Source organism: Miscanthus floridulus, chromosome 14, assembly GCF_019320115.1.
Source record: "Miscanthus floridulus cultivar M001 chromosome 14, ASM1932011v1, whole genome shotgun sequence".
NCBI lineage: Eukaryota > Viridiplantae > Streptophyta > Magnoliopsida > Poales > Poaceae > Miscanthus > Miscanthus floridulus.
The window spans coordinates 92,855,090-92,972,337 of NC_089593.1; the positions used below are offsets into that span (position 1 = coordinate 92,855,090).

Below are 117,248 nucleotides of genomic sequence, written 5' to 3' on the forward strand. Positions count from 1 at the left end.
AGCCATGGTATAATATTTTTCTCTCACAACAAATCAGCATCAATCAGGCTTATCAGCCCAAAAACCAATCAACGAACGAGCTGTTAGTACTAATACTAACTTTTTTCTGCCACGTGCCAGCTGGGGTACATCAAGAAAGGGTTACAACTTACAACACTCACAAATTAAAAGATACTTGCTTAAAGCTGTCATTTTGGCCTTCAAGTGCTGCAGCTCACATTCTTCAAACTCCATCACCGTTCTGCTCCTCAACTTGAGCTGTTAGGCCACATGCTGTTGGCTGCAGGATGACCTGGGTGCGCGTCAATGGCGTTACTCTCTGCAGCTCTTCTGTTGATTTACCATCCAAACACAAACTGGTCAAGTGGTTATGCTCAGGAATGCCAACCATTCGCACGGCAATAGTTCCATGCATTAGTAAGTGCACATGCATGCATCTTTGATTTTCATGTGATAGGCGTATAATTTTAGAGTTTGTGATGATCTTGTTATTTGGGGGAAAAACGCCTTAATGCTGACCAATTCGCTGGCCTCAAGCATTGGCGTCTGTACCTCCGCTCCTGTAACTTAAGGGCGTGTTTAGATCCAAAATTTTTTGGGTTTTGGCTACTGTAGCACTTTCGTTTGTATTTAGTAATTAGTGTCTAATTATGGACTAATTATGATCAAAAGTTTCGTCTCGCGATTTCTCACCCAACTGTGTAATTAGTTTTTTTTTCGTCTACATTTAGTATTCCATGCATGTGCCGCAAGATTTGATGTGACGAGTACTGCGCAAAAATTTTTTGGAACTAAACGGGGCCTAACTGCTACCTCCACGGTTTAACTGGAGGCTGCTATCATAATAATCATAGGTGGGGAAGCTCCCCCGCGTTTGTTTAAAAAAAAAACTTTCTTGAACAAATTGTATGCGGTCTCAACTTTGTCAACCTCCAACAGCTTGTTGTTCAGTTTGCTGTAAGTAACTCTGCCAAGACAGAATCCATTCTGAAGTGATTCCTCCACCACAGACACAGCAGCATCAACCTTACCCATGTTGCAAAGCCCATTTACAATAAACTCGTAAATCTCTTTATCGGGGTTGATATCTGCACTCCTGCATGTCTTCCCAAATGTCCAAAACAGTTCCACTCTTCCTATATTTAGCGAGCCTTTCGAGCAGAAGCTTATAAGCTTTCAAGGATATTACACAACCAGCCCTCCTGCTCTTTTTGTAGATCATCAAAGCAGCGTGGGGTGGTCCAAATGAACACAATGGCTCGATAAATGATGTTATTACCCCCAGTATTTGGCAGAACACCTCGAGCCACCATGTCATCAAACATGTGGAGCGCATCAGCTACCCTGCGACCTTCCAGAAAGGCTTTAATCATCTTGGAGTACGTGTCGATGTTTGGGGGACAATTCTTTTCCAGCATATCCTTGTAATACTTGATGCGCCTGTCGAAATCACCAGCAGAAATAAAATTGAAAATAAGTGCATTGTAGCCTTGTAGGCCGTTGTAGTTGGACCATGTCTCCCATGTACCATATTCTCAAACACCCTGAGTGCATCCTCAATCCGCCCCGCTCTACCCAGTCCCTCAATTAGATGGCAGTGTGTAACCTCATCTGGAACCAGCCCATCCTCCTGCATATATATTTCCAAACCTCCTGCAATTTATCAACACTCCCAAACCTTGTCCATGTTAGTCGCTGAATTCTTACTCTTGGTAGTAGCAGAATTCTTACTCTCATTGAGAGAGGATGACACTAGGAGTTGGAGCAATTTTCTGGTTTATTTCTCACACAAATGTCATGCCAACTTGAGAGGTTGGGGATACATATTTATAGGCTGCTAGCCAGCCAAGCATATACCAAGATGCTAGTCCTAGATGCTAAGATACTGTCCTAGATGCTGTCCTAGATGTTAAGATAATGTCCTAGCTAGTCAAGGATGCTGTCCTTAATGGGCAGCAAGACCACCATGCTGCTACAAAGACCATATGTTGCAGCCCCACAAAGACCAGCCAACACAGAGACTTATCCATCATTCTCCCCTTAAGTCTTGTGCGTCGTCTTGTGGGAAAGTTGAACCATCCCGGTCCTGGAGCAGAGCTCAAGAAACTTATCCTCCCAGGAGGCTTGGTAAGCAGGTCCACAAGCTGATCCTTGGTGTTGATGTAGCTCGCCTTGATGCTCCCTTCCTCCAAACAGCCTCGGATGAAGTGGTACCTTACCCGGATGTGCTTACTCCGTTCATGGAAAACAGGGTTCTTTGCCAGGGCCAGAGCGAACTTGCTGTCCATCCTGAGCTCCACCGCTCTAATGTCTCTGCCGAGGAGATCACCAAGCAGTCGAGCGAGCCAGAGCGCCTGAGTCGAAGCGGTGGAGGCCGCTATGTATTCGGCCTCGCAGCTGGACAGGGCCATCACTTGCTGCTTGACCGACTGCCAGCTAACGAGGCACTTGCCGAGGAGGAAGAGGATCCCACTCGTGCTCTTGCTGGTGTCGATGTCGCCGGCGTGATCGCTATCGCTGTACCCGACGAAGTGCGCCGCCCCAGGGCACCTAGGGTAGTAGAGGTCGTGGTCGAGAGTCCCCGCAACATAGCGGATGATCCTCTTCACAGCCTGCTGGTGCTCCGTCGTCGGTCTCTGCATGAACCGACTAACGTAGCCGACGGAGAATGCCAAGTCCGACCGTGTGTGGGCGAGGTAGCGAAGGCTCCCCACAAGACGCCGGTACTGCATAGCGTCCACCTCCTCCATCGTGATGTCGCGGCTCAGCTTTAGCCACTCCTCCATTGGAGTGAAAGCTAGGTTACAATCGGTGAGCCCAGCTAGCTCAACGACACGCTTGGCATAGGCGGTCTATCGAAGCGTGATCCTGGAGTCATCCTGGTGCACCTCGATTCCTAGGTAGAAGGAGAGAGGCCCTAGGTCACTCATCTGAAAAGTGGCCTTCATCTCTTCCTTGAATGCCGCCACCTCCGCATCCTTGGTGTCGGTGCTCACCAAGTCGTCGACGTAGACACCCACCAGCAGAGCATTTCCTCCACTGCCCCATTGATAGATGGCCGCCTCGTGCGGGCTTTGCTCGAAACCCATCCTCTTTAGCGTGGAATCCAACTTGGCATTCCATGCCCTCGGTGCCTGCCACAAGCCATAGAGGGCCTTACGCAGGCGGAGCACCTTGCCCTCCTTGTCGAGGATCGCTAATCCCGACGGCTGGTGCACGTAGACCTCCTCCTGCAAGTCGTCGTTAAGGAACGCCGACTTGACGTCCATGTGATGAACACACCAGCCCTCCTGGGCAGCTAGCGCAAGGAGGAGTCGCACGGACTCCATCCATGCCACAGGAGCAAAGGCGTCGTCGAAGTCGACCCCCTCCTGCTGCACGAAACCTCGTGCCACCAAGCGAGCCTTGTGCTTGACGATGGCGTCGGCTTCATCCCTCTTCAGCTTGTACACCCACTTAAGGGTGATCACGCGGTGACCATGAGGAAGGTCAGCAAGCTCCCAGGTGCAGTTCTTCTCAATCGCATCCATCTCCAATTGCATCGCGGCGCGCCATGCAGCGTGTCTCTCTGCCTCTACAAACGACCGAGGCTTGCCGTCGTCACATACAAGGTGCAACTACGCCTCCAGGTCATGAGGCACCAGTCCCGGCACTGGCTGGTCGCCGAGAAGGTTCTCCATCATACGGTACCGCAATGGCTCACCGTCGTGGTACACGTCGATGCACTCCTCGTCATGAGAGAGCGGAGTAGCGAGCTCAACCGGGCTGTGCTTGACACAAGCTGGTGTTGGAGTAGACGTGCCCGGAGAGGTGCCTGTCGGTGCTGGAGTGCGTGGCGATGCCGGCTATGGTGGAGCCGGCAAAGAACTCATCACAACCGAGGTCCTGGCTGGAGAGCGTGGTGCTGTCGGAGTAGCAGGCGCCGGGGTCGGTGGAAGCTCGGGGACTGGGGTAGACGCGCTCATCAAAGAAGAGCTGCCTACTCCCCCAGCTCCCTCGAAGTGGACGTACTCGACAGTGAAGTCATCGTACGTCGGAGCCGAGCCGTCGTCCACCGCCTTGTCCCACGCCCATCCTCGCCCTTCGTCGAACACAACGTCGCGCGCCGTGCGAACACGCTGTGTCTTTTGGGTTGAAGATGCGGTAGGCCTTCGAGCCCTCCGCGTAGCCGATGAACACTCCCAGAGTGCTCCTGTCGTCGAGCTTGCTGATGTGGCCAAGCTCCTTGGCGAACGCGAGGCAGCCGAAAACCCACAAGTGGAAGACCGTCGGCTTGCGCCCATGCCAAGCCTCATACGGCGTCCTGCTGTCGAGCGCCTTGGTAGGCGAGCGGTTGAGGATGTAGATGGCCGATACCACCGCCTCTCCCCAAAAGACAGCCGGCATCCCCCTCTGCTTGAGAAGGGCCCGAGCCATCCCCACAACCATCTAGTTGCGTCGCTCGACGACACCGTTCTGCTACGGGTTGTACAGCGCGGAGTAGTGGTGCTGAATGCCCTCATCAGCGTAGTACGACGCGAATTCAGCCGACATGAATTCACCGCCATTGTCGGTGCGCAGACACATAGCTTGCGGCCGCACTCCGCCTCCGCAGCAGCCTGCGAGCGCCTGATGGCGTCCGCAATCTCTCCCTTGCTTCCGAGGACCATCACCCACATGTAGCGGGAGAGGTCATCGACGAGCAGCAGGAAGTAGCGTTGTCCTCCCGGTGTGGCCGGTGTCACCGGGCCACACAAGTCTCCGTGCACAAGCTCGAGCCTCTCCTTAGCTCGAAAGCTCACCCGCTGGGGAAAGGGGAGTCGTCTCTGCTTCATCAACATGCAGACGTCGCAGAGCTGCTCCACATGGTTGAGGCACGGCAGGCCTCGCACCATCTCCGTTGCACTGAGCCGCTTCAGGGCCTCAAAGTGAAGGTGCCCGAAGCGCTCATGCCACCACCACGCCTCGTCATCTCGACGAGCAGCGAGATAGAGGGGTTGTGCCACCTGCACGTTAAGGACGTAGACTCGATTTGCGCTTCTAGATACCTTGGCAAGAAGGCGGCGATGGCGATCCCAAATCCTCATGACTCCATCCTCAACCACCATGCGTGAACCATTCTCATCCAACTGTCCCAAGCTGATGATGGAGTTCCTCAACGTGGGGATGTAGTAGACTCTGGTGAGCAGCCTGTGCTCACCAGACACGGCGGTGAAGATGACGGAGCCAACGTCCTTGATCTCCACGTCGGAGGCATCCCCAAACTTGATGGAGCCTCGGACGCTAGAGTCAAGCTCGATGAAGAACTCCCATCGACCGGTCATGTGATGGGTGGCACCGGTGTCGAGGCACCACCCATCAGTCTTGTCGTTGTAGGAGCCATCGCCGAGGAGGGCGTGTGCTTTTGGCTCATCAAGGTGGAGGAGAGCCGCTACGACTGGTGCCGCTGGAGGTAGCTCGATGCTTGCATGTGCCATGAACAGAGCCGGCTCCTCCTCCGCCTATGCGACATGGGCCTAGCCACGTCGTGGCTGTCGACAGTCCTTGGCCCAATGGCCAAGCTGGCTGTAGTTGCGGCAGGTGTCGTCTCGTGCCGGCTTGTGCTTGCCGGCGGCGCCGCCCTGGGCGCCTCTGTGGGCATCACCCTCGACACGTCCTCGTGCCCCGGCCTGGGCGTCTCTGCGTGCCTTGCGTGGCTTGCCACGCTTGCGGCCGCCTGTCGCGGAAGAAGGCTCCCCCTTCTTCCGGTCACCTTGGCAGGCAGCCCACTGCTCCCGAGTGTCGATGTTTCACCACTGATAGCCTGCCACGGGGGTACCCGGGGCAGTATGTTCGGGCTTCGGCGTATGCTGAACTCGATGGTTAACGCAAGAGACAGTCGATTTATCCTGGTTCAGGCCCTCGATCATAGATCGAGTAATAACCTTACGTCCAGTCAGCGTTAGCCTTTGCGTTGGATTGATCGTGATATGTTGTGTTGTACCATTGTCGTCCTCTCGTCTAGGAGCCCTGCCCTCCTTTATATAGTCAGGAGGTTAGAGTCCTAGTCGGTTTATAATGAGAGTTACTAGTAGGATTACTGAATAGTACTACTACTAGGATTACAAGGGAAGAATTCTAGTTAGACTAGATCTTCTTTTTCCTTTGTGGGGTATCCTGTGGGTCTCGTATCGACAAGCCCCCGAGCACTTCATGGTTGAGCTCTGAAAGTCTCGTTTTGCTTTTTCAGGTCATGATGAGTAGTAACAAACGTCATCCGAGTGCTTTCTGGAGTGAAACCTTGTAGCGCTTCTTAGGACCTTCGAGTGGTGAGTGCTTTTTTGAAGAAAAAGTATGTCCGTCTGGTTGTAGCCCCCGAGCCTCTTGCTATTTGGAACAAGTAGCTGGAGGATCTTGTCTTGAAGTTGCTCTGTTTGAACTCGAATATGGCTCGTTCCAGGTTATTTTTGTCGTAATGTCTTGAAGTGGTCCGCGTTGAAGAAGTCTTTTGGTGACGTGCGCTTTTTTGAAGAAAAAGGGCACTCACTGAGTGTAGCCCTCGAGCCTCTTGCTATTTGGAACAAAAAGTTGGAGGGTCTTGAATCTTTATGTTGTTTGAAAATTTATGTTCTAAAGTAGTTCCTGAGAGTTGGGTTATGTCATCATTTGAGTAGTTTTGCGGCATTTTTTCAAAGCTGCCCTTTAGTCTTGGATTAAACCATCATCCGAGTGGTTTCGCAGTATGCAGCCTCCGAGCTTATTTCCTTGCTATTTTGTTCCGGAAGAACTCGGATGCAAGGTCTTGGCGTATTCTTTGATAGTCTGCTGTTGTCAGAGGTAGTTGTATGGTGGTGGTTGAGTGTAAATGCCTTTTGTTCACGGGTTGTACTGTGCTGGTATATTCTTCCGAATATGCCTGTCTTCGAGTACTGTTCCCTCTCGCCTGAGTCATCCATTATTGAGTCCCCCTTTTTTTTACTGTGCCCTTTGTTAGGCTTATTTCGTTGGTACTCCTAGTCCATGTGCGCCGCTCCTTTGATCTATAAATACTGTCCTGGAGTGCTTGTTTTCATCCATCGGATATTCTGTTTGAACCTTCATGGTCATGAATATGGTAGTTTGTGAAGTAGAGCAGCCCTCGGGCATATTTTGTAGTTCCTTTGCGTCTTGTCATAGTTGGAGGAAGTCTTGTGATAGGGATTAGAGGTAGGCTAATCCCGCGACAGCATTGTGCCAGGATGTTCATGGCGGTAGTTGGAGGAAGTCTTGTGATGTGGGCTTTGTTCCTTCATCTGGCAGTTCTGGGTTGATCCTCGTCGCCTGTCTTGAGACTGTTCGGTGCAGATCAACACCATATCCAGCATCACATTGGTCTTGGGTAGACAGATGCCCGCTGGCCTTCTCTGCTCCATGTTGCCCTGACGTGCTGCCGATTTCCGCCTTGGATGCACTGCGTCCGTCCTTTGAAGAAAATAGTGTAGCTGATGGCGGGTTGTCCTTCCGAGTAGCAATTTGGGACATGTAGTCGTTCTAGAGCCTAGCCGTGTCCGCGTTCCTCTTTGCTACTTTGCTTTTCGTGGTACTGAGTTCGTTGGGTCTTGTAAGATTTGTAATCTTCTATTTGTGAAGCCACTTGTAATGGAACGAATCTTGTCTTCTGAGTTGTCTTTTACTTTTCTGCTGTGATCCCTGTTCGTTCATAGGATTACCGAGTTCTTTCTTAAATAACCGGGTTCCTTCGTTCCTTGTGAGGTAGCCCTTTCTTTCTTCTTGGTTCGACGAGTTGTTCTTGTAGCGATCTGATGGCCCTGCCGTGGTGTCGGACGGATAAGTCTGAAATCTGTCCGTTGGTTTGTACTGTTGTGTGGATTTGTGCCCTCCATCGTTTTAGCTGTGTCGGTAAATGGACCGTTGTGTTCTCACACTGTGTTTTAACGGGCCTTGTGGGCCGTTTTTATTACCGAAAAATCTATTTAAAGACCTTTTATCTTCCTTTCCCTTGCTGCCTAGCTCTTGCCTTTAAACCCTAGCTTTCAGAAATTCGCCGCCGTCATCGTCGTTGTTACCCGAGCACCATCATCCTAGCTTCATCTTCCTTAGTGCCTTCCTTGCTTCCGCCAGTTCATGGGAAAGAAGAAAACCGCAAGCAAGTCTCAGGCGACCTTCGTGGACGAGGAGTCATCCCTTTCTTTGATCGAAAACCAGGAGTTCGTGGCCATGAGGGCTGCTCAGAAGGTTTGGCCGGCTCCAACAACAAGCGAAGACCAGCTGCGCGAGCTCGTGAACTGGCAAGCATCGAGTTCCAGCTCTGGGTCCTGGTGAGATTGTCCTCTTCGTTTCCTTTGTCCGCGCCGAACTTTGCCTTCCTGCTTCCGCCTTCCTTCATCAGTTTCTTGGTTATTTCGGGGTTAATCTGAACCATCTTACCCCTAATGCCATTCTCCATCTTTCTGTTTTCGTTCATCTTTGTGAAGCTTTCCTTGGAATCCCTCCTTCTCTATCTCTTTTTCGCTTTTTCTTTTGTCTGAAACCTCAACCCCGCCGTGAAGAAACCAGCGTTCTTGGCGGTTGCGGGATTCAGTTTCGTCAGGGTCTCAAGATTAAGTTTTTTGACTATGACCTGGTCGATTCTGTAAAAGATTGGCGTGCCGAGTGGTTTTACGCTGCCAATTTGATCCCTTCCCTTGTCGTCCACTCTGGATCTGGTCCTGTGGTAAATGACCGATGGGACAAGAAACTTGAGTCACCTGCTGAGATTCAAGTGATCCAGCCACTCCTTGATAGGATTAGTATGCTGAAACAGCAGGGTTTGACCGGCTTTGGTATTGTTTCGAGCTTTCTTCGTCGCCGGGTTCAACCTTTGAAAGAGCGGGAGCACCTTGGCTTCGAGTATTCTGGGGCCGAGGATCCTTCACGCATGGTCCCAGCTCTTGAGCTGACCGGTGAGGAGGTACTCGAGCGTCTCCAGAAGATGCTGAAAGGAGTGAGCGTCATTCCTCCTACTGTCTCCGAGTTCTCAGCCAACAACCCGCCCCCAGCTGTGAGTTATCTATCTTTTTTTTGAGTACTTTATGTACTCTTGCTGCATCCATTCTTGCTTAGCTTTTCTTTGTCTCAGTGTTTTATCCTTTTTCGCAGGAGCTTGGGCGGAACTTTGTTGACCCGATCCCTCTTGATGTTCTCCCCGCCGTGGCAGAGACTGGGGATAAACTTGCTGGAAGTTCTGCAATTAGTAAGTCCAAAACCTCTACCGTCCTTCCTGGGGTTTCTTCCGGATTTGTTGATGTATATGAAGAATATGTTCCTCGTCTAGTCCCTCACGGTCCTCGCAGTGTCCCGAAGAGGGGGCGAACGGATGGGTCTTCATCTGGCCTGCCTGTCTCCAAGAAGCCTCGCAAACCAAGTACTCCCTCAGGTACTCCAGTTGTTGCTAGCATGCTCTTAGGTGAGCACATTTAATACTCTTTGTTCCTTTATTTTCCTGTTTCTCTCTTGAACCGAGTACTTTTTATCCTCTTTTCAGCAGGTGCTCTGATTTCCTTGGCTGAGGAAGAAGAGGATGATCAAGTACCCCTCATCATGCGGCGGTGAGTTGTTTTTCATATTCCTGTTGCATTGAATTTCTCCTCTTTGTCTTGACTTTTAGTCTTGAACTTTTTGAAGTAATCGGAGGTCGGGTGTGAGTTCTTTCGAGGCTCCCGTGCTGACTTCTTCTGAAGCTCTGGTGTCGAGTTCTTTGGTAGCCTCGGTACCAAGCTCTACCGTTCCTCTAGTGCGGAGTTCTTCCACGGCTCCAGCCCCGGCTTCTTCCGCGGCTCCGTTGTCGTCTATCCCGCTCCCGTCGCCGGGTGGCGGGGACGTTTTCGCCGTTGTGGTTCCCCCTGCGAGGCCTTCTTTTGGCTTCACGAAGAAGAAAGTGGTTGGGTAAGTAGATTCTAGCTTTATCTTTTTGGCTTCTATCTCCCTTCTTCTGGTTCTTATCGGTGCTTCCTTTTATCACTTTTCAGTGTTTCGTCTTCTCTCATTTCTTCATCGACTTCTTCTCTGCCTCCCGCCGTGCCAACGAGTTCTGAGCCTCAGGACTCACAACATTCTGTTGATGAAGTTGCTGCAGGGGCTTCGGAGCTATCTGGCGAAGTTGCGGACTTGGCTGCTCCAGAGGTGACTGTGGCCGTCGTGCCGGGTCCTTCTGAGGGTTTGGCTCCGGCTTCCCTGGAGGTTGCTTTGGTCGCTCCTTCTTCACCCCAGCCGGCCTCTCCTTCCCCTTCTCTTGCTTCCGGCGGTCCCTCTTTTTCTGGTGACGTGGTGCAACAGTTCGATGCCACCCATCGGTTATCGGAGCTGACCACAGCTTGGGGGAGCTTGTCGACCCTCGCGACTTCTTTTGGTGAAAAGCTCCAGGTAGGTTTTACTGCCACTCCTTTTGTGCGTGCTTGTTTTTCTTCTGTCCTTACGTCTTGTTTCTCTTTGCCTCTTTTTGCTCAGTCTTTCTCTCGTGATCATTCTGGCTTCTTTTTCTCATTTGAGAATGAGAGAAAGTTGTCTTCTGAGGTGGACGCTCTGAAAGCCGATCTCGACCTTCTCCGGGCTGAGTTGGAGACAGAGCGTCAAATGCACCAAAAGGAGGAGAAGACCCTTCGTGCCCGGGTTGTGGAGATGGAGAAGCAGAGAGATGCCGCGGTGGAGTCTGCGAAGAATGAATGCAAAGGTGCTGCGGGTTCTGCCTGTTTCTTCTTGTATTTTGACTTCTTTTTTCGCTGACTTATTCTTGGGTGTCTTGTCTAGTTCTCCGAGTTGAGAAGCAGAAGCTCTCGGAGAGTATCGATGAAATGAAGGCTCTTGTCCGCTCTAGTCATAATAAGGCTGAGGAGGTAATTACTCATGCTGAGGAAGAACTCGCCCTTGCTAAGCTGATTAGGCGCAGAGCTGACAGAGATCTTGTGCAGGCCCAAAAAACTATTGAAGGCTTGTCCGGGAAGCTGGCGACAGCTACTGAAAATTGGAACGTTTTGTGGAAATCTTTTCGTTCAGTAGCCGATGTTCTCCAGACTCCAGCGGATGACGGGCAATCTTGGGCGCAGTTCATTCCCCGGATTCCGACTCGTTTCCAAGAGTTCGCGAAGAAGTGTGCTCAAGTATGTACCAAGAATGTGCTGGCCCAAGTCTGGGTCCTTGCTCCAGAGGCGCCTCTGTCCAAGATAGCAGAGGAAGCTGAAAGCCAAGAATACCTTGACGCCGTTGAGAGGATGGAGCCTGAGGTCGAAGGTTTAGCCAATAGGGTTGTAGACAGTCTAAATATTGACATTTCCCTTTCTGATGACAATGCCTGATCCGATTGACCATCCCCTTGTAATATTACACTCCTCTTTAAATGAAGATTCTTTATTTTCATTGATGTATTCTTTGCCTGGGTGTGGTCGAAGTTACTTGACTTGCTGAGTACTTTGTCCCATTTTCGTCTCTGCTCCGCAAAACAACTCTGTGCGTTATCCTGACGAGACCCCTCGATTTGTCGAGTACTTTTCTTTTCTTCCTCTTTTGTGATCCGTCGAGTGCTTTGTCCATGCTATGACTTGTTAGATGTAAATCTTTGTGTTGATAACCTTTCACCCACGCTATGTAAAAATGACTCGGCATAGAATGTTGCCTTGACGAACTTCGGCATCCAAATGCTTTTTTGAGTGGCGCTTGTGCTTTTCTGAGGAAAAAGTATTCCTATCTGGATGTAGCCCCCGAGCCTCTTGCTTTTCGGAACGAAGAGCTAGAGGGTCTTTTGAAGTTCAATTTTGGTCGACTAGTTTTAGGTGTTAGCTTTTGGCTACCCTCATCGGTGTGCTCAAGCGTCTTTTCAGCTATTTTGCTGTCGGCCGGGATGCTCAGGCATGTTTTCAGCCATTTTGCTTTTTGTTTCGGGTGTTAGCTTTTAGCTACCCTCATCGGCGGGCTCAAGCGTCTTTTCAGCTTATTTTGCTCTCGGTCAGGATGCTCAGGCATGTTTTCAGCCATTTTGCTTTTTGTTTCGGGTGTTAGCTTTTAGCTACCCTCATCGGCGGGCTCAAGCGTCTTTTCAGCTATTTTGCTCTCGGCCGGGATGCTCAGGCATGTTTTTAGCCATTTTGCTTTTTGTTTTGGGTGTTAGCTTTTAGCTACCCTCATCGGCGGGCTCAAGCGTCTTTTCAGCTATTTTGCTCTCGGCTGGGATGCTCAGGCATGTTTTCAGCCATTTTGCTTTTTATTTCGGGTGTTAGCTTTTAGCTACCCTCATCGGCGGGCTCAAGCGTCTTTTCAGCTATTTTGCTCTCGGCCGGGATGCTCAGGCATGTTTTCAGCCATTTTGCTTTTTGTTTCGTGAAAACAACTCGTTGGAAGTCATGACAAGACATGCTATGGATGAATATCATCTTTATTGATCATGAATATAAACTAATACATATGTTGTTGAAGAATATTGTCCTTCGTCGATTGTGAACGTTGGTCCCTTGTGGCTTGCATATCTGTTTTTTCTTGAGTTGTTTTTACGCGTAGAATCTTCTTAGCTGGCTGATGTGCCATGTATTGCTGACTTCTTTTCCATCTTTGGTTATTAACTTGTATATGCCTGGTCCGGTGACTTTTGTGACAATGAACGGACCTTCCCATGGACTGAGTAGCTTATGTCGTCCGTCAGTCTTTTGTATCCTTCTTAGCACTAAGTCTCCGACTTGTAGTGATCGAGGATGGGTACTCTTGTTGTAGTGCCGTCTTAAACCTTGTAGGTATCTGGCTGATTGGAGGGTAGCGTTTACTCTGACTTCTTCTGAGCTGTCGAGTTCTAATCTTCTTGTGTGTTCTGCTTCTCCTTCATCGTATTGTTCTATCTTTGGTGATGTCCAGATCAAGTCGGCGGGCAGTACGGCCTCTGACCCATAAACTAGGAAGAAGGGTGAGTAGCCTGTTGCTCTGCTTATTTGAGTTCGTAGCCCCCATACTACTTTCGGTAATTCTTCAATCCATTTGGACCCATAGTCCACTAGTTCTTCATATAACCTTGGTTTTAATCCGGCTAGTATGAGTCCATTAGCCCTTTCTACTTGTCCGTTGGCTTCTAGATGTGCAACAGACGCATAGTCTATACTGAAACCATAGTCTTGTGCCCAGCTCTTGAATTCTGTAGCTGTGAAGGGGGAGCCTAGATCTGTGATGATTCGATTGGGCATGCCGAAGCGGTGCATAATGTCTTGGATGAACTCGACTGCTTTGGTTGCGCTGTATTTCGCGAGTGGTTTGTATTCAATCCACTTGGTGAACTTGTCGATTGCTACAAAGATGTACTCGAAGCTGCCTTTTGCTTTCTTTAGGGGTCCTACTTGATCCAGCCCCCAGCAGGAAAAAGGCCAAGCGGGTGGGATGCAGACAAGATTGTGAGCTGGTACATGGGCTTGTCTTGCAAACATTTGGCAACCTTTGCATTTTCTGACGAGCTCTTCTGCGTCTTTCAAAGCGGTTGGCCAGTAGAATCCGGTGCGAAATGCTTTGCCAACCAGTGTCCTTGAGGCGGCATGATTTCCATAGCAACCTGAGTGTATTTCGTCTAGGATCTCTTTACCTTCTTCAAATGAGACACATTTTAGGAGTACTCCTGATGATGCTGCTCTTCTGTAAAGTCTATCTCCTACTAGAACGTAGTTCTTGCTTCTGCGAACAACTTGGGTGGCTTCTGCCTTATCTGCTGGTAATTTGTTTTCTTTGATATAGTCGATGAAAACTTGGCTCCATGAAGTGTTGATTACCAAGATCTGAACGCTTTTAGCCTGAATTTCATGTGTTGTTTCACTGGGTTGTTTGATAGAGGGAACTGATAGCTCTTCTATGAATACGCCGGGTGAAACCTTCGCTCTGTCTAATCCGAGCTTGGCAAGGACATCTGCTGCAATGTTGGAATCGCGTAGGACGTGTAAAATTTCTAATCCTTGGAAATGTTTTTCAAGTTTCCGTATTTCAGCACAGTAAGCACCCATGTTTTCTTTGGTGCAATCCCAATCTTTGTTGACTTGGTTGATGACTACTGCTGAATCGCCATATATGAGTAATCTTTTATTCCGAGGGTAATTGCCACTCGTAGCCCGTGGATGAGGGCTTCATATTCTGCTTCGTTATTTGTAGCTTGCCATAATATCTGAAGGACGTACTTGAGTTGTTTTCCTTCTAGGGAAATGAGGAGGACGCCTGCACCGGCTCCACCTAGTTTGAGTGACCCATCAAAGTACATCTTCCAGTGGTCAAGGATTATATCTGATAAAAGCTGTTGAATCTCTGTCCACTCAGCCACAAAATCGGCAAGGGCTTGAGATTTGATTGCCTTCCACAGGGTGAAATTGATGTTAAGAGCTCCGAGTTTGACTGCCCACTTTGATATGCGTCCTGTTGCATCTCTGTTGTGTAAGATGTCTCCGAGCGGGAAGTCTGTCACTACTGTGATTTGGTGGCTTTCAAAATAGTGGCGAAGCTTGCGTGAAGTGATCAATAGGGCGTAGAGTAGTTTTTGTACATGCGGGTACCGTATCTTTGATTCAGATAATACTTCGCTGATGTAATATATAGGTCGTTGTACTTTATACACGCGTTCTTCTTCTTCTCTTTCTACGACAACTGCTGTGCTAACCACAGCAGTAGTCGCCGCAATGTACAACATCATGTCTTCGTCTTTCCTTGGGGGTGTGAGAATTGGTGAGGATGTGAGGTATGCCTTAAGTTTCTTGAAGGCTTCGTCGGCCTCCTTTGTCCATTCAAACTTGTCTGTCTTATTTAGTAGTTTAAAGAAAGGTAACCCCTTTTCGCCGAGTCTTGATATGAAACGGTTGAGGGCCGCCATGCATCCTGTTAGTTTCTGTACATCTTTGATACTTCTAGGTGGACCCATTTCTGTTATGGCTCGAATTTGCTTGGTGCTGGCTTCAATCCCGCGCTGACTGACCAAAAATCTGAGTAGTTGTCCTGAAGGAACTCCGAATACACATTTATTTGGGTTCAACTTCCATCTCCATCTCTTCAAGTTTTCGAATGTTTGCTCTAAATCTTCAATCATAGTGTCTGGGTTCTTTGTTTTCACCACTACGTCATCCACGTATGCCTCCACATTTTCACCGATTTGATCCCCAAGGCAAGTTTGGATAGCTCTTTGGTATGTGGCACCGGCGTTCTTTAGTCCAAACGACATGGTCTTGTAACAGTAAGCACCGAACGGAGTAATAAAAGATGTATTGCTCTGGTCTTGTTCTTTTAATGCGATCTTGTGATAGCCTGAATAGCAATCGAGAAAGGATAATAGTGTAGACCCTGCTGTTGAGTCGACTATCTGGTCAATGCGTGGTAGCCTGAACGGATCTTTTGGGCAATGTTTGTTGAGATCTGTGTAGTCGATGCACATACGCCACTCGTTTGTGTTCTTCTTCTGCACAAGGACCGGGTTTGCTAGCCAGTCTGGATGAAGGATTTCTCTGATGAATCCGGCTGCCATCAGTTTTGTGATTTCCTTTTTAATCGCTGCTTTTTTGTCGGGTGAGAATCGTCGTAGCCATTGCTTTATAGGCTTGAAGCTTTCATTAACATCAATTCTGTGCTCAGCCAACTCTCTTGGGACACCTGGCATGTCGGCTGGCTTCCAAGCGAAGATATCTTTGTTGTCCCGAAGAAAGTTGGTGAGCGCGCGTTCCTATTTTGCCGAGAGGTGAGCACTGATAGTGGCCGTTTTGGAGGTATCGCCAGTACCCAGGTCGATCTGCTTGACGTCGGCTTCTTTTGGTGGCGTGATGATGCTGGGCTTTTTAGCCAGTATTTCTAATTCTTCTTGGTTTATCTCTACAGCAATTGTGGCTATTTCTTTTCTACTTTGGTCATCTTGTGCTCTGGCTGCAATCTGGATTGCTTGAACATCGTAGTCAAAGGCGCATTTCAGGTCACTTCGAAGGGAAAGTACTCCATTAGGCCCTGGCATCTTGAGCAGCAAATACGGGTAATGCGGTATCGCCATGAATTTCGCTAGTGCTGGTTGTCCAAGAATCGCGTTGTATGATGACTCAAAGTCCGCCACCTCAAATTTGATGAATTCCGTACGGTAGTTTGAGGGTGTTCCAAAAGTGACTAGTAGAGTAATTTGTCCGAGCGGCATGGCTGCTTTCCCGGGTACTATTCTGTAAAAAGGTGTGCTTGTTGGTGTGATCATCCCGGCGAGTTGTAGTCCCATCTTCCTTAGTGTTTCCGAAAAGATGATGTTGAGTCCGGCTCCCCCATCGACTAATACTTTGGTGACAGTCATACCAGCAATAGTTGGATCTAGAACCAGTGGATAATGGCCTGCGTTTCCCACGCTAGTCCATTGGTCTTCTCTAGTAAATTGGATAGGATACTGTGACCAATTGAGATATCTTGGTGTAGCTGGTTCTGCTGTCATGATAGTCCGTAGTGCTAGTTTTTCTTGATGTTTGCTTCTGCAATCTGGAGCCCCTGAGAAGATCACTGCTACCGTTCCCCTGGGTTTTTGGAATCCTTTGTCCTCGTGGTTGTCTTTGTCTTTTTTCTAATTGTCCTCTTTGGTGTTCTCCTTACTATCTTTTCTTGCGTATCGATCATTGAAAGTGTAACAATTTCCGATGGTGTGCCTCCCATTAGGGTGCAATGGGCAACGTATGTTTTCAATGTCATCATATCTTCTGGGTTTGGAAAACTTCTTTGATTTGTCGGCCATCGCTACGGTATTGTCTGGTCTACGTTTCCTTTCTTGATGTCTGCTATTTCGATGATTTTGCTTGTCCTGGTTGCTTCTATCCGAAAACCTCTCTCGTGTTTTTTCTTCTGCAGTAATCATCTTTTCCATTGTTCACCTGAATTCTTCATTGTTTCTCGGATTTTCTTTGCAGAAATCTTGAAATTGCCACCTAGCCATGATTCCGTGAGAGAAAGCTTCAATTACTTCTCGTTCGGTGATGTCATGCACTTGAGCCCGTAGTTCGCCGAATCGTCGATAATAATTTCTGAGACTTTCGCCTCCCTTTTGCTTGAGTCCTTTCAGTTCTGCATGAGTGATTGGGTGTGTAATGATTCCTGCAAAATTTTCGCAAAAAGCTCTTTGCAAGTCCTCCCAATTTCTGATAGATCCTGGATTTAACTTGTCGAACCATTGGAGGGGCATAGTTTCTAGTGCCATGGGAAAGAATAAGGTTTTGATATCGTCGTCTCCTCCGGCTAGTTCAATTGATTGTGAATATATTCTGAGCCATTGCCTTGGTTCGGTTTTGCCATCATACTTGGAGTGGTTAGACGGTTTAAATTTGTGAGGTAATCGTACTGATGCCAACCTGTTCGCGAAACAGGGGAATCTGTCGTGCGCTCCAGCTTCTTTGAATTTGGATTTGGCTCCTTCTTCTAGCCAAGTGTTGTTTTGATGGGAATAAGTCTGCGAGGCTGTCTGGGTAGGCACCCTACTCCTGGTCTTCCTTGGTTGTTCAAATTGGTGGCCTTGATTATGTCCCTTCCTACTTTCTCCGTTATGGCTTCTACTTGGCCCAAGTCTTTCGAAAGCGGACTTCCTTTGATTTTGATCTTCTTGCCTGTGGGTTGTTGATCTGGCGGGTAGTCTCGATCGGGCTCTCTCTTCATGCGTTCTTGGGATCGTCGACCGGAGCAAGTCCTGGAGCTGTTCGTACTTCTCTCCGTGATGTGAGGTTGCCCTGAGTTCTTCTAATGCTTCTCGAATCTTATCATAAGGTGTATTCACCGTGCGTCTTTCTTCGGCTTCTTGTTGTGATTTTCTTTTATCGTATTCAGCCAAATCTAACTCGTATCTGATCCAGGCTTCTCTGCACTGCCTAGCGCGGTGTTGGCGCCCTTGCTTCAACTTGTTTTTCCTTTCTCTAGCCTATCTCTGACTCTCGGTTTCTCCATCGTAGCCCTGGGCAAAGGGTGATATGTTGGATTCTGATTCATCTGATGACCTAACATCGGGTGCTTCTGGGGGGTTTAATGGTGACCGAGGACGTCGAATCATGAGCACTTCCCGTGCGTGAGCCGTTCTGTTATTGGTGTTAGTTTTCATACTATCAGAGTTGCTGATGACTTCAGTAGACGCCTCGATGTCGCAGATCGAGTCTCCTTCTTGGTAAGGTAGAATAGTTGTTGTTGTTGTGCCGACTAGTTGGGTTCCGCTATCTTCAGGAATGGAACCTGGCCAGTGGATGATACAGTCTAGCGATGTTATTGTTAGCACGAGACCCTCTTGGGCTCCTGTCAGTGGTATCCCAAGCATTGGATTGAAAGACCTTTCGATTTGTTCTTGATAGGATTTTGCCGTGTTGTCGAGCCCAAATGGAAAAGAACTCGACTTTTTGAAAGAACTCTAAGGGTAATCCGAGTTGTTTTGGGTTGTGCTCTGGAATCCTGCCAAAAAAGAACTCGGTTTCTTGAAAGCACTCGAATAAGACTTCATCTTGGACACGGAGCTTGAATTCGAGTCAGATGCGCGTAGCCGTGAAATCTTATTCGAATCGGATATTATGAGCTACGCGAATCTTCTGGTGAGCTGATCCATCGTAGTTGTCGAAATAGGAAATTCTTCATGCTGATCCGGATCTTTGAGGAGATGGCTTTGGAGCCTGCCGTAGTTGTCCGCCTCGCAGATCCATGAGTCGAAGATGAAAGTTGATCCCGTCGAGAAGATCATGTTATCGAGGTCCATCGAGCTTTCGGATGCAAAGTCGCCGAAAGTCCCCTACCTGGCGCGCTAGCTGTCGATGTTTCACCACCGATAGCCTGCCACGGGGGTACCCGGGGCAGTATGTTTGGGCTTCGGCGTATGCTGAACTCGATGGTTAACGCAAGAGACAGTCGATTTATCCTGGTTCAGGCCCTCGATCATAGATCGAGTAATAACCTTACGTCCAGTCGGCGTTAGCCTTTGCGTTGGATTGATCGTGATATGTTGTGTTGTACCATTGTCGTCCTCTCGTCCAGGAGCCCTGCCCTCCTTTATATAGTCAGGAGGTCAGAGTCCTAGTCGTTTTATAATGAGAGTTACTAGTAGGATTACTGAATAGTACTACTACTAGGATTACAAGGGAAGAATCCTAGTTAGACTAGATCTTCTTTTTCCTTTGTGGGGTATCATGTGGGTCCTGTATCAACACCGAGTGAGAAGGAGCTTCCCGCCAGTGGTGATGGGCCCCGAGAGAGATTGTGGCTCATCGCTGTCGACGACCTTGAGGTGACCTATCGCCTCCTCGATCGTCATCGTGGAGAGATCTAGCAGGGACTCGATCGAGCGAGCCATCTGCTTGTACTTCTCGGGGACGCAGCGGAAGAGCTTTTCAACAGCTCTCTCCTCGCCGTAGGCGTCATTGCCGAACTACACCATCTTCTACAACAGAGTGTTGAGACGGAGAGCAAAGTCATCAATGTCCTCACCTGGCTTGAAGGCCAGGTTCTCCCACTCCTTGCGAAGTGCCTGCAGTGTGGACTTGCGGGCGCGGTCGCTGCCGATGCGTGCCACAGCGATGGCATCCCAAGCCTCCTTGGCAGTTCGCTTGTTGGTAAGCGAGAACTGCATCTCGGATAGGACTACAGCGATGAGGGCATCCAGCGCCCATTGATCCTGGTCGTAGTCAACGTTGCCGTACCGAACTGCCTCCCACATGTGCCGCACCTGGAGCTTTACCCTCATCACCGCAGCCCACTCGACGTAGTTGGTCTTAGTGAGGGTAGGCCACCCACCGTCAGGGCCGATGTCCCTGACAACAGCCTAGAGCCCGTGGTAACCACGGTACCGATCCGGGAAGAGAGGGCCACACTGCCTGTGAAGGCCGCGCTCTCCATCGACCTGTCCGCCGTCGTTGCTGTGCGCGCCTCCTCTAGGAGCGCCGCCAGCGCATCCACGCCTGTCTGGGCTACCGCCGTGCTCGTGGGCGTGCACGGCTGCCCACTGCGCCGCCCGTGCTCGCGTTGCCTCCCTCCCCAGCAGCTCGAGGTCCGCGTCGGCGCTGTTGTTAGCAGAAACGGAGTTGCTGATGCTGCCGCGCAGAGCCTCGACCTCTACCGTCATTGCACGCGCTGCATCCACCGTCGCTGCTGCTTTCGCCTCTGCTCTGGCTGCTGCCAGCTCCGCCGCTGCTAGCCTCAACGCCCTTACCGCCGCCGCAGCGGTCTCTGCCGCCGCTCGCTCGCGTTCCTCTGCCACAGCAAGTTCGGCCTCTTACCGACGCCGCGTGCTCGAGGCGACCGAGCGCTGAATAAGTTCTACGATATCCATTTCTTTCATACGCCAATAAATCCATGAATAAGTTCCGTTGCATCTCTATATAATCATGTACACACAGGTTCGAGTATATATGCAAATAGGTTTATGCCCGTGTGTTGCTACGGGACAGCTAAACTTTTGTACTAAAAACACACGGATCGCACGATAAGATAACAATACTGTAAAAGTATATGACCGACGTTAAAGTGACATTTAATCCAAAAAGCTAAGTTCATGAAATTTACATAGTCACAGAGAGCGTGGCGTCGCAGGCTCACAAACTTTACTGTGTAGATCTTTCCGTGATGCGGCTAAGATCATTTTTTATACCGACAGGAAGAGATTTCCGATATCCATTTCTTTCATGCGCCAACAAATCCACGAATAAGTTCCACCACATCTCCATACCATCCTGTACACGGCGCTGGCAAGCGAATTAGCCACAACTTATGTAATTAGTTTTATAATTAGCGCATGTTTAGTCCTCCTAATTGATATCTAAAAATTCAATGTGACAGGGACTAAAGTTTAGTCCTAAGATCCAAACACCCCCTAACTCTCAACTCCTGCTGGCTGCTCACTTGCACCACCATGCCTATGTGCCTGCAAGTATATACTCTAATGCTAGAACATCTAAGATGGTCTTTATTGTCCATCCTTTGAAAATATCATAACTTTAAGGTTGCCATTTGTGTATGCTGTAGGATTAGGATGCTTTGCACTGATCCATGAGGGTGTCCATGAGAGTCGAAATTTTTGATGCCATTATGATCTGTAAGCTTACCAATCAGACAGAGACTAACTTGATTGTTAAAATATTTTCAACACTGCTTTCATATACTCCCTCTGTCCCAAAATAGAGTTCATTCTCGCTTCCTGAGAAGTCAACTTTTTTAACTTCGACCAATTATATATAAAAGAATATTAATATTTATAATACATAATTAGTATCATTACATGGACCATTGAATATATTTTCATAATAAACTTATTTGGAGATATAAATGTTGCACGTATTTTTTATAAACCTAGTCAAAGTTAAGAAAGTTTAACCTGCACGCATCCCATAAGGACTTATATTTTAGGGCAGAGAAAGTATATGCTAATGGGAGTAGTCAACTGGAAGTCGTGATGAACACAACAATACTATCATATTATATGCTAATGGGAGCACGAAGAAACGCATGGGAATGGACCTATATACTAATGGTGGGAATATACTAATGTTCTCAAGGAGCGGCCACTTTTTAATTTCAGGTCTACATGCTGGAAACACTAAAATTAAGGGCCAACTTCATTGAGTCGTCTTGCTTGATCTTTACCAATTATCTTGCTTGAGCTTTATGAACAAATTATACCATTGGCAAAGACTAACACATAAAGAGGTAGAAGTTGCAAGAATAAAGCTACGTGGCCTACTATGCACCCGGCCTAAATTTAATATCCTCAAAATTATGGACAATACCATATGATCTGGTTTACGTGGAGATGAAAGATATCTGACCGAGCGAGAGAGTGGCACCGCATGATTGTTTCCTTCCATACATGTGGCCTCAGATGATCGATTTGTTTCTTTCAAAGCAGACGGGGATCGCAGGGATGACAGTTTCTTTTTCTATCGCGTGGTGCATGATTATTGTTTCCTTCCATGCATGTGGCCTCAGGTGATCGATTTGTTTCCTTCAAAGCAGGCGGGGATCGTAGGCGTAGGTAGACGGACAAACCAAAACAAATGTCGCACCAAAAAAATGTCTATACTTTATTTTTTTTAGTTGTAGGAGATTACAACAACCGCTAGTATTATTGGCTTGTCTCCATGTTTAATGAATGAAGATGGTATGCTTTGTTTTGCATCTCATACTTATTGGATTTATAAAATATTTGCAATATTTCGCTGCCACTATAATACTTTCTGGAAATGTTTTTGCACCGCACCTTCAAATCAAAATGTATAAACACAGGCATCTCGTCAACCAAACGCTGCCCTGTCCCTTTCATCCACTCAGGCATAGCTCCAGGACTGCAACCAAACAAGGACATGAAAAACACACTTGCCTGGTCAGACAATCTTGCTATCGGTTACAGGCAAGTCACAGGCAGCTGAAATGCCCAGGCAACTCAACCAGTTAATGCGGAGCACGACCGCGTGCTCTAATGTTTATAGGCCTGTTCACTGGTTGATTTCTGGGCTGGTTTGAACTGACTGATGCTGATTTATTATGAAAGAAAAAAACTGTTGGCTGGCTAATTTGAGCTGGCTGAAACCAACAAACGAACAGGAGATAGATTCCCAGAAAGAATTGAGATATTCTTGAGACCCCAGCGATAAATGAAGCACCACGACCTGTGTACATGAATATTATATATAACAGGTTGAAGACAGTACTATTTCCGAAAGGAAAAAAAAAGAAAAATTGGTTGAGCTATATGTATATATGTCCGCACGAAGATGATCCAAGATAATGCGCTGACACAACTACAAAAGCATGGCACACAAATGCAGAAAATGCAACCCGTGCCCTGTTCGTTGGGCTTATAAGCCGTACTTTTTTAACCAACGAACAATATTTTTCTCTTACAACAAATTAACCAACAGTACTTTCAGCCATAACTTATCAGCTAAGTGAACGGGGCCCAGTCGCTAGCCCTGGTGTCTTCGTCATCAATCATCAAACAAATATGGACTATATACCCTGAGACGGACACAAGCATGTCCAAGCTTTACACAAATATGGACTATATAAGCAGTGGCAAATTCTATTTCCTGTCTCTGATGACTGTACGTGCTCTGTCAAAAGCCAGTAATTCTGCAGCCAGGCCAACCAGCGTTGCCATCTCACTCAATCTCCAGCCAGGCTCAGCCAGAGAATTAAAGTTCAAACCAGCAGCTCAACAAACAAAAGTCAATCGGTACGCCCGTCCACGCTGGACACACCCCTGTTGATGACCCGACGTTAGAAGCTGTCGTTCCTATCCGCTCCCCTGCAGTAACCGCATATTAAAAAAAACACGCATCCGCTCCGTGACCAGCTCCTACCAGCTCCGCCGCGACTCCCGCACGCCTCCCTCTGTACCGCGCCTCCCGCCGGCCTTCCTCTCCACCGCCACCGCGCCTGCACCACCGCGGTGTGTTGCCGCGCGAGGCTGCACCACCAGACTGTTGTTGTCGCCTCCACCGTCGGCACCGTGTGCGCCCTATCGCCGGGGGCCGCACAGCCCCTGCCCGCTGCCATCCTCACGATATTTTTTCCCTACGGGTAAATTGAACCGTGTCCTCCTCTGTTCCTAAACACGCGCGGATCGTAGCCCAGCCCTGCACGGCTCGGTCTCTTCCCTGGGCCAGTCTCTTTGGGCCTTATTACCAGGCCGAATCATTACCACGGACGGCATCCAATAAAGCAAATTGACTATGGGCCATTTCATCCGCATTGTATTTGTGGGGCAGTCCAACGACCGGAAGCGTCATCCCCGGTCCTTCTTCCAATGATGAAAATAAATGTTCTTCCACATGTCGTTTATGTGGGCTCGTTTCCTTTATAATGGTGACCCAATAGGCATGTTTCTCTTATTTTTTTATTTTTCTGCCCTTCAAATCAACTTTTCTTTTCTTTAATTATTCATTTTTTTGTTTCTAATGCAATGAAAAAAAATCAACCTAAAACTATAATATTTTCTTGTGATGATAGAACATTTTTTTAAAACCTATAATACTTTTTCCTTCTGAAGAAAGAAACTGGAACATTTTCTCATAAATAAGACAAATTGTCCAATAAACCTGGAACATTTTCTTTCTCCTTGTTGTGGAACATTATTTGGAAGCTAGTTGATAGAGGGTCTATATGGTTTAGCTGTGAGCTATGAAAAAGTCGTTGATAGAGGGTCTATATGGAGGGAGTATTAGAGTTGAACCAGATTCTTCAAAGGTATATGTTCATCAAATTAAATCTTCAATGTGAATGGTGCAAGCGTTTATATACCTAACAAAAGGAGATGGACAGATGGTAAAATAAAGTATCCAAAATTTGGTTCGGCTCCATTAAGCAGGAAGCAGGGCAATTGTCTCCCAATTATTGTGTGCAGCCAGTGAGAGGTGCAGTTGTGGCTTCTCAGTGAGGGGTGCGCCGTGCAACAGGGGTGCTGCTGCAGTCGCAGCCGCAGCAGAAGGGGTTGCAGGGTAGCGACGACTGCAACAGCCGGCTCTTTGGCATCGAGGACGTACACATCATGCAAGTGCCCAGTCAATCATTTGGAATTTTAGGAAAGTGGTGAGAGCAGTTCAGCAGAAAAACGCTCAAGCAACATATATATAGAGGTAACAAAATACAGTTTTGCTTTTTTTTAAGAAGAGATGGCAAAAGCTTTGCCACGATTTATATTAGACGAAGAAAATAAAAATACAAGTGTCGGCCTAGTTTTTTTTAGTGGAAACACCACTGCAGGCCCCCAATTTTACTAGGTAACACCACATGCAATTTCTGGAGATGACAGAAAGAAGCTTGGACAAAACAGAGTATATCCAAGCATGCATCCATAAGAAAATGATCTCTAATACTAAGATATTTGAGGTTGCAACTAAATAGCGTAACTCTAAACAGTGAAAAATAAATTCAAATATCTGCCATATTAGTGGATTGGTTGGGTTGGAACCAAATTTGGCAGATCTCTACTAAGAGAAAATCTACCTGTAAATCAAGAAATTCAAGAACTTAAATAATATGCCCTCTAGGCTCTAGGCTTTAGCATGGTGTTAAATCTCTGCCATATTAGTGGATTGGTTGGATTGGAACCGAATTTGGCAGATCTCTCCTAAGAGAAAATCTACCTGTAAACCACCATATATATTGCTGATCTTGTCATCAATCGGGAAAAACTTCTATTATATTCAACCAATGTAGCCTGACAACTTTTAAGATCAAACATCAGGCCACATTATGAGAAACACTGAAAGAAAAAGTATACCAGCCATTGCTCAGGGTCAGAATCCCAGCGATCCAGCAAAGGCGGAAGAAATCATTTCATATATTGACACATGAAATCAACTAGAAAAGTAGCTTATTCAGATATTGACATTCATCAACAGACTAAAATTGTTGTATTTCTCAAAAAAAAGTAGCTAGCTTCCAGTTCAGCTCCTAAAATAATAAAGCGAGTTAACAGTACACCTAACAGAGAAACCAATATGAAAGGCACCGAAAGGACCACAACATGTGAATCAAAAAAAATCTCGAATACGCAAAAGGTTTGCGTATCATTGTATCAAGTAGAAGAGTTTAGACAAATATACAGCGCGCTTATATCGAGCGCCGAAGGAGGTCAACCTAACACAGCCACAGCTGGACCATCCTAGCAAGAGACCTCTAGATTCGATATTACATTAAAATAAACAACCATTACCCGACACAACGGTGCGACCTAGGAGGTGACCTTACGTCTTTGTGGCTGCCTGGACTGAACAGCCGGGAATAGCTCGTCCAGCGCTTCGGCTTCGGACACAGTCAGGTCGCCGCCGAAGAGCCTGTCATAGGCCTCCAGCTCCGACGTGGATGTCACTGATGGACCCTTGGTGAAGCCCATACGCTGCATAATCAGCACCTCACCTCGCTTGGAAGCAGATACTCAGTGAATCAAAATAAATCATGAGTCAAACAGGGACCCAACTTATCAATTGATCACAGCTTCCTAGACAAACCAAATTACCAGCAACAAAAAGGGTCAGATATGGACCAAGCCACACTTGCAGTTTCATTGGACAGAAGTTTTCATGAGGCAGTTGACATCCTGTTCTACCAAAACATGAAAAAATCAAGCATGATGCAACAGCAGAACAATGCGCTTCAAATGATTTGGTGACACGTACAAAAGAAAGCAGCATAACACATTATGAGAAACACTGAAAGAAAAAATATGCCAGCCATTGCTCAGGGTCAGAATCCCAGACATCCAGCAAAGGCAAAAAAAATCGTTTCATTCAGAAACCAAAGAGATCAGGTTCTCTTCCAAAAACCAGATGTGTGTCGCATACAAAAGGACGTTTTAAGTTCCACCCATGTTAAGCTACTCTATTTGAAATTGCAAATAAATTTAATAGATTTCCTTGCTATTTAAAAAAAATGTCACAAGGAAAGACGTAAGAGAAACAAAGATAATTATAATTACACAGTATACACGATGCTAGTGTAGGTTTTTTTATAGAAATTAATGCAGATTTATTGGTAGAGAACTGAAAAGAACATAATATCTATTTCTAGAAAAACGTAATCAGGACTTCTGATTAGTGCAGGTTTATTGGTATATGTTTTTTCCGTGGAATTTTGTATACACAGTACCAGCTAAGGCAGCAAGTGATTAGACGGGTGATTAGACCAGGCAAGTACTACCGCTCTGCTTTTCAGAGTAGAAGACTGAGCGCTTCCATTATCAGGTTGGCCACCGGTGGGTTAGCAGCGGTAGTACTTCAGTCTCCTACCTGGATTATGCAGTGTGAAGTTATGCTGCTGCAGACAAATTGTTCTTCTGGCATTCTATACCACTAGTAGCAGTAGTAGCCAAAAAGTCTCGGATGGGCAGGAGTGGCTGTAATAGCGAAACATAAAATCAGTCAAACAGTTCCATGGGGCTCACGTGTGCACGCGTAATTCCAACGTATTGGATAGGAGCAGTAGTTGGGAAAAAAAAACTACAGCTTCCTCATACGTTAGAATGAGCATTAAAATGTATGCCATTTTCAGTGATTCTGCTTGTTGGCATCTCTTTTGTACAGCAAGCTGCAAACAGCAGCAAAAAGTTTCGAGGCCTCTGGCTTCATATTCAGATCCAAACACATCCAAGTGATTTTGTAACCAAGCTAGCTAGAGATCAGAGATATCCATTACTTCTCTCCATGAATAACTACTTATTACAGCCCTTCCACCAGTAGATAAATAACAAATTCAATTTTTTTTTGGAAACAATGGCAGGATCTCTGTCTTTCAATTAAGACGAATGAAGTTTATATACAAGCAAAGGTAGCCAAGCGTGGCGCCAAACACCACGACAGGTTACCCACCCACGCAACGCGGCAGAGTACACACTACCATGAGTCATCGTTGTCGAGCATAGTTGCAAAGCAACCAGCAGCTCCGACTTCCCATGGCAAAACACCGACGACCCATCCTAAGATGTCAGACCAACGGGCCCGAAGCAGGAGGCTGCAACAGGTCATCGTTGCCGAGCTCAAATGGCTCCACGAAGAGCAGCTCCGACTTCCTGCCATGATCCCATGCCCCGCCCACGGCGATTGCCGAGCCTCTAAAGCTGAAAACCTAGCCGTCGGAGAAGGAGGGTTCGACACGTGTTATCGTTGCCGAGCTACCTCCCCTGATGCAGCAGCTCCGACTTCACGATGCAGAACTCGCCGTCTCGCATCAACCGGGCGCCGAGAGGCGGAGGACATCTGCCGAAGGAGACATCACGGCGGAGACGAATTTCCACAGCGACGCCTTCAGGAAGGGTACGACACCGAATGCGTCGCCGTCGCTTGTCCAGGAATGGACCGGGTTTTCACCCGTGGAGGACGTGGCTGGGGGCACAAGAACACGACGCCCCCAACAAGAAAAACGGCGCCCACAGGCATCGCCGTCGCCAAGTCTTTCGCGGTTACGCCCGAGGTGCCCCTAGCACATACGCCTAGCCAAGATGCTGGACCGTAGCCTGCCGCCACTGTCGTCGTCATTGCCATCCCACAGAAGCTTCTCCAGAGGGGCATCGACGCGCCGGCTGCTCACAGCAGCCGCATAGCTGCGTCGGCAGCCACCCCCTCCGATCGAGCAACATGCAGAAACTGGACTTACCCTGCCACGCGTGTCACCCTGCCGCATGCCGAAGCCGTCGCCAGCTATCGTCGCCGGCTCAAGCACCCGCCATCGACGCTGCCGACCTCCGCCAGCCACCGTCAGGCACATGCCCCACCACGGGCGCCGCCCCCTGCCCCGTGGGCACCGGATGTGGCCGTGGCGCCAGACCCAGTGACCCCAGCAGTCGCCGCCGCCTCCACACCAAGGTCGAGGAGGAAGGGGGGAAGCGGAGGAGGAAAAAGGAGCCCCCGCCACTGCCTGGCGCCTGCACGGGCACTGGCCAGCGCCGCCGCAGCCACAGTAGGTTGCCCCACTGAGCCCCACGTGGCTTGCACGAGGGCACACCCCGCCGCCCCGCTACAGCGCCCGCCGCCAACACTACCGAGCGCGAGGAAGAGGAGGAGGCCCGCCCCAGGCCGATGCAGCCGCCACTGTGCGTGCCCCTGGGCGCAGCGGCCCGTACCACGGGCGCCGAACCCCACGAATCCGGCGACAACGCGGCGCCTGGACAGGAGCCTAAAAGCATCTAGGCCCCTAGTTGGGTTTCGGTGATTAATGACAATACAAGATTACTATGACTAACGTGTGTTTTGCAGAGGCAATTAAGTTAGGTCATGGTAATGGAGATCAATTGGGCAATCAAGGTGGTCATGCCCCTACGATGGAAATCGTTTCGATTTTCAAAGGATGGACGACAAGGTTAAGGATTACTAGTTCTAAGTGTCGATTGGACTTGGAGAGACACTTAGAGTAGTTTAGGATTTTGTTTTTCCTTTGGCCGTACTATTAAGGGGGGTATGGACGGGTAGCTTCACCTAGGTGAGTCTAGTGAGTTAGGTGTGGTGCACACTTGTTAAAACTAGCACTAGGTAGCTCCTACATATGCCTAAGATCCTTTGGAGCAAACTTCATTCACATATGATCGAGAGTTGGAAGTGAATGGAGGGTCAAATGCTGACCGGACGCTGGCTCCGGTGCGACCGGACGCTGGCCGCAGGATCCGGTCAATTCATTTGACCAAGGAGATTGCGTCTGGCGTGACCGGACGCTGGAGTGGTCAAGTGACCGGACGCTGAGGTCCAGCGTCCAGTCGACTCTAGTAAGGTTCCAGAAGAGAAAATCTGTGACCGGACGCGTCCGGTCAGTACTGACCGGACCCTGGGGGTTCAGCGTCCGGTCGAGTACAGTAAGGTTCCAGTGAGGGTTTAATGCGACCGGACGCATCCGGTCAGTGATGATTGGACGCTTCCAGCATCCGGTCAACACTTAATCACTGGTGTGCGGGTTGAACTGACCGGAGCGTCCGGTCAACATGACCGGAGCGTCCGGTCACCCCACAGAGGCACATAACGGTTCGTTTTTCAGCCCTTGTTATAAATAGAAGCTCCACTCGTGTGTGGAGGTACTTTTGCTCATTCCAACAGCTGAGAAACACGTTTGTGAGTGCCAAGAAGAGCAAGGTCCTAGTGAGGTGATTGTGATTTGAGAATCCAAGAGAGTAGCCTCATTAGTGAATCAAGAGTAGCAAAGTGTGCATCCACCGTTCTCATTAGGCTTCGCGTGGTCAAGTGAGAGTTCATGCTTGTTACTCTTGGTGATCACCATCACCTAGACGGCTTGGTGGTGATTGGGAGCTTGGTGATCACCCGGCGGAGCTTGTGGGTGACCCAACTCAAGTTGTGAGCGGTTGTGGGTGATTCACCGCGACGGAGTGTCGAAGAATCAACCCGTAGAGAGCACTTGATTCTTGTGCGGATCAAGGGGGAGCTACACCCTTACGTGGGTGCCCCAACGAGGACTAGTGGGGAGTGGAGACTCTCCGATACCTCGGCAAAACATCACCGCGTTCCTCTCTCTCTTTATTTACTTTGAGCATTTACTTTGAGCAATTCAACATTTGTTTTTACATTCATAGAATTGCCATGCTAGAGTAAGTTTGGAACATAGGTTGTAAGTCCTTTGTGCGTTAGATTAATAGAAACACTTTTCTAGGCACAAGGGGTTAATTGGGCTAACCGTAGGATTTAATTATTGCAAGAAAATTTAGAATTAGCCCAATTCACCCCCCCCCCCCTCTTGGGCATCTTGATCCTTTCAATTAGTATCAGAGCCTCGTGCTCACGTTTTTAAGCTTAATCGCTTTGAGCAAGATGTCTCACGGGGATGGACCTCCTCCTATCTTTGAGAGAGATGACTTTCCATATTAGAAAATTCGCATGGAGGCGTACTTAGAAGCTCTAGACGTTGGTATACTTAGAGCCACCTCACAAGGCTTCCTAAAACCTCAGGATGCTACTAACTTACAAGGCGATGAGGTTAATTATGAAAAGTGGAATGCAAAGGCTCGGAACATCATCTTTAGAGGCCTTTGCGAAGATGTGTTCAACCGCGTAAGGAACCACAAAGACGCCCATGCACTATGGTCGGACGTTTGTGCGCTCCATGAGGGAACCAAGAGTGAGTGTGAGGAACGCTATCATCTTGTAATTAAAAAGCTAAATTCATTTGAGATGCTTCCCAAAGAATGTGCTAATGAGATGTATTCATGTTTGAATGTTCTTGTAGAGGAAGTCAATGGGCTTGGACTTACTCAAATGTCACCATCCGACGTTGTGAGAAAGATCTTGAGTATCCTCCCCATTGACAAATATGGGCATATTGTGACCGTGCTATATCAAGGTGATCTTTCTGCCGCTACACCGACACAAATCTTGGGAAAGATCAATGCTTATGAGATGTACATGCACATCACGCCACAAGATGGCTCATCCTCTACCAAGAAGAAAGAGAAGGACTTAGCATTCAAAGCTAGCCAAGATAAGGGCAAAGCAAGACTTGAGTATGAGAGCTCAAGTAATGAAGAAGATGATGATGAAAATCTTGCTCTCATGGTGAGAAAAGCCGCCAAAATGCTAAAGAAGCTAAACAAGAGTGGCATCAAGTTCAACGGTAAGAAGAAGAAGTTCTTCACAAGCTCTAGAAGAAAGCCAATCTCCAAAATGGATTGCTTCAATTGTGGTGAACTTGGTCATCTAGCACATCAATGCACCAAGCCCAAGAAAGACAAGTTCAAGAATAAGAACAAGGGCAAGAAAGATGATTCAAGTAACAAAGATAAAGATGAGAAGAAGAAAAACAAGCCATACAAGAAGAGAGATGGCAAAAAGAGGGACTTCCACAAGAAGAAGAAGAGTGGAAAGGCCTACATCGTCGGTGATTGGCTCACGGACATTGATTCATCTAGTGGATCATTCGATGATGATAGTGAAGATGAGAAGGTGGCCGCCATTGCTATTGATCTTTCATCTTCACCGCCACCATCGCCATCATCCTCTATACACCTATGCCTTATGGCCAAGGGTGAACGCAAGGTAACTAATAATGATGATAGTAGTGATGATGAGCAAGCTAGTGATGATGATAGCGATAGCGATGATGATGATTCATCTTCATATGATGATCTTGTCAAAATACTAAGAAAATACACTAAGATCATTAGAAAGAGTAGAGCTAAAAATAAAAAGCTTGATGCTAAAAATGATTCACTCTTAGCAAAATGCGATACATTGGAAAAGGCTAATGTTGAGCTTAAAGAAACAAATGATGCTATATCATCCAAACTCAAGGAGCTCAAATCTTCTAAGAAAGAGCTTAAAGATAAACATGATAAACTTGAGTGAGTACACAATGAGATCATCACTAGCCACAACAAGCTAAAAGATGAATATACAACTCTAAAGATAAATTATGATACTCTTGTTATTGCTCAAGAATTTTTACCAAATGAGCCACATGATGCTACTAACCATGTTGTTAAGATTGATATAGCTACATCATGTGATGATTTAATTGATGAGAGCATTGAGCAAGGATCTAGTGGCAAAGGCAAGAAAGTGGTTGAGTGCAATGACTATGATGAATATGTCAAGCTCAAGAATGCAAATGAAAAGCTCATGAAAGATCTTGAAGAGATGAAAAGCCACAACACCATTGTGCTAGAAACTCTTGATCATGATGAAGAGTTGATCCTTGAGAATGAGAATCTCAAAGAAGAGAACAAGAAGCTCAAGGAAGAGAAGAACAATGATGTTCTCAAGGAAGAGAACAAGAAGCTCAAGATGGAGAAAGGGCATCTTAAGATGGGATTGAGCAAGTTTGCAAGAGGCAAGCATCTCCAAAGTGAGCTACTCATGAACACCGTCATGAAGATGGATAGAAGTGGCATTGGATATGTGGCGAGTATAGAGAAGAAGAAGGCTCAAGTTCAACAACAACAATCAAAGCCAAAGCTAAAGCCAAAGAGATGTTTTGAGTGTGGACAAGAAGGTCACTTTTCTCATGAGTACCAAACTCCACCACCACAACCCTTGCCCAAGCATGCTAGACCCTTTGTCTTCAATGCTCACTACATGCTTGGAAAGGATTCTAGTGGAAAGATGAAAATCATGTTCTTAGGACCCCCTAACAAGAATAGGCCTAAGAAGATTTGGGTGGCTAAGTCACTTGTTGAGAAGGTGAAGGGCCCTCAACAAGTTTGGGTTCCTAAAGCTTGAATCTCTTGTGTATAGGTAAACTACAAGACCGGTGGAAGTCATTGGGTTATTGATAGTGGTTGCACTCAACATATGACCGGTGATCCTCGTATGTTCACCTCACTAGATGAAGAGGTAGATGGATAAGAGAGAATAACATTTGGAGATAACTCAAAGGGCAAGGTTAAAGGATTGGGCAAAGTGGCAATATAAAATGATCATCCATCTCCAATGTGCTATATGTTGCTTCATTGAGCTTCAACTTGCTATCCGTTGGACAATTGTGTGATCTTGGCTTCCAATGCTTGTCACCGAGAAGGAGGTTGTTGTATCCAAGGTAGATGATAATCAAGTGATATTCAATGGATTTAGATACAACAACTTATATCTAGTGGACTTCACCTCCGAAGATGCAAATTTGAAGACTTGCCTATTCACCAAAATAACACTTGGGTGGCTATGGCATAGAAGACTTGCTCATGTTGGGATAAGCTCACTCAAGAAGCTTATGAAGAATGATTTAGTGAGAGGGTTGAAGGATGTGAAGTTTGAAAAGGACAAGTTTTGTAGTGCATGTCAAGCCGGCAAGCAAGTTGCAAATACTCATCCAACCAAAGCTTTCATGTCAACCACAAGAGTGCTAGAACTCCTTCATATGGATTTATTTGGACCAACAACATACAAGAGTTTGGAAGGAAATCTTTATTGTCTTGTGATTGTTGATGACTATTCAAGGTATACATGGGTATTCTTTCTTTATAACAAATCCGAAGTTGCATCTTGCTTCAAAAAGTTTGCCAAGAGAGCTCAAAATAAATTTGAAGTGAAGCTCAAAAAGATTAGAAGTGACAATGGGAAAGAATTTGACAACACAAACATAGAAGCCTATTGTGATAAAGTTAGAATCAAACATGAGGTCTCCGCAACATACACTCCCCAACAAAATGGTGTAGTTGAGAGGAAGAACCGGACATTGATCACTCTTGCAAGAACAATGCTTGATGAGTACAACACCCCCGAAGCTCTATGGGCGGAAGCAATCAACACCGCATGCTATGCATCCAACCGCCTATTCCTTCAAAAGTTCCTTGGCAAGACACTTTATGAGTTGCTCAATAGGAAGAAGCCGGACGTCTCCTTCTTTAGGGTGTTTGGTTGCAAATGCTACATCTACAAAAAGAGGCAACACCTAGGGAAGTTCCAAAGATGTTGTGATATTGGTTTTCTTGTTGGTTACTCATCAAAGTCCAAAGCATATAGAGTATTTAATTATGCCACTGGCTTAGTGGAAGAAACATATGATGTGGAATTTGATGAATCTAACGGCTCCCAAGGAGCACATGAGAATCTTGATGATGTAGGTGATGAACCATTGAGGGAGGCTATGAAGAATATTCCGGTGGGAGACATCAAGCCAAAAGATGATGAATATGATGTACAAGTCATTGATCAACCTTCTTCATCAAGTGTGCCACAAGATGATGAAAAAGATGGGAGAGTAGAAAATGAAGATACTCATATCTCCCATGAGCAAATGGTGGTACAAGCACAAGATGTTGATGCTCCACAACCACCTCCTCAAGTGGTCAATAGAAGAAATACACCTCTCCTACAAGATCATCCACAAGATCTCATCATAGGGAGTCCATCAAAGGGTGTAATGACTCGATCTTAAAAACTTGCTTCATTTATTGCTCATCACTCTTTTGTCTCTTGCTATGAGCCTACCAAGATAGAAGAAGCTCTTAAAGATCCAGATTGGATAAATGCCATGCATGAAGAGTTGAACAACTTCACTCGCAATGAAGTTTGGACTCTTGAAGAGCGACCAAAAGGTACAAGAGTCATTGGAACAAAGTGGGTGTTCCACAACAAGCAAGATGATCAAGGTGTTGTTGTGAGGAATAAGGCAAGACTAGTTGCAAAGGGGTTCTCCCAAGTTAAAGGTTTGGATTTTGGAGAGACCTTTGCACCGGTTGCAAGATTAGAAGCCATCTGTATCCTACTTGCATATGCATCACATCATGAAATGAAACTATATCAAATGGATGTGAAAAGTGCATTTTTAAATGGCTTTATTAATGAACTAGTCTATGTTGATCAACCTCCTGGGTTTGAAGACCCTAGATATCCTAATCATATTTATAGGTTGTCCAAGGCACTATATGGGCTTAAGCAAGCCCCAAGAGCTTGGTATGAGCGCCTTCGGGACTTTCTCATTGAGAAGGGCTTCACCATTGGGAAGGTCGACACCACACTATTCACTAAGAAGCTTGATGGGCATATCTTCATTTGTCAAGTATATGTTGATGATATCATTTTTGGATCATCAAATGAAGACTCATGTAAAGAATTTGGTGAATTGATGTCAAAGGAGTTTGAGATGTCAATGATTGATGAGCTTACATTCTTTCTTGGTTTTCAAGTCAAGCAAATGAAAGAAGGCATCTTCATCTCTCAAGAGAAATACACAAAAGATCTTCTCAAGAGATTCAAGATGAATGAATGTAAGTCAATCAAGACACCAATGCCTATCAATGGACATCTCGACCTAGATGAGGGAGGTAACCTGGTTGATCAAACTCTCTACCGTTCCATGATTGGTAGCTTGTTATATTTAACCGCATCTAGGCTCGACATCATGTTTAGTGTGTGTATGTGTGCTAGATTTCAAGCTAATCCTAAGGAAACACATTTAATTGCCGTAAAAAGAATCCTTAGGTATATTAAACACACACCAAGCATTGACCTATGGTATCCCAAAGGAGCTATATTTGAATTAGTTGGCTATTCTGATTCGGATTATGCCGGTTGCAAAGTTGATAGAAAAAGCACATCCGGAGGGTGCCATTTGCTTGGTAGATCACTTGTGTCTTGGTCCTCCAAGAAACAAAATAGTGTGGCTTTGTCCACCGCCGAAGCGGAATACATTGCCGCGGGTGCTTGTTGTGCACAAATATTATACATGAAACAAACTTTGCTAGACTATGGTGTAGTTCTAGAAAAGGTACCTCTTTTGTGCGATAATGAAAGTGCAATAAAACTTGCAAATAATCCGGTTCAACACTCTCGCACCAAGCACATAGATATCCGCCATCACTTTCTAAGAGATCATGTTGCTAAAAATGATATATCACTAGAAGGTGTAAGAACCAAAGATCAATTAGCGGATATCTTCACTAAACCGCTAGATGAGGCTACATTTTGTAGATTGCGGAATGAGCTCAATGTACTTGATTTTTGTAACTTCACTAAAAGATGAGCTTGTGTTGTCCCTTGCATATATTGTAATATACAACATATTTAACGCTTTATAATGCATATAGGGTTTGTCTAACATGGTTAAGATAACCGCCGAAAAGCGTGTGAAGAAGCTTAACCTTGGATCAAACTTGACAAGCAACTAGATTTACTTACAAGTATTGCATATGCATGGATGTTGTTTTGTCATTTTGTTTCATTTGCCCTCTTATTGCCTATTTTCTTAAAAAGAATTATAGCCTAAGGCAAAATATTTTGAAAAATATGAGGGTTTGAGAGAGGTCACTCACATCAGTCCCAATTGGTGTTTATTTGGATCTTATTTGAGTTGGGACTTGATTGGGAACAGGCAGCACGAAGGAACATTGAAGATTTGCTGGAAAAGAGTGACCGGACTCTACAGTCCAGCGTCCGATCAGTTCACAGGAGGTGAACTCGCTGCGAAGGAGTGATCGAACTCTATCTTTCAGCGTCCGGTCAGAAGACATCTCAGCATCCGGTCGTGTGAAGAAGACGAAGGCTAAGTTGACCGGACTCTGGCTGCGTCCGATCGGTGTCCACCGGACACATCCGGTCACGATTCTAGAGGGATTGGACCTCTCTGGAATCGATCGGATGCTGGGTGGTAGCGTCTAGTCGCTACCACCGGAGCGTCCGGTCAGTAGGAATTGTGCGGACTTCGATCTCTGTTTTTATTTCCTAATCTGTTTTGCTGGGACCCCTTTATAATCAATCTGGCCATACCTAGCACCGCATCCGCCCATGCCCTAGCCAGCCTCCCCACGCCGACACCGACGCAGCTCCTCGCACCGCCGCAGCCGTGCCCTCACGCCGTCGCAGCTCCTCTGCGCCAGCACCGTCGCGCCAGCCTCACCGTGCCGCCGCGCCCTGCCTCTCGCGCAGCTCAAGCTCACCGCCGTAGCATTTTCCCTGCACTCCTAGGATCCTCCCGCGCACCTCCACAGCCGCCGTGCCACCACAACACCGCAGAGCCGAGCCCCGGTGCCCTAGCGCCGTCGTCAGTCCACGTCACTGATTCATAGCCGCAGTGCTATTCTCACCCATTGCTCCACGCCGGGCTGTCAATTCACCGCTCAACCCTAACCCTAGCCGGTTCCGAAGGTTTCCCGTGGATCGCTTTTCTTTTCTCCTCGGATCGTCGGTTCGTTAGGTAGCAAGCCAGTCGCTTCAATTTCGTACCTACATTACTTGCTCTCTTAGGGTTTCGCATCTATTAGAAATATCGTATTTATTCGTATATCTATCTATTCCATCGTGCAATGAGTCGGTGCCTTTGAGGTGATAGGTGCTGTTGTCAATTAACTCAGAGCCAAGCTTGCGAGTACGGATCGAGGCCAAGCCTCGAAAGTGTCAGTAGATAGTTGATCTTGTCAGCGACAGTGGTTCTAGTCAGATCAGATGGCTCGCACCAAGAATGTTGGTGGTGGTCCAAGAGATGATGATCGGAGGCCTCCGCCTCGCCTGCCTACAGGTCCTAAAGGTAAGGCAACGAAGAAGGTTGCATCAAAGAAGCGCAAGTACCCTGATACAGAGACAGCTAGAGCAGCTACAGTTGCTGAGGCCACAGAGCGTGCCGAGAGAGGAGGAGCTCGTAGTGGAGTGGTTATTGTAGATCATCTGTCACCAGAGGCGTAGGGCAGACTTGAGCATATTGAGCGTCTTCATGGTAGTCCACCTAGGACTGTCATGATGGCAGGATGACGTCTTCCCATTGTGGATCCTCAGCCTTAGGGGGAGTCACAGCAGGAGCCACAGCAGCAGCCCCCACCAGCAGAGCTGATAGAGCAGACTCAAGAGGATGAGCAGGCCGAGGAGGCCGAGGAGACCGAGCAGGCACCCCAGCCACAGCTACGCCGCTCTAGTCGTACCCATGTTCTAGTCTCACCGAGGCCGCCGACACAACGGAGGGGTTCTCGTCCACCGCCTCGATCACAGGGTTTGCCTCCAGTGACCCATCTTGACCTGAGGGCCGCCACGGCCAAGCAGGTGCAGCAGCTGAGGTTCGTGGACTTCGAGGTGTGGTTTCCGCCTAGGAGGGATGAGAGAGCATCTGAGGAATTCTACACACCACTCCAGGAAGATTTCTACAATGCATATCTAAACAGTGGAGCAGTTTTCAGATCTCAGCGGGTATGCAGCATTGAGGCTATAGTCGCAGCAGCAGGAGAGCACATTCGCACCTACCTTGCATATCTGTCAGGGTCGATAGATTTGATAAGATGGATAGGATTATATGTTTCATCTTGGGTTCATCAGTTCTATGCTTCTCTCTATATTGACCCGCACCATAGATATATTCACTTTGCATTCAGAGGCAGAGACTACCGACTGACGAGTCAGAGGGTCAGGGAGATACTGAGGCTACAGGAGCAGCCCGTCAGGTTACATGAGGTCTGTTATGGACAGACAGAGCCTCCTAGGTGTCCTCATGGTGGTTTGGTGTCCCCTATAGATCTTGTGCGACACTGCTTCAAGGAGCCATTTGGTGAGGGCTCATGCAGGAACCCTAGTGATCTTACTCTGATTGCTCGAGTTCTAGAGGCTATTATGAGGAGGACACTGCTTCCCAGGATGGGATATAGGGAGGGCCTGACACGTATCCAGCTATGGCTTCTCAACGCCCTGATGCAGCAGACAGTGTTTGATGTTTGGGATCTTCTTCTATCTGAGATGGAGGACACGATAGCTGAGGGCTTCAAGGGTCGTAGGCAGCTACCCTATGCTCACTGGATCACTTTCATTATCCTCAAGGTAGTGACAGTTAGGTCACCAAAGATGGTTGCAGAGTATAGAGGTGCCACCACCGAGTTTCCTGCTTATAACCTGGCACAGAGGATCAGACATAGCACGCCACAGGCACCCAGTCAGCCTCACCGTCGTCCAGATATACCAGAGTCTACAGCTCATCAGGATGAGATTATTAGAAACATAGCAGCTACTGAGGAGCAGTAGCTTGAGGCCTAGGAGGAGAGGAGCAAGTCTAGTGACAGTTCGGATGACGACTACCTACCTATTCCTCAGATGCCTACACGCAGACATGATGTAGAGACTGACAGTTCTAGCTCCGCTCCACCTGCACCGCAGACGGACCCCGCTTTGATTGCTATCCTTGAGCGGATGCAGCAGGATCAGGCTAGACAGGCTTAGGAGACCGCTGCTAACTTTGCACAGTTTCAGGCTCGTCAGGACAAGTTCCAGCGACAGCAGCAGGTCCTCCAGCAGCAGCAGCAACAGATGCATCAGCAGCAGTTACTCATGCATCAGCAACTTTTGGGATTCATGCAGCATGTAGTGATAGCCATTGGGGCCCCACAGCCATAGCTTTCGCCCTAGATTGGTCAGCCTACTACCACTATGACGACTCCAGTAGTACAGCCCAGTGGGCTTCAGAGTCAGGGACAGCCTCGAGCTCCGTTTGCTTCACCGACAGTACATGTGTCCCAGTGGTTATCCTCGCCAGTGATAGCCCCACATTTCACACCATTTCAGACGGGCTTCACACCGGATCAGTCACCCTCACTATTTGTGCCTGACACGTTAGTCTCTAGGAGTCTTGGAGCATCTTTTAGCGAGTTGACAGGGATGCCCACACTGCCACATATGCATGCTGCCAGTCCTTCTACAGCAGCTCCCGTCGTCGTGACTACTCAGAGGCTCCCTTCTTCTGTCGCATCTTCAGATCCTATGATAGACATACCAGCAGCATCATAGGCTGTACCTGCCCTAGCTCAGACCCAGACCACTTCAGCGACGCTTCTAGCCATAGAGGGTCAGTTAGTACAGAGCTCAGGGTCAGATGATGATGGCGCCCAGTTCCAGCTTGCCCCTCGTACCTCAGCGCCCGGCTCGTCCGCTACAGTCCCACCGACCGACCCTTAGGTTTTGGTGTTTGACGCCAAAGGGGGAGAGGGTTCGAGTTTGTAGACTCAGGAGGAGCAACTTTTAGGGGGAGCCTACTTAGCTATTAGTCTATTATATACATTTAGAGTTTTATTTGTGTGATACACTATTACTATTATGCATTTGTGTGTTTACTTTCATGCATACTATTATATCTATGTGATAGTGATATCTACGTGATTGTGTTATATGACATGTGTACTCTCTACTTTGAATTCCTTTATATGTCATATCACTTGTGTTATGCTCATTTGCCTTTGCTTCCGCGTCTTACTCCGATGCAAATGAGCTTTATTACTTTACTCATGCTTATTTCATATCTTTTGAGTACATCATGTTGGCTTGGGTCATATAAGCTTGCCTAACTCTTTTGTTCCTATTGACAAAAGCTTATATGAACCAAGCATGCCAAAAACCTCACTCTTTCACATATACGAGGTGGTATTGTCATCAATCACTAAAAAGGGGGAGATTGAAAGCATCTAGGCTCCTAGTTGGGTTTCGGTGATTAATGACAATACAAGATTACTATGACTAACGTGTGTTTTGTAGAGGCAATTAAGTTATGTCATGGTAATAGAGATCAATTGGGCAATCAAGGTGGTCATACCCCTACGATGGAAATCGTTTCGGTTTTCAAAGGATGGACGACAAGGTTAAGGATGACTAGTTCTAAGTGTCGATTGGAGTTGGAGAGACACTTAGAGTAGTTTAGGACTTTGTTTTTCCTTTGGCCGTACTATTAAGGGGGGGTATGGATGGGTAGCTTGACCTAGGTGAGTCTAGTGAGTTAGGTGTGGTACACACTTGTTAAAACTAGCACTAGGTAGCTCCTACATATGCCTAAGATCCTTTGGAGCAAACTTCATTCACATATGATCGAGAGTTGGAAGTGAATGGAGGGTCAAATGCTGACCGGACGCTGGCTCCGGTGTGACCGGACGCTGGCCGCAGGGTTCGGTCAGTTCATTTGACCAAGGAGATTGCGTCTGGCGTGACCGGACGCTAGAGTGGTCAAGTGACCGGACGCTGAGGTCCAGCGTCCGGTCGACTCCAGTAAGGTTCCGGAATAGGAAATCTGCGACCGGACGCGTCCGGTCAGTACTGACCGGACCCTGGGGGTTCAGCGTCCGGTCGAGTACAGTAAGGTTCCAGTGACGGTTTAATGCGACCGGACGCGTCTAGTCAGTGATGATCGGACGCTTCCAGCGTCCGGTCAACACTTAATCACTGGTGTGCAGGTTGAACTGACCGGAGCGTCCGGTCATCCCGCAGAGACACATAACGGTTCGTTTTTCAGCCCTTGTTATAAATAGAAGCTCCACTCGTGTGTGGAGGTACTTTTGCTCATTCCAACAGCTGAGAAACACGTTTGTGAGTGCCAAGAAGAGCAAGGTCCTAGTGAGGTGATTGTGATTTGAGAATCCAAGAGAGTAGCCTCATTAGTGAATCAAGAGTAGCAAAGTGTGCATCCACCGTTCTCATTAGGCTTCGCGTGGTCAAGTGAGAGTTCGTGCTTGTTACTCTTGGTGATCGCCATCACCTAGACGGCTTGGTGGTGATTGGGAGCTTGGTGATCACCCCGCGGAGCTTGTGGGTGACCCAACTCAAGTTGTGAGCTGTTGTGGATGATTCACCGTGACGGAGTGTCGAAGAATCAACCCGTAGAGAGCACTTGATTCTTATGCGGATCAAGGGGGAGCTACACCCTTGCGCGGGTGCTCCAACGAGGACTAGTGGGGAGTGGCGACTCTCCGATACCTCGGCAAAACATCGCCGCGTTACTCTCTCTCTATTTACTTTGAGCATTTACTTTGAGCATTTACTTTGAGCAATTCAACACTTGTTTTTACATTCATAGAATTGCCATGCTAGAGTAAGTTTGGAACATATGTTGCAAGTCCTTTGTGCGTTAGATTAATAGAAACACTTTTCTAGGCACAAGGGGTTAATTGGGCTAACCGTAGGATTTAATTATTGCAAGAAAATTTAGAATTAGCCCAATTCACCCCCCTCCCTCTTGGGCATCTTAATCCTTTCAGAGCCGCCGCCACCGTCTCCCAGCGCCCGCCCAGGCGCTGCCCGCCGGAGATCCGCGCGGATCCGGCCCTTGGACCGCCGGATCCGATCGCCAAAGCGAGGAGACCGCCGCCGAAGACGCCAGCGCCACCACCAGCCTCAGTCACCTCGCCGAGCCCTAGGAAGCCACACGCGAGCTTGTCCTCGACCGCCGCAACTCCCACCGCGAAGAAGAGCCTCGCCGCTGCCCTCCCGGCAAGCCGCACGGCCATGCCGTCGGCCCGCTCCGGCGACGGCGCGGCTGGAGAGAGGGAGGGAAGGAAGAGAGGCGCTAGGGTTTGGGTCGCCTCCCGTGTCGCCTGCGTGGAGGCGACGGGGGGCCGGGCCTTCGGTCATCTCCCCAACTACTTCTAACAAATTCAAATTACAACCCTTTCACCAGCAGGCAAACAAAAAATCCAATACTAGACCAATTCTATATAGGCACGGCAAGGCCTACATTTCTAGTAGTATAATCTAAAGGATCAGCAGTTACAAATTCTTGCAAATGGAGTGGGCTAGTATCTGCCTAAACAAACACTCAGTGCATCGACCAAAATTGTTTTTGGATATGCGGTAGCAGGCCAAGAAAGCCCCGGCACGGCCAAATGCTGTGCTGCCCACTCTCAGTGTGCACACGCAACTTATTCTCAAACAACTCATATTATTCTTTTGTGCAAGAAGGGAGTATACTTGTACAAGGAGTATATACAAGGAAAAGAAAGTAATAATAATATAGTGAAGCAAGCATTCGGCACAAAAAAAAGAGCATCTGCAGCTAATAATTGGATTGGAAGCAGCGTATATATTTGTTTCAATCTACATCAGTACGAACTAAGAAATAGTATAACCGTGAAGATCCATTCAATTCATCTTCTCTGATTTAACTCTGCTTGAGACGCATCACTATTGAACTCCTCTTTACAGCTCTTCACAACGACATGAATGACTAACTGCTGGGTTACATGGATCAGTATCAATGGATACTTGACCATGATCTGTCATGCCATCTGCGCCATTGAACCAAAAATCAAGTCATTGTTGACAAAGAAAACGATTAGGTCTTGTTTGAACTTTGAAGCTAGCTCCTCTCCAACATCAAGCAAATAAAGCATATAATGTGCATCAAAGCAAGGAATGACCATGTGTACAGAGTGTCCATACAGAAGATTATATTGAGCATCATCGCCTCCAAGAAAATGTGTATGCATTGTATTACTGCCATTTGACGCAGAGATAGTGACAGTGAGATAAATTAATTCTACTGATAGTACTCACAGAACAAAACTATATCGATAGAATGAGGAAGGAAATCAACGAGCTGAGACAAAAGGGCAGAAACACGTGTGTACTGCTAGTATCTGTCATAGTACTAATACTAAAAGTGTTCTGCCACATGCCATAGTGCCAGCAGAGATGGGGGGGGGGGGGGGGGGGGGGGGGGGGGGGGGGAGCAAAACAACACTCATACATAAAGTCATAGTTATAGATACGTACCAGCTGTCATTTTGACCTTCAAGTGCTGCAGCTCACATCCGCCATCGCCATTCTGCTCCTCAACTTGAATTGCTATAGGCCACTTGATGTTGCCGGACAACCTGGGTGCATGTAAACAGAGTTCCTCAATGCATCACTCTGCTGCTCTTTTGTTGGTTTACCATCCACACACAAACTGGTTATGCTCAGAAATGACAACCATTAGAAACGACAATAATTTCATGAACTAGTAAGTGCACGTGCATCTCTGACTTTCTTCAACAAATTATATGCGGTCTCAACTTTGTCCATATCCAAAAGCTTGTGGTTCAGTTTCCTGTAAACAATTTTCCCAAGACAGAAGCCATTCCACAGTTATTCCTCCACCAGACACAGCAGCATCAACCTTACCCACATTGCAAAGCCCATTTACAACAAACTCGTAAATCTCTTTTATCAGGTTGATATAATGATATCTGCACTCCTGCATCTCTTCCCAAATATCCAAAACAAAATCACTCTTCCCAAATTTAGTCAGCTTTTCTAGCAAAAGCTTATAAGCTTTCAAGGATATTACACAACCAGCATTCCTACTCTTTTTGATATCATCAAAGCAGCATGGGGTGGTCCAAATGTACACAATAGATTGATAAATGATGTTATCACCCCGGTATTTGGCAGAACTCCTCGAGCCAACATGTCATCAAACATGTGGAGTGCATCAGCTAACCTGCGACCTTTCAGAAAGGCTTTAATTATCTTGGGGTACATGTCAACGTTTGGGGGACAATTCTTTTCCATCATATCCTTGTAATCCTTGATGCACATATGCAAATCCCCAACAGAAATAAAATTGAAAATAAGTGCATTGTACGTCACCGTAGTTGGACCATATCTCATATGTACCATATTCTCAAACTCCCTGAGTGCGTCTCAGTCTGCCCGGCTCTACCCGATACCGCAATTAGATGGCAATGTGAAACCACATCTGAAACCAGCCCATCCTCCTGCATCTTTGTCCAAACCTCCTGCAATTTATCAACACTCTAAACCTAGCCCAGCCACCCATGACATCATTGTGCACATGGTTATCAAGACCAAGCAACTCCTTACGAGAAGCCTGCAAAAGCAAGCTAGCAAGACCTACATGTGACCTCCAGGAAAGATACCTGATGAGGACGGTAAATGCCTCCTTTCTGTGGCAGGCTTTCCCAATTCTAAATCCAAATTGGTCGGTACTGAGCACCTCAACAGCCCTACTGACATGCCTAGTGGCAACTAGGCGATCCACGAGGACCTCCAGCATCTTCAGGTCCGGGAAAATGTAATTTCTGCGCATGATCTGAAGGGCGCCATCGAGAAATCAAAGAATTTTTTTCCTCCCCAATGCCCTGATGACAATGTTGCAGGTGTGGACGGATGGGCGAGGTTTGGAGGTAGGTATCACCCAGTCGAAGGTGACAGTGGCAGCACCTCTGAGGTCACTGGCATCGACGACATTGGCAAGCACCTCCGGTGAGAATGCCATGGCGACGCCAAGGCCTGTGGAGGATCGCGCCCGGTAGAGCGCGGTGCGACCAGGGGGCTTGCAGAGGAAGACCCCACGGAGGCAATCTGCGGCAGATAGGAGCATGGGGGTAAGGCAGGAGGAGAGTTGGTAGGATGAAGAATAGTAGGGAGTGGAGGTGGATTGGTAAGGGGAGTGGAGGGGACGGGGCGGAGTGAGGAGATGACCATGTCATCAGCGGAGGCGGAGGTGGACTAGCTGTGACAACTTTGGAGGAAGAGGAGGCACCGGGCTGCCATCTGTTTGCCTCCTCAGCAACCCCTTCACGCTCAACGACAACTCGATCGGTGCACTTTGTCTTTCGCAGCGACAATCCTGGTCAGAGATAGGAAGGAAACCACCACGTCCAGTAGTGCCCGTGGTTGCGAATGGCAGATGGCTTGGGAAAGACGATGCAGAGATGCAATGGCGAGAGGGGCGGAGCTTGTGAACCGTGTGCCAAACACCACCACCGGCAGCGTACCCACACCCATCTCCTTGAGGGCATCCCACCTGACATGCAGCAACAGATGTTTAGAATTAGTCGAAACATAAAGGTTTAGAGCTTGCGGAAAAGGTTCAAAGGTTCAGAGCTTGTGAACTGTGTGTCAAACAAGCACACAACTTCACCAAGATTTTTCCAATTCATTGAATAAAAATGTCAAGAGCACAAACTTGCTGTTTGGTTCAACTTTTTCATGCTAACCAGGGATGAGGAGGAATCATTTTGATCTAATCAACTGCAACTGATGATTCTCAGTTCTCATATGAACAAGTAATTTCAGTTAGATGCAATATTAAAAATCTTGCTCCGCAAGAGAACTTCCATAAGCTAAAAACTGAACTCCACTTTTACAAAAAGCAGCACCCGATGGTAAATGATTGGTGAATTTTGCTTTGGGAAATTGATAAAAGGCAAGTTCTTCACAGAAAAGGTGGTTTTGTTAAATTGACGCTGAAGGTCGAAAGAGCAAGAAGCATTCAGCAATTCAGCACTGATTTTAATCACAAACATCTCACAGCTGCAAACTGTTGAAAGCGTCACTGACTTGAACATGATTAGATCGACTCTCCGTAAATCATAAAAATGCATTGCCCTGCTCCCCAATGATCTCACTCTGAACAGAAATCAGAGCTGCTACGTGACACATGTTTCTCATTTGTTCCAGAAACAAATATATGTTCTTTTCTTATTAATACAAAAAGGACTTGAATTTCATAAAAAATTTTAGCTAGCTAGATAGATCCTTTCATCCTAACAACCTGTGAGGAATGGCCTTCCTTTTCTGGAATCATAGAAAATGCAGTGTAAGCTCAGTGAGAAAAGCTGATTGTGTGAACGTGTCTATGGCTTAGTGGTCACAGGTGCCTTAGTAGCACCACATGTCCTAGGTCCGACTCTCCGTGGGAGTGAATTTAACTATATATTAAAAAACACCTCTCATCGGTTGTGTTCCTCTGAGTTATACATGTAACCATCTGAGCCATTTTTAGCGAGATGCACATAGCCACAGGCATGTATCACGGGGGCTCGGTGGCACGTCCAGGGCAGCCAGCCTTCGAGGTGTTTCTCGGCCTGCGTGCGAGAAATAATGCCGCGCGGGCAGTCTTTCGCCGTGGGTCATTTTTTTTCGAAAAGCTGACAATGAAATTTTCTTTAAAGAGACCAAGCTAGCTTCTTAAAAACGGAACAGTTTTGCAGGACCGGCATGCTTTACAAGCATGGGTTCAAGATACTACTGCATTCTTTACACCTGCAAGTCTGCAACTTCAATGAGCACAATGCAGTGCACCAGCGACTGAATGGATGGATCTGCTCCAGCTAATGTTTCAGCTACTTATTGTACTAGCGCAAGATAAAAGGCATTATTATTTCGCTATACAGGAATAATTTTAATAGACAAATATTGATTTTTTTTTCAGAAAGAGATGCTGTGCTGAAACAATTGAGATCACAAGCACCACATCTAATCGAACATTGCTATCTGCGTGTCTCATCCAAATGAATCGCTCAATCGGGAAGGAGAGTAAAAGAAACAGAGGATATGGACCTGTACGGCTGTACCTCGTGGCCGCTAGCCGCATGCTTTATGGCAGGGACGGACCCAAGATGTAGAGGTTAAATATTCAAAATGCAAACAAGTAAAACAAATTTATAGCCTAATATTTGGCGTGTATATAATATTAATATCACATAGTAGTAGTTGTACAGTATATAGCAGATATAACACATAACTGAGAAGAACTCAAGTATTAGTAAAAGAAACAGAGGTGTCTACTATCTACGTTGGAAATTTATGAAAACTTCAATGTGTATCTAGAAATGTACATCAGTACATGTTCAATTGTTTATACAATGGACAATGATAGATCGGTCCAGCTAATTGCAACTGAGCCAAGCATTTGGCCGTCAGGTTCCAGACTAGAGGCATTTGAATCTCTATGGATAAAAGCAGAAAAACGGGAGTATGGAGACGGGGAAAAAACAAACTGACTTCGTCGTGGTTTGGCAGCGCGCCAGCCGCTACCGACCGCCCCCGCCCAGCCCCAGGTGCCGTGGAACGCAAGTCCACGCCAACGCTGTTGCGCACGGTAGCCTGCCGGAGTCAAGCCGCCGGCCAACGGCCGCCGCGTCTAGGGTTAGGAACTTGACGGAGTCGGACGAACGGATAGCCGTCACCCAACCCAAGTGATGTTACCGGGAAAATTTTGGGCTTTGAACTGTGGTAACAATTAGGCCCAATAAGACCCAAAGAGGCAGGCCCGGGGGGACGGAGAGTGTTGGGCTTTTGGAGGAATAGACTGAACCATGCAGGGCTCGGCCTGTTTTATTATTATATCTCCTACTCTCTCACGACTAAAAAGAACTAGTATCAGGCCCGTGCAACAGTATCAGGGAGCCACTATATATCTTTCGGATGATTTTTTTTCAGTCCATTAATCAGATTTATATCCAATCATTACATGGCGCCTAGTTTTCTGAAAGCAGAGCAAAATCTGGTAGATAAAGGAAGGCAATTACACCTAAATTTTACCGAAAAATAAAACAATAAAGAGTGAATGAAATTACAACAATGGACAACCAGATCTAATCAAATATGCGACCTCCTCACGTGTAGCAACAATTCCACCATCAGCTCTACATGTGCAGCAGAGAGAAAATCTTGCAAAAAATAAGTAAATACTCATTTGACTAAAAGAGATACAAATGAAATGAAAGATAGAATTACATTAATGGAAAATACATTGTTATGGTCACGCTGATGTTCAAGTTCACACGATGAGCTCCATCTAAATTTGATATTAAAAAAATCATACAGCTACAATTTGCAAAAGCTACCATACTGACAAAACCGAGATGGCAATTACTAAAACTATTTACTTATGTACACAAAGAATTAGAGATCAAAAGTACTGAAAAACTAACATGCCGAGATAGCTCCTTCCATTTTTTCTAAACCTACTCACCTGAATACTTGTTCTAGCTGCTAATCAAGAAAACCGGTTTGATGCACTGCTGACAGACAGAGAATAGTGAAACTGAGTATAGGCAATCTAATAGTAATAAAGCAGAATTTGTACTGACACAAAAATATTGAAACACTGACATTAAAAAAACATAATAGAGTATTCACTATTGCATGAAAGTGACCTTCACAATTTTAAGCATCCTGATGCACCATTCCAACTGCATCACAGTACTCTGACTATTTTACTTCTATTTAGTTACTGAACAGATTTTTTGAAAGCTGAACCAAACTGTAAGTACAAAACACAAAAAAAACTGGTAGGCAGAGGTTCAAACCTCTTAGCTGCAGTTAGTCACGGCAAAGGGAAAAGAAACCAGTTGCAACCAAATCAAAGGATTTGACTAATATTGCTGTTCTTCTTACCTAAAAGACGGGAAGCAGCTAACATGGCCATGAAACCGGTACACCCAACACAAAAAATAAGAATGAACTCAAAACTTATTAACTGAAACTAATAGCAGCATTTACCTTGCCTGAACTAATAGGAACATTAACTGTAGCATGAAAGGGATATCAAATGTTTCTCTATAGAGTCAATCTTACAAAAAAAAGAATCAGTGTACAACTCTAAGTAGGAATCAACTCTAAGCTGTCGCTATCCTCGTCACCTGTTTTTTTGTTCTTTTGTCTCCCCTCATGACCTGTTTTTTTATTGTTTTGGTCCCCACTCATGTGTGTGTACAAATATCTGTCTTAGTAGTTAAGATGAGAAGCAGGATGAGAAGCAACTTCGCTGGGAAGCCGCTTCAACAAATCTTTTTGAACCTAGCCTAAAAATATTAGACTTTGCCTTAGGCACAAAGACAAAATTGTGAAGACTCATTTGGATGGGGTACATAAAAATGTTAGGATGGATGTTTCTTTTGTAAAAAAGGAAAAATTATTTTTCTTATAGCGCAAAGAACCTTCCTTATTCAGAACGTCCTTTGTTGATATAATAAGATTAAGGCTATGAAAGCCAACAATGACAGGTATTATATACATACGAAAATGTTTGGGCTATGTCTACATGAATTGTGCTACTTGAGCAGAGACCAAAATTGGAAGCCTCATCATTTTAATATAGCATTCCACTATAGTTAGTTTTAAAAAATAGAGCATCATCAGCAGGCTAAATCATTTTGTGAAACCTGGTTGGTGGTTGACTGAAAGAATTCAAAGGAGAATACGTAGCATATTTTTTTAGTGTGATAGGTTGCATGGAAGTCTCTAAATAACCAATTTCAGATTTGAGCGACGATCTAAAATAAAGGGAACTAACTAAAAAAATAGATGTGAAGCATGTATTTTACCTTCGCAGGCTTACACCTTGAGGCCGAGTGATCCAAGCGATCCAGGCAATGATGATTCACTTCTTTAGCATTTGAATAGAATTAGAGTTTTCGTAGTCTTTGACATGGAAAATGAAAGCACGTTCTCAAGTGATATATTGTGCACTCACAGATTGCATAAATCTGTTAGTTTGTGATAGAGCGCAGTTCTAAGCATTGGGGTAATAATCATATTAGACTCCAACAGGTGATAATATTTTTTATCATAACCTGCGGATGCAATGCAACTTATACACAACAATCTTATGCGATGACCATAAAGGAAATTACCTATCAGTTGGCAAAATTGTCTGAACAGAGATCCTTTCCAAGCATTACATATAACTTCTTCTGAGTTTCTGTACATAATAGAAACAAATATGCAGAGGATAATAATCACTATCGAATACAGTAACTTTTAGTTGGTCAAAGTCTTCGTATAGATTAATTGCTGAACTTACATTCTCACTAATACCAACATTTAAGAATAAGAAAAATAACAGAGAACTTGCAAATGTCTCTTAACAATCAGATGCCACTAATAATGAAAATTAACTATTGACAAAAATACACCATGAATAATTGCTATTCATATGAACTGATCGAGTTTTATTCTCTGCATCAAATTCTGACTCCCCTAGAAAAGAGGACTGGAGATAATGAGACTGTACCAGGAGAAGCTAGAATAGCTCGTTGCAAAAATATGCTGCGTGCCCATCAGATATGTTAAAAATGTAACTACTTTTAGCAAACAATAGACATGGTTATGGTAAATAACATAATGAGAGTCACGGGAAATAAATAGAGGGAAAATATAAAAGTGCAAAAAAATATCAGCTATTTGTTCTTTTCAAGGCATTATAACATTGAGTATTCTGAACTGGTGCTTTGGATGTATGGAAGTGAGGTTTGACATTCTAGATCATGTTGGATGTATGCGGTAATTTTTGGCCAGAGCTAATTTGGAAGAACACTAAAATTGTATGTTTGGAACTATTTATTGGCCCTGGGTCCATTTTTATGTGCTACATTGTTGTATTTGTAAGCTTTCTTTCTACAAATACTGAAACAAATAGGCAAAAAGTTCATCAAAACCCATATATCTCTTCTCTAGGGATACTCTTCACCAACCTCAAGTAATCAAAACGAAATTTGAGTAAACAACTTGCAGAAAACACTGCACTTCTTTAAATTTTGAACCTTTTCAAACACCAAACACCAAAAACAATCAGAAGGGGAAGGTACCAATGTTAATTGGCAGATCCTTCTTTTAACCTGTGTTTTGTCCAATGCAGGACCAAGATTTGTCCCCCGACAGGGTCAAAGCCTATTGCTCTTATGAATTCATCAATTACTCTCTGAGCAGTTTTGCATCCACTTTTAATCAAGCTGGTTCTAACCTGAAAGGAATGATGGTAGGTCCATTACAATTAATAGATAGCTGACCAAGTTGACATGTGCACAACCAAAGGAAATTGAGAAGTCTATAAACATGAGCACAAGAAAAAATAAAGAACAATAATAACTGCAATAGGAAAGCATAACCTGTCTATGTAGTTTTTTTGTTATGCAATGAGCATACAGAATGTTACCTGTTGACTATTTCTATTGTCCAAGAATAACGACAACACGCTATGGGCATGTCGCTGCTGCATCTCACTGAGAAGCAGCATGAGAGTTGTTGGTGATAACGTCCTTGTATCTCATAAAAAAAATAAGTTCAGTTACTGCTGGAATAATCTGTGAGTACAACAACACTTAATGTTACCATCTGTTTATCCAAACCTTCAATATATTAGTGATAATGAAATGAGGCAAGCAAGTTGATCGCATTCCATGAAATATAATTGGAGAGTCCAATAGAAATTATAGCAGACCTGAAGCAGAGCTTCTCATTTTTCTATATCCTCTCCCACCTCTGCCTATGCTCATGCTCATGCTGCCTCCCATGTCCATGTACACCCACGCTGTAGGTCGCAGGGCCCTTATGCTTGCCTGGCAAGGTTTGTTATTGGCATTAATAATCATGATTTGCTCCATAAAAATTGTGAGATAAATTGATGCCACCTAAATGGAATCAGTTAATATTTATGATTCAATCCATCAAAATTGTGAGGTAAATCGATGCCACATAAATGGAATCACCGGCACTAAATCACATAATTTTTTTTTTGTGGAAAGGAAAGTTTTGGGCTGAGACAATGGACTGAAGGGAGATAAAATGACTGAAGAAAATCATGAATGAACATGGGCATGTCGAGTACTACTGGATGAACTGGAGCTATGGCAGTCACACAATTCTCTGCAGGTACAGAATCCAACAAATACTGAATAGCTAATTGCGTAGGCAACCACTGTCTTATTAGTAAAAATCCCACCTAACCATGTTTACCGACTGCAAGTTACTGGAATAAATCATGAGCAAAAATTGAATCCAAAGCTAACATGATTTCATACTCAAAGAGCACTCAACAACCGACGAGATGGCAGATCCTCCATGGCCGACCTTGACAAAGGTAGGGTTGGAGTTCGGGTTTGGGTGCTGATTTCACACATGAGGCAGAGAAGAGATGCGATGGGCATACCTGGTGGGTGCTCGCCGCCAGCTGAGGGCCCCGGAGAGGGAGGGGGCTGCCGGGCCCCACCCGCGTCGTCGTGTCGCCCGCAGGTGGCGCCGTGGCCTCGCCGCCACCGCGCCGCCATCGTCTCGGGAGGACAGGCTCGGGAGGGAGGACGAGGAGGCAGAGGTGGAGGAGACGTAGGAGGGCCTCCGCCGCCGTGCGCCGCTCAGCCGACGCCGCCGCCCTTGCTCGCATCGAGAGGATGAGGGAGACAGATTGACGGGAGAGAGAGGAAAAGAATTGGAGAGGAGAAGCTGAAGCTACTGTATATATATTTGACTGTCCGGCTTCGGACAAGAATCGGGATAAGGTGAGGAGAAGCGGGAGAAGCTAGCAGGAGGCTGAGAAGCTGCTGTACGTGAGAATCCGCTTCGATCGATCTGGGCCATCGAACGCGTGATCGGACGGCCGAGGTTATTTTGGGCGACGTGGACGTTGGTTCTGCCGGAGGAGCATTGCGGGCCTGTTTAGGTAAATAAGACAATTTTTTAGCGCGGCATTTTTTTTTTCGCCCTTCCCTCCCTTGCGATCCCGGGCTAAGCCGCGCAATCACCGGCAATCTCCCGCATCCCGCAACAAGGAAAGCCCCGATCGCGCCTCCGTCCCCGTCGCGCCTGGATCATCGGGGTCGTGGATGGAAACCCATCCGCGCGACATCCGCGCCTCGTGACGGTGACCACGACTCCGCTCTTTCCCTCGCGACCCATCCGCGTTCGAAGTGTTGACGAGAGGCGAACAGGGCGATTCCCAACTCCCCTGCCAGCCACGGGCCGCCACGCCAACGACGCGCCTCGAGCCCAGCCTGGCTGCCGCCGGACTCCCCCGGCCCCTGCTGTCCACGCTCGCGGCCTCCAACCAGGCCGGCGGCGGCATGGGAGACACCCTCCCTCCACCTCTGGTCGCCGTCGATCCCTCTCCCCCGCAGTCTTCGCCCTGCCCTCGCCCTCACCCTCGAGGCGGTGCGTCCTCGCCGTCGACTCCCCACATCAAGTCCTCATCCGCCCCTTCCCTAGCGGTGAGCACCCACAAGGTATGCCATCTCTTCTCTTCCCTTCCCTTCCCTTCCCTTCCCTTCCTGTTGTACGAAACTGAGTCTCTTCTCTTCCCATACCGCTGTACGAATCTGAGCACCCATTAAGCTATCTATGGTTTTAGACCCAAACCACTAGACCCAGACCCTAACGTAAGCTATTTTGATTTAGATTGACACAATTAATTTCTCATTACAAGTATATATTGTTCAGGAATGTGAATGCTAATTGCCCCGCGAAAAAATGTCATTAGACGAACTCATCAACCTTGAGGCACCTTGCGAGTCTGATGCGAATGTGGTGGAGCCTCTGGCTTCTGAACTTCAAGCAGAAGGGGAAGCTGGTGTTTTGGGTAGTAATTGGATCAGAATCCATCTGCTAGGTACATGATCTTGAAGAGGGATAAGTGTTAGATATGGACCTCACAAACGATGATGTAGTGAATGGAAAAGAGTAGCTGTACAGACTGAGACAGTAATTGGTTTCAAGGTCAAGCTGGACAAGGGCCATGCTGCTGAAAATGCACCAGTTTATGAGTGAAACGACATCTCTGTTCAAGAGAGGTGTATCCTCTTGAATGGAATATTATGTATTTATGCTAATATACATTTGCAACTGTAGGTGTGTATGTTTTCTGAAGAATCATTTATTTCTTTGGACACCAAACCATTACCGGAATTTGGTAATTATCCATGACTCAATTTTCATGTGCTTTTTGGGGTTTGCAGGTAAGTTCATGCTAATTGCATTTCTACAGGGTAAAGAAAAGGCTTAGCAGATCCGAGCTGGGAGCTAGGCAGTGTGTGTTGAGGTTGTGCCCGAGGCACATGTTGAAGCTGCTTCTCGCCTCCTCGTAGAGGAGCGCACCACCGCAACAGCAAGCAACCCCTACGTAATCCCTTGTGACAAGGCAACAAGGGTTCAAGTTATCCCATATGTTATAGCCAGTATGTACTAACCACAAATGGTCTTCGCTTCCTTAAATATGCTGTTAATTTTCATTGACTTCACTATTTTTTTCTTTGCTTCGGTGGAGGCTGAACCATTATCTTCACCAAGATGAATGACTCCACATTAGAGCTTTCTGGTCTTATTCCTGAACACCGTTCCTTACATGGAGATGTTGTGCGATGTCAATGTGAGGTGAGTTGTCGAAACCTGAAAATTCTAACACTACAGTTGTCAATATCGTTCTGTTTTAGCAATCTATAGAAAGCCAAAAATATATTCGTTGGTTGGTGATCATATGAAGGTAAATGCAGAATTTGATTGCTTGTCCCCCCAAAACTGTGTAGTTTTGCTGTGACTTACTTTCTAATTTCTAGATGCAGAACAGAGCATACGTTTGTTGTTGGTGAAAAAGATTGTAGTGATTTGATTGCTTCTGCTGCTTGGGAAATGAATAGATAGTAGAGGAATAGATAAGCAAGCTTTATTAAAGATTTGTCTTTATTCTATAAATCTTCATCGTCCTGAATATTTAGTATCTAATCATTCTTTTAATAAGCAATTCAGTTAAGTTTACAATGATGATAGGTATCCCTCCATGCTCTGGATCTCTCCCTTGCGCGCAGCTATTTTCCTCTCAGCAGTCCATATGGCAGTCTGGCAATCAGATCTGAAGGGGCTTGTAGCCATTGCCATAAAAACTCCCGGTCTTCCAGACTTGCATTGATGCTGCCCTCGCTGTAGCGATCTCCACCCTGTAGTATCTCTTTTATATTCAAGGAACCCTAGAGATAGGGGAAGGTGACGCCCGAAACTATCATCTCCCTCTGATCAACGCAGTCCCCTCCAGTCTATGATGTCGTGAAGAGGTATTATCTCCTTCCCTGTCCCAGCAGATTTTTTTTCATCAGTCTTATCTTATAGGGTATGGAGGTCGTGGTGGAGTGGTATTTTTATCCAGTAAAGTAAATCTTATCTATTGTGTTCTTAGTGATGTGTTGGTACTTTTATTTTTCAAGAATATATGGTTGGAACATATAATGATATATACAGTAGCATGTGTTCCTCTGAACAACATAGTTTATTGTTGTCCATTTTAATTGCGAGTACTAATGTTGACATTTTGGCATTTTCCATGTTTGATGATTATTTTTATCAAAAATATAAAAATAATAATATATGAAGCAATCCGCAAGGCACATGTTTATAAAATTGTTAATTATGGAGAAGCCTATGACACGTGGGCCATGCATCTTCAGCTGTTTTTTCTTGCTTGAAATATATTGGGTGAATAATTTGTTGGAATATATTGGGTGAATAATTTTATTTTTATTGTCTAGGATTGTTCTCTAACACATTGTTTGCATTTGCAACTGTAGTTCCTTTTTTTCCCTGTGCGAAAACCGGCTCAAAGAAAAGAGAAAACGGCAAAAGAAATTTAACTTAAATTTTGATGAAGTGATTCATGTGTGCTCTTGCCATAATGCTCTCTTCAGTTATACCCTTATTAAATGTACCAAGCTCCAAGAGCATAGTTTACCCATATGACATGTACTAATTTTTACATATATACTCGAACCGTGTGCAGGATGTTATGGAGATTTGACGGAACTTATTCGTGGATTTATTGCCACACGAAAGAAATGGATATTGAGGATTTCTTCATGCAGATATAAAACATTATCTTACACGTATCACGGAAAGGTGTATACAGTAGAGTTTGTGAGACTGCGATGATGCGCTCTCCGTGACTGTGTTAATTTCATGAACTTTATTTTTTTAATTAAATGTCACTTTGTTAATTTTACAAACTTTATTTTTTAATTAAATATTGGTATTTAATTTTTACAGTATTATCATCTTATCATATAATCCATATATTTTTAGTACAAAATGTTCGCTATTCCCTAAAAACGCACGGGACGCTACTAGTATTATATTATATATAAAAACAAAGCCGCAACGGAGGAAAGGATTCAGAGAGGCAGAGACGAGAGATGTCGGGCGATCCCCCAAATCTCTATTCCCCACCAAACCCTAGCCTCCGCCGGTGTTCCGCGTATGGCGTATTGAAGCCTGGCGACGAGGATTTGGGGCCCTACGGCTTATGCTCTCCGCCGGCACCCGGGTCCCGTTGTTCCACCGCCGGCGCTCTCTCGGTTTCTCGGCACCACCCGCGGTCAGGTTAATTCTATTAGCACCTCTGCTCTATTGCATGCAACATGTATGTCTTGTACTCCAGTTGATGATTTGATAATATGCCCGCCTTCCGCCATACTGAAATTGAAGTTCCCCCCAAATCCTGCCAAAGATATTTTTTTCCCCTCTCTACTCCACTGAACTCATGTTTAGATCCTCCTCCAAACTATTGACTTTTGTATGTTGAGCTGCCGATTCCAACTTTAATTTTCTGGTTGAGCCTGCCTGGAGATCGAGTTAGTGAGGGGGGCAATGCTGGCTGGGAGATTCGTACCATGATTTGGTTGCTTGCCGACCCTTTGTGTGCTGATTAGTCTGTTCCATTCGATGTTTTAAATATTTTTTCCTGTAATTTGCTTCTGAATTCAGACAGACCTTAAGCGCTGGGGGAGAGATGATTTGCACCTGAGTGAATTGTTTAGTATCTTGTTTTTTTATACAATAATAACTGCACCGTCCGTCCGTCCACCCCCACCCACCCACCAAAAAAAAAGTTTGATGTTTTAGGATTTCTATTAGGACAGATTAGTGCTCGATGGAAATTACCCTTGTTTATTGAAAGTGATCCATCCTAATTAAGGAATAAGATGCGAATTAGAAGGAATGCATGGAGGCATCTTTCGTGCTTTGCTTCATTGCCTGAATCAAATTGTAATACTGAGAGATCTGAGATATATTTCATTTATTTTTCGCCCGCTCCTCTTTATCTAATTTTGTTGCGTGACTTCATTATTATTTTTTCGATTTTTTTCCTGCTAGTAGCTTGGGGATTGGGGGGGGGGGGGGGGGGGGGGGGGGGGAGGTATTGAAGGGGGAGACGTTATGCTCTTAGGTGTTCGAGGGGCCAAGGATTCCAGTCTCGGATCACTATGGTGGCACTGACGATCAGCAGGGGTGCACTTCATCCCTGCTACCAAATGAAATTTTAAGAAGGGGACACTAGATTGGGACCATATTCGCTTAAGATTGGGCCTTCATGGCTCCATTCATTCCTTTTAATTAGAAGTTTATTCCTTAGTTAGTGCGCATCACCTTCAATAAATAAGAGTATGTATGTAATTTTTATTAAGCATTGATCTCCCCTAAAACAATAAGCGCATACTCCGTACACAACTGCTGATAATGCTTGATGCGAAACGTGGTTAGTAAAACATGATTCATGTAACTTTGTGAGTTAGTAAAAGGTTTGGGAATGTTCGGTTTACTCTGTCTAACTGATAGCGTTTGTCATTCTTGGTTTGTTATTAAATCTCTTTTTTCACTCGTCAAGTCCAATCGTTCAATTTCGACCTTCCAAAAAGATTTCTGTGCATGTTTCTGGCTCTCTTGATTGGAGCCCCAGCCTTTGATTGTCCTCCTTAGCTTCCTAGAGACCAGATGCCAATGGTCAAGTGGTCGTTGCTTGAACCGCTCTGGCCATCTTCCTTTTACCCACTCTACAAAACCTCCTTGCTCTAGGTAGCCAGCATTTTAAACCTGAAATAGTAATGCTGATGTACCAAGGCTCCTCCAGTATCCACAATTAGGGGGTTATGGTCTGGTCCCAGCCTCGGGTTGGTATGCACATGAGCCAAATTAAACTTGTCATCCCAGGAATTATTAACCAGCACCCTATCTAGGACATACATGATTGGGGGAATCTGATTATCAGTCCATGTGTATCTGCTTCCTGATCTTTCGAGCTCTCTCAACTATGTGGTGTCAATCATGTTATTAAAAGCATAGATAAATCTCACCTCGACATTTCCAAATGATTTCTTAGCCACTCTTCTAACCAAGTTAAAATCTCCTCCCAACAGAATAGGTCCCTGTGTGTTTGTGATTTTGGTTTGTAGCTCCGAGATAAACTCCATCTTCCTGTCATCCTGTGCCAGTCCATATACATTTACTATTTCCCACTCAAAATGATTATCCAATTGTGTTATGGCAAAACTTTGATAGAACTCCCCAACCTCTTGCTGCTTAACTTGAAAAATCTCTCTGTTGGCACCTGTAAGGAGAACCCCTAGAGGCCAGTATATATTCCATCATCTCCTCCCAAACTAGCCCTGTTTATGGTTTGGGCAAAACCGGCAGCCAACCCGGGTTCAGCCCAGAGAGAACCATATTTGTAGTTCATATATAGTTTGACCGGGTAGCATGTTCAACCTGAGGAAACTGGTAAACCAGGCTAGTACAAGCTGTAGGGTGCGGCGGTAGATGCCGGCAGAGGCGCAGAGCCATCACAGAAGCTTCAGCGAGGCGGTGTCCCTAGTCGCCAGTCCAACAGCGCTGACGATGAGCCATAACTTGTCATTCCATATACTGCCACCTTCGCTCCCCTGTCGGTGGACAGCAGGGTCGGTGTAGTGTGCAATCCTCAGCCTCGGTATCCTTGCCATTGCTCAGGGCACTAACATTAACCACCAGGCCCCGGGCCACAGCCCACAGCCACGGCTGTGGCGACCAAACCATAATGGCAGTCAGGCCTCATAGATGGAGGAGGGGGAATAACCATCAAGTCTCGCGAGCCTGAAACTCTGAAAGTCTGAAGACATGAGTAGTAAAGCCCTGAACTCTGAGGGGAAGTCAATTGAATGAATGTCTGTGATCTTTTGAAATAGTTTAACGGTGAAGGTTTATAATTGCACTCGCATTAATTTAATGCTGAAGGTTTACATTAACTGTTGCTGAAATTCTGAACCGGGGATTTATAATCCCAAGCTGGAATGGAGGGAACAAGAGTTTCATGGTTATTTCATTTTCTTCGTCAGTATCTTGGTTGTAGAACCATTGCTTTTCCGTTTATGATACTCTCTATTTACATAGTTCTTGTCCTCCTGACAAGTCTGAAGACTGATGAGTTTCAGACTTGCAGACTTAGACAGTCCATCCGTTCTTCATCTACAAAGTTTGACAGAGCAGTGGGCATGCGGCAATGACAGGTTATCTGGCTACGGGCGATGGCCTTGTGTGAAACCTGCCGTACCACCTGGACTGCCCAATCCAGTGAATGCTTGAAATCGTTCTGAAGCCGCCTAGAAACCAACCCAACCTTCTCGGGGTGTTAATCATGCTGTTTGGGTTGCAAACCCACATTCACCCTCAATAACCGGACTATGAACAGTGGCTTGTCTCTTGGGTCTCTTGGGCCTATTATAATGTTTTTGGGTGGGCTAATTAGAATTGTTGTTAAGCCTTTGCTTAGCTGTGTTGTTGTTTGTAATGTGCTGCTGTGTCCACCATCTATTATAGTAGAGCAAATAGTGCAATGCAGGTACCTTGGCACTAGCTACACTGATGTAGTATGTGTATATGGAATATGGTTTGTATATATAGTATAAAGTTAACATACATATATAGTATAAATTTAACATACTTGGGGCCTTGGGTACCAGGTTGAATTCTCATCATGGTTGAACCTTGCTCCACTATTGTTTTACCTTTTTCTTTATATATATTATTAATAATATTAACAATGGCTTGTACATTTAACAGAATGACAATGCCATTCGGAGGACGCCATTTGATATGGAACGTATCCAAGATGATGTGAAAAGATACAAGATTGAAGATGAAATTATGAGGTAGAGGCACTAGACTCTATTTTGATTGGCTTAACACAAATGTTTCTGATATGTTTTATCCATGTATTTGTTAGGGAAAACCTCAGATGGGCCTCAAGGTTTTACAAAACCCTGGAGTGGTCTTGCTATGTTATTCTTTCAGTTTCCGCTGCCAGTGTCATTGCCTGTGAAGTGGTTGTACGAAGCCGCAAAGATAAGGGTCATGTACGGCAAACCTAGTTTGTTTAATGGCTGATGGGCAACTATCTCTTTCTGTTTATATGGCTGGCTTGGTATGTTTATATGGCTGGCTTGGTATCTGAGCAGTCACTCAGATCCGTTGTTGTGGAGCAGAAATTATATTAACTTGCTTGTTGTTTGTGTCTTGTTTGAACCGCTACGGTATGAGTATGAGATAATTGCAAGTGTTCGCTTTGCTACGGCTTGGGAGTCTGGGATATCTGTTTCATGCCCTATGTCAGCAAAGCACGCCGTGAAGCAGAAATTGTATTAACCTTTATATGTGTCCTCTATGAACGTTTTTCTGACTGCTATCATCACTTCCTTAAAATTCCAAATGAGTGACTGAGCACTTGCATGTGTCCTCAATGCCAATGAGTCGGCTGTTTCATTCACGTTGAAGATTTGATGAACAGGACTTCGGATTATATGATAGAAAAGTAGCTTATTCAGATATTGGTATTCATCAACAGGCTAAAATTGTTGTATTTCTTTAAAAAAGTAGCTAGCTTCTAGTTCTGCTCCTAAAATAATAAAGCGAGTTAACAGTATACCTCACAGAGAAACCAATATGAAAGACACCGAAAGGACCACAACATGTGAATCAAAATAAATCATGGGTCAAACAGGGATCCAACTTATCAATTGATCACAGCTTCCTAGACAAACCAAATTACCAGTAACAAAAAGGGTCAGATATGGACCAAGCCACACTTGCAGTTTCATTGGACAGAAGTCTTCATGAGGCAGTTAGCATCCTGTTCTACCAAAACATGAATAAAAGCAGGATGCAACAGCAGAACAATGCGCTTCAAATGATTTGGTGACACAAAAGAAAGCATCACAACACATTATGAGAAACACTGAAGAAAAAATATGCCAGCCATTGCTCAGGGTCAGAATCCCAGACATCCAGTAAAGGCAGAAGAAATCTTTTCATTCAGGAACCAAAGAGATCAGGTTCTCTTCCAAAAACCAGATGTCTGTCGCACACAAAAGGACGTTTTAAGTTCCACCCATGTTAAGCTACTCTATGAAACCAGAAGCATTCGGACTGTTTTGACGCACCAGATATCAGTAAGGCCTCGTTCGTTTGGTGTGGATTGAGGGCCAGAAATAATCCATCTGATGCGGATTGAGGGCCAGAAATAATCCATCTGATCTTTACTACTATAAATAAACTTGCCATTCCATCCGGAACTGTTCCAGGCCTCCGTTCCCCGGTAAACGAATGGGTCCTAAAGGAAGTTGGACTATGGGCGCCGGTAACGCTCGAAGCGGCGATCGCTGACGCTGGCACGGTAGAGGATGCGGTCCCACGGGGTCATGAGGCGCTCTGCGAGAGCCTCGGCTCTCCACCTCGCCTCGTCCTCCTCCTTCTTCCTCTTGCGCTCCTCCACTTTCCTCTTGCGCTCCTCCTCGGCCATCTTCTTCCGCTCCTCCGCCCGCTTCTGCTGCTGCGGCTCGGCGATCACCCTCTGCTGCTTCTGAACCATGGTCTCGCCAAAGATGCCTCTAGAGGTCTGGTATATGAAGCCGTTCACATAGTCTGCAGCCACGGCGTCTTTTTGGGCAGCCCATTGTTCAGGAAAGAGGTGGTTGTAGATGACCAGACAAATCGGCAGCAGAAGCGCCACGACGACGACGGCATGGAGCAGGCTAAGGATCCACCTGCGGCGCTGGGGGTGGCACTGGTTTGTTGGTGCCGTAGACCTTAGCGAAGTCGCTCGTTACTTTTGATGCCTCTTCCACCCTCTCCCGCGTGGTCCTCGGGGCGGGCGACGTCCATGTTGATCTGGCGGACCAGCTCAGCAAAGGACGCGGCCACGAGTGACATGGTAGGGTCTTGGGACTGGGTGGCGGCGAAGGCCAGGGTCGCTGCTGGCTCAAGCCGCGCGGTGGTGATGGAATACTTTGTGAAGTCGACGGTCATCGAGCGGTCCCCGGAGGATGTTGCAGAGGACACCATCCTTTCCTGCACACACAGAGAGAGAGGTGTAAGGTGTTAATCCCCGTTACTGCTGCTGCCGCTGCATGCTATGTTGAAGAAATTAAGAAAGGCAGGAACAGAACACAAACCATGACACGTTCTGCAAATCGCTCCGTCTCCCAGCCCTTGGTCCAGCCCAGGTTGATAGACTCGTACTTCCAGCCGCCCTGTACCATCTCCGCCTTGGCAGCTTGTTGAGCCGTGGCGACGATAACATCGCGGACGTGAGCCGCGGCCATGGGGGTGTACAGCTGCGCGCAAGGATTCAAGCAATTGCAATTCGATGAATCAGATCGCCCCCAACCTACCAAGCAACAAACTCAAACCCTAACTGCACGAGAAATAGGGAAATCACCTCGCATAGGCACTCGCAGGTGGCCTCGATAAGGAAGACGAACCCGTCGCCGTTACTCGCCAGGTGGCGCAGCACGACGATCGTCACGGGTATCAGCATGCCGAGGGGGAGGGGCTCCATATCATCGATCATGTTCCGGGGGAACGGGCCGAGCCCCACCCGCTCCTCGTGGCCCTAGCCGATGGCGGAGTCGTCGACCCTGTCGGTGTCGGTGTCGCTGTCGCTGTCGCCGCCGCCGGTGGCCGCCAGGCCATGGGCCCTCCTCCTCTCCCACCAGACGTTGGTCCGCTAGAGCCGATCGAGAGCGGGCTTCACGTAGAATTGGGGACGTGTTGCGGGGAGGCGGAGCATCCCCCGCATCGCGCGCACCATCCCAGACTGAACCATCGCCATCCTCGAGTGCGGCGGGCGGCGGCAGGCGGCGGGCGGCTGGTGTCGGCGGCGGAGGAACTTGGAAGGGGGGTTTGGGTTGGGGAGGCGGGGGTTTTCATTTTCGGTTCGGTGGCCTGGCGCGCAGGGAGGGAGGGAAATGAAATGGAATTCCTACTGGACGGGGGAGCAATCTTTCGGACCGGGCCGGCCGCAACGACTACTACAGTAAACTACTTATTGTAGTAATTTGTTTTTTTTCCTATTTTGGAATTTGGAGGACTCCAGTTTTTGGACTACTCCTAATAATAATTATAGGAATTTTATATACAATTTTTTTGTTCTAGATAGATAAATATATGACAACTTTTTCGAGTATATATCTCTTTTTCCAAAATTAATAGGTAAATCTCTAAAATTCATAAATATTTCATTTCAAATCAAAAAATATAAAATTGTAACAAAAAAAATCCTAAAAATATAATCCATATTATCCAAAATAAATTAGTTTTGAATTCTTATAAATCTAAATATTAGTCTATTTTAAACATAATCTATCTGTTTGAAGCTCTCATATTTTGGAATTTCTTTTTCGAATTGTTCGAGCGAACTCGGATGGAGAAATGACCAAAACCAACTTTGTAGTTCATGAACTATTTCATTTCAAACAATTTACAACCCCAGAAATCTATTTGAATTTCTCTTATTTTGAAATTCAAATTTTTTGAATTGTTCGACTGAACTCGAATGGAGCAATCAGCAAAACTAAAGTTGTAGATCTCATCGAGATCTACAACTTTACAGTTGACAACTTTTTTATTTGAAATCATTTACCATCCTAAAGTTGTATTTTCAGGATCTCATATTTTGAAATTCAATCTTCAACTTTGTAGTTGACAACTGTTTCATTTGAAATTATTTATGGTCCCAAAATTCTATTCAAAAATCAAATTTTTTGAACTGTTCGGACGAAGAAATTATCAAAACCAAAGCTTTAGATACCGATGAGATAGATTATATGTTTAGAAGAAAAAATTTGGTACCAATTTCATATTTTCTGATTTAAAAAAGAATTAATCATGAATTTTATCAATTTACCTATTATTTTATTATTTTTAGAAAATACATATATACTCAAAACCACCTTTGAAACCATGTGTCCGGGTTTAATTGTTGGAGAGTTGTGCATGTCTGGTTTTATAGTTCAAGGGCTAAATCCAAACTTCAACCAAAGTTTTAGAGCTAAAAATAGACTTTTCCTCAAATCAAAGTCTTCCAACTTATCAACCACTTCAATAATTATCCTGTCCACTAATGCTACTAATATAAAAAGCTATCCAAAGGACATGTAGAGTTATCAAAGGATGAACATCTTTCATTTTGCGCCCTATTCATTTGGCTTATAAGCCGTACTTTTCCAGCCAACGAACATTATTTTTCTTTCACAATAAATCAGCCAATAGTACTTTCAGCCATGGCTTATAAGCCAAGTGAACAGAGCATTGGTACATATACAAATCAGGAAGACAATGAGGCAACTGAACTGAAATAGCATGATGGTCGGTGAGTACTCTATGCTTTATGACCAAAGTTCAAATAGCATATAGAATAGAACTGCAAAAGACATATACAGCAATATCTACTATCATTAAGCCGGTTTCCTTTGGCCGTCGCTCTGGGTGGCCACGGTAGCAATTGATTTTGTCCTGTTGGATTGCCGCTTCGACGTTCAGATTTCGTTTCAGCTACTGTTCTGTTTTGTGTGGTCTGGAGCCTTCGTTCATTTACTCTCCGTCTCTTTACTATGCCCGTCATCATCCTCATTCACCCCCTCGTCCCCTCCATCGCCCACGGCGGCGCTACCTTCGCTCCTCCCTCCACAGCCCTAGATCTGCTCTTTCCTTCCTCCCTCCCTCTCCCTCTTCCTGTGGCGGCGCAGCCGCGGTGGCGTGGGGCCAGCAGCGCCACCCCCGGAGCGGCGGTGGGGGCTTGGCCCACCCCTCGGCACGGGCGTGCGGGACCAGCTTGCCCTTTGGCACGGGCGGCGCCCCCTGTCGCGGCGTTGCGTGGCCGGCGCTACCTCCCCGGCATGGCTAGGCCCCACGCGACAGCTCGGCCACGGGCCCCCAGCGCTCGTTGGCTCCGGCACCACAAGACACAGGTGAAGGTGGCCTCCCTACCTTACTGTCCTCCCTTTCCCTCGCCGGTGCCAGGGTGCAGCGTCGATTTGTGCTTGTCGGCCTTCTTTGCTAGGGTCGATCCGGGGCCTCTATGGCTGGATCCGGTCTTTTCCCCACCGGATCTGTGTACAACGCCAACAGTGAAGCCTGGGGAGCCATGGACAATGGTGGCATGGGGGAGGGCCACGCCGGCCACAGGATGAGAGAGGACTGCCTAGGTGCGCCTGCACCGTCACTCGACCTCCATAGGACGACGTTGGTCCTCCAGTGATCGTAGCTTTACTATCCAGATTTACTCTTCCGGTTGTTTACTGCATCTCCACTGTCACCCTCCCAATGGTTAACAGCAGCAAAAATATCTTGCCTTCTTCTGTCTTTCAGATCCAGATCCAGATCCAGATCCGGTCTCTCGATCGTCTGCACTGGCTACACCCTTTTCACTTGACTTGGATAGATGGATAGGTACCGAGGAACATGCAACTACACAATGTGATTATTGATGATCCACAATTTTGTTGGTAGGCACGACTACTTTCCTTAAAGTGTTTTTTTTGTATTGCTCGCCCTTTATGCATTAACGAAAACAATGATTTTTGCACATCTATTGGAAAATGAGCTTGTCATATCCAACCAGGTTCGCGTCGCTGCCCCACGGTCCCTACGACTATCTTATTGGTAAGATATGATACTAGCTTGGTCGATTTGGTACATCTATGTACCGGTTCCATCAATATGTATTTCATTTATTTTTTCCAGCTGCATCGGCACTTCATTTGGGGGTAAATCACTAAACGCCCTGGTGAGTCTACCATAGTGCCATCTATCTCTTCGTTTGCTTGATAGTTATTTTTGTGTTGATGGCTGATGCTACTTGCCGTTTACCTCTTGCAATTTTAGTGACCATCTGCTGCTGCAGCTCTGGCAAGATTAATGCTTGGATATTGGAGATGTTTTCTTTAATTAGTGATGTTACATGGTTTAGGTTAATATATTGCCTGTAGCCACATTGCAGTGGACCTATCTTTGTTTTAAGAAATAATTGCATCAAATTATGTGTTTCATGTCCTGAGATACAAGAGTGGGCGTTAATGAGGTTATTAATTCTCATTTTCCACGACATCGCTGGTTGCATTTATTGATGCAGTATTGATTTTGATTCGTCGTTACTCAGGTCATTGTTTACCTTATCTGATTATGGTCTGTCTTTCCCAATAGTTACAGAGAGGCCAATGGCATCCATTGCTTCTATAGAGATGGCAACCTTTAAACTAAAATATTTCAGGTACATCCCCATTTGATCATGTTATCTTTATGAGGTACTTAGTTTTCTTATCATATCGCAAGACTCATCTAATTAGACACTTCAGATTTACTTGGTTTAGGAGGCAACGATGATTATTGGTTGCATCTAGATTAAGTGACAAGAAGCCACATCTTTTTGTTATTTCGCTTCTATACAGTGATGTTTCATGTGCTGCAATGATTTATTGTGTTCGTTTAAGATAAAATATTGCCTTTTCGTTTCCATTTTGATGTGCAATTCCATTTCTGTTGCCTGCTCAGGTTTAGTACAGCTAGATTTTCCCCTTCAGGATGGTATATAATTCTAGTACTAGTGATCTGTGCGCGCCCATGTGCGCGAGAAATGGCCGAAAATCTATCTGGGAAATGGCACAATGCTGACAAATAACAAATATTATAGGCACCTAACTAAAATTGAGTCACCTAACTGACAGCTGTAATTATCAACGATGATGAGATACTGTTTTCTTATAAACAAACGATGAAGAACACAACAGCGAGCATATATTATACGAAACATGGAGTTTGCCGTGGTAGCTGTCTTACATAATTTTACACAAAAGTGGCAACAGAACATTGCTAGCGATGCAGAATTCAGGAGCCAGGCTAACACAACACGGATGACGCTCGCAGTGATAGATTGCACGCTTGGAGAGAATGTCGAAGGAAGGGGTGCTGGTTTCAGAAGTTGTACCGATCCTGTCAGGTGTAGTGCAGGGCCATTCAGGTCGTAGCTTGTTCGGATGGGGGGGACATGTCTTGGTCGGCAGGTTCAAGAAGTCGGAGCAACTCCGCATGTAGCTTGGACAAGGTCATGGACAGCTTGGAGTAAACCGACGACGGATATGTGTTGCCGCTGCTACAAATCGGCTGCTGGCGTGCTCTTTTTTCCGCTGGCGATGCCTGCTTGCATGCGAGGAGGGGGACCATGGAGGACGTTTCAAGGCACACTGAACTGAAGGAGTGAAAAAACCGTTGTAGCGCCGTGTTCTTTGCACTGATATCTTGTTTCAGTTTTTTAGCTTTATCTTCAAATAGCATAAGCCACGTTTTAGAGAAAAGCATGTCGGCCTTTAGTTCTGAGACACGTTCAGCATTGTAGTCATCAATCTCAATCCGTTTCTCGTTTTCAAGGTACTTAAGTATATTGTGGTATGCATTCTCAATCGCTAAGTTCTTCGAGATTGCGGCACTGCCAATAAATTCTTTGGTTTCGATGTCATAGGAAACTCTTGCCAGCATATTGCCAAGGGTTAGTCTACTGATGAACATGCCGTCATCAGTCTGTGTGGTTGCCTCTGACTGGATGGTCAACTTCAGCTCCTTCGCGGCTAGGGCGAACATCTCTTTTCTGCTGATCCTAAGGAGTCTGGGAAGCTGAAATTAGAGGCAAGAAATATTTATCATCAAGCAACAACAGAGTCGGAACGTAGATGACCATGAGGGACTACGCAAGACTTCGTACCAGCGAGATCCGGTCATCGTCCTCCAAGAGCTGTAGATCTGAAGCATCTTCTGTGGTCTGTAGGTGTGTCATGGGCGCCGCATGGGGCTGGATCTGGGGCTGCTGTTTTTCATCCTTTGGCGGGGTTATGGGCTCTGGCAGGTGAGGGATGGAGGAAGCAGAGCTGGGACTCATGGCGAAGGGGGGTGACAGGAGCTGGACACGGTAGGAGGTGTGGGAAGAAGGGAGAAGAAGAAGAGAGGCTTGGAGGTGGGCAGCGTTTAGGAATGAGGTGGAGGATGACTCAGCCTTGCTGAGCAGAGTCTAGATCGGAGGGCAATGTGGGTCCGGGGCTCTGGGTGTTGTCGAGAAGGGATTGGTCTACATGCTGGGCAGGTAAAGTTGTGGGCCAGAGGACGACTCAGCCTCGCGAGCAGTAGGTGGGTGACAACGGGACGGAAGACCGAGGGAGAGTGGGCCTTGGGCCGAAAATAGGACGGATAGTTTTTTTTGGTCTTTTATTTTGAAACCAATTTGGAATAGACGTTTGAACACATCTTAAGTATGAGCGAAAATCACTGGTTAGAATAAAATAGACGAACATTACGTAGGTATCGTCTTCTCTAAAGATGTGTTCTATCAGTTGTATCAGCTAGCCATAGCAGCATCCATAAAGAAAGCGCAATATATATAGATATTAGATGTCCAGATATGAGCTAAAGTTTACAACAGGGAGGCAACGTAGGTACCAGATGTCCAGATAAGAACTAAATATTACAGGAGGCTACATAGATATTCAGTTTGCCAGAATGGGCAGCGGTGGATTGACAGCCATACTGGAGTTTGTAGTAAGTGACAAAATCTTAACATGTTTCCATAGAGAAGAGTTTACTATCGCAGCATTGACAATCTGGGGTCTATCACCACCTGGAACCACAGGTAGAATTTGGCGAAGATCACCACCTAGAACAACAATCTTGCCACCGAAAACTAAATTCGCAGCACCTTCTGTGCGGTGTGACAAGATGTCTCTAAATGTTCTATCTAGAGCTTCAAATGCATGCCTATGTGTCATTAGAGCCTCATCCCAAATGATAAGAGATGCAGATTCAATCAACTCGCACAACTTAGAGCCATGTTTTATATCACAGACCGAAGCTTCATCTAGATCACATGGCAGCTTGAATTGTGAATGAGCAGTCCTACCCGCAGGCAACAACAATGAAGCGACTCCGGATGAAGCAACAGATAGCACAATCTTTTGTTGAGATCACATATAAGCAACTATGGATTGCCACAGAAAAGTTTTTCCAGTCCCCCCGTAGCTAGATACAAAGAAAAACCCTGGTTCATTATCTAAAGCAGCTTTGGTGATTACAGTAAATGCATTAAGCTGTTCTGTGTTTAGCTTGCCAACCAAATTTTTAGCGTCACGCATTGCCTGATGACTATCATATGACAGGGCCTCTTCGATGAGTCTATTACCAGGAATATCTTCAAAGTTTTTAGTTTTCTTAGGCAAAGCATGTTCCCGCATTTTAGCCCCGTTTCTCTGGAAAAGAGCATGAATATCATCAAGCAGATAGTTTCTAAGGTCCTCATCACACACATGGAATTCAGGATTACCCATACTGTCTCTAAGACGGTACTGTATATCGTCAGCTAGGACTCTCCAAACTTTTTCAAAGAAGGCACGTTCATCCTTGACCTCACAAAACAACAGCATAGTAACAAATAGTTTTCTAAGCTGTGGTGATGTTGCCCAAGCAGCGGCCTCGTCAAAGGCACTATACCATTCCTGATCATCACCAAGTAGGCCACGAGTATTACATGCCAATCTAAACATAGAGTAGACAACACCGTTGTATGTTCTTACCTCTTCGAAACTTCTAGCGCCTTTGACCACGAGGAGCAACATTCTAAGGAAATATCTCTCACCAACTGAAGGGTGTACATAGTATAACCTCCCTATCTTACCAGAACCTCGTCGCCTATGATCCCAGAATCTAGAAGAGCTATCCCATTTCCAACGCGAAGGGAACTCACAATATGTGAGGTCTCTACCAGCATCGCTTTGTTGGTTGGCCACAAACCATTCAATTAACATTGTTTTACGAAGAAATTCTAATCTGGCAACATCAGTTATATCAGTGGATTCATCATAAACAATGCAGTTGTCGTTTGGAAGATGCACATGCAACCTTTCTACAGCCGGGTAGTGTCTATGTATATCGAAACCAAAAATTCGCCAACAGGCATCCTGCTCGCATATATATCTACAATCTAGGTACTCCTGAACCTCATTAATCATTTCGGTTTGTTCATCATAGGGCGCTGGTTCACCGCTCCGTATTCTCTGTATATAAACCTTGCCACGGTCAAGACCTTTAGTAACATATTTGAATAGGTATTTAAAGAAAATGCCCTTGTTACACCACTCTACATTGATATGGGCCTGGTACTTTTTAAGCAAGGTCATATTGTATGGAACAATGGAACTGCTATCTAGCCTTTTGCCACCTTTTTCAACATATCTCTTGTTGTCAGATCTCCTATACAGAGCGAAGCCATTATCATCAATTACCATTTCAGTTTGGTATTTTTTGGAAACCATTTTGAACATTTATCTTTTTTTCATACATGGACAGGTGGGGTGGCTTGTGCCACAGGGACCATGCACCAAATGCTCAGCCACCAGTACATATCCAAGAGGGTCTGTATGTGGGTCAGGAACCTCAGCACTTATGAATTTATCTATGAATGCAGGCATTGGGTGTGAGGTATCTTGTTTGAGCCAAACAATTATATGAGCATGTGGGAGGCCACGCTTCTGGAATTCCACAGTGTGCAGCACTAAACAAACAAATGAGAAGAACAGTCATAAAAAACAAAGATATCTAACCGTGGCCAAAAAAGAAAGGAAAATCTACCCAACGGCACAACGTACCAGCACTGACAGGCCCAAAGGCGGTGCCATCTCGTATATCACCTAGAAGCTCCTCAAGCTTCATATTGTAGACCCTGACCACTATATCTGCTCTATCAGTTGATTTCTGGCCAGGTTCAAATGACAGCGCCGCAGCAATCTCTGGCCACTTTGGATTACAGGTGAACGTCACAAAGAAATCAGGCGGGCCATGAACTCTACAGATAGCAATTCCATCATGATAATTTTGGATCATATACCGCCGGCCACCAGTATGGGAGGCCGGCAGCACAGTTTTTTTTCCAATCTCGCCTCCATCTACACATCCTTTATCAACCGCATCGACTATGCCCTGAAGAGTCTCTACACGCAGCTTTCCCTGATTCTTGAGCACATACCAGAGTCTATTTTCATCGATACATGCACGTGCATCAACCTTGGCCTGAGTGGACAAGGCAACATAGCACAAGAACGGATTCGACTGGCCTTTTCTATAGTGGAAACAATGGCGGTAGTAATCTTGCATTGTTACTTTGGCATGCTTGTTCTCGCCCGATGTATCTACCCCACTATAAGGCACACCGACCTGGAAACCACGCTCACCATAAGGAAAGAGCAGGGGGTACTGTAGGGCCATGAAAGCAGGATGCAAAGAAGAAATATGCTCTAAATGTCCGGATCTAGGCTGCACCACAATATCACGCTGAAAAGTATCTAGCATAAAATCACCCACAACAAGCATGGCAAGCTGGTCAACAGTAGGAAGATTATACTGAACTAGATCTCCCTCCCTTGCACCAATAAGTCTTACTATGAACTCTTCATCACCATTTTCTGCCAATCTATCTCTTGCCAGCCTAAACTGTCTAGCCAATGGGTTGTGGTCATCTAGCATCTTGACCAAACGTTCAGCTATCTTTGGGTCGAGAGACTCAGACGAGCGTTCATCTAGGTGCAGCGCACGGAACATATTCTTCACCTCGTTCGTTGTATCATATATATAGAGCTGCAAGAATTTCGGTGAGTTGCCATTGGCTGGAAGAAGAGGTCCTATACGATGATGAACCTGGCCAGACACTTTGAACACAGGAGGGCCACGACCATTATTCATAGATCTATCAATGTTTGCACCCATGGATGTGAAAGCAAACAGGCAATTGTACTAGCGTATATTCTTTATGAACTGTCTACAATTAGCATCACCATCAAATCTGGCCAGCGAAGCAATGGGTTCAGGAGGGTCTCTAAAAGGAGGTATTACTACTTTGCCACCCCTACAGCATGAATTGTAAATGACCCTGCCATCTCTTAAACTGGACTGACCAGCAGCACACTCACGCAACCAAAATATGGCACCACAGTGTCTACACGTATAATCTGGCGCCCCATAAGACGAACAACCGATATAGGAATCTAGGCACAGGCGTGGGCCACCCCAAAGCATCCGCGAGCACGAAGAACATGAAAATAGACACAAAATCAGCGAGAGGATGGCATTTAGTAACCTAGAAAAACAACAGTGAACCTAGCAAAAAAAATTAAGCCAAACCTTTAAGCGCATCAATATACTCTTGGGTGAAGTGACCACACCCGGATGCACCAGCGCCATCTAAAGGGCCTAATAAAGCAAAACCAGACCAACATAGCAAGCACATCAGTACGGGTGTATCTAAAGAGAAACCAGCTAGGATGGCGACCTAAAGAGTGAACACCTGACTTGGCAATCTTCTTCTGGTTTAAATACTTCCTCCGCTTATTCCGACACTTAGTAGCTGGGAGCGTGCTGGGTATATAGTATGCACCCTCTGCTATAGGAAAGTGACACTTAAGTATCCAAGACCAACATGGTTGTAGACTAAATAGAACATGGGAAGCACGGCAAGAAATACGTACACTGTCTCTTGCGGGGAGCAGAGTTCGAAGGGGCAGTTATCCGTGAAGAAGCTAGGGAGGTCAAAAGCAACGAAACAAATAAGAGATGATTCAATGGTCTGACCAATGGGCTATAACCGTGAAGATTACCAAAAGAGCAGCACAGACACATACACGACTCTCCAGGAACAAGGCGAGATGCAGGACGTGCACGACAACTCGCCGTCTGGGACCAACTACAGCAAACGTCAGAGAAGGCCGATCATGTGACAAACTGCAGCAGCTAGCTGTTAAGAAAAGGAAAGCTCCAAAAGAGCTCTATGGCCTATGGCAAGCTCCAAAAGAGCTCCAAAAGAACCCGTACATCTTCTGCAGGAAACCTATGGCCTGCAGGGCAGCCTGCTCATAACCAGGAGCGCAACAATCCTCCATGGACGCCCAGAAGAAAAAGCTACGACAGCGCCAGACCGGGCCAACACAAGGTAAATCTAGCTCGACGTCGTACACTAGCGTTCCATCTCCGGTAAACTCAGTAACCATGGCTGCATACGGCAAGCCACACCGGACCACCACACCCTGCAGCAGCGACAGGTAGGACGCACCCACAACGAATATTGATCCGTCTTCCCTCTGTGAACCTGAGCACCGGAAACAGCAAACAAGAATCGGAAAGGAGGAAAAAAAGAAAACACACCGACCACAAGACCACACGGCGCAACATCTAAGCATTTCGGCCATTGAAAGCGACAAACGAATCAAGGAAGAAAGGTACAGGCGAGAGTGCGGAAAAGGGGTATACCAACACGCCGAGGACGCAGCCTGTTGTTGCCCAGTCGCCGGCGGCGCTCCCACCTGGCAGCCGCACGCCCCAATACCTCGTCAGCAGCCCACTCCTAGTGCCGCCGCGCTCCGCCTCGTCAGCACCCCGCCGGTGGATCTGGATCTGGCCCCAAGCACCTGCAAATCATACGCAATGCGGTGGCACCACACGGCACGGCGGCGGCGCCGGGTACCCACCGGATTAGATGGTTCCGCCGGTAGAATAGAGGAGGAGGAAAGGGAAAGACGGCGAGTCCCACACCTGAGGCAAACGACAGAATTCGGAGCGGAAATCGAGAATGGAGGCTGAGGAGCTCTTTTATCGTCGTCGTTCGTCCCTTCGGAGCGGGCTGGGAGACGCTGTGGAGTTCGGAGCCGTGCGAAGGAGGAGGAAGCATGAGACGCTGCCACGCGGACCCCATCGTCATGCGAAGGAAGCAAGCCCCACCGACAGCGGCACAGGGTCAGCAATCACAAGCGGCCTAGTCCCACCGAACCCAGCCCAAAAGTGGACCACTCTGGGTGCTGACCAGTGGACCACCTAGTGCTAAGCCAATAAGCAGACGACAACGAAAAAAGAGCCCCGTGCAAGCTCCATACCGTGGAGGCCCAACTGATGTGCGGAGGCCATGCCGTGGGGGCCAACTCGCAGCGTAGCAGCAACTGCAGCGGCAGGCGCGCGCAGGCAACCGCCAGATGGACCTAGCGCCTTCTCGCCAATGAGCACACGACAGTGGCCTGAGGCACCCAATCTGGCGACGACAACGGACTGGGTGCTGACCGCACAGCCGGTTCTTTGAACAACGGTTTTGGGCAGACGGGCAAAACGGCACAAGAACCACAGATCACGAATCAGGCGGGCAAATTTTTTTTGCTACCGTGGACATGCTGGCCTCGCGAGCTGGCCACAACGAATTTACACTTTAAATGTTATTTTCCACTTGATAACATTTTCCATTATTTTCTAATATTGCGGGTTCTAATTATATTCTTCAGATAAATTGGCTAATAATGTAGTGACCTTCCCAAGCTTACCAATGTCCTCCCATTCAGCTCTAAAATCAGAGCGATGGTTCAACTTAATACAATCAATTTCAACAACTATGTTGACTGGTCAACATCCTCACTGAGTTTCATTCATCGTTCTGTGGACAATAGTGCCTACACAATTTTTCAGGATACATTCCAGAGCACACTCTAAGTTTGAGTTGTTCTCCTTTTTACCCGATGATGTCTTTTGGCCTTATAGGTGATTTCAATTGTAGATTAGCCATTTCCTTTATGAAGTAGTTGCTGCCTTTAACTTGGTGACAGCTACTTTTCTATCACTCTGCCTTTATTCCAGTTTTCACTACTAGCTTTCAGTTTCGATTCGTTCTAGATCATTAGCTACAGTATTGTGTTCAGTATGGATTTATTTTGCTCACACATAAGGTTTTGCATGGAGCTGGCCTATCGACGGTAGCACAATTTTTGCTAGCCGTTCCATTCATGTTGTGGCAGACAAAATCTGACCATCTCTCAATGTGCGTTGTAATCTTTTCAGCATATATAAGCGTGTGCCTATGGTGCCTAGCGTGTTCAGATATTATATATATTCAATTAGCCTTGATGTCAATTAAATCTATCTTGCTTGCTCTACCACTCGGATATTTTACCTATGGCAGAGAATGGTACCTATGGTAGAGAATGGTTTGGTGTCGATGCCTTCACCCTGAATATCATTTTCCTACAATTGTTCCATCGTTATTTATTTTGATATGAACCTACATCATGTAAGCATAGTCTGCATTTTGTTTTGCAGAAATAAAAAATAGGCAATGTGATAGCCACATACATATGTACATGACTCTCGGACGAAATAAAAGCAGCTCATCAAGGTTGCAAATAGGAGTGGTAGTGCCCTCTCTATTAACAACATCCCATTTTGCCTACTTTGTGGAAATGATCCTTCGTTTGGTGTACTTATTAATTTTCCCTTAAGTGCCATAAAGCTTGTTGCCTTCCAGCCTGTCGTGGAGTTTGGGTCAGCAGCAGTCCCATTATGCCGCTATTTGGAATCTAATTTATATACTTGCTCAGCTTACGTGCTCAACCAAGCCGCCCTACAGCAATCGTAGCAGGTAGGCTACAGCTAATTTTTATGCAGTTACATTCCTCAGACCAACTTTTGGTTGCTGGGTTCAAAAAATCTATTTGCGGCATGCCATACACTTAACATATGGCATCACCCTGCCCTCTTCTCTATGTTCGCAGTACGCAAACATGGTTTCTGTTTACTCAATTATATGCACTGATTCCGTAATGTATTTTCTCTGTACAGGGACATCCTTCTTACCTCAGTGTGGCATCACGGGCAGCTTGCTGCTGGTTGCAGGCTTCCAGGCTTTGAGCCTATAGGGTCTACCAAATGACAGAGTGGATGATCAGGCTACCAGTGCTGGCATCCCAGCAGCAAGGTAATATGGATTGTGTGTTTTTTTCAGCATGCTCATGTCATAACTCATAAGAAAGGATGATGTTTTCTTTTTCTATTTATCTATCTTGATTATTTTGATAGAAAATTATATGTGTCGGATGCGCAATGCTCATCCCTCCCAATGCACTGAATGTGCAAGGATAGGTGAAACTAGCTGTAATTCGTTTCTTTTTTACTGCAGGTAATGGTAGGACCCCTAATTTGTGATTTTTTCGGTTACTTTGCTTATCTTCCAGCCTTGTAACAAAGCTTTGTTGGTGACCTTTCTGACCGTGAACCAAAATACTAAGAACCTTGTCAGCGCCGTCAACCCAAATGTATAGCCACTCCGTCAACCATTGTGTGTACAAAATATGTATAGTTATGTGTAAGACAGCATTGCTACTTATCATGCCGCCTAATGTACAAAGCCACTCTGTGCTATACACTATTATGCAATGTATAAAGTACTGCCTATGCCATCAGGTTAGAACATCGCTAGACTTAAGTAGTCCCGTTATGTAAAATATATACCCTGCTTGTAATACACTGTCAAATATTTCTCATGCAAGTGCTCTAACCTACATAAAAAACCAATGTTCCAGCTTCCCTATATAACATATATGATGGATGCATTTCCGCCTAACTTGCGACGCGTGCAATGGCGTGCGTGATGCACTAGTACATATAAAAATTGAAGCTCATGTAGCAGCTAGTTTAATTTAGCAACATATGGAGTATACAGTTGCAAGTCCTTGCATATTTGCTGCTGTTCGAGCATTTGATTGTCTCCATTTCAATTCATTGTGTTTTCCAGCGACTCACTCAACATAAAAATGTTGAGTCAGCAACATGTGTACATGTAAGTATGTAACCAATTAGACTTTTAGCCTGTTCGCTTGATCGTAAACGATCGTAAATTTCCAGCCAGAACAATATTTTTCTCTCACACCAAACCAGCCAGCAGTAATAATCCACGATCGTATACGATCGTTTCAGCCCCAGCCGAATAGGCTGTTTAAACTTCCCAGCAGGGGGTAGAAATCTGCTATTATAGTACTTTAATGGGTTAATTGTACAGTTTGCACTCGCCTAGAGGTCAAGAAATCAAAATACAACATAAACGTTTGGATATATTCACGGATAGAGAAGCAACAATAAGCTTTACTTATGATTATATCCTATTGTTTGTTTTCTCTTTCCTTTTATATTTGACCAACCAAACTTGGTTGTCGCCAGAAAATAATTTTGAAAACAATGGTAACCAGCGACCAAAAATTTGTATGCTATGCACCGACATAAAACCTTTCATCAACGGAAAATAAATAAAATGTGACTTGCATGAATGAACAACAGGCATCAACTAGGCAGATGGATATGTTGCTGATTAATTCAACATAGGTAATTTAGAAAGCTCGAAAAATATGTCTTGGTCACTTGAAAAAAAGAGAGATCAGAATCATAAAGTACAGACTGATAAGTGGTGAACTCTTTTGCTGATGCGCTAACACCAAAAGTTACCATGCAAGGGGAAACCAACACTAGTGTTTGATGAAAGCATATCACTTTTCCCTGTGTCAATATAATTATCAACAGGGCCATGGAAACATATTATTCTGAATGAAACTCGGTAAGTGCCATTTCTTTTCTGTTATCTATAACTGTTTTTCTTCGCTGGATGTAGTCATGATCGTAGGTGTCGCTGATCACTGACACGAATCGCTCTAGCCATGGAAGCTGGTGGAGGTCAGCACAGCGGGGCAGCGACTGGCATGGGATTGTCTCCCAGGCTAACACGCCCCCCCCCCCCCCAAGTTGGCATGCAATCAAATGTGTCGCATGCCCAGATCTCAGATGGTGCTTGGATTAATCATGCAGCAGAGGCGGGCTCCATGGCTTCATCATCCCAGAACACACATTGCATTGCATAAGACCAGCACTCATGCCCACACCTGCACAAGTAAAGTTTAGCACCAAGATAAAGACCAGCACATGTATTTATGAATGAACAGTCTCTATTACATGCATTTTAATGACGAATGGCTATCTGTGATGACAACACAAAACATGCTTCACTACTTAAAAGCAGCACGATCGCCGCATCCTGATATGCCCAATACAAACAGAATGCTAGTGTAGAGAAACATTATCATGATCCTATACTCAATCAGCTACAAGATTTGTATCAAGTTGCTTCTTATGTCATGCAACAAATTGCAGTGCTGTTTTCGGAACCAGAATTATGGAAGACTGCACAATCAGAACTGAATGTCAATATTTTCATGCAAGCAACCAAGCCTCCACAGAAATGTAAGAATATGGCAGTCTGACACGATATAACTACCTAACACATTTCCATTGATTTGGGACAACTACCAATATTGGACTATTAGTCAAAGGAAACTAGGAATGTTTACTGCACTTTAAAACATAATCAATGTTTCTTCTGGGTCACTAATCACAAGCATTTGGATTACCTCAGTTGAGGAGTCGGATACCTTTGACAAAACCACAGAGATCAGGAAACAAATACTGGTTGTTGATTTAGACAAGACAGCTCAGTTCTATGCAAAAATTGTCTAGTTTTCTTTAGAAAGTACATGCATCAGAGGATGTTTGAAGATATTCAGACTTCAAATATCTGGCATATTTACAAAAAAGATACTCAGAGAGAGAGCATACCAGCAAGTCATATGGAAGCAGCCCTGTGTTAGTTCAATCATACGTCGACATCTCTGACAACACCTCCACCGGCCCTGTTCGCTTGTCTTATAATCCGTACTTTTCAGCTTGTTTTTTCAGCCGGAACAGTGTTTTTCTCTCACAACAAATCAGCCGGAACAGTGTTTCGGCTTTTTTTCCCAGCGAAGCGAACGGGGCCAATGGCGAAGCAAAGATAGGTCTCCAGCATCTCTTTCATCAACAGGCCTCTGGTACTCATCACAGCCCATCATGATGTGCCACTCCATAGTTGATACATAGTATCTCTATGGCATTCTGGGCACTCAATACAACTGAGATCTTGCTGACTTGATGAACTTGCCCTAGAGAAGTGCGGACTAAGGTCTAACAGCACTGAACAATTTGGAAAGGGGCTATAAAATCTTTCTATTTCTGAGGTGCCATCTTCTGCAAATATCCTCTTCAGGGAATCATAGCTGCTAACTGGAAGGAATGACTTACACTCACTAGCAAAAATAAGATATTTACACCTTAATTGCAGACACAAAATAGGCAACTTTGAGGCCAGCAGCTTCTCTTCAACATACCCAGTCAGGCAATTATAGCAATATGTGTGTGAACAACCTGTCTTGAACTCTTGATCATCTGAGCACCTAGTTTCTCATCACGGCAAATCAGGCAGGTGCCAACCTCACAGGGAGATAGATATCCAATGTCTATAGCTTCTTAGTGGTGAGCAGATCAAATGGAATGGGTGTGGTTTAGGGCGTGATCTGGCTAAAATTTAGAAACCTATTCTGTGATTGAATACAATGAACCAACTAGTTCATCATGCCAGTTATCTGAACCCTGCCAAAGAGCATACCTTTGTGGCTTTGTCATTGGAATGAAGCATTGTCCTCTCTATGCGCGTTTATCGGTTTATGCTACCTCAAATGAACACACAGGTTGGCCACTTGGCCCTAACATTTGACAATGAAAAGAAAACATTCTATCACACTAAACAGAATGACGGAATACAACGCAAAAACATACAACATGCACCTAGGTTGCCACTATATGCATCGCAGAAAGATAAATTCGCAGACACTGCATCATGAGTGTGGGTGTGGCGTCGGCGGGCGTGGAGACCTGCCCCGCGGCGCACTGGACGAAGGGGAGGCGGCCCAACTGCTTCATCTGCACGACGGAGGTCTAGGGTGCGGCGATGCTCCTATCGTAGGCGAAGACCCCGTCGTCGCCCATGCCACGGAGGCGGAGGCGGAGGCGGAGCGCACGCACGTCCGTCGCTCCTGACAGAGCGCCCGTGCTGGCGGCACAGCTCGACGACGCTGCTCGCGCCGGCCTCCCCTCTGGTGCGGATAATGGCGGCGCCCTCGCGGACGCGGCCCAGCGCCTCCACTCCAAAGCCACCCAACGGAGCCCCGAGAAAGGACCGGACCTTCTCACTTGGGGCTCGGCATCCAGCCCCTACCGCCCGAGCCCCGTGGCGATGGGCATGACTTCCTCCTGCACCCTCACCGGCTTCTCCCCTGCAGCATAGCCACGCGGTCACCGCCGGACGCCCGCCAGGGAATCGAGATCTGGGCTCCGGGGAGAGGAAATCCTGACCTGAGAGGCGCGGCGGGCTGATGCGGCGGACGCCGAAGAAAGCCGAGCTGCCCAAGGCTGGCAGCATTGGAGATAGCGATCTGGACTGGGCCTCAGCCCTCGGGGTACAGTGTTTACAGCCCGCGGAGATCGCAGGCCGGCCAAAAGTAGATGATGAATTTGTTTGTGGCTGTTATAGGGCTGGGTTGAGCCACAAAGCAAAGCTCAACCAACACACGGCAACAGCTGCGGCTGCGATGATCTCCCCGATTCCTTTTCAGTACGGAGGAGAGGATTCTCTCGCTCGCTCGGTCGTTCCCTGCGGGCGTGATCTCACCATCGTTCGATCCCATCCCCGTCCCATCCCACCGGAGTCCCTCTCTCCCAGTCTATTTCCTTCTTTATTATCGACTTCTGAGTGACATACAAAACACCATATATTTTTTCTTAATCTAAGCATGTGGGATATCAATTATTTAAGTATACTTAAAATTATATTTATATCCATTATTCATAGTATATATGCTTAAATTTACATGTACATTTCAGCTTGGACCTCTCCTGCCCAGTTCGCTTCGAAGAATTCAAAGGTTAACGGATACGAACGTTGTTATAGCTTGTTCTTGAAAGGAGCTAGCTTTTGAATATGAACGTCCTTCCTCCCATTTATTAAACCTAGATTGAGAATTTCTTCAGTTGCCCACTTCTGATCCACCAGTTGAATCCATTATCTCTCTTTTCTTGGCAAGGAATTGAATCTGGTATCTAATCCCTAAAAAGTGCAAACTTCAAGGTTTCCCTAGTCACCCTCGATCCGAGCTTGAGACCTCCAGACTCTTTTAGTTACTTTCTGTCGGGTTCATAAACCTGGGGTCCCTCATGGACCGGCTTCCCAGCAAATGCTCGGCCCAACAGACGACCTTGCAAACGACGCGCAACTCCTGGGCCGGTCCAAATACCTAAAACGACAGGCCAAAAGGGCGATCCAATCTCCGACCGGAAGGCCTCGCTAAGGAGGAACAGCGCTCGCTTCCGACTCCGGCTCGCCTCTCCGACCAGAAGGCCTGGCCAAAGAGGAACAACGCTCGCTTCCGACTCTAGCCCATCTCTCCGACCGGAACGTCTAGCCAAACACCGCTTCCGACTCCGACCCGCATCTCCGACCGGGGATGCACCGAACCCCTACTTACAGCTCTTCTCCGACTGGCGCAGTCGGAGCCGACTGGGACCAACCGACCGGGGACGCCTGCTCGGTGAGGACCAGGGAACGAACGAAGCAAGTAAGGCAGGACACTCAAATCAACCGCAATACCGAGGACCGTACCCTGCATACCTGCAGGACAGTAACCGACAGGACATGTCAGAAAGGTGCCCTACAACCTTCTAGGCATGCCAGAGCCCAAGCAGTGTTGTGGACGCCGACATTGGGCCTATAGTGTTGTGGGCGCCATCAACTCCCATACCAGATAAAGGCGGTAAGGCTCCCCCCACATGCCTCTGAGCATCAACAGTATTGTGGGCGTCGTCATTTACCATACATGGTGAACACGGTAAAACCTCCCACGTGCATCTGACAACAACAGTGTTATAGGCGCCTATCATCATCTTGTATCCGATGGCGTGAGCAACAAGACTTAGTAGCATACGTACTCTCGCTCCCTCTTTCGCTTGTAAGGCCATCCCCTTCATCTATAAAAGGGGATGCGCTCTCTCCCAACAACCGGATCCATCAGTTTACTTATATCGATTCACCCTCTGCTAGCTTTAGACTCTCTAAAGCTACACAGAGCGTACGCTCGAACACTTAGCACATAGCGGAGCTCCTATCACTCTTGGCCCTTCAAACTAGAGTCCGACCGAACCTCTTGCACCTCCCATCTTACTCCCTTCCGTTTGTAACCCCACAGCAAACTTCGAGCACCTGGGCTCAGGAATAAAGTCACCGACCGACTCAAACTGGATGTAGGGCACGTTGCCTAAACTAGTATAAACACTGTCTCATTGAGTGCTAGGCTATATCCGATCATAACGTACGGCAAAACTACAAATATTTACGTGTTGGTCACTTTCTGCACCGACACTTTCTTTCGATATCTCGTTTTGTTGCTTGACCCTTTTGGTGTTCTTTGTTGCTTTGTTGTTCTTGCCCAGAGTTTGGGTTTTCATCTTTATTAATACAACCAGTAGCTCTCCTATCCGGTTCGTTCAAAGCAAAAGTAAGTCATAGCCTCATAGGAGGTCAGAGAGGGAGGAGGCAGGTAGAGGGAAGTGGAGCTTCAAGGAGTGGATAAAGGAGGGTGAAGTAATGGATCAAGATAGGATTTTTAGATCCGCGATCAACGCGTCAAGAATATCTCTGGCATGTATTTATATATGCATGGTTTGGACCAAGGTGGATTAGTGTTAGGAGATGTTGGTGCAACAGGATCTCTCTTAGTCTCTTCCATAGCTATACAATCTTTATTTGTGAGTCTCTAATGAAACCAGCCAGAAATGGTGTAAATTAAGAACTTTACTAAGGAATTATAGGATTTTGTCAGGGTCGCGTAACTCGGCGAACGAAAGAGCCTACCTCGGTCCTTATTTTTTTTAGAATTACACGGTACAACGTAGACGCCCACAATACGCACGTAGACTCGATCACCCCTATGAACACACGTACGCAAACCCTATTAGTATAGTGGTAGTCTTGTTTGCCTCCCATGGACGTTCCTATATTTTAGACTTGTTTTTTAATTAAAGGTGTCTAAGATATGTGTAATTTGCTTTGTGCAGTATATCTTGAGAGATAAGTTTGATCCCATAATTCCTATGATGAGTTACTTTTTATCATTAAAAAAAAGGTAATGCTACAAACAAGACGTCCGACATCAGACTCCCCTCCAGACGCATGGCGTGACATGCACCATAACTTTACCTCACTGCCGCACGCACCGCTCGCCTAAAAAAATAAAAAAAAAACAAAATCAACTCCTGGCCACCTCGCCTCGCTCTGCACGCACCGCCTGCCCAACGACCTCTCTCTCGTGCTTTCCTGCACGCCTTGTCCAACCACGGCATCCTCCTCCCCCACCTCGGCGACTCCTTCCCCACACCGGCGGCGCCCCTCCCCCCACCCCGGCGTCCTCACCCACCGGGAGCCCCCAATGCCGCAGATCCAGTGGCCCACTCCCACACCCTGGTGAGATCCATGGAGCACGAGCGAGATCCATGAAATGTGGCATGGTGGTGTTGCAGGGGAGTGGGTGGCTCTCCCCCACCCCGGTGCGGCATCCCCCCCACCCCCGGCGGCGCCCTCTCTCACCCCAACGACTGAGCTCCCACCACCCCAGCGGCCATGGCACTTCTCGCCCCCCATCTCCCACCGTCGTCGCCGAGCAAAGCCCGACACTAGTATGGTGGCACTGGTGCTCGCGCATAGCCACTCGCTGTTGTCTTCGACCCCGACGACCGGAATCGACCGGCTTAGCCTTTCCCTTCCCTATGTTGTATATGTATGTTTAAAGTGTTTTAGGCGTTTCAGATGTATGTTGCAATTATTTCGTATGGATGTTGCAAAAGTAGATCAGGGGATGTTGAACATGTTGCATATGTTTCAAGTGTTTTAGAGCCTGTTTCAAGCGTTTGTTCAAAATATTTCATCTGCTTTCAGACGTATGTTGCAATCGTTTTAATCTGTATGTTGCATATGTTTTTACACATATGTTGCAACAATATGTTCCAACATGTTTCATCTGTTTCACTCTTCTGTTGCAGCAAGTGTTTTCATGTTGCAAGTTGCAAGTGTTCGATCTAGATGTCGCATATGTTTTCACACATATGTTGCAAGTGTATGTTTTAGATGTTTTATCTGTTTCAGACGTATATTATATTCAAGTGTTTCATGTTGCACATGTTTCGTTCTATTCGGAGAGTCAGGGGGCGCTGGGGAATGAGGCGAACGGATGAGGATGGGGTGAGTTAGGTATCGGGGTAGATGTGTCAGGCGTGTGGGCAAGCTTATAGATAAGCATGGTGAGGTGCGGGATTTTGTTTTATTCGCATATTAACGTTTCAGCGGAAATTTGCCCCGTCCGATGCAAAATGCCTGGATCGAAGTATCGGACGTCCGGGCACTAGCAACTCTAGATACTGTAGCACATTCGTTTTTATTTGGTAATTAGTATTCAATCATGAACTAATTAGGCTCAAAACGTTTGTCTCGCGATTTTCAACCAAACTGTGCAATTAGTTTTTTTTCGTCTACATTTAATGCTCCATGCACGTATCGCAAGATTCGATGTAACGGCTACTGTAGTACTTTTTGGGAAAACTTTTTGAAACTAAACAAGGCCTGACTCTCAGTTCGTGTAGTATTTGGAGCAGATGAACTGTTCCTTTTTACTGTATGTTGTTGGTGAGATGGAGCAGATAAGCTTAGAGCAATTTGGACGACCATTATAATTTCAAGACAAACTTCAACGTTCTTGTGGACATGGTCTAGAAAAAAAGTACCCGGCGACAATCAGAGGCATTTTTTCTCTAGTGAACTAACAAGAGGGTGTGTTTAGAAGGTGAGAATTTTACAGAAATAAGCAGATAATAACTCTAAAAAGTTACCTATACAAACAAACAAAAGCAACATGGTCCACCCGACTGCTATATTTTAGAAGCAATGCTCTTTGCAGCGACATTTTAGAAGAGAACTTCCATCCAAAACAAAGAAAGTTTGTAAAGTTATTATAGTGAAGAAAAAATCATTATAGTATCTGACATCAATTTCAGCTCTCTAGAAGCCATGCCAAGGTGGCTAGACGCCCAAACTAGGGATGGAATCGGATTAGGAAAAGAGAGTCGCAATGCTGCTTATTGCTTCATCAGCCAGCCAAAAATCCAGAAGGAGACGCGGTAGCAAAAAAGCAGAGGAGAGGAGCCAACACGGCACGCTAACAAAAACCACGAGAAAATTGAATATTTGACACCTAATCCGGGCGTATGTGAACATTTGACATCTAATTCGCGCGTCGTTAAAAATTTAACACTCTGGCTGCGAATTCATTGAAAACAAGTGTTTTCTTCTCCTTTTCTCCATTTAACATTTTTTCTTTTTTTTCTTTTGCTTTCCAAGGCAACGCTGAATGACCAAAGTACCTTGGCCTGCTGTTGCTCGACCATTGCGGCGCCTCTGGCCTGCGCCGATGGCCTCCATCAGCGGCGGAGCCGAAGAGGCGGGCTTTGGCTAGCGCCGGCGCCCAGCACCGACAACCGTCCGCGCGCACGCATGGCCGGCTTGTCCAGCACCGGCGACCGGCCCCGCGCCCAGCCTGGCCCCGCGCGCGCCTAGCCAGCGGCAGTGCCTCTTCCGGCACCCAGCGGCGGCGGCGGTGTGACGAACAGAGCCGAAGAAAAATGAGTACGGGAGAGAGATGCGTTCGTTTCTGAGAAGGAATGGATGTATAAGGCCAACGTACTTTGGTCATTCAGCGTTGCCTTGGAAAGCAAAAGAAAAAAAGAAAAAAATGTTAAATGGAGAAAAAGAGAAGAAAACACCTGTTTTCAACAAATTTATAGTGTTAAATTTTCAACGACGCGCGAATTAGAGGTCAAATATTCACATGCGCCCAGATTAAGTGTGAAATATTCAATTTTCTCAAAAAAAAAACCACACCACGCGGAACGGCAACAGCTGCCTTGCCTTCTAGCATCTCCCGATTCCATTTTGGTTCAGCAATCAGCACAGGGGGGATACGGAAGAGAGGAGCTCCCAGATTCTTGCTCGCTCCGTCGCCTGTACGCGCGTGATTACCCATCCAATTCCACCAGAGTCCCTTCCTCTCTCCCTCCGGCGTCTGCTCCGATCCCAAACTGTGATTCGCTCGATGGCGGCCACCGCCGGCGGCAACAAGATCCGCAACGCCAAGCTGGTGAGCAATCCCCACCCCGAACCCTCGATTTCGAGCGCACATGTCCCGTTCCTCTCGGTTTCGAGTCTGGATTTCAGTCATCTACCAGCCGGAGGTGTCGCCCCTCCGCTATTGGAATGGCGGCCTGGGAGTTCCCTCTTGGGGTTTCTTGAGAGGGGGCAGATAGACATTGCAGCGATCATTTCAAGATCGCATCTTTTCTTTTCTTTTCCTTTCCTTTTCCGTTAGTTAGGGTTTGTTGTTTCGTACGGCGACTTTGAGCTATGCGGATGCTGACACGCGCTTGCTTCCTCTTCCTCTGCTCGGTTGGATTTTATCGCCAGGTTCTTCTTGGGGACGTGGGCGCCGGCAAGTCCAGCCTGGTCCTCCGGTTTGTGAAAGGCCAGTTCGTCGAGTTCCAGGTGAGGTTCCATATCACTTCAAATTCCTTCAGATGTGGATTGTGTCTGAATTCAGGAGGTTCGTGATACATAGTGGGTGCTTGAATGTGTTGCTTCATTTGGCTCCAGGAATCAACCATCGGCGCAGCTTTCTTCTCGCAGACTCTGGCGGTTAACGACGAGACGGTGGAGTTCGAGATATGGGACACGGCGGGGCAGGAGCGGTACCACAGCTTGGCTCCCATGTATTACCGCGGCGCTGCGGCTGCCATAGTTGTCTACGACATCACCAATGCGGTTAGTACGACATCACCAACTCCTCTCTCACTAAGATTTTGCCCGTGCGTTGCACAGGAGTCGAAACTTTTTCAATCAAGAGTCCAAGAGCAACCATGGGACTTAAAGCATCTCCATGTCAAGATCCTTCATGAATTATAATGTAGTTTTACTAATTATACTTATAGATCAAGATCATCTGGAACTCCAAGAATAGGTAGGCATAATCATTTATAGCATTTCATCTGGTAACAAAATTACCCCTATTGTTGTACTGCTATTGACACGAAGGTGAAATCAGAAAGGAAATCAACTATTTATGCATGAGCCATTTTTTGGACTTCAGATAAATTGTCAAACATAATCATATATAACATTCATCTGGAAACTAAAATATTGCGTTCTGCTCCACTGCTATGACCTCTAGATGAAATAACAAGATTAAATTAATAAATCAAAAGAATAAATTATCTCATTAACTATATGTGGAAATGGCCAAAAAAATCATTACATCCTAATCCACAATTTATTAGGGACTAATAAAAGACTCCAGTCCATATCAAAGCTGTTACAGGACCATAGGGAAAATTATCTCATAAATAATGAACTCCACAATAAAAACGAAATTCTCGTACAGTTCCACCAGTGTGCTGTAACCAGTGTGCTGTATAAAGATGGAAGGCCAATGCTACTCTAATCAAAACAAAGTGGTTTGTTTTCAGAATCTATTTGGCTTTTTCAGTAATCAAGCTTCCTAAAACTTCAAAATGGATGCTCCAGAAGGTAAACGTGGTAATGGTCTAAGAACCATACCAAATCCGGAAATCCGGGGCCAGACGGTTTCATGTAAGTAAATTCTAGTCGATCTCATCCAACTCCATTATTATCCAGAACATTTGAGCCGGTGGGCCGATGGAGAGATGGAGAATGGCATGGGCCAAACGATGGTTGGATTGCAAAAGATACAGAATAGGACAGAGCAGCAGCGGTGATGGACGACGCCTCTGGGATCTGGCCTTCTGGACGGCGATGGTCAGACGAGCCCGGAACGGGACTACGATGCTAAGGCGAGGGCGTGGAAGGCGGGCGCACTGGGCCAGTGATGAATACACGGGAGGGATGGGAGGCGGGCGCTGTAATTAACCTGATTGCGGATGGTGCCGACAAACCGAGACTGCGCCGCCGTAGCCAGTGGCGGCCGCGGAACGACAGGGCCCGGGTGCCGGCGGAGAGCATAAGCCGCAGGGCCCCAAATCCTTGTCGCCAGGCTTCGATACGCCATACGCGGAACACCGGCGGAGGCTAGGATTTGGTGGGGAATAGAGATTTGGCGACAGCGACACCAACAGGGTCGATGACTCCGCCATCGGCGGGGGCCGCGAGGAGCGGGTGGGGCTTGGCCCGTTCCCCCGGAACCCAATCGAGGATATGGAGCCCCTCCCTCTCGGCGTGCCGATACCCGTGCCGCGCCACCTGGCGAGTAACGGCGACGGGTTCGTCTTCCTTATGGAGGCCACCTGCGAGTGCCTATCCGAGGTGATTTCCCTATTTCTCGTGCAGTTAGGGTTTGGGTTTGTTGCTCGGTGGGTGATCTGATTCATCGAATTGCAATTGCTTGAATCCTCGCGCGCAGCTGTACACCCCCGTGGCCGCGGCTCACGTCCGCGATGTTATCGTCGCCACGGCTCAACAAGCTGCCAAGGCGAAGATGGTACAGGGCGGCTGGAAGTACGAGTCTATCAACCTGGGCTGGACCAAGGGTTGGGAGACGGAGCGATTTGCAGAACGTGTCATGGTTTGTGTTCTGTTCCTGCCTTTCTTAATTTCTTCAACATAGCATGCAGCGACAGCAGCAGTAACGGGGATTAACACCTTACACCTCTCTCTGTGTGCAGGAAAGGATGGTGTCCTCTACAACATCCTTCGGGGACAGCTCGATGACCGTCGACTTCACAAAGTATTCCGTCACCACCACGTGGCTTGAGCCAGCAGCCACCCTGGCCTTCGCCGCCACCCAGTCCCAAGACCCTACCATGTCACTCGTGGCCGCGTCCTTTGCTGAGCTAGTCCGCCAGATCAACATGGACGTCGCCCGCCCGAGGACCACGCGGGAGAGGGTGGAAGAGGCATCAAAAGTAACGAGCGACTTCGCCAAGGTCTACGGCACCAACAAACCAGTGCCACCCCCCAGGTGGATCCTCAGCCTGCTCCATGCCGTCCTCATCGTGGCGCTTCTGCTGCCGATTTGTCTGGTCGTCTACAACCACCTCTTTCCTGAACAATGGGCTGCCCAAAAAGACGCCATGGTTGCAGACTATGTGAACAACTTCATATACCAGATCTCTGGAGGCATCTTTGGCGAGACCATGGTTCAGAAGCAGCAGAGGGTGATCGCCGAGGCGCAGCGGGCGGAGGAGCGGAAGAAGATGACCGAGGAGGAGCGCAAGAGGAAAGTGGAGGAGCGGAAGAAGACCATGGTTACTCTCGCAGAGCGCCTCATGACCCCGTGGGAGCGCATCCTCTACCGCACCAGCGTCGGCGATCGCCGCTTCGAGCGTTACCGGCGCCCATAGTCCAACTTCCTTTACTGGTATCTGGTGCGTCAAAACAGTCCGAATGCTTCTGGTTTCAGAGAGTAGCTTAACATGGGTGGAACTTAAAACGTCCTTTTGTGTGCGACGGACATCTGGTTTTTGGAAGAGAACCTGATCTCTTTGGTTCCTGAATGAAACGATTTCTTCTGCCTTTGCTGGATGTCTGGGATTCTGACCCTGAGCAATGGCTGGCATATTTTTTCTTTCAGTGTTTCTCACAAAAGAAAGCAGCACAACACATTATGAGAAACACTGAAAGAAAAAATATGCCAGCCATTGCTCAGGGTCAGAATCCCAGACATCCAGCAAAGGCAGAAGAAATCGTTTCATTCAGGAACCAAAGAGATCAGGTTCTCTTCCAAAAAACAGATGTCCGTCGCACACAAAAAGACGTTTTAAGTTCCACCCATGTTAAGCTACTCTCTGAAACCAGAAGCATTCGAACTGTTTTGACGCACCAGATACCAGTAAAGGAAGTTGGACTATGGGCGCCGGTAACGCTCGAAGCGGCGATCGCCGACGCTGGTCCGATAGAGGATGCGCTCCCACGGGGTCATGAGGCGCTCTGCGAGAGAGTAACCATGGTCTTCTTCCGCTCCTCCACTTTCCTCTAGCGCTCCTGCTCGTCCATCTTCTTCCGCTCCTCCGCCCACTTCTGCCGCTGTGCCTCGGCGATCACCCTCTGCTGCTTCTGAACCATGGTCTCGCCAAAGATGCCCCCAGAGGTCTGGTATATGAAGCTGTTCACATAGTCTGCAACCACGACGTCTTTTTGGGCAGCCCATTGTTCAGGAAAGAGGTGGTTGTAGACGACCAGACAAATCGGCAGCAGAAGCGCCACGACGAGGACGGCATGGAGCAGGCTGAGGATCCACCTGGGGGGTGGCACTGGTTTGTTGGTGCCGTAGACCTTGGCGAAGTCGCTCGTTACTTTTGATGCCTCTTACACCCTCTCCCGCGTCGTCCTCGGGCGGGCGACGTCCATGTTGATCTGGCGGACCAGCTCAGCAAAGGACGTGGCCACGAGTGACATGGTAGGGTCTTGGGACTGGGTGGCGGCGAAGGCCAGGGTGGCTGCTGGCTCAAGCCGCGCGGTGGTGACGAAATACTTTGTGAAGTCGACGGTCATCGAGCTGTCCCCGAAGGATGTTGTAGAGGACACCATCCTTTCCTACACACAGAGAGAGGTGTAAGGTGTTAATCCCCGTTACTGTTGCCGTCGCTGCATGCTATGTTGAAGAAATTAAGAAAGGCAGGAACAGAACACAAACCATGACACGTTCTGCAAATCGCTTCGTCTCCCAACCCTTGGTCCAGCCTTGGTTGATAGATTCGTACTTCCAGCCGCCCTGTACCATCTCCGCCTTGGCAGCTTGTTGAGCCGTGGCGACGATAACATCGCGGACGTGAGCCGCGGCCACGGGGGTGTACAGCTACGCGCAAGGATTCAATCAATTGCAATTCGATGAATCAGATCGCCCCCCAACCCACCGAGCAACAAACCCTAAGTGCACGAGAAATAGGGAAATCACCTCGCAGGTGGCCTCGATAAGGAAGACGAACCCGTCGCCGTTACTCGCCAGGTGGCGCGGCACGGCGATCGTCACGGGTATCGGCACGCCGAGAGGGAGGGGCTCCATATCATCGATCGGGTATCGGCACGCCGAGAGAGATTTTTTCTAATCCTGGTAAGTACATTTGATGGCCCTTTTGTTTCCATTGTAGTTGCACCTGTCATTGCAGAGGTATAGACAAATCCTCCCATCAGCTATGCTTGCTGATGTGGTGACAGACACAACCTCCTTTCATGCCATATTTGTCACGAGGCTGTCATAATTCTGAAACCAATATCTGTGGTCAGAGAGAAGACGTGATCGACTGACTCTGAACTATGAGGAAGACATCACTGATGAGGATTCTAGGGGAAGGCTTATGAAGTGTTAGGCCAATGTGTCTTCCAGTGCATTACATGAGGTGAAAAACAAGCTAGCAGGTGAAGCCTATTCTAAATAAATAAAAGCATATAATAACAAAAACAGTAATGTCAATCAGAGTAAATGAAAAAAAAAGGATGGGAATAAAAGAAACTGAAACCAGATTGTAACAAGAAAGCCATCCATGCAGCGAAAACAAGGACATAACAAAAAGTCTTCATTGTGATGAGGTGTCTGAACAAATTGTAAATTTATGCCATATTTTTTGTGAGCAAGTAGCAAGAAAATATAATGGCTCATCTCCAAAGTGGAATGTATACTGTAAACATAACTATGTCAAGAACATGTTCATGCAACAGAACTAGAAGCAATAAGAAATTAACTTTGTTCTTAAATTACGCTTTAGGACCTCTAATCAATTCAACAAAATATGAGAAAGGGAGTCATTAAGTTCCTTTCAAACAATAATTGTCAAACGATGTAAAGTTGGGATGGATAATATCCTTCATATATCAGTTTCCAATTAGGTGCGAGATCAAGCCTTTTGGCAAGACTCGGAATGGAGATGCAGGTTGAGAATGATCCATCCATGTCAAGAAAATTAGTACCTATTACTTAATGACGCCCATCATCCATAGATATAATCTTCAGCCATGCGGGCAGCAGTTGATCCCGAGCTTCATTGTATGATATTTGCTGATGGATTTGTACGCCATTTTGGACTACAATGGAACAGGTATCACAATGCATTAGGACAACTGCAGATTTGGCACAACAAAGTAAGAATTTACAGCTTCATCAAGCCAGAAAAGAAATCCTTGCTTTGGATCTTCAGTGTTTAGCTTGCAGGTTTACAGCAATGTTGATTATCCTACCTTATCCTTTGCTCTGGTTTTGTTGTCCGCAGGAAGGCCAAAATATTCCAACCAGCACCCCATTGCCTATGTAGCATCTAAAGAACAGTAATAGGAGACATTAACAGATTGATTAGAGAAATGACATGGCAACACATTACTTGAAATACAAACAGTTGCCTGCAAACCAATATTCCCAGTTGGAGAATTTTGGCAGGGTTGGTAGAAGGAACTCAGGCAAACAGGATAGGTCATTTCCCCAAAATAGAGGAAACCAAGAAAGAGAATAGTAGTTTTGTAAGTTCTAACATTAGATAAGATTTATCAAAAATTTCAAAATATGGAGTTGCCTGCATCAACATGTGCCATTAAATATCAAAACCAGTTTTTTTTATTGGTAAAAAACAGATGGCTTCATCAAAACAGGACATCTTTAAGTCTAACATTGCAGGTCAGGAGAGTATCTAATATCTAGCAATAAAACAAATCGACAATATGACTGGGAATTGTGGAGCATATGTTATCATTAGGTAGGCCATTCATTGGCTCAGGGTAGCACTTCAATATTTCTATACTGCTGTGCAAAGTGCATAGAAATGAATCTTTAGAGCTTAAGTGCAAGGTGGTAAACTGTGTTGGTATACCTCTTATCTTAGGGGTCTCACAAATTGACAGATCAAATGGGATGGGTGTGGTTTAGGGCATGGTCTGGCTAAAATTTAGGAACCTGTTCCGGGTTTGATTACAGTGAACCAGCTGGTTCATTATGCCAGTTGTCTGAACCCTCGTGTGCAGTCTAGAATGCCAAAGAATATACCTTGCCGTTGGAATGAGGCATTGTCCTCTCTACATGAGTTTATGCTACCTCAAATGAACATACAGATTGGCACAAACATTTGACAGTGAAATGAAAGCATTCCATCCCACTGAACAGAACGACTTGTTGGAACATAAGTTAATTGCCCACCCCTCCTCATCAGCTTAAGCTTTTGGGTTGAACTGGTTGGTGCATGCGACTTAATATGGTATCAAAGCCAGAGGTCTCGAGTTCAAATCCTAGTTAGCGCAATTAAAAAATAATTGTTGCTCGCTCCTATTCTACGTCTGAGGTCTGAGGGAGCCTCCACGTGAGGGGGAAGTGTTGGAATATAAGTTTATTGCCCCACCCCTCCCCATCAGTTTAAGTTTTTGGGTTGAACTGGTCGGTGCATGCAACTTAGTACGGCTGAATACAATGCAAGAATGTTCCATATGCACCTACATAAATGTATGCAAGATGGTTGTCACAATATGCATTGCAGAAAACAAAATTGCCCCAAATCTGCCGAAGGACTACACCCCTAACAAGGCTGGTCGGATTGAACAAATGCAATTGTGGCATGGTAGTGGTAGCTATCATGGAAGACAAATTGAAGCTTTTTAACTCACCTGTTGTGACATATAGTCGAACACCTTGTCTAAGTGTTGGCAGCCAAAGTTGGATCATCCTTTTGGGTTAAAGGCCAGTTGAACAGCAGCCGTGATGGTCTTCACAGATTTTGAAGATGCTGAAGCCAACGAAGACTCCGTCAATCTTACAGCACGAGTGTGGGCGTGGACACTCCCCCGCGGCCTAATGGATGAAGGGGAGGCGATGCCCTTGGGGTAGGCGAAGACATCGTAATCGTCGACCCTGCCGCGGAGCGCGCGAACGTCCGTCGCCCCTGACAGAGCGCCCGTGCCGCACAGCTCAACGACGCTGCTCGTGCCGGCCTCCCCCTGGAGCGGATAATGGCGGCGCCCTCGCGGACGCGGCCCAGCGCCTCCACTCAAAACCCCCCAACGGAGCCCCGAGAAAGGACCGGACCGGCTCACCTGACCTGAGGCTCGGCATCGAGCTCCTACCGCTCGAGCTCCGTGGCGATGGGCACGACATCGTCCTCCGCCCTCGCCGGCTTCTCCCCTGCAGCATAGCCACTCGGTCAGCGCCGGCCGGCCGCCCGCCAGGGAATCGAGATCCGGGGAGAAATCTTTACCTGAGAGGAGCGGGCTGATGCGACGGCCGCCGAGGAGAGCGGGGGCATGCCATGGCCCATGGCTGCTGCTGAACCAGCTTCACGCAGTTTTTCTTTTCTTTTCTGCAGCTGCTACAACCGTTGGTGGATGGCAGATGCTGCTGCAGCTGGCAGCCGCAGCGAGCTCAACCGAACAGGCCTGGCCTCGGCCCTCGGGACACAGTGTTTACAGCCCGCGGAGATCGCGGCCCAAAGGAGATGGATTTGTTTGTGGCTGTTATCATAGGGCTGTGGCTATCCTCACCATTCCCTTCAGCTTGTGTTCACCACACCTTAGGTTCTCTTCTCTTCTCTCTACGAATGAGTGTCTTCTCGTCCAATGACAAGCTTGTTGTGGTCACTCCACATACCACATCAAGCCATGGAGTCAAGGCAATGTGCACAACTGTTTAGACTAACCAGCCTAAACCGAGCTATCGACCGCCCAAACAGCTGAGGTTATTCTAATTAATCCCTGTAGTTCTTGAATCGAGTACAATTTGGCTCCAGTAGCCATGCAAGCTAACTGCAGTGAAAATTCACCTTGAAGTTTGAATGAACAGGAGATCAATCTGGATTCATAACTGGTTGGATCCTAAAAGCTTTGTATGCATAATAATGGGGGCACCACAGCCTTATCTTTATTTTGTCTTCTTATTTCTGAAGATTGCGTGCACCTTTGCGAATAGACCCATTGCTCGGAGCTATCTGACGTTGAAAACTATGGCGCCCAGCAAACCAAAATATCGTATGCTATTCATCACCGACATAAAAGTAAAACCTTCGTCAACAGAACATAATAGTGCGACTCATGTGAAAGAACGACAGGCATCAACAAGGCAGTTGCTCTTGCTGCTGATTTAATACAACATAGGGAAGTTCAGAAAGCTCCAAAATATATGTTGCTTACTCGAAAAAGAAAAGAACAGGATCATAAGTGCAGACTGGTAAGTGAAGAACTCTTTTGCTGATGCACCAACACCAAAGGTTACCATACAATGGGGAAACAACACCAGTGTATTTATGACGAAAACATATCATTTTCCCCTGCGTCAATTATCGTCAGGGGAATGGAAACTATATTATTATTATTCTGAACGGAGAACTCAGTACGTGCCGTTTTCTTTACTGCTATCTATAACTGTCTCTCTTCACTGGATGTAATCATCGTTGTAGGTGTCGCTGATCACCGACACGAACCGCTCGAGCCACGGGAGCTGGTGGAGGTCCTTCATGGTGTCAACGATGTACGAGTCGGCGCAGCGGGGCGGCGACTGGCAGGGGTTGGGGTTGTCGTTGTGGTTGTGGTTGTCTCCCAGGCTAAACCCCCCCACGAGGAACCTCTGGATGAGCGCCAGCTGCGCCCTTTCCTGCTCCGAGTACCCCTCCACGGCGGTCGGCATGCAGTCGAACGTGTCCCATGCCCAGATCTCGGATGCTGCTTGGGTGGATCGCTCAGCGGAGGAGGCCTCCATGGCTTCATTGTCCCAGAACATGCATTGGCATGTTTGTACACCACTAGCATAGTCAGCACCGCAGGAGTAGCAGAACTCGTGGCCACACCTGCACAAGTGATGTTTAGCACAAAGATAAAAAGAGTAGCACATGTATTTATGAATGAACAATCTTTTTAGTACATGCATTTTAATGGCAATGGCCATCTGTGTGACCACAACACAAAACATGTTTCACTACTTAAAAGCAGCACAATGGCCAAATCCCGATATGCCCAATACAAACAGAATACTAGAGTAGAGAAACATGATCATGGTCCCATAATCAGATACAAGTTTTGTTTCTTCTTATATCATGCAAAAATTTGCAGTGTCGTTTTTGGGAACCAGAATATGGAAGACCAACTGCACAATCCGAACTGAATATGACGATTTTCATGTAAGCAACCATACCTTTCACAGAAATGTGAGAACATGGCGGACTGACACAATATAACTACCTAACACATTTCCTTTTATTTTGGACAACTATCAATATTGAATTAGTAGTCAAAGAAAATCAGGAATGTTTACTGTACTTTTAAAACATAATCATCTTTTCTGGGTCACTAATCACTAGCATTTGGATTACCTCAGTTCAGGAGTTGGATACTTTTGACAAAACTAAGGAGACAAGGAAATAAGTACTGGTTATTCATTAAGACAACAGGGCAGCTTAGTTCTATGCATAAACTGTCTAGTTTTCCTCAGATAGTATATCATACATGCATCAGAGGATGTAGATATACACAGAGCATACCAGCAAGTCATATGGAAGCAGCCCTGTGTTAGTTCAATCATACGTCGACATCTTTGACAACGCCTCCACCGATTGTTCTGTGCAAGCCGATGCAAAGATAGGTCTCCAGCATCTCTTTCCTCAGCAGGCAAGCTCTGGTACTCATCACAGCCCATCATGATGTGCCATGGCACTCCACAGTTGATGCATATATCTCTATGGCATTCTGGGCACTCGATACAACTGAGATCTGACTGGCTTGATGAACTTGCCCTAGAGAAGTGCTGACTAAGGTCTAACAGCACTGAACAATTTGGAAAGGGACAATAAAATCTTTCCATTTCTGAGGTGCCAGCTTCTGCAAATGCTCTCTCCAGGGAATCATAGCTGCTAACTGGAAGGAATGACTTACACTCACTAGCGGAAATAATATATTTACACCTTAATTGTGGACACCTTATAGGCAGCTTTGAGGTCAGCAGCTTCTCTTCAACATACCCAGTCAGGCAATTATAGCAATATGTGTGAGAACAACCTGCCTTGATCATCTGAGAACCTAGTTTCTCCTCATGGCAAATCGGGCAGGTACAAACCTCATAGGGAGATAGATATCTGATGCCTATAGCTTCTTTGGCTAACTGCAAGGGCCTCTCGAGTTCAAAGCTCGGAAGCAATATCAAATCAAAGTCTTCCAACTTATCCACCAGTTCAAGAATCCTGTGTCCTAAAGCTACCAAAAGCTGGTCTTCAAGAATTTCAGCTTCTGCTATCTGTCAGCACAAAAAAAAAGACAAGAAAAAAGGACATGTTGAGTTATCAAAGGATGAACAGATTTCATTTTGATACATATACACAACAGGAAGAAAATGAGGCAATTGAACCAAAATAGCATGATTGTCAGCGGGCAATCTATGCTTTATGACCAAAAGTTTTAATAGCATATAAAACTGCAGAAGACATACAGCAATATATGGAGTGTGTACAGCTGCAAGTCCCTGCATATTCTCCGCTATTCGAGCATTTGACTGTCTCATTTCATTTCAGTTTGTTTTCCAGCATAAAGACTCAACATACAATGTTGAACCAGCAACATGCAATATGTGTACATATAACCAATTAGACATTGAACTTGCCAGCTGGGGGTAGTTATCTGCTATGCCTACTTGAATGGTTAATTGACCAATATGGATTCACTAAGAGGTGAAAAAATCAAAATACAACTACTATAGGCAAGAATTCAACCACCTTAAAAGTAATGTTTCTATTCGCTGCCAAAAAAAAAGAGCATAGAAAAATGGTATGCACACTTGAAAGCTGAATAAGGCATTGAGGCCTTGGTTCACAGCCACTCTCTGTTAAACAATATGGAATCAAGATTTCCTAAAGGGCGTATTTTCAGTCATTTAGAGTTACAATTGAGCCTATGAAATCTGCAGATATGAGGTGCATAATTTCGTTGATATGCTTGAAGAACAAGGCGATATAAATTTTAATATGTATAAAAAAAGCGTTGCTACAAACATTATGCTGACTGAAACCAGATGCATTAGCTTCGCCAATTTCTCACCTGAAAGTAGAGCTTCTCCGAATTGGTGAAGGCGAAAATCTTCCGGATCCCATTCTGCAGCGCGACAAGCAGCCCATCCATGAGCGCGAGGTGCTCAGCCACCAGCTCCTCGACATAGAAATCCAGCTTCTTCTGCACCTTAAGAACAGGCACACCGGGCGACCTCTCCATCACGACCCCGATCCCAGACAGCTTCTTCCCCTCCGCCTCAGGGCTCGACACGCCCTTGAAGAAGAGGCGCACCGAGGCCTCATCGAGCTCCCCCTTCGCGACGCCGACCGTGAACGACTCCTCGGTGTCCTCCCACTCTTCCTCGTCCCCGCAACAGCTCCTGAAGTCATCCTCGCCCCTCGCCACGCCTGCCTCCGACAATACCCTCTCCTCCATCCTCAACCAATGGATACCAGAACCGCCTCAACCAATTCAATCAGAATGTTCTTCCAACCCAATTCCAGCAATCCCCATCACCGAGTGAGGACCACCGAAGCAGGCAGCGAGTAGGCGAGCGAAAGTTTCCCACCAAACCAGCCCTTTTGAGGCGGACGGCCGCACCTAATCCAACTCGGAGAAGGTGGCGTGTTCCCTTGGCCGCAACTACCCCGGCACGACAGCAGTCGCCTACTGCACTGACAGCTCCACGGATTTGGCGCGGTGCTCGGGGAATAGTAGTAGCACGAGAAGAGAAGAAGATCCCGGCTCAGAAATTGGTGGAGGAGACGGCCAGGAAGCACCAGACGGAGCTCCAGAGCGCGAATTCCAGGGCCGCGATGGCGAGGTTGGTCGGCACCGCGACCAAGTTGACCCAGACGCTGGAGCTCTCCCCGACTCTCCAGTTCCTCATATGTGACGGCGGCAGCTCGAGAATTCACCAACGCACGGTCCGGTTCTGCAAGAAGAAGAAGAAATGGCATGGATTATATGGAATTTCCTCCGAGAAAAGCTGCAGCGAGTGAATCAATTGACCATCTAATTCTGGCAAACACTCGGTCAGAGTCCAAGAAACGGGAAAGAAATTACACGAAGGCATTTCCGCGCGGGCGCATCCGCCGCGAATTCTGCGGAAACTCCACACACGCAGATCTATGGACACCCAGCAGTTGCCACAAGGACACACAAAATTCTAGCAGCAAATTCACGAAAAGGTGCGGTTTTTCTCATCAAGAGATGAGACCCAAAACGCGGGCCGAGAAGAGATGCGAGGATTCTCCTTCCTTCCCGAGCGCAGCAATCGGCGTAAACCCAAATTCACCTCGCGCTTGCGCGCAAAAGAGGGGAGACTGGGAAGGGGAAATCACCAGGGAGTGAACCGGAGTGGAGTGGAGAGCCTCGCCAGTCGCCGCCGCCGCGGATACACCAGAGTGAGTGAGTGAGCCGAGCGAACCTCTCCCCCGAGGGTGATGAGAGGAATCGCGGGCAAGTGGAGACAAGGATGGAATGGAAGCTGCTTTCCCGGCGGCGGTGAAGTGAAGGGAGGAGAGGAGAAGAAGAGGGGAGGTGCCTTTCTTGCGGCAGTGGGCGAAGAATTTATTCCTCCGGACCGGCGACCGGCGTTGGGGAATTGAGCATGGAAGAGTGGCGTTAAAGCCAAGAGTAGCAGTAATTGCTGCTCGCACTCCTCGGCTCGTCAAGGCGTGGAAATAATAATTGCATTCCTTTTTTCACTTTATTTATTTATTTTTACTTTGTAATGATTCACTTTTCTATTTGTTTCTCATTCGTTCATTTAGGGGGAAAGACATTTCCTGCTTTGCCCCTCCAACATTAGGCACTATTAAGGGATTATGGGATGTATGGTTCTTTAGTCGATTCTAAAATTCATGTTACATCGAATGTTTAGATACTAATAAAGAGCATTAAATATAGATTAATTATAAAACTAATTACATAGATGAAGGCTAATTTGCGAGATGATTTTTTTAAACCTAATTAATCTGTCATTAGCACATGTGTTGTAGCACCATGTTGTCAAATCATTGACTAATTAGGCTTAAAAGATTCGTCTCATAAATTAGTCGTAAGTTGTGTAATTAGTTTATATTTAATACTCCATGCATGTGTCTAAACATTCGATGTGACAGAAATTTTAGGAGCGTATGTAGAAACCAAACAGAGCCAATATGATATAAAATGGTTGTGTGAGGTAAAACCTTTTACATGTTCGAAATGCTTAGTTCTGCACGCGCATGTTTTTAGCTTTGGGTGTGCACACAGAAACAACAAGAAAAAAAATGATAAAAATGGAAGAATTGTCCTGCCGACGTCACCACGACCATGAAGTCCACCATTGTTAGAGTTTAGGGATTGGGGAAGGGATTTTCATGGTTTCCTAGCTTGGAAGGGTCATCAGGGAGGACGCCGAATTTGCGGTGGTGGCAGAGGAGACCGGTGGAGCGTGGCGGCTGGGAAGATGGGAGAGGCCAAGCTGGTAGCGGAGACGTCATTAGGAGGAGAAAATGACGCATGGGAGCGACTCCGCCAAAGCCGGTGGCCGGTAGGCGACAGAGGAAGGGGCGCACGAGAAGCTAGATCATGTTATTAGGGATACCTTGGGTCGTGGGCGGCTGCAAGGCCATGATGCCTTAGCTAGATAAGAAGCGGCAGTGGGGAACGTGGGGGGGAGAGGCGGTGTGGGGATGAAGAGAGAAAATAAGCAGACAGATATGTTAACGCATGCAAATTCATTGAAAGTAAAAACCCTTATATGTTTATTCCATTCATGTTTCTAGCGAACAAGCATTTTTAGAAACCAAGGGTTTTGAAAGCCTACATAACTATAATTGGTTAGTTGCTCTAAAACTTAGAGGGTGATGTATTGTTTCGATCCAGAAATGCGTTGAGAGAGAGAAAGAAACTCTTCAAGAGTTACACAGTTCTTGATTGTATAGACTTTTCTTTAGCCATTTTAATGAAAGAAAGCATATGAATTCAAAATGAGCTACATATTACCATGAGGCGAGGGAGGCTTACTCATATTTATAGAAAATATTATGTAACATCTATATCTTTAAATAGATATATTATAAAAATATATGTTACATGATTTATCGAATACTAGCACTTATTACAAATCATCAAATATATTAAATTTAAAACTAATTGTCTCCTCAAATGATACATATTTTTTTTTTAAATCTAGAGGGAGTACTATATTCTTATTGCACTTTACAAGGGCACGCTGTGTGAGAAATGAAAAAAAAAAATAGTAGCCGGACGGCATCAACAGCTGAGGCCTGAGGTTGGCAGCCTGGGATGGCTGGACGGTGGCCGGTGGGTTGATTGATTGATTGGGATTCCGTCGGGATGCGAGGGGCCCACGGGGATGGCTGGACGGCAGCAACGGCCAAAGTGCAAGTTGGCTCATACTCCCTCTGTCCCATTGAGTTTGTCGTTGGAAAACCGTGCCCCTCTCACAATCCCGCTTCCCGAGCGACAAACTCAATGGGACGGAGGGAGTATCTGGTTATCTGCAGAGCTCCTAATGCAGTCCAGCGCTCCTCAAAGTAGTCAAATCTTGCATCCAGTTATACGCTCAAATTTCCCCATCTCCAGCTATGCACTCTAAATATATGGCTTATTTGGTTCGCCGAGTAGCTACTAAATTTAGTAACTTTTAGTTATTTTAGTAACTTTTTAACCAAACACTATGACTAAAAGCTACTAAAAAACTTTAATCATCTCTAGTAACTCTAGAGTTACTAAAAGTGACTAAACCATTTAGTAGCTACTAAAGTTTAGTAGCTCGAATAAAACACCCCTGTAGACTTGCTTTTAAAAGCGTAGCAGATGAAACGTACTCCCTCCAGGCCTGGTTTAGATTGCAAATTTTTACAATCTGGACACTGTAGCACGTTTCGTTTGTATTTGACAAACTTTGTCCGATCATGGACTAACTAGGCTCAAAAGATTCGTCTCGTGATTTACAACCAAACTGTGCAATTAGTTATTTTTTTACCTACATTTAATGCTTCATATATGCGTCCAAAAATTAATATAATAGAGAAAGAATGAAAAAACTTGGAATTTTGAGGCAATCTAAACAAAGCCCCATTCCGGAAACAGGTTCGTTTTACACATGACTCAAGATATCAAGGAGTCGTTAACTAGAGTCTATTTTCCCTGCTTACCCTATTAAATAGCGTCTTGGGCATTCATTATCTGTCTCAGTCCTACCGGCTACCCAGGCGACGTCTTGCACCGTCTTCTCCGACGCGACCTTCGGCGCCATCCCTTCAAGCACGAGCTCCATCTTGGAGTCAGACGTGAGCAGCTCCGGCGCCATGGACTCACGCACGAGCGGCTAACCGCGAGCTCCATGGTCCTCCGGCTCCGTGAGGAAGGCATGTTGTCCTTCATGGAGGATAGCAGGTGATGGAGGGCGTGTTCGGCTGGCTTTAAGCCGGCCGGCTGGCTGGTTTTGGCCCTCACAAAATTACTATTCATGTCTTGTCAGAATAGTATTTTTTCACAATAATTAGCTGGAACAGTATTTTTCAGCCCTGCTAAATAGGCCTAAGGGCATCCCCAATGGCATTTACAAATCGACCGCTCAGATCAAATAAAATATGAAAGAAATCTGAAGTATCATGAGAGGATAGCAAAAAAAAAGAGAGAAGGGCAGTGACACAGATAGTATTGAAGAATTCGTCATTGCTTCATCACTTGGAGTAGTGCTACCTATCTTATAATCACTTTGATAAACTAGGTTAGCACTTAGGGTTTCATCAATTAACCAAAACCAAACTAGAGCTTTCAATCGTCCACCGCGTGCCGGAGCAGGAGACGTGTGGGCGACTCCGGTGCCCCAGCATGCCCGACAACTGCTCTTTGGCGGTCCTCCTCGGCGGCAGCCGGTCGCGGAGGAGGAAACGGTGGTGGCTACACCGACAGGTCGTCGTTGGGGGCAGGCGGTGGTGTTCGACAGCGCGCGAACTCGGCCGCCGCAGCAGCCGGACGGAGTCCCCAGCTTACCAACACGACTTCCCATGGCAGCGGTGCCCAGGGCGTACCGCTTCCCCGAGCACCGAGGGCACCGAGGGCACCGAGGAGTGGCATCCGTGGGCAAGCATCCGGCTTCGGCGCTACTTCGACATTGACGATGAAGCAATGGAGGATAACGTGGAGGAGTTAGCGAGCTCCGACGGTCCCTCGGTGAGCCATGCCAGTCGAGCCCAATGGAATGATGCAAATAATGCTTGCTTGTTAGAATTGTGCATAGAGCAACGTAGAGCAGGAACGTATAATGGTTCACAAATGAGTGGTGAAGGGTACCAAGCCGTTGTCGATGGCTTACTTGCTAGAAGAAGGTTGGTGTGCACCCATGGACAAGTGAAGAACCAAATAGGCATACTCAAAAACACCCACGCTTTTTGGCGCTACTTGCAAACGCACACAGGGTTGGGGAGGAGACCAGATGGATCCATTGATGCAGATCATGATTTCTGGCTAACTCACACAGAGGTACAATATTCCTTAACATATTTTTGTGCTCTCATATCTTAACTAGTATTAACTAGTATGCTTGGTTACTCTATGCTTGCTTCAAATTTGATCAATGCAAGTCGTTGCACATAGGAACTTATCATTGTCTTCTGTTTTACTTGGTTGTACATGCTGTTATCCTTTCGTTTGGACTATCTTCTGTTTTACTTGGCTGTACATTAGTGAGTGTGAACTGCAGCAACAGCTAGTGCGTGTGAAAAAAAAATGATGCTTGTGCTATGTTGTGGTGCCTGATTATACATCTTTATTGTAAACAACTGATATTCTCCTGTCATAACTAGTTTCTAATCAACTTTTGTGCTCTCATATCTTAACAGAAAAAACCATACTTAAAGAAGCTGCTGACGAGTCCTCCAGCAAACGAGGACTTGCTTGATGAATTGTTTAGAGGGTACACTGTGGATGGCACCACAGCCTTTGTGCCTGGTGATGATTATGGTGATAATGAGGGGCAAGATGCAAGGACAGAAGATGATGAAGAAGAAGAGTTTGCACAAACACCTACAAGTAGAAGCAGCCAGAGGAGCCAGAGGGGTAAGAGGGCATTGAATAGCACTACAAGCGCTTGACCAGTCCAGTGATGAGGAGCAAGAGCCCAATAGTGAATATTGTGAAGGACATAGCCAGTACCTTCAAAGAATCTGTCGCAGCCAACACTAAGCAAATCTAGAAACGTGCAAATGACAAGGCTGCATTTTCTGTCAAGAGGTGTTAGGAGCTGGCATTTGAGTGTGGCATTGAAAAAACTGTTGACTCTGTCTATGCTATGTCCAAGATGTTCGAAATAGAGTACCAAAGAGAGTTCTTCTATGGCCAGTTAACTCCTGAGCTTAGGTTGGGTTACTTCAAGAAATGGTGCAGGGACAACAATTTGGAGTAGTTAGGATCTTTTGGGTCCATGTGTGTTGAACCTATCATCTATGTGTGAGGTGTTGAACTATTATATGTGCGTGTGAACTACTATCTGTGTGGTGTAATGATCCTTTATGTTATGTGTTGAACCTATTTAAATTAATCTATGAGCTGTGATGTCAAGTGTTGAAGTATTAATTTGTTGAATTAATTTGCTTACCCTGGTTCAAGTTTTATGCTATGTGCTGATAGTTTGTTACATGTGTTGAAGCAGGAAGATGATCATGGCCCCATGATTGAGGAAGAAGATGATGATGGAGGCAGCTCAAGTGAGGATGAAATTATATCCATGTGCCGCAACAATTTGGTACAGCAACAAAATTTGATTCTGCAGTTGGTTCCTATCTTGGGTATGTACTTTGATAACTACTTCCTAAAACTACCTAAGAGGGTCACTGGAGATTCTGGTTTGGATTGGGTGCATGAGACACTAGCCCGAGAAACCCAATGTTACAACATATTTAGGGTTGAGAGACCTTTATTTTACAGGTTGCATAATACTTTGGTCCAGAGGTATGGGTTGAAGTCCACTAAAAAAATAACATCTATAGAGGCTCTTGCTATGTTTTTATGGATTGTTGGTGCACCACAGTCAGTTAGACAGGCTGATAATCATTTTAGGAGGTCTTTGGAGACAGTAAGCAGGACATTTAACAGAGTTTTGAGGTGCCTCCTTAGGTTAGCACATAACAACATTAAACCCAAGGACCCAACATTTCTAGAAGTGCACCCAAACTTAAAAAATCCAGCATTCTGGCCACACTTCAACGAGTGCATAGGAGCTATAGATGGGACACATGTGAATGTTGTGGTGGATAAGAGTAAGAGAGTTCCATACTTGAACAGGCACAATGAGACCAGTCAGAATGTGCTTGCTGTTTGTGATTTCGACATGAGATTTACCTTTGTGTTGTCGGGATGGCCTAGTTCAGCACATAACATGAGAGTTTTCAAAGATGCCATAACTACTCATCATCACAAATTTCCACATCCACCACCAGGTTTGCTACTTGAACTTTCTTGCAAAAATTTTTATCCAATTACACTTGTTCATCTAAGTCTCATTGTGTGCCTTTGAAAATATGTAGGGAAGTATTATGTGGTTGATACGGGGTACCCAAACCGGCCGGGTGAAAGGTCCTTGTTTGGTTTTGGTAATTGAGTGACAACTTAGGTGGACTAATTGTGTTTATGTGAGATACACAGGTGATTAGTCCACATGTACATGTGTGTAAGCAACATATACCATGGAGGTGAAAATGGCTTGGAGATGTTGCAAAGCTCACACATGTGATGATGAAGGAGCTTAAATGCACATGAGACATGACATTGAGTCATGTGATCAAGGTGGAGAAGATCAAGACAAGACTTGGCTTGATGGACCGGTTGCAAGCGTGAAGGGCAAGTCAAAGGCTTTGGAGTGATGGACCGCGTGGCGGTGAAGCTTGAGCAAGACTTGGCACCGATGGACGATGGCAATGGTAAAGAGCAAGTAAAGTCAAGATCGATGAACCAATATGATCATGTGATGATATGAAGTGGATCATATCATTGTTGATCGTGTTGGTGCATGTGTTGCATCGACACTGGAGGAGATGGAATGGAATGCGCAAGGCAAAGGTATAACCTAGGGCATTTCATTTCACCGGTCATAGGTGTGTAGAGAAGTTTATGATCGGGTTTAGGATAGATGGTCGTACTATCAAGAGGGGCAAACTTATTTGTATATCGGTCATCTAGTGCCACTCGAGTGATCTAACTTTGCATTGTCGCTAGGATCGAGTGGCGTGGCAAGTTGAGTGGCTAACATCCTTTGGAAAATGATTGTAAAAAGCTAACACACATACACATGGTGGTGTACACTTGGTGGTGTTGGCACATTTACAAAGGAGGTGGTGTTTGCAGGGTTGAGATGGGATTCGGCACTTTCAGGAAAATGGAATGCCTATTTTCTATTACGCCGAATGCAAGTTCTTGTGGTTAGCACATTGGAGCAAGGGTGAAGAAGTTAGAAGTGAAAATGCGTTGGTCGCAAAGACGCTGGCGTCGGTCAACTGACCGGACGCTGGGTCTGAAAGCACCGGACGCTGGCAGACTGTGTCCGGTTAGGCTAACGTATGGTGACGCAGAAGCTGGAGTGTGACCGGACGCTGGCTGCGTCCGATCAAGTATGACCGGACGCGTCCGGTCGAGGTCGGTACCTTACTAGAAACGACCGGACGCTGGGGGTTCAGCGTCCGATTAGTTGAAGCTGCTGCGTCCGGTCAGGTCAAGTGACCGTTGGAACCGAGACACGTGGCCGTCTACGGGCGACCGGACGCTGAGGTCCAGCGTCCGGTCAACTCGACCGGAGCGTCCGGTCGGCCCGACCGTTGCCCAGTGAAGGGGTAACGGCTAGTTTATCCCTTGGGGCTATAAATAGAAGTGGCCTTCGGCCATGGCTGGTGTGGAGCACCTTGGGGGACTTTGTGTCCATGCTTGAGAGTGCTTAGGAGCCTTCCATCTCACACATACTTGATAGTGATCATCCGATTGTGTGAGTGAGCGATTCTAGTGTGATTGCATCGTAAGGTTGCATCGAGTGGCACTAGGTGACCGAGTTGCAAGCCAGTGGTGCTTGTTACTCTTGGAGGTTGCCACCTCCTAGACGGCTTGATGGTGGTCTCCGTCGAAGCCCGTAAGAAGCTTATGCAGCGCTCCGGAGAAGTGCTTGTGAGGGGCACTTGTGCTCGCCCCGCGGGAGTCGCGAAGAGCAACTTTAGTAAAGCGTGTCATTGAGCTACCCTCACTCAAGGGGTAGGTTTTTGCGACACCCGATGTGCGGGCTTAGCGGGTGATGCTAATTAGCCGCTGAACCACCAAGTGAGCGGTCGACACAACGGGGACTAGCGTGTTGGCAAACACGTGAACCTTGGGAGAAAAATTATCATGTCAACCTTGTTCTTCCCGTTGGTTTGCATCTCTATTACACAAGCTTGCAATTACTTTTATATATATTAAGCTTGTGTAGTTGCTCTTGTAATTAGATAGCTTGTGTAGCTTGCTAATTACCTTCTTGCTTGTGTAGCATATAAGTAGCTCCCTTGCGTGGTTAATTTGGTTTTAGTAACCTTGTTAGTCACATTGCTTAGTTTGTGTAGCTAAGTATTTGCGCTCTTTAATTAGGCATTGGTTGCCTTGTTATTGAGCATTGCTAGTGAGCTTAGTTAGCTTTGTGCTTTTGCTTACTAGCATGTGTAGGAGCTTCCTTGTTGCTTAAAGTACTAGTGGCATAGGTTTGTGTAACCTTGCTCCTATAATTGTTTAGGAGAGCTCTAACTAGCCCGGCACCTTTGTTGCATAATTGTTATCTTTGCAAGGTGCTAGTGAACATATATAGTGGGGTATAGTCTTGGCTAGACCGACGCGATTAAGTTTTAGAAAAGACTATTCACCCCCCCCCTCTAGTCGCCATCTTGACCCTTCACCGGGCTACCTTTCACCATACAGATGTACAAGGTACCATGTGGAGCAATGGCAAAACGGCCCGCCGCCACAAGGTATGAAAGAAACCTTCAACCATGCACATGCCAAAGTTAGTCATAGAGCGAACTTTTGGAGTATTGAAGATGAAGTTTAGGATTTTGTTGAACATGCCAAGATTTCTAGAGGAGAAGCAAACTAGAATTATTATTGCTTGTATGGCTCTTCATAATTTTATTCGAGAGAGCAGAACTGCGGATAGAGAATTTGATGCCTGTGATGCGGATGAAAATTATAACCCAATGTCTAGTTCTTCGGCATCAGCATGGCCAGAAGATGAACCTCTTGTTGAAGATGTCAACATGAATGCCTTCCGTGATGAATTAGCTCATGCTTTGTTTCATGGAGTGTAATTTTTTTGTTTAGCTTGATTGAGGACTTGTAAGTTTGAGTGACACATCTCATATGTATGGACAAATTAAAATTTATTGTGATTTGGATGCTTGATTTGTAAAAATAATGTATCTATATCATTTGTGTGCGGGAGGAGGCCACACAAGAGCCTGCCACACCAAATCCGGCTAGGAAGATGGTTTAAATGAGCTAAATGATTAGAAAAGTATATTTATTGTTAATCTAACCCTTGCATCCAAACACCTCTTGGGCTAGAGTTAGTTCAGGGCTAGTCTAGAGCTAGAAACTAGCTCTAACCTCTAACCGAGCTAGAGTATCCAAACAGGGCCATAATAAACGTTGTGTCGAAGCTTGTATCAAGTTGAAGAACCAAATGTACCTACGCACTATACGTGTGCGTGTTAATTACGCGCGCGTTTTGCAGTATAAACTATTGTTGGGTCTTGGGTTCGTTCTTCAATGGTTGGCTCTGTTGAAGAACCGAATACGGTCAGGGATAATTACGCAAGTGCACGTTCCCAGCTTTACTAGACAGCGATGGTATGGACGGGGATCGGAGAAAAATGGCAGGGGATTGGATTATCGTAGTTGGCCTTACTGTATGTACTACTGGCTGCACCCGATTCTCCTGCTGCAGTCTGCAGACGGCTACGAGGTCGCCGCGGCCAAATCCGAAGGGGGAAGGACAGGCGATGGGGAGAACGGTCAGCCATGAGGTCGCCGCGGCTGGGGCGGTGGGTTTTAGATTTTGCGGGCATCCATGACTGGCGGGCTTACAAAGGAGGAGCCCCGGGGGCGGCGGGTGGCCCGGCGATGGTGGTGGGTTGTGGGCGATGAGCATGGAAGCTGGGCACCGACAAGTGGGTGGCAGGAGACATCCGGTTGGTGGAAGTCGGCGGTGGGGGTGAGGAGTCACCGGCGAACTCTCCGATTGGGATTAGAGAAGGGCGGAGAAGGAGCGGCTGGGGCGGACGGCGGGCGATGAGGTCGCGAGGGCCTGGGCGGCGGGCGAAGCGAGCGGGGGCGAGGCTGGTGAGGAAAAAGAAGACCTGAGGAAGAAGAAACTATGGGCTCGTATTTGTAGCGGACGCGCGTCGGATAAGAGGGTCGTCTGATCGCTAAACATTGCTTTTCCCCGCACATACACGGGTGAGGTTTTGTTTTATTGTTGGAGATGCTCTTAGATTAGCTAATTTTGCGGTTGAACTGCCAAGTGCCAACTGACACAAATGGCACTACCGATAACTAGTGCCAGCAAGAATAGTATCATATTACTACTAGTACTAAACACTACTGTCACAACTGTTTGAGTGCCAGTATCATGCACTACCTAGTAGTACTAGTTTGTGCTGCTGCTTTAGGTCTTGTTTAGTTCTACCTTAAATTCTCAAAAAGTGCTACAGTACTTGTCACATCGAATGTTTACGGTCCGTGTAAAAAAACTAATTGCACAGTTTGGTGGGAAATTACGAGACGAACGTTTTGAGCCTAATTAGTCTATGATTAAACACTAATTACCAAATAAAAACGAAAGTGCTACAATAACCCTAAATTCTAACTTCCTGCAACTAAACAAGCCTTATTCACTTGCTCATTATATTGCACTGATCAAGGGTTCATGACAGGCAGCTAGCCAAAGGCCAGGTTTGTGGTGTAGCTGTAGCCTGCCCTTACTGCTTCGCCTCAGGAAATAATAAAAAACAAAGAAAAAAAGTACTATAATGGAGCATCCAGCAGGAGTGACACTTATTCTAGAACATTACCTACCAACAGCCGTGATGCAGCACTAGCCTAGATTAGAGTCTACTTGGAGTATGTAATAGGTACATACGTACTAGCATTACTATATAAAATTAATAAATATGGATCCATATAAAGTGTGCTATATATCAATTAGGGTCTTGTTTAGTTGCCATCTAAATTCTAAGTTTTTCCACTCTCTTTCTATCACATCAATTTTTAGCCGTTTGTATGGAGTATTAAATATAGGTAAAAAAATAACTAATTACACAGTTTAGTTAGAAATCATGAGATGAATTTTTTGAGCCTAGTTGGTCCACGATTAGACAATATTTGCTAAATAAAATGAAGATGGTACTATTTATCGGATTCATTTTTTTTACAAAGTGAAAGGGGCCTAGAATCTAAAATTAGGAGGACGTACCCTACAGATGAACTATCCTCCGCAGGGATTGTTGAAAGGGCCCAGGTGTCAGTGAGTGCGGTATACATTTTTTTCCTTGTTCCATATACATGTGGCTCTCTCTCGTGTCACTATGGGTGTGTTTGGTTGAGCTGTGGTTGTGGGAAAAAGCTGTTGTGGGCTGTGAGCTGTACGTGGAAAAGCTGCTGTGGGCTATGAGCTGTAGAAAAGCTGAAAGCTGTTTAGTTAAACAAGTATAAAATATACCTTCTATCTTTATCTCTCTTGAAACAACTATGAAAAAACTTTTTATGCCACCAATTTCGAAAAGCAGAAAGCCAAAAGCCAAAAGCAGGGTCAAACCAGCTTTCAAAATTATACTACGGAAAAGCAGCTGCTTCTGAAAAAACAGCCTAGAAAAGTAGCCCTTTGATTGGGCTTTTGATTTTTTGGGCTAAAAGCCAAAGCCAAAAACCCAATCAAACGCACCCTATATTAAATACGTGTACATACATCACTACAAGGATATGATCAAGATTTAGACGGCACATGGACGTCAATGGCGTGGCGTGCACAAGCAGGCAAAGATCCCCATGTGTGAGTGTGCAAAAAATCATTTGAGCGTAGCACAAAAAAGTAGAGAGCCTACGTGTTTTGATTGAGTCTGTCCGACATATGTATATACAACGTCACACGTTAACAAGCGAACTAAAGGAAAGCTCATCAACAAGTTTTAGGCCCCGTTGACGTGTCCTTAAACTCGACTTGATCCGTTTATTTTTTTATTCAAAATAATATTTTTCACTTATAAATTCCTTTAAAATTTCTTCAAGCGAACGGGGCCTTAATAGACGTGATGTGTGTGCATGTGTGTTTATATGAACATATAAAAAGAAAAGAAAAGCGCGATGATCTCATACGCAAGCCAAATTAGCCTGCTGGGCTTGCTTGCTCGCTGCTGTTTGCTGTACAAAATTTTTTGGAGCGGATACTGTATACTGTGAATAGGATCGGCTTGCTACTGTTTTGGGCCTTAGAGCCCACTGAGGTAGTTCCGCGTAATCCATACAACCAGGCCCAGCCTCTACGTTTTGTGCTGGGCCTCGATTTGTCAAAGTGTACCATCAACGACGGATTTCTATTTCCTTTCCTACCGCACGTTTGATTAATTCAATTGCATATATAGCTCATATATATTATATTATTAGATAGGAGTAGCAATGAGTGTTCGTAATAACCTGAACTGTAGTTTTTTTTTTTTGAAAACTGAACTGTAGCTGTTGTTCTTGTGTAGCTCAACTAGGTGTAGTCGGTGAAACATCATTTAGTTTTTTTTTAACCTCAGCTCAGATGAGTTTTGTTTCCACCTTTTGCCTGCATGGATTGCGTGTGAAATTTGGCATATGTTGATGATTAACAGTTCGAATATTTCCTTAATTGTGTCACCGCGGCTGCATTTTATATGTCAGCGAAATTCGTAATTACTGATGCCCTTGTGTATACATCAAGCTAAGTCCGCAGCTATTGCTCTGCTGTTACCATCAAGAAGTGCCAGCAGAGGCTATATTTTTTTCAATCTGGACTCGAGTTTGTGCGTGCTTATGTATAAGCAATTCGAAACTAACCTCTGTGAGGTCAGTCAGTCAGATCGTATATATATTCTAATAAAACATGATCAGGGATAGATGTGTGGCGTTGATGCTGATTATTATATATACTACTGCTCCTCTGCATTCATCGCACAATGTAATAAGTCGATCTCTCCTTACCATCACCTGATCTATCTCGCTGAATTCAACTTATTTTGTTACAGATGCGCAATGTAAGTTAATTAAACACACAACCAAATTAAACACACAGGTCGTCCTGATCCTCAGCATGCAGCAACTTGATGTTGGAGCTGCAGCAAGGAGACCGGATCATCATATCCTGAAGACCAGCTTAAGACTAGACGAGAGCAAAGTGGTACTCATTTTTTGTTTTGTATCGAGAATATATATGTATGTAATGTAAAAGCAATCGAAGGTGCCACTGCTGCCCGACTCAAAAGCCACAAGCATTTTGCTACGACACTGTCCAAGAGTGCCAGGCCGTGTGCCCTAAATGTAATTCCCAGTGCCCATCTGTCTAGTTACCGACGCACTGATTGTATGATTTCGTTATACAATTACATATCAGTACGTGTCGTCAGCTCTTACAAGGGACATCACGAATTTATGCATTGTGCTGCACAATTTTGATATATAATAATATGAGAAAGCATTATATATACTAGCAGCACTTAAGTGTTTGTCTGCACTTGTTTTTCTTTCACATTCATGTATATATGTACACTGAAAATATAAACGAGTAGTCACGGTGGGATGTGCCCTAGCCCTTATCGATCATCTCCATTCATTAAATATGTACGCCCTAAATCTAGAGATATACACATGAGAGTAACTACTCCATAGAAGTAGGAAATAATTTCCATATATATATATATATATATATGGGAGACTGTAGATGCTTATCAAACGAGTATGTAACAACACTACGCATCTTGTAAAAAAGTAACATGTATATAAAATTCTATCAGAAATATTTACAGACACTCTCTTCTAAAAAGTATATATGTACACATATACACTCTCTTTTCATGAACTATAGTATGTTCTACGCATATTTACAATAGTGTTATTATGCGGGAGTCTGTTTTAACATGTCTTGATGCGGATGGATTTCATGTTCTACAGCTGGTTACTCGTAGTGTAGACATAATATGGATTAAGAATAATTCATGTCCATTACTAAAAAGAGAACAACCTCGCATTTTTAGCGAAATCTGCCAAAGAAAAACAACAAACTATGGAAAAGGAAGGAATTCAAAATATAGTATTCAAATTGCAGCTCTTTTCGTAAGGCCAGGCCATGTCACCGCGAACCGAGTCCTAATCGGCATTGAACCTTAATCCGCAAGGCCCATATATGCTTGGAGATTTTGGAGCAAATTAAACCCACCAGTTTGACTCTCATCAACTTCAGTTCCTAGTCAAACTTCGTTCTTTATCTTAAAAAAGTCAAAGTTCGTTAATTTGAACCAAAAAATTATCAGCATCTACGATAGAAAATTACTTTCATTAAACTCTTCATGGAGCATTTTATTGGTAGTGCATTGATTTTAATTTGTGATGTTAATATATTTGTCTATAAATTTGGTTAAAGACGAAAAAGTTTGACTTAGTACTTTACTAAAATGGATTACAATTTCGAACCATAGGAGTAGCTGCAAAAGTTTAGTTCAGGGGCGGAGCTAGCCTAGTTTTATGAAATGTTGTTAATCCTATAGAAATCATTATTGTTAATCACTAGTAATGACCTCAATGAACTTGATTCCTGGCTTTGCCCCTAGTTTAGTTGAAGAGGGTTCAAATAGGCAGTTAAAATAAAAATAAAGTGAACTTAAGTTTTACGTGGCAACCCAGCTAGCTAGTATTTTTAGTCGTTTGGGTAACAAATGTTTAATTGAGTTTTCACACACACACACACACACACACACACACACACACACACAAACATGTTTTAAGTGGACTTTTAGGAAAAGCTGTTCAAGTTATTATTGTTTTATTTTAGGATTGCATTTGTCGATCACCATGTTTGGATGAAACAAACTCGTTTTACCTAATGATGTGCATTGTGCAAAAGCAGCTAATGGATGCCGAGGCCATGATTGTTCTCTAGCTCAGCACCGTAGGCCCACGTCCGGTTCACACGGTGGCACTGCAAATAGGCCCAGACCAAGTTTGTGTTGGGCCTTGATTTGTTTATGAATGGATCTGCAGCCCCTGGGAACAACACAGCTCTACCAAACTTTTGGACGACATAAAAGTCGTTCATATAACCACGAATGGATTATGGTATATAATAACTTTTGCAATAGTGATAATACTATTTGTTCCTCTTGTCCTTTTTTTCTAAAATTATTTGTTTCAATTAAATCACGAAAAATATGAATCGTATACCGGAATTTAATCTCTGAAGTACGGATTTAACCGCCAAGTTAAAATTTGCATGTACAAGCTGCAATTTATTTGTATTGAAAAAGGTTAATCCATTATGCCTACCTTTTAAAAAGGATGCACAAGATAAACATCATACATCCCTGTGGAAAAGCAGCACAAGCAAACAAAGATCGTTAGGACTTTCGAGTCATCATGACTTTGGTTCAGTGGCGACGAGGAAGAAACTAAAGCGAGCAGGACGGCGAATCACGTACGGCTCCACAAAGCATATCGTTTTCAATTAATTATTATAGGCCCTTTCACGATGCCCTTTGGACAAGTTTATTATGATCGGGTCGGAGTTGATTAACGTTAACACTTTCCACTTAAAGCCTTATTGGGATGTTATCGAATCCACCTCAATCCATATGTATTGAGGTGGATTGGTGTGGAATTTAGTTTAATTTCCACTCCAATCCACCTCAACACACGTGGATTGATGCGAAAACGATAACATCCAAACAAGGCCTAAGCACGTCTCCAAAAGTTTTTATAAATCTCACTCTCCAAATCATCGTTTGGAGATTCATTTGCATAGAAATCGCTTTCTATATCTTTCCACTCTACAATAGTTTTTCTATAACTCGTGCGCACTCTAGAGAGTTATTCTCGTTTTCTTTTTTTGTCTAGCAAGAAATCCGGAATAGAAGATGGCTATATTTAGATAATCATTTGAAGATGACTCAACCCATATGAATTTTGAAGAAAATCTAACGTGAGGTCTAACCTCTTAAAAACTTTACTTTGTGTCTCTCTCTCTTCTCATTCTTGTGTTTCTCCTGTGCTATATCAAATGCTCCATTTGAAACTTTCATGCATTTCCAATTTCCGTACATGATTGCAAGTGACATGCCAACTCCAATCCTATTCCTACATTTTAGATATCCGGTGTTCCAAAGAGACTCTTATAGAGTTGTTCTAAGTCAAACTTTTATAATTTAACCACCAACTTTACAGAGAAAAACAGTTATAACATCAAATCTAAGTATACTTTTTAAAAATACATTTCATGGGGTCTATAACAAACACCGATTTTATGTTATAATAAGTTTGATCAAACTTACAAATAGCTTAGAATAGCTCGAAAAGTTGGACTTTGGGGGATAGGGACGGTGGCTGCAAAACCGTGTAGCTTAGCTGGTTTTTTTTTTTTGGTACTCACATTTTTTGAATTTTTCATGATTCAATTATGTTGTTATTTCAATGGTACGTAGCATGGCCGCAAACGACTATAATAACTTTATCAATCTCAAGCTCTGCCAGTGTGTGTTTAGAATGAGTGTGTAGTTGTGTACTAGTACACATGACTTTGAAAGTGAGCCCTTTTTAGTTCCTCCAAACTCCTTAAAAGTGTACTATGCAAAAAAAAGAAGATTCTCCGTCACATCAAACTTGCGGTACATGCATGGAGTACTAAATATAGACGAAATAAAAAACTAATTGCACAGTTTGCTTTAACTTTGCGAGACGAATCTTTTGAGTCTAATTAGTCAATGTTTAGACAATAATTCACAAATACAAACGAAATACTACAGTAGAGAATCTTTACTATGCAAAATTTACCAGCGCAAACTTTGCCCAACTAAACACCTGAGCTGTCGTGAACTCGGAGGAGACACGGCGCATGCATGACAGCATATACAAGTACAAAGACGCGTCCGACCCCACGCGTTTGGCATCAACCGTGTCCTGATTATATTATTTTATATTATTATAATTATTAAAAAATAACTTGACACGCACGTAGGAGTGTTTGTCCAATTCGCTGGGATGGGAACTCCCACCGTTCGAAAATAAGTGTATTGAGAACAGTGTCAGTAAGAAATTACAAATATAATTTTATAAAGATATAATCATTACACTTTGAAAAAAAATAGAAAAGATAACTTAAGTTAGATTATCTTATATGTAAATATGAACTTATTTTAATACAAATTTTTGAACTCTACGTGTGCGTGGACGGAGAGAGTAGCGCCCGACGAGCCAAGTGTCCCGTAGCCAGAAGACGACTTGTTCGTCGCCCTTGCTGGGTGGGCCCAGCTTGACCTGTCTCCTCTACTCCATCGTCTCGGTCGGTCAACGATGCTGTTGCACGGCCACAAGCACACCACTACTAGTAACAACGCTTGCAAGCTTTACTTTTTGCCCGGCCTCGTGGAAACATCGTCTTTTTACTATTATTATCCCAAATCGATCAATTTCTAGAGCTATCGTTCTAAGTTAAAAAAAATTCAATTTGAACAACTTTTATAAAATAGAATAATATTTATGATATAAAATTGGTATAACTACATACCACATAATTTTTTTGTATTATGCTTTTTTGTTGTCATAGATGTAACTACTCTTTTATACTCCCGTCTCAGAATAAATCAATTCCCAAAACTATCTGTTGTATTCCCTCTGTCCCAAAACTATGTTAAGTTTGACAAATTTTTATCACAGAAGCTATGAACATCTGTGACACTAAATAAGCACATTTATAAAAATGTAGTGATACTAGTTTGACATCATAAATATTGATTCTTTTTTCTATGAATTTGGTCAAACCTACGGTAGTCTGAACTCTAGAAGTTTATATAATCGGGATCAAAGGGAGTACAAAATTCATTAAATTTAAGAAAGTTAATTTAAGATAACTTTAAAAGATCATTCAATTAGAGTGGAGACGGTGGTATTCTGGACCCTGGTACGTGGTACAAGGTACAGAGGCTGTTCGTTGGTTGATTTTCTAGGCTGATCAGTCC

General features: G+C 45.7%; 4 protein-coding genes, 3 long non-coding RNA genes and 5 pseudogenes across 11 annotated transcripts; 4 read left to right on the plus strand and 8 right to left on the minus strand.

Annotated features, from left to right (window-relative positions):
• Positions 1–822: 822 nt before the first annotated feature.
• On the minus strand, positions 823–3,269 carry LOC136504016 (putative pentatricopeptide repeat-containing protein At5g43820; annotated as a pseudogene).
• Positions 3,270–42,475: 39,206 nt separating this feature from the next.
• Positions 42,476–95,035, minus strand: LOC136505182 (putative pentatricopeptide repeat-containing protein At5g43820; annotated as a pseudogene).
• Positions 50,204–52,411, minus strand: LOC136502586 (uncharacterized). Of its 2 annotated transcripts, none has more exons than XR_010770635.1 (4): positions 52,273–52,411; positions 51,565–51,682; positions 51,280–51,382; positions 50,204–51,087 (listed from the first exon to the last, which is right to left on the minus strand). It is a non-coding gene; the product is annotated as an uncharacterized lncRNA (long non-coding RNA). The 2 variants fall into 2 exon arrangements; XR_010770634.1 differs by having other exon boundaries at positions 51,280–51,427.
• Positions 52,830–60,471, plus strand: LOC136505731 (uncharacterized). 3 transcript variants are annotated; one of them, XR_010771286.1, is made up of 8 exons: positions 52,830–53,338; positions 53,553–53,960; positions 54,068–54,286; positions 54,376–54,482; positions 54,876–55,156; positions 55,876–56,471; positions 59,964–60,052; positions 60,127–60,471. It is a non-coding gene; the product is annotated as an uncharacterized lncRNA (long non-coding RNA). The 3 variants fall into 3 exon arrangements; XR_010771287.1 differs by lacking the exon at positions 53,553–53,960 and adding an exon at positions 53,961–54,021 and having other exon boundaries at positions 54,097–54,286; XR_010771288.1 differs by lacking the exon at positions 53,553–53,960.
• On the minus strand, positions 61,972–62,683 carry LOC136505183 (uncharacterized). Its single transcript, XM_066500299.1, has 2 exons — positions 62,351–62,683; positions 61,972–62,246 (listed from the first exon to the last, which is right to left on the minus strand). The coding sequence occupies exons 1-2, from the start codon at positions 62,498–62,500 to the stop codon at positions 61,986–61,988; spliced, it is 411 nt and encodes a 136-aa protein (XP_066356396.1). The 5' UTR covers positions 62,501–62,683; the 3' UTR covers positions 61,972–61,985.
• LOC136504017 (uncharacterized) lies at positions 69,182–72,281 on the minus strand (annotated as a pseudogene).
• Positions 77,366–79,394, minus strand: LOC136504018 (E3 ubiquitin-protein ligase RSL1-like; annotated as a pseudogene).
• Positions 79,507–80,412, minus strand: LOC136505126 (uncharacterized). Its single transcript, XR_010771104.1, has 2 exons — positions 80,280–80,412; positions 79,507–80,200 (listed from the first exon to the last, which is right to left on the minus strand). It is a non-coding gene; the product is annotated as an uncharacterized lncRNA (long non-coding RNA).
• LOC136505184 (ras-related protein Rab5A-like) lies at positions 85,862–87,732 on the plus strand. Of its 2 annotated transcripts, none has more exons than XM_066500300.1 (4): positions 85,862–86,161; positions 86,485–86,562; positions 86,671–86,838; positions 87,006–87,141. In XM_066500300.1, the coding sequence occupies exons 1-4, from the start codon at positions 86,117–86,119 to the stop codon at positions 87,036–87,038; spliced, it is 324 nt and encodes a 107-aa protein (XP_066356397.1). In that variant the 5' UTR covers positions 85,862–86,116; the 3' UTR covers positions 87,039–87,141. The 2 variants fall into 2 exon arrangements, with proteins under 2 accessions (XP_066356397.1, XP_066356399.1); XM_066500302.1 differs by lacking the exon at positions 87,006–87,141 and adding an exon at positions 87,709–87,732 and having other exon boundaries at positions 85,863–86,161.
• A 131-nt stretch (positions 95,036–95,166) lies between the features above and the next one.
• Positions 95,167–99,583, minus strand: LOC136505181 (E3 ubiquitin-protein ligase RSL1-like). The gene is made up of 4 exons (XM_066500298.1): positions 99,327–99,583; positions 98,032–98,917; positions 96,486–97,234; positions 95,167–95,795 (listed from the first exon to the last, which is right to left on the minus strand). The coding sequence occupies exons 2-4, from the start codon at positions 98,416–98,418 to the stop codon at positions 95,384–95,386; spliced, it is 1,548 nt and encodes a 515-aa protein (XP_066356395.1). The 5' UTR covers positions 98,419–98,917; positions 99,327–99,583; the 3' UTR covers positions 95,167–95,383.
• A 3,551-nt stretch (positions 99,584–103,134) lies between these two features.
• On the plus strand, positions 103,135–104,410 carry LOC136504019 (uncharacterized; annotated as a pseudogene).
• Positions 104,411–104,674: 264 nt separating this feature from the next.
• LOC136504020 (uncharacterized) lies at positions 104,675–105,604 on the plus strand. The gene is made up of 2 exons (XM_066498914.1): positions 104,675–105,443; positions 105,531–105,604. The coding sequence occupies exons 1-2, from the start codon at positions 104,675–104,677 to the stop codon at positions 105,602–105,604; spliced, it is 843 nt and encodes a 280-aa protein (XP_066355011.1).
• The last annotated feature ends 11,644 nt before the right edge of the window (positions 105,605–117,248 follow it).

Coding starts and splice junctions, on each gene's coding strand:
- LOC136505183 (XM_066500299.1), bottom strand. CDS start 62,500: ATGGCCGCGGCTCACGTCCGCGATGTTATCGTCGCCACGGCTCAACAA. Junction 62,247..62,350: donor GATTTGCAGAACGTGTCATG/GTTTGTGTTCTG, acceptor CTGTGTGTGCAG/GAAAGGATGGTGTCCTCTGC.
- LOC136505184 (XM_066500300.1), top strand. CDS start 86,117: ATGGCGGCCACCGCCGGCGGCAACAAGATCCGCAACGCCAAGCTG. Junction 86,162..86,484: donor AGATCCGCAACGCCAAGCTG/GTGAGCAATCCC, acceptor TTTTATCGCCAG/GTTCTTCTTGGGGACGTGGG. Junction 86,563..86,670: donor GCCAGTTCGTCGAGTTCCAG/GTGAGGTTCCAT, acceptor ATTTGGCTCCAG/GAATCAACCATCGGCGCAGC.
- LOC136505181 (XM_066500298.1), bottom strand. CDS start 98,418: ATGGAGGAGAGGGTATTGTCGGAGGCAGGCGTGGCGAGGGGCGAGGAT. Junction 97,235..98,031: donor CGGAGAAGCTCTACTTTCAG/GTGAGAAATTGG, acceptor TTGTGCTGACAG/ATAGCAGAAGCTGAAATTCT. Junction 95,796..96,485: donor TGCTTCCATATGACTTGCTG/GTATGCTCTGTG, acceptor TCACTTGTGCAG/GTGTGGCCACGAGTTCTGCT.
- LOC136504020 (XM_066498914.1), top strand. CDS start 104,675: ATGATTGAGGAAGAAGATGATGATGGAGGCAGCTCAAGTGAGGATGAA. Junction 105,444..105,530: donor ATTTCCACATCCACCACCAG/GTTTGCTACTTG, acceptor GAAAATATGTAG/GGAAGTATTATGTGGTTGAT.